Source organism: Gambusia affinis, linkage group LG14 (assembly GCF_019740435.1).
Source record: "Gambusia affinis linkage group LG14, SWU_Gaff_1.0, whole genome shotgun sequence".
Classification (NCBI taxonomy): domain Eukaryota; kingdom Metazoa; phylum Chordata; class Actinopteri; order Cyprinodontiformes; family Poeciliidae; genus Gambusia; species Gambusia affinis.
Window position 1 is genome coordinate 17,436,102 of NC_057881.1, and position 144,179 is coordinate 17,580,280.

Consider the following 144,179-nt stretch of genomic DNA (forward strand, 5'->3'; position numbering starts at 1 on the left):
GTCTTTCCAGCAGTCTAGCAGCACGCCCTTCTTAATTCTTCAAAACAAATGCGAACCATCTGTGCTCCCTATGGTGTGTTCCCCCATCCAGCCCCGCAACAAACAGAGGGCTTTAATGAGAGAATGTAAATCACATTACAGACTTCAAGATGATAGTGACTGTACAGCGCGCATGCAGACTAAATGAGTGGACTCTCACTGAGGGCTTTCTGCTGGGTGTATCCTGGGGGACAGAAAAACACACCTCACGCTCAACTGATGCTAGGATTGTTTTTCTAGCTTTTATAAAAAGAGGGATCCGTTCGGAGAATTAAAAATAAATAAATAAATAAATAAATAAATAAATAAATAAATAAATAAATAAATAAATAAATTCAGGGGGGTTCTCCTTGGGGTTCCGTATGAAGGAAATCTTCCAGCGTCCGCTGTGGATCACCCCTCAGTGGGTTGCGGGGGCGCGCGCGCTCAAATGTCGGTCAGAGGGTCTTCGGCTCTTTCGGGGACGCGCGCGGGGTGCTGAATCTCGTGCGTAAAGAGACGAGGCGTGCACATCTGGCTCCGGTGGGGTCGCAGAGTTGCAGGGGAGGGACTTCTTCATCGTGTGTGTGTGTGTCTGCGCGTGTGTGTGTGTGTGCGCGTGCTCTGTAATTCGCAGCAGATGACCACTTGGGGGGATGGAGGATGCATTCGGGAGGTGAGCAGCACCAGAGCACGTTGGACTAATGGAACAGCTTTTTTTCTTTTTTTCTTTTTTTTTTGACGAGTGAGGAGCAAAATGCTCCTGAGGTGTGCGCCGCTTTTCGGATCACGGCGTGAGTCATGGAGGGGTCGCTCCGCAGCATGACAGAGGAGCGGGGCGCGTACACCTGAACAACGAACGTTTGAAATGGATACCAGCGGCTCCTCCTTGGTGGGAATATGCCTTTTCCTGCTGTCGCTCGGTGGGTTTTCATCTTCCTCCCCGGTGTTGGATTTTTGTCCCGAGCGCTGCGACTGCGTGCACGCACTGCACCTCGTGTGCGCTAACCGCGGCTTGCGCGCTGTGCCCAAAGCAGCCGCGCGGGTGTCAGATGATGCGCTGATCTTAAGCCTTGGGGGCAACTTCATCACGAACATCTCCGCGTCAGATTTCGCACGGTACTGTAAGCTCGTAAGGCTGAATTTGCAGTATAATCAAATAGCAGCCATTCACCCAAAAGCATTCGAGAAGCTGTCCAGGCTAGAGGAGCTTTACTTGGGGCATAATCTTTTAACAGCTTTACCTGCTGGAAGTTTACAATCTTTGAACAAGCTATCTACTTTCTATGGGAATGACAACGCCATTAAGAAAGTCCTACCGGAGAACTTCTTGAACTTGGATAATCTTATTAAACTGCGCCTGGATGGCAACTCGTTAGAGGTTCTGCAGGACTCTGTTTTCACAAGTTTGGCCAACCTTCAGTACCTTCACCTGGAGCACAACAAACTGCATCACATCCACAGAAACGCTTTCTTGAAACTGACCAACCTGCGCTTTCTTAACCTGGCTCACAATAAGCTGTCAGCCCTCACTAATGTTCTGATTTTCTCTCACCTCAGATCTCTGACTGTTTTGTTGCTGTCTGAAAATGAAATTCGGCACATTGGAAACCACGTCTTCCAAAACCTGAAGAAGCTGTCCAGGCTTTCCCTCAGTAACAACAGGATTTCTGGCGTGGACAGAGACGGACTGAGGGGACTGTCAAGCCTCAGGGAGTTTCTGATTGATGGCAATGAGCTGGAGGAAATTAAAGCTGGATGGCTCGACCCTTTGGAGAGGGTTGAGGTGCTGGACTTCAGTCACAACCGGCTTGTCAGCGTGGATCCCTCCGCCTTTTCTAGACTTACATACTTAGAGGTGTTGAGGTTGAAGAACAACCTTCTCTCTAGTCTGTCAGGTGAGATTTTTGCCTTCAACAGCGTTCTTCAGAACATCGATCTTCATGGCAACAATTGGACCTGCGACTGTCGCCTTGAGGATTTGAAAAGATGGATGACTGCTGCTCATTCTCAGCGAAAGCTTTTGACTGTATTTGTGCAATGCCATTACCCGGAAACTCTGAGGGGGAAATATCTGGACTATGTGAACAGCTCCCAGCTGCATCCCCTCGGGAACTGGAACCATTCCTGTAAGAGTGGATCTGGGCCTGAGGACAGTCGGGGAGGAGGCTTACGTAAGGAACTGGATGGGAAAGATGGAACAAAGTTAGATCAAGAGGGAAAAGGTGAGGAGAATTGGATGGAGCTAGGTGACAGAAATAAAACAGAATTAGGAGAAAGAGAAGGTTTAACACAGCTTAACAGAGGTGGGACAGTGACGAGGAGAGAAGGGGAGAAAAGGAAAAGAGGTGGCCAGGTAGAGGTAGAAATCCAAGGAGACCAAGGCGGTCTGGAAGCAGCAGAACCTTCTATTCTGAAAGGAAAGAAAACAAAGAAAGAGTCACGACCTGCTACAGAGGCAGCTAGTAGACGTACCAAAGGAAGCCACAGGTCAAATGTTATCCCTAAGATTGATCCATTAGTCACGTCCAAACCAAGTCATCCAACAAACACATGGCTCAGTACCAGCGAGCCTGTCCAGCCAGGAGAAAAGTTTGATCTCCTGAGGTCAGATCGAGACAAGGCACCACCTGTTATCTCAGACCCTTGTGTGTTCAACCGACATTTCATCACCAATGTTTCAGTTGATCAGGTGACATCTAGCACTGTCACCGTTTACTGGACAAGCAGAGATCATCAGCGCTACTCACCAGGACCAACACCAGGCCTACACGAAGTCCACTACCGGATTCTGTTTGACCGGTTCGGCAACCCGGACCGTTTCCCTCGCTACGTCTATGCCGGAAGAGATTCTCGCTCTGTGACCCTTCGCGAACTCACCTCGGGAGTGACCTATGTGGTCTGTGTGGAAGGAGTAGTTGGCGGATTTGTGTGCCATGTGGCACCCCGTGACCACTGCGCAGGACTGGTCACCCTCCCCGAGGTGGCCAGCCGTCAGGGCAGTACTTCTCTAACCTCTGACCTCCAGCTGGTGACGGTGGTGACACTGGTGGGAAATGCTTTGCTGCTGCTGGTCATCAGTGGCATCTGGCTTGGGCGGAGCCTCAGAAAGAGGCTGCAGAAGAGGAAGTCAGCCGTCCATGTGCGCCACATGTACTCCACGAGGAGACCGTTCCGTCCCACGGTGGCAGCGACCTCCGTCTCCACAGACTTTACCAGCTACCAGAGCAGTCGATCAGCGCGGCTTGCTCCCCTGGAGGAAGGAGACCTGATTGAGTTCTCTTGTGACCGGTTTTTAGACAACTGTGGTGTTCGCAGAGACGGCAATATGCAGAGATTCTGCGACTAAAACAAAAATACATGGAAATGCACGGTATAGAAAGAAATATTTGATTTTGACCAAGTTGAATTCTTTGAAAAAATACAAAACAAAACAAAACTGTTTTTCACTGTATACACCCTGCAAAACCAGACCACGAACATTTGTTCTTGGTTGACTCTACTTACTGAGAACAATTTCCTTCAGCTGTTGCACGGCTGAGCTCATAATGATCATTTCAGACTGCAGAGGAAGTCCATTTTCTCAGACTTCCTTTTTCCTTAATGAGGCCTTTTCCTCTGTCATTTCCTTGCACCTGAGAATGTCTCAACATATGTGATTTTTTTATGAGTGGATGTGTGCACATATTGGATGTTGTACCACTGATTTCAGCGATGGTGCTAATACCCAGTTCACAGACATGATATTGTCTAATATTTGTACATTATGTGATGAGGGCTGCTGGTTGGCAGAGAAACACCTACTGTTTGTTTTATGTTTTATACGCTTTGTGAAAAATAACTGTCATTTAATATTATGCAGAAAATAAAACAAAAAAAGCACAAGGAAAACAGTATGCAGACTGGATTTCCTGTGTGGACAAGTGCGTACACCTCTAGATTGCTCATAAACTAGTTGCTGGGAGCAAATGTCTCCAACAATATGCCTAAATTGTAATTTGTGGACAATTTAATTATGTATGATATACTTTGTGTCTATGTGTATTGATTTATTTGGCAAACCAAAAGAAGTGTAAATTTATATACCCACACAGGACAGGTGAAACACACATTGGAAGAGGACAGATTTGATATCTGGACTCTGCGGTCTCTTTTTTATTTTTCATGTAATGTCATACTGTAACCTTTAGGCATCAAAGTCCATTCATGTTGACGATACTGCTGAAAACTATTAATATTTTTAACATCTGTTACTCAGAGCTTAAATGTAGACTACCATTTGTATTTCAGAAGATGGGACAATAAATCTAAAGGTTTAAAGAAAAATCTGAATTGTGTGTGAGGCTCATAGTGTTAATGTCAGAGAAGTTTGGCAATGGTTAGTGTCTTTGTTTGAGTCAACAGGGTGGAGTGCCTCCTTTGGAGTCCCAACAGACAAAAATCTGTGCACAAAGAAGTATTTTAAGACCACCAGAAGGTCAAAGAGTCAGTCATTCAAGGTAATCTAAACTCATTTTCAATGTTTTACATGAAATATTTGGCTTACTTTGAAGTAAAGTTTTTGAACACTCACATACTTGAATATGAATGACATGCCAATTGAACAAAAGGGAAAACACCACTTTTAAATGTTTGTGCAACGATATATTAAGAAATATTTATGAGCGCATGGCTGGAAAAAAACTAAAACTGCTTCGATTTCTTTCGGTCACAAGACGGTGTAACCACCGAAACGGACGCTAGGGGGCAGAGTGAACCGCACAGTTCCTCAAGCAAGATTTTCCCCCTGACAATCAAACATTCCAACTTTTTTCATGAATGAAAAATGACATAAAACCAAATGGTAGGTTGAAACATAAATCATCTGAGTGGGATTTAGACATGAAGAGCAATTTGTAGTTACTTAGGTGACGATTTCATTATGTAAGAAAAACAAATATCATGCAAGAAAGCCTGTTTACAATCGTTCTTTCCATTTCTATGGTTCTGGAACACAGATTTCTGGTTTGATTGACTTTATTTACAGGAACACATTTGCAATGTTTAAAATAACATTTTGTAAAGAAGTGGTTTACTTATTAATAAACAACTACATTTGTATTATTCATTGAAATTATCATTATCATTTTTTTTGCTTCAAAACAAAAGGCATAAGGTGTGCAACCAGCAGCTGCAAAGTTAGTTACATATAAAAATATACAGGGCCTTGCAGATTTACTCATACTCCTTGAAATTTTCACATTTCAGTACACTTTCATTGCATTTTATTAGTTAGAACCACACAAAGCAGTGTAGAAATGTACAGAGGAAGGGGGGAGATTGCATTTAACGGTCCTTTTTCTGCAGTTCTGGCTTTAAGTCTCGTGGGGTAAGTCTCAGGCAGGTTTTCCTTCAGACTTGGCTTGTTATGCTCCCTCCACATTTCCATCAACTCTGTCCAGTTTTGTTGTTCCTGCAGAAGAAAAACATTGGCACGGGATGATGCTGCTACCACCATGTTTTTGGAAATGGTGTGTTTGGAGGGGATGTACCATTACAAAAAGTCCCATGATATATATATTTTTTTTATTAAACTGAACCCAGGTAGACTCTATTTAGAGTCTCTGACACTATGTTTTTTTGTAAAACATTTTCTTTCTCCAACTTACATAAACATATGAATAGTTTTGCCGGCACCATACCGGTTAGGAGTTGCTTTATTAAAGTTAGTGCAAAACATGCAGAGATTGTCTGTGTTTGAATCACCCGTGAGTTGGAAGTGCAGGTTGGATTCATGTAAACAGCCCCAGATATTTTTCTCATCAACACAAGAGTCAAAGCTGACATCATAGTTTTGCAAACAAGACTTGTTTTAGCACTTGATATTAAAAAAAGGTCTGCTGATGATGCCGGTAAAACAGCTTCGAGTCCCTGTGGATTTACGAATCCACTCGTTGAGTTCAGAGCTATTATCTGTAGAGGGGCTTAGAGTCCAGAGAGGGGGCCGTGTCCGATGTCGGATCCGGCTGTAGAGGAGGTGGAAACGCTGTTGTGCTGGATGGCGTGTGGCTGAGTCTCAGGGTCTGCAGGGGTGGGACTCCCTTCTGGACTCACCCCTGCAGCTGGACACAGAGACATCTGTCAAAGTCACCGATAATGTTCGGGTTGTCCGCTGTCGGATTGAGCTTTGCTTTTGTATGTTTAACAGACAAATAAAAAACCAACTACAGCTCGGGTCATATGAAAACATCTCTTTTTTATTCTTTTCATAACTGAATACTGTACATACAGGTAAAAAGACAAGAATAGAAATATATGAATATAACATAGGCTATCATTGCATAATAGCCGCTTGCAAATCTTTTGTTATGACAGTCAGTTAAAGTTTATGTTGGACATACGCTTTAGGCTGCCTGGAGTGCGACATGTATGGTTCTTTGAAATGTAAAGATGAAGGATCTTCCTAAGCGTTTGATCGGCTCTCCTGAGGAACAAAAGTGCATCGCTAATATTTGGTGAATGTGGCGTTAGAAGCTGATTTTATTCCAAAGTGCAGCGGGACACAGTTTAAGGTCTCTGAATGAACAGAAGAGTGCTTTATTATAGCGAAACAACATGCAGCCATGTGGTATTCGTCTATTAGCACTAAAAAGAAACAATGTGCCTCAACAATAACCTCAGCAGTCATTGATGATGATCTGGGAAAGCTGCTGGGCTGTCTAGACAGAGGTGCAGGGTATGGGGTTTTACTCACTGGGGTACCCCTGTGCCTCCCTCTGCCGAGCAGTGACAGGACAGTCCTTGTGGGTGAGCAGGATCTGCTTCAACTGGCCAACCTCTGACCTCAGTGACGTCACCTCGTTCTGGGGATGCAGATAGATCTGATAAGTGTGATGCTTTGCAGAAATATGCTTACCTGCCAAACTGTTTTTTTAAAATTATTATTATTATTATTATTATTCAGAACTTTCAGAGTTTTATTTGTTACAAATTCTCACCCACTACTTCGTCTTTGGCTATCACATTAAATCCCAACCGAATGCTTTGAAGTTTATTCTTCAAGTCTGCATTCTTTCAGTCTTAGAGCCTTGCAAAACGCAAAGCATTGCCCACCTGCAGCTGTAGGTTTGTGTGCGTAAGCTCTTCTGCCTTCTTCTCCAGTGACGACACCCACAGTTTCCTCTTTTGTCGGCAGCGGGTTGCTGCAGCCCGATTACGCTCCAGGAACTTTTGCCTGCGCTCATCAGGGTCCTGCTCAGCCGATCTTCTTCGACGGCTGCCACCTCCTCCTCCTCCACCGCTGCCCCCACTGCTGCTGCCGCTGCAGCTTGCCTGTGCTGCATGCTGAGAGTGGGACGGTTGCATCTGTTGTGCAACTGGTGATAACTGAAATAAATAAATAAATAAATAAATAAATAAATAAAACATCGAAAAGTAGCATCTCTTTGCTTGAAAGCACAAATACAACACCAACAGAAACTGCACTTTGTGTGATGCATTGCACCTGTGGTGGGGCGGATAGTGGGGGTGCAGGTGGGGAGTTCTGGTGCAGGCGTGATGGTGGTGATTGGTGAGAATGAGAGTGTGCTGCGTTCCCTGACTGGTGAAGTTGGAGGCTCTGAGTGCTTCGTAGGTGTTGTGGAGGTGGGGCATGGCATCGCTGCTGGTAGGTGTGGGGCGGAGCTGCAAGCTGTGGCGGTTGATTGGGTTGGTGATGATGATGGTGATGAGGGAGGTGGAGATGGTGAGGATGGTGATGTTGCTGTTGCTGTAGTGGAGTGGCGTGGTGGCGCTGTGACATCATCTCCATCATGTGACCCATGGATGTCACAGGATTGTTGATTGGGAGCATTCCCGGGTGTTGATGAGCGTAATGATGCCCCATCGTCTGTTTGGGTCTCTGAGCACAGGTAGAGAATTAATCAAAGAATAAGCCATCGGGCTTGTGAAAAATCTTTTTCAAGATGCTCTCAGTCACGCCAAACAGGACCTGGTGAGGTGAGCGAATCTTCATTGGTGCAGACAGAGTGTCAGAATAGCATAGCACAATAATGGTAAAGGTAAGGCTAAGTAAGGGTATGATTGCTTCATTTGGTTAGCATTCCACATCAGTTGTGTATATGTGCAAAAAATGGTAATTGCTGCTTAGTTAAACTTGAAACAAACTGAATGTGAATATGTGTATTTTCATTAGAAACTTTCAGCCACGATTTTGATCATTTGTTGACCAGACCTTTTTCCTGAGTTTTAGTCACCCCACAAAAATTAATAAATTATAAATTATATATATATATATACTTCCTATTTTTAAAAGGAAAGTTGGCTTTCTTAAAATGCACTGTGAGTTAATAATTACTTCATGTAATTAATTATACACAGTTATGTCTCACCTAAAATCAATATTGCTGGGGGGGAAAAAACAACAAACAAACTACTGGGTTAAAGTATGTTCCCAACCCCATGGTTTTGTCCTTGGACCAATTTATCTCACAATTTTTATTATTAACATAGCATCTTAATACATTTATAAATCCCATAGTTATACTGATGACACAGTTCTTTCGTCTTGTGCAAATTATTATTTATTTTTAAACTGGGCTTCCTATTCTTCTTATTTACTTCAAAGTGACCTGCTGTCATGTGCCACAAAAGAACATAGATAGTAACGATGAATAAATTATTTATTTATTTTGATATTTTGGCAAACGTTGATCGACTATACAAAAATTTGGTATTTCAAATTTACCTTAAATCTGTACGTTATCGTTAAATCTGTAGGACGCTCTTGGTTCAGTGTGAACGTGGATTGGGGACATTAGTGATCATAGGTACATGCTGAACCCAAAGGGCACACAGGTATATATTTTTTAACATGTTTTTGAAGTGTCTGAAAATACACTAAAGGTCTTTACAAAAACAACCATTGGATTTTGTCCATAATTGGAGTTTCTTCTTATGATCTCAGACAGTGTTGACAAACGCCAATAAGAGGGATAATGTGTTCTCATACAAATGGTGCCATCTGCAGCTTGATCCCTTCACACTTTATTATTCCTGTGTATCATCTGACTAAAGTGACTGTACGAGCTAAATTAAACCCCATCTCACCTTTCTCCCACACTCTGCGAGATAGGGAGAGGTCATGTTTGGAGCATGACATCACCTCCCTCCCAACTCCCAATATTACTATCTGCTTGCTGTTACACAATATTTCTTTAAGAGAAGAGGCAGTCTTTCTCCCTCTCGCTCGCTCTCTCTTTCTCTGTGTCTGTCTCTCTTCACCATTCAGCTACAAAAAAAAGGGCACATTTAGTCGCTGCCAAGGATGAGGTCACCGAAGTGACCGTGCCAACTTTACCAGCCAGCCAGGCCGCCAGTCAAACAAACACACACACACGTAGCAGGACGGGGCATGAGTATTTCAGCTCTGTTTACTACATAGAAACAGCATGACACTGGGGCTGCTGATTACATCATGGGTCTTCTTGGCCTAGATGACACACCGCTTTGATATTTCTGTCTAGTGGGATCAGTGAATGAAGACATAAAACTTTACATGAAACACTGATCCACTTGTCGAATGTTTATTTTTCCACCTTAGCTGGTGCACTGTTACTGTACAACAGAGGCATGTTAATGCACCTCCTGTGGTTTTAAAGAGGCAGTGTCCCGTTTCACACCTGGGAATGAATAGTGCCTGATAACACTTCAAGCCACTGCATGAGTATTGCTCAGCTTTTGACATCCGAATCATCGTGGATGTTCACAGCCAAGGCTATGGGTTCCAGTACATTGTAGATTCAGAAAGGTTTGGTTTTGAATACAGCTCTTGGGTCTCCAGATTATTCTTTTTTTTATCAGGTATTTTAAGGATCTTCAACCTTCTGGGTTTTCTGGATTGCATAAAGACATTAAAAGCCAGATGTGACTGTGAAAGGTGAGATTCCTTAACTTTTTCCTGAACTTTCCACCAGTGGTGGGGCAAGCTGCAGTGACAACACTTCACGACAACTATCACATCAGGTGACTATGGGAAAATGGGAGCTGCTGGATGACTATTGAGCTACAAAAAATATATCCAGCAGCTTCTGAATGTTAAGTAACAGACATGTGATACCTACAGACATGGTTGCTCAATGTCTTTTTGTTCCCTTTATCATACGGATGTCTTTAATTAAAGAAATTAGCTCAAATGTTATAAGTGACCTATAGCTAACTTTTGACTTTGACCATGTTTGCAGAAAGCTAATGTTTATGTGTTGCTAATGCTAAGTAAATCTTGGCAGTTCTCATCTATACTGACAAGTTAAGAAAACTGGCGTCACTGTATGAAACTCATATCAAGAACTCGCTATCAAAGTTCAATGAGACTTTTGACATCTTATTCCAAACAAATTTGGGAATTATTAAAGAAATGCCCAAAATTTTTAGGAATGAGGTTTGGATGAATTCAGTGCACCAGCTTTCTGGGAAATTCATATTTGCTTTGGGATAGTGACTCATGTCAAATGCCAGTTTGTATCTTATGAAAGCAGCGAGATGTAGCAGTCTTCAAGAACTGTGGGGACATGTTTATGGCAATAATCAAACTCGATTTCTTTTCTGTCTTCTAATAACCGAGTGTAATTTCAAGATCTGAGTTTCACCCGTAGAGGAATGTACCAAAAACTGTGACTTGTGGTACGTTGAGATTCACAGCACTGCCCACAAATGTGCGTCAAAATGGTCTGTGGTCAGTCACGGAAAACAAAACTTCATATCATATTGCGTCTTGTTACATAATTTTTTATGTATTTATAGTTAAATGTCTGTACGTTGAGAGCAAAGTGAAACCAAAGTCAAATTCATTGTTTGTGTGCACAAACATAGCTAATAATGCTAATTCTGATTCAACATATCATATTGGATCAGATTATACTTAAACTCCATATATCAGATCTCACTGTTATATATGTTGCATTGTATTGTATTGCATTGCCAGTACCGTATCACATTGCATAATGTAATTTTTGTATTGCATGATTAAACCAAGAGAGAATGTATGCTGTAAAATACTGTATGTTAAGTTTACAATCTAATTCTACAAGAGTGCATAAAGATGTATTAGCTGATATCTTTTTTTCATAAATACTGATGATTTTGTAGCAGTCAAAAACATTCAGTGGTACCTGAGGAGAACAACAGGAGGGGTTTTGAACAGGAGCTGGCATGCCCATTGCACAGGACATCTGCTTTTCTATCTGATGAAGAAAAAAATATTGACACAAATATGAGAAAACAACACAATATCACCTCATTATTAAAAAACAGAAACGCCTCCTGTCTTTGTCACGTCCGTTTAATATCCGACACTTTCGACAAACTCATCCAAACGCAAACAATTTCAACGACGACAGCAAATATTCATAATTCTGCGAGCATTACCTACTTATACAAGTAGTCTCCCCATCACTTATAAATAATCAATCATGCATAGGCGAAACTGTGTGAATGTGAGGATGACAATAAAGCCTCCGATACTTACAGTCATGTGCTGAGCAGATGCCCCTTGCATGGCGGGGTCTGGCAGGGTGCCAGGTAATGAGGCTGGCAGAGGTTGTCTGTGTCTGTTCCGCATTTGAAGGAGGCAGGACAGCGCCCCCGGAGCCGGCCTGTGGTCGATCACACAGAAAGGAAAACAGGTCAGTCCAGGAAGCTCTGCTCAGCTAAAGTTTCATCGACCCTGGTTCAGAAAGAGGCACAAGTTGAAACATTTATGGTCGTGTTCACATGGGAGGTACCTGCTTAGTAAAACTTATACAAATGTTCATGACAGGATAAGGCCTTTATGACGCTGTTGGTTATTCTATAGGATGAAAGAACAGCAGCAAAGTTATTAGATCTTGATCTTGAGCATTTTTTCCATATTTTTGGAAAGTTCATCTTTATTTCTAAGCATTTAAAAAATACTGCAAAAATACCATATTTGCAAAGATAAAAAAAAAGACAAATAGGAAATGTACACTGAGCAAACAGTGTAATAAAGAAAACACAAACTAACCCCTTTTTGAAACCTCTCTTATTTCAAATAAACCTATAAAATTTTCATAAATTGTTTTAAAAGGTTATTTTCAAAGCATATCCCTATTTCTGTGTTTGATCAGTTGTTGCCCTGAACTTTTGGAGTCTGAATTTTAACTTTAGGAAGCTTTCTGTTTGTTTGTTTGTTTTTGGGGGGTTTTTTTAGCTTGAAACTTAGGAATTTCAACTGCTGAATAGAGAATAAACACACTACCACCATGACAGACATTAAGGGAAATAATATGTTCATTCAATATTGGTGTAAAGAATCTGTTCAGTTAAGTTACATTTTGCATTTATTCTTCCTTTAAAATATTTTTCGCATAGCAAAGATTGTGTCTGTGTGGATATCTTTGGGGTGTATATCTTTTATATTTCCTACCTTTGAGATTTTATTTTTACAGGTTCCAGTGGTGAGTCAATGCAATGTAATTTAATTCTGATATGCACCAGCTGGCCTATTTTTTTTGCAAGACAAAATATTCTATTCTATTCCAATTTTCTTAGAGCAAAACATAAACAAAAGTTTGTTTTAGATCATTTTTACTACTTCTTTTTATTCCCAGAAAACCTTTTGGACAAATAGAAATAATACAAGGCAGATATAGACTATGCCATTCTGTTACTAATGAAGACAAAATAATAACATAGGAAAATAACTTTCAAGCAGCCAAGAGATAAATGTCCTTCAACATACTGCGATGTGACACTGTGAAGCAACAAATTGAATAATAAGAATTCAAAATGGGAAAGCAAGGAGAAACACACTAGAAGAAAATATGGTATACTGAAAGAAGTGGGAGAGTGAAAGAGAGCATGGAGGCTTGGGGATCACAGCAGGGATGCAGAACGTTGGGTGTCATGTGCTGCTGACCTAACCGTTCTGGCTGAAGGCCAGTCGGATAGCGTGGCTCTCCATGGCTGCTCTGATGTCATCAGCTAGGATGTCATCATTGAATCTGGGAATTCACGTCTCCTTTAACATACAGGCAAGTGCAGGCGAACCAAAGCAAGCTTTACATGGCCTCGTGTCAGACACTCAAAAACCCGTTTGCCATGGTAACAGGTCGTAAACATAACTGGAAACAGTCAGAATTATAGTACGGACAACATTCGGTAACACTTAATTGGTTTCACTGACTAGCACAACGTCTGGATTGCGTGGCACTGATTTACTGCGTCGTGACTGACTGTCAGCTCTCCCTCCACACTGTCCTGTCATGGCCTGCCTGAGCCACAACAGATGTTTGCAGCTTATTTTGCTGACTCAGCTAATCATCGGCAGAGATGTAGCAGATGTTTTGTTTATGTTCCTCACGTGATCCAGTCAGATATATAGGTCAGCAGATAGGAAGATCTAAATGTCAAATGGACATTTGGGATGAAAGACAAACAATGTCCTGTGTCACCCTGCAAGTATGATGTCAGTTCGCTTCTCTTTTATTCCTTATCCCAATTTAGGAACAACATATCTTTTTTTAAGCATGTTTTAAAAGAAATAAAATAGAATTATAATAATAACCTCATTTTAGGTTTTCAAAAGTAATTATAGAATGTAAAGACCAAAATGTTTGCATTTTTTCAAAACTCTTTGGATTCTAACTGCTTGGCCTAAATAAGTTCAGAGACCACTGCTTTATCTTCTAGAGATAGTACCACTGTTTTTGTAAGGACCTACAAGATTATTGAGATTATAAGGTAAGACTGCTGATCAGCATGCATGCTTAAAGCACTTTTCATTTAGCCTCTGTGTTTTTGTGATGGAAAAATATATCTCACAAATCCAAATGATAAAATCCCTTGTACTGGTGGGGACAGGTTTGCTTTAAAAGTTTATTCATTTGCTGATCTTTTGTTGTGTGTCAGCTATTTGGACAGGAGTAAGCCTAAAGTAGCAAAGAGACAGCAAAATATACCTTCATACACAGAGGGTCCCTGGTATTTGTGGCCGTTAGGGATCACAAGCCCCTCTGATTAGTTAAAATCCGCAAATAGTTGACAGTCCCTCTAAAAATGCTTGTAAGAGCCTATTTTGACAGTTCAAACATCAAAAACACCTTTGATATTTATTAATATGCACAGCGGAAACTGTCTTAGCACCACCGCACAAGCTCACAACAGTCGTCCTTATCTCCGCTCTTTGGGTAGCAGCCAGTCACCGTCAAGAAAACTAAATCCTGCTCCTGGATTGACTGGTTTACAAACAGCAGCCAAGCACATGTCAAGTAGCATTGCACCAAGGTATCTCCGCTTGATTTGTCATTTGAAGTTACGTTCCACTGAAAAAATACACAAAAAGGTGCATCTGCGAATACTGAACCACAAATAAGCGGAGGTCCACTGTGTGCTAGAATCAAATGTCTTATTGTATTGTATGGCATTGTGTCATGATATATTACGGTATGGCTTTGTATCTCATGATTGTTTCATATTTTATCACATGATATTTTAGAGCATTGCAATATGGTATACAATATAGTGGAGTATTGTACGGTTTTGAATTGCATCTTCGTATCTTGGTAACTTTACTGTGCGTCACGTGGAGCTGAATTGTCTCATATTATGCAGTACACATCATATTTAGACGTTAGTTGCGGAAGTACAGACTGATTGATTGATTCATTGATTGATTGGTAACATATCGCAAATTCGCCAACTAAAGGAAATAAAAAAATACTCTTAAATAATGCGGAAAAACTACCTGAAATCCACAGGTTTATGCTGCGCATACAGTATTTCAAGCAGAAGTTCAATAGTTCAACCATTCAACCATTCAAATTTGTGGTTGTAATCTGATCAAATATTTTAAAAAATTTAACTTTAAAGTTTAACTAATTTATCATGACTTGGGCGCTGGACGTTTGGGTAGGGTTTTCTTCGGATAGAACCGGTATGTTTTTTCTCTCCGTTCCGTTGTTCTTATAAATTTACCTTTCCATCTATAATATAGATGTTCTCAGAAATCCCAAAAGATTGAGTTTCTCCCGGGTTAACAAATCTAGAGCCAAACTGTCTGGCAGAGTGGGAGCAGCTGTTGGGAGCTGGTCGGATGAAAGACAGGAACCTCCTCTAATCTGTCAGTTGTACTGGGTGATAACCAGGGAGCCAAGGAAGCTGCCCAGGCGCTGAGAGACTCCAGTCTGATTCAGAGTTTTTACAGACACAATAGAGGCGGTTAGTCGGGCACTGGGGCGGGTAGAGTCAACAGGACTGAGTGGGCGTTATGCAGCGGTTCTCCATCTGCACTTTGTTCCCTCGGAATGAATGTTTGATCTTTTTCTTCCTTGCTCTCACTTCATTAATGAGGTAATGAATTATGCAGAGGAAAATGCCGGTCGCTGCCCGACAGAATGAGTTACAATATGTCAAAAGCAGGAACGGAAGAAAAAAAATGCGTGTATGTTGTGCGCTGTGCTATTGCAGACAGTAAAGTACAATGCCTTGCAAAGTTTGCTTGCATCATAGGTTTTTCAAATTTTGTCACATTCTAAACGCAAACTGATTTCACTGGGTTTTTGTATTTGTCCCTGTCTCTGTCTTTCTGTCCACTTTGACTCATTTCCTTTCCATAACATGACACTGTCACAGCCATTTTTTCATTAAAGGGCTTAGAGTATTGGGGTACAAAGTTAGTTTCCCACAATAGATTTTTTGCATGTACGCCAGAAAGTTTAGTTCTGGTCTCACCTGAGCATCTTCATTCACATGTTAGCTGTAGATCCTGCATGGCTAAATCCAAAATTTAAACAGGACTTATCAGGAAATCCTTTCAATGGCCTTCTTAATATTATTGTTTAATAAAGACAAGATTTTAATATTTGTAGTTCATATTGAGTTTAATTAACAGTAGGGGATTCTATTTACTAATTAGGTGACCTTTGAGACAAAATGGCTGGACTTGATTTTATGTCGGGGGATTGGAGTATGCAGGCACTGAATGCTAGTCAGATTTTATGAAACCACGTATTATCTTCTTTTACTTTACAGTTATGCCTTACATCCTTGGCCGGAATTAGAAGAATAAGGAGCCCTGGGCTGGAGTCAGTTTTAGAACCCTTTCCTAAAAAAATAAAAATAAAAATAAAAAAACCTTTTACTCATGCAAATTAAATAACGTTGTTAGGCAGGTCAACCCATTGGCAGGTACAAATTGGTGGATGGTCTGGCCCCGTGTTGGTTCCAAAAAATTGTGTTATAACTATAATTTTCAAATATTTGAGTGCTGTTTAAATTAATACAAATCTAAACACCACATGCAGAATGAGACCATGTGTTTAACGTGAAGTGGAATGTTTGTAAAACATACACAACAACAAGAGTACATTTTCTTTTTGGGTGGGGATCCCCAAAACCCGGCACTATTTTGTCGCAATGGGCTTTAGCCCTTGCTAAAGTCTGACTCATCATTACATTGTGCTGATTTACTACATTTAGCCCCAATAGCATAAATTCAAGTTTGTGGTTGGAAGGTGACATAATGTGAAAACGTTCAATGATCATGAAAACCTTGGCGAGACGCTGCAAATAAACATGATACGGATATGTCATTTGGAACACAAGTGTCTGTGTGTCTATATATAAAGCAAAGTAAAGCTATACTCACCCTGAATGTGTTAAGGTGGAGGGAGCCTGGGTGATCACTGATCCAGATTGAGAGGCGCCAGAGGAGCAGGACAGAGCTTGCTGGGCAGCCAGGCTGCAGCTCGGTGCCATCATTGGGCCATGGCCCTGGGGATGATGCAGCGGGGCCTGGGGGTGATTGAGCGGCGGTTGGGGAGGGTGCTGAAGCTGAAGCTGGGGCTTTAGATGTTGCTGATTCATACAAGACGGCCCATTATGAGACAGCGTCTGAAGAGGACGAAGCAGAAGCAACAAACCGGTTTGGATCTTTTTGGAACTCAGAGCCAGCGTCAAGGTGTGCGCCTTTGCGTTTGAGGGCCGGCTGTTTAATTTAGAGGGTAGAATGTGATCTCCTGGTTTGTCTTTCCTGCAGCAGGTCGGATATCTGCAGTCGACTAATTGGGTCTGACTCCCTTTATCACCCCTCCCAAACAAACAGCCGCTCAAGGCACACACCGTTACAGACTCCACAAGCAAACTTGCACAGGTCTGCACTGTCTCGCATGCTGATTGGACTCTGGTTTTCAAAGAGTAAGAAGAAGCTAATCCTTTGTTTACTTACCTGTTTGTTATTCTCCTCTTCCTGGGCTTGGAGAAACTCCTCCTCGATCTCCTTGAACAGGCCAACCTCTTCACAGTTCTGCAGAAATCGCGTTGGGGTCGGAGTCTGGTCTGAAAACATCACACGCAATCAGATGTTTAAAAAAAAAAAAAAAAAAAAAAAAAGAGAGACGGATTTCAATTTTTTTTAACATAAATTCATCCCCCACTGCCCAACTTCTCGCGGTAGCCTCCGCCGTTCGAGCCGATGCGTGTTCTAAAACCAACTGTCATCCAGGCTGTAATGCAAGGAGGAGAGAGACAAGCCGAGCTCCCAGCCTGACTCCCTGATAATATCAGTCTGTCTCTCTGAGCCGTCTAAACATGCAGGGGTCAGGGGTCAGCCGGGCTCATTGTTTTGACACCAGATTTCCTGCAGGAGGCGAGACAGACTGCAGGACACAGGACCCGGGGCGACGGTCCCACAGGGGGGGGAGGATCTGTGGAGGTTAGATCCCACTCTAATGTTTACATCCAGAGAGACAGCTGATCCTATGTTAATACATCTCACCGTGCGACAGCATTTTGGCTACATAGATTGGATATTGTTGGCTCACTGGGTCACTTAATTAGTAATCACAAAGTTGCTCACCTTTTTGGCATTTTTTTAGGGATCTGGCACGGACACGACCATGAATTTGTCGCGCCAAATGCATAAAAAAGATCTGCTGTGCTGATGAATACCTACGTTTTTATTATTTTATAGCAACAACACTGACCCTGTTTAGACCATCACAAGACAATAAAAACCACAGGGTGGCTCCATAACGAAATAGCAAACAGAAATGGAAAATGAAGAGGTCATGATCCAATAAAAACAGCTCCAAAGTGATTTAGATTTTACAGGTTTTATGTAAATGCGTTACCTAGGTGACTCCTTAAATGACTATGGTGAATAGTGTCAACGGTGGCTAAAACATTTGAACTAAAATACTACTTTTTCATGCAACTATCCTAAAGATCATTAGACATGTTTAAAATGACTTAAAAAGATGCTGAGGCTCACGGAGGCAGTCTAAATTTTTCACTGGATGGAGGAAAAATATTTTTAATACCTCAAGGCGGATGTAGCATTTTGCTTGCTGCTGGGCTTACTTCAACCATTATATCTGCTAATTGGTTCATCGTGTTCGATCGTTAGAATATTGTGTGCAAAAACGCATGAGGATCAAAGAAAACAGTAGTTTCACATTCGCCTTCAGTGTAAAACAGAATGTTCTGTAACTGTGAGGCCTGTTGTTCCACAAAATTACATGCTATTATTGTACTATTATTTATTTATTTATTTATTTATTTATTTATTTATTTATTTATGTTTTCAGAATAGAAAATCAATCCACACAATTTCCATAAGTAAAAAAACAAAAACAATTGAATGCACAAGTTTACATCTGTTGTTGTGAATGCTGTCTAGTTCACACAAGGTTCTACATTCTGCACACAGGATCAATATAAATAAAAATTTACCCTAGAAATGAAATCATAAAGGGCCAGACAGACCACACACATAGTCTGGCCAATAACAAAGTCCTGGGGTAATTATGGTTTTAAATTTAACCATTCTTTTTGACGGAATAGAGCTCATTTAAGAAAAGCCTGGAAATTTTCCATCGAGCTGAGATCAGGGATTTGGGGTTGCCATTCCAAACCATTAATGTGTGTTTGTGATCATTGGCCTGTTCGAATGCCCAACTGACCAAAACTAGTGTTCCCAATCAGAGGAAATTGGTCCAAAAGCTCCTGAACAGCCAAAAAAAAAAAAAAAAAAAAAAAAAGGAGTGTTATCTATCAGGGGGCATTATGTTCAATTTTAAAATGTTTGGACTCACTACAAAAAAATCTAACCTAATCTAAATGCTTTTTATTTTAAATTTAAAATTGAGACAAAAAATAAATAAATCAGACATCAATCATCCTCCTGTTTTTGTTTCTGAATCAAACCATGTTGTACCTATCCCGGCGTGCTTTATTGTGCATGCTGCAACACGAGCCCCTCTGTTTCGCAGCACGGACTACCTGAGGGAAGGAAACCTGCACCGGGGTTATCAGATCATATATTGTGTAACGTATCGTTATCTTTTTTTTTTTTTTTTTTTCATCCACCTCTCAGTTTATAAAAGCAGGCTATCTCATAAATGTGCAGCTGGTAAAAACAGACATAAAAGCTGATTTTGTAACAGCTTTGATGACAAGTGTTCCTCCTCCCATGTCGAACCGGGAGGAGAGAATAGAACGGCATGCAAGATGCGGTCACCTCAGGGAGGTGGACGATCTGACCTCACCTGAAAAACTTATGTCCGTCTTTATTGGGGGGAACTTCAGGGTCATCTCATGCTTGTGTCTGTGAATGAGCAGGTGCTCCTCTAGCTGGAAGCGCTGCAGTCCACCGGAAAGAGGAAGCAAAAGAGTCGAGGCATAAATTGCTGAAGCACATCAGCTTATCTCTCTTATCGCAAATGGTCACAATGCTCTTAATCTTATCGGTATTTAAGAAAATATGACTCCTTTGATGAGAAAAGGATGATGTCACATCTCCGGATGCTATTTTTAGAAGCTGTTTTATTGTTTGTTTTTTTATTATCCTTAATAGGTCACGTAGCTGCGTGATTAATTTCCATAAGAACAAAAAGACATAAATCGTCAAACTCGTCTTTGCTAGAATGCAAGTCGTGCTGCGTCCTACTGACCTGAGAGCAGCCGGGGGCGCCGCACACATAAGGCCTGTCCTGTTTGTCATTCATGTCATCCACAAGCCTACACAGACAGAAGAATCAAGAACAATGTGTCAATGTGGAGCCTTGCCACCGAGAAGGGGAACATTAGTCGTGCCTCACAGGACCGATAATTACACTGCAGGAAGAATCGTCTGAAGAGAAAAGTAACACAATAGAGGTAAAACATTATTTACTGGAGTGTGGAACGTATGTGTTGTGTATTTCTGCAGATGATGGATCTGTTGTTTGGTTTTTTTGTTTTGTTTTTTTTTTGTAAAAAAAACAACAAACCGTGACACATAAAGGTGGCGGCGTCATGCAATGAGAAGACGTCAGTCTACCAGCTTAGGAATTTATGAGAAAATGACATAAAGTGTTGCATCAATTTCAAGTAAAAGAAAAAGTTATATGAGAGGGAACGCTGCATAAAACCCTAAAGACACCCAGTAAAGCACGGTGGTGGCAGCATCACACTGTGGGGAAGCTTGATGCTATTAGTCTATGATAAGAAGAAAAGATTACACAAAGTAGTGTGTTATTGTAAAGTAGTAAAAAAATCATACTGTTTTTTTTTGTTTGTTTTTTTGCCGCAAAATAGAACTTTTGAAACTAATTAAACGTTTTGGTTTTTATGGAAAACACTCTGTGTGGAGGAAAACTAACACTCTAGATCACCCTGAAAACACCATCCCTGTTATGGACTATGGCGGTGGCAGCATCATACTGTGGGTACGCTGCCACGGCGAAGCAGCTCAGAGTTGTTGGAAATGTAAACGAGGCTCCAATTGTGAGCGAAAAGAGGTCGTATGTGTGCACCCCAAACGTTTTAGAATGTAAAAAAAAAAAAGAAATAGTGGAAATAAAAGACTGAACGGATTTCTACCTTAACAAAAGGAGGAAAAACCTTCAAAGCACTCGAAGGGATCTGCACCTGGCCATAAGCGCCGCACGCTGGATATTGAAGTCCTACAGCTTTCTGAGCCGTAAGACTTTTCATGGTTACAGTGCAGAGATGTTGCTGAGTGTAGTGCCTCCGATTATGCTTTCAACGGGTGCACAGCTCACAATACGAGCGCTGAAAGCACGGAGGCACACCGGGGCTTGCATCAAGCCCTCACAGGACGAAAGCATCAACACAAACGCGGGGCAGAGAAGATCACCTCTATCGGAGGGCGCTATAAGTTTCTGCTAGTCCTTCTCTTTCCGTCTGACAGCAGAGGAAGAAAAACTGAAGTCTCCGGCATCAGGTGTAACCAGACGAGTTGAGTGTTGATGTTGAGGGGAAAGAGTGAGAGCTCTTGAAAACACGAAAGCAACAGAATATGCCTCCTTAAGTAGTGTAAAGAGTGAGGAAGGGGTGGATGAGGGTGTGGGGGGAAGAGCAACGCAAGGGTGATGGAGAGAGGAATGGAAAGGGCAAGGGGCAGTGACTATGGGTGGGAAAAGAGGCAGATAGAATAAGGAAGGGTGAGGGAGGGCCACACTTCAGGGCCTACACTCCTGACAGGTTTGAACTTGCCTCAGCTCCCATTTTCCAACCTAAGGCAAGCAGAGGTGACTTCATAGGTGCGTGGATGTCTGTGAGTAAACACGAGTTACAAAATACGGCAAATAAGTTCACCAGGTCCCGATAACAGATAGAAAATGGGCAGTTTGCACGATCAGCTGAAGGAAAAAAAAAGATTACGGAGCTGTACACCTTCAGGGACATGAAGCGTAAAAATTCCCCACTTTAAGTTCAGATCATTTAACTTGCTTCAATCTTTTATCGCAGCGTCACATCAAGCAGTACTTGCACGAGACTATAGCAGACTCAGCACATTTTCAGCAAAATCCTTCTGTCAGAGTGATTACATCACTGCAGAATGATGTCATACACGCATAAATCCTACATACAACAACGGCCAATATGTTGCGACTTTAAGAGGGATTAATTTGAGTTCTGAGTATACTGGCAATCACTTTTCCAAACATTTAAGACAGATAAATCAAACATTATAGTCCACCGTTTAATAATAACAAATGGAACAAAACACATGACTTTTAGTAATTTTGAGGATTTAAAAAAATTTAAACACGCTGTTCAGATGCGTTCAGAATGAACCAACTTACTGTCTTTTAAGGTTTCCATATTTGATTGAATCTGAAATTGAGCCGAGCCTGAGGTTCGCAGTTCATTCAGATCAAATTCAAGCAGTTGGTTCCGGCCGGCAAATCCAGTGTCAGAACAGGACCATGACCCGGTTCTGTCCCACAGCTCACTAAAAACAACCTGTTCAGAAAAACAAGCCCGGCCGGCCGGCACAGCTGTATGGAGAGTGCTGTCACACCCCCCTAAATAGACACGGAGCGCTCAAGCCAGTCCCGCTTGCTGATGAGACTTCACCAGGACACCTAACCTTACAAAATGTCCCGCCGCCGGTAACTTCTCCAACTGGTTTTCATAAATGAACGGATAAATTTAGACGATATAGGAAGCCGTCCCGAGCCGCGAAGAGCTCACGAAGAGAGCCGAGACCGGCGCCTGCTGCCGCTTGTTGCGCGGTTTCCAGAAGTTTTTGTGAATGAAAAGTAGACGCAGGCTTACCTACAAGTGGAGAGAGGGACGAGCGGCGCTCCAGAGAGGAACCACGTTGGACTGGAGCGCGATGACAATACGTTCTATTTACAGAAGCATTACATCACCCTCCCGGTGACGTCACGTGGGATTCCTGAACTTCTAAATCATTGCGGTCCCGTACGGAGCGAAGAATTGAGGAGGAGAAAGGGGGCGGGGACAGGACGCGGGCCGGTAGGGGGACGGAACGGAACGTGAGCGTGCTGGCGTACGTGGCTCCGCCGACAGACAGAAATGGGACAGACCGGGAGGGCGCTTTTTTTTTTTGTCTTTATTTTTTTCATGTCTAGTCTATAGTCATTACAACTTGAAAGTTGACCCACAAAATGGTTTGGTTAATGGCTAAAGAAACCTTTTAAAACCATTATTATTATTATTATTATTATTATTATTATTATTATTATTATTATTATTATTATTATTATTATTATTATTATTATTATTATTATTATTATTATTATTATTATTATTATTATTATTATTATTATTATGTAGTCTTATGACAAACATAAATAATGCATGATTGAAAATAAATAAATAAATAAATAAATAAATAAATAAATAAATAAATAAATAAATAAATAAATAAATAAATAAATAGCAGTATTGAATTATTGACTGAAGAAAAGAATGACCTGTCCCCCATCTTCTCCTGACTTAAATCCCTATTGACAGCAGAGTTATTGGATTGTACGTTTATTTAACACAGTCACTTTAATAAACTTTTTATATATTATATAGTAAATAAATGTGGGGTGACATCAGCCATCTTCTATGATATACAGTACAGACCAAAAGTTTGGACACACTGTCTAGTTGAATTAAATTAGAAAGTGTGTCCAAACTTTTGGTCTGTACTGCACTATGTTGAAGCAGCAGCTTATCTACAGGTGAGAAGAAGTGATTAGATGGTAGGTTATTTGTAATGACTGTGCAGTTTTTATTTCCTTACACTGTTTCTTACTTTTATTTTTGTGTAAATATGCAATATATAGATATGCAATGCTATATTCCCCCACTTACTTTAACTTACTATTGTGATTTCTTCACTTGGGAAAATAAATAATTATTCTATTCTATTCTATTCTATTCTATTCTATTCTATTCTATTCTATTCTATTCTATTCTATTTATCTGAATGTCACAACAGGTGTCCCTCAAGGCTCTGTATTATGCCTAATACTTTTGTCAATTTATATGAAAATTAGGTCAAAAAGGACCATGGTGCATCTAATATCATACAAAGTCAATGTTCTGATGTTTGATCATCTCCGGGTTGAATTTGACACCATTTACTCTTATAAAAACCAACGCTGTGCCATTTCCAATTACAAATTGCAAATTCACTGTACTTCTAGTGGTAGATGCATTGATATTTTAATTAATGCAAAAAAGTATTTTAAATTACACACTTAACATAATTAGAACAAATGCAAATTATAAGGTTCATTCATAGAAATAAGTCATATTTTTCATTATAAACAAAGAAAGGACTTATTGAGGTCACATTTCTACCTCACACTGACCATGTTAACGTTATCTGAATGCTCCTCTTTAGCTCTTTGCAGATGTTAGATGTTGTTTATCATGAAGCACTGAGATACATCACAGGATGTAAACCTCTAACCGACCATTGCATGTTGCATTTCTTGTTTAGATGGCCTTGATTCTCTATAAGCAATCCTCTGAAAAAACCCCCCAAACATTTACTATCACTGACACTGTCACTTGTATTTACCATCACTGCATCTAACTTCTCTATATATACAGTATATCAGACTCTGCTTATAGGCTAGTTGCATTAGTGTTTCTCCAGTATGTACAGAAGAACTGCCTTCTCTTACAGTTTTAAGGACAGTGGACGGTTGTTCCCGTTTTTGATGTTATTATTTGTGTCTCCTTCTTTAATTGAATATTTCCCATTTCTTTGCAAATGCGTCATTTCCTGTTGTCTATTTTAATAATGTTGTTGTTGTCTGTGACATATATTTCTATTGACAATTTGACCTCTTAATGAGATTTACTTGTAAAAGGAAAGGTTAAAAAAAGTCACTGGCTGAAACAAAATGCAACTTTTGAAATAATTAGGAGATTTCAATGTGCCTTTAGACGGCTTACTCTAAGGATGGAAATAGAATCTTAAACATTTGCATTTTCAGTTTTATTTTCCCATCTAAAGAAGTTAAATAACTTAAAAGTTGTGTTTTATGTAATGATTCTGATATGCTATATTATTACTGCAAGAATTTATTACATTAATAATTAATAGTCCTGTGAGGTGTAGAAAAACACATAATGAGAGAACCATGAGTCCCTCCACATTCCAAGCATTTCTGCTGATTTGCAATTTTTTTATATACCGGTGTGAAACAGCCAAAGAAGGACTACAAACTGCTAAATATGCATATGATTAACAATTGTCCATAAACCATAAAAGAATGTACTGTAGTCATGAATGCTCTGTGATAAATAATGTTCCACTTGAAAACATTTCCCTTTAACACAGTGTTTCCATTGATACACAGATTTCAGTCGGGCTACCTAACAACTAATAAGTAACCATTTTTTTTCAAAATGTGCTTTTATGTGATGCTATATCCTACCAGCATATTACAGCATCAATAAGTAAAAAGGAGTATGTATACGCGCTTTGTAATGATTCACATCACTGAATAACACCAGTTCCATGTTTGGTCAGGCTTTCCGGGGCTCCAGCCAGGACAGGGCTGAGCACTGGGGTATGGTTTTGTTGTGGTTGTGCTGGAAAAAAAAAAAAAAGGAAAAAAAAAAAAGGAAATGGACCGGCCCTAACTGACTCACCATCCGCCAATCATTTAAAGCATGCAGATGTCCCCCCCCCCTACACACAGCCCACACCCCCCGGTGCCATGGAAACTTGAAGAAACAGGAAGTTGTGATGATGTCATTCTGTGTTTTGGGCTCATCCCTCATGTGGACGGCGAACCTCGAAGTTTTGTTTTTCGGCGCAGATAAGGGGAGACATTTCACACCACACGCGTGCTTGTGAAGGGTGCGCGGTCACGCTGCAGAAGTCTCTGACGGCAGCCGGGAAATCTGCTGGGATAACAGCTCCCTCCATAACTCAGGACTCCATACAGGCCATTTACCGTCTGGCATCTTCACCCTGCCAGGGCTTTTAACAGCCAGCCTGAGAGCTTTAGAGAGCTGCCTCATCAAAGCTTGAGGTCAGAATAATTGTACAAATACAATACTTAAGGCCAAAGGTCAAACAAACTGACTGACGTCAGATTAACTGTACTGCAAAGCATACCAGTAAGTCTAACTGTAAAAAGCATACAATTCTAAAAGAAGATTCATGCTTTGCACTTTTTAGCTTTACTACGTCAAGACTTCACTTGTTCCAGTTCCTTCGTGTGTATGCAACTGGAAACATTTTATTTGTTTTCAGTCGGTGAAAAAACAACTCAGTTCAGCTCAAAAGTACCACACAACATCATATAGTATTTATGAATAACACTGATCTAAAATAAATGTTTAAAACAATACATGGCACACAGTGAACACTAGGACTACAGACAAACCACTCGTTTTACTTCCTAAAATATGTAATATAAAAAGGAAAAAAATATATCAGAAGCAAAACTTCATGTCACTACTCTCATAATTTGGGTCCAAATTTATGGAACTATAAAATACAACTACAAAAGAAAATTAGTTTTTTTTAAATTAAGCAATAAATAAGCAAATATATATATATATACATATATATATGTGTGTGTGTGTGTGAGTGTGTCTGTATTTAGCCTTATGTCTGCTTTTTTTTCATATGACATATTTTAGAAAATACGCACACTACATTTGCATATTCACTTAGCATTGACTTAGCATATCATATTTTTGGCACAAATGGAACTCCAAAATGCATTCCAGTCAAGCTCAAAACCTCTCTAGTGGGGCTGAAATAAGAAGGGTGAAAAAAAACATCTTCACATTGACATAAAAGATTAATTGGCAAATTTCACAAATGCATTTTGTTGCTGCCGAGGGTGGCACAAAACCACTGATTGGGTTTTGGAATCAAAAGCCTTTTAGCACAGGGCCAAATTGGTTCGCATAGCATATTTCCATTAATAAATGAAGTCCTCATTCAAAAACTAAGTTTTGAACTCAAGTTATTTTCATTTGATATAAAGAAATATAAAGTCGGGTGACTTGAAACTCGCTTGTATGGCAAAAAAAAAAAAAAAAAAAAAAAGCAAAAATGGATAGTTAGATTATCAATAGGTGTGTGTTTGTGTATTTGTTTCAAACAACCTAACCTTGTTAATATTGTCAGGGTTCTTTATTTTCGCTCCACCTACTGACCTCAGATCAGATGATGTCATGCGCCACGAACCCACCCTGCGTGTCTCTCCCTGCTCTCGATTACATTAGCAACACATGCGACCACTTCTGATTTGCGCAATGGATCTCTGCAACTGCGTCACACTCACGGAGCCTGTGCCTGGCGTGTGTGTAATGAGTGTGTTTGTGCCTGGTGTGTGAAAGGGAGCACATCTGTGATGAAGCTGATGAAGTCACTGGATTTCTCTACTGTACATGTGTGAAGGACTGTGTTCTCTGGTGATGTCATGTTGTTTTGTGGGTGCGCTTGCTTGTATTGCAATTTGGTGCAACTTTGAAAACGTGTTTGTACATTTGTGTCTCATATGACCGTGTAAATGGATGGCAGAGAAGAAAGGCAGATAAAAAGAGTGTTCCCTGGTCTGAAGGTTATTTGCTGAAGTCATCTAAACTGTTTTATGACAGTCTGTTTTAACGCTCGATTAACAAACCCAACAGAAGCCAGCTGAGTCTGGCTAGCTAAGTTGTTGATTAGAATGACATTCTCCTTTCTCTGGGAGAACCACACACAGAGCATCCTCCAAAACAATTATTGGTACTCCTCATCCAAAGACGCCCAAGCCCCCTGTACTAAACTCATGCTGTATTGTAGAAGGTCACCGATTATCAAATTTCCATCGGTGGTATAATATGCTACAATTGCCCTGGTGTAGATGTTTAATGTGAAACAGAAGCCTATCCGTCTTAGTGTTCCTAAATAGCAAAGACATGAGAACATGCCAGACAAGAAAGCCAGACGTGTGTTGATTTTCATAGGTCTGGAAATGGCAACAACAAAACATCTACTTGCCTACTTTGCAAGCAATAAATAAAACAGGAACGGTAACAAACTTGCCACTGTTAGAAGGAGAGAAGGATAGTCAAGAAGGTCAAAAAACAATGTCTAAACTTCATTTTTGGAGAATTTTCATACCAGGTTATTATTTAGCCCTGCAATGGACTGGGTGTATCCCACCTCTTGCCCTTTGATCATAAGGGATTGAGTTGTATATTTGCTGTCTCCAAGTGTTTCATGAAAGGACCAATGTGGAGAAGGGGGTTGAAGTCAACCTACCTCTGTTGTGACTCACCAGGCAGTGTAGTCACAGCCTTATATCAACTGGCACCTATCTGCTAGCTAAACTATATAAGAGCATACGTAATAGACAGAAATAATGTCCGAGATTAAGTCAAACATTTTTCTCGGAATAATCGACACTCTTTGCCACCATTTTTATAACTGGAAAAATGTTTGCAGTAAATGACATATTAATCCTGGTATTATGGAACAAACTTGCAAAGTATTTAATAACAACTTTTGTTTTATTTGTTTAAAATACTTTATAGGTCCAGTGCATAAGTTACATTATTTTTAGTAAACTAATTACTTTATGAAATAGATAGCACATTGCATTTGATATAACGTAACATTTTTGAGGTGATCTTCACGTTTTGCTATCTGTTTAGCCAATTAGTTATGAAAATCTTGCATCGCAGGCAGAGGTAAAACAGAAAAAAAAAAGATAGTCGAGATGATTTCTCCTTGATTTTCTCATTTCCTGTTTGATGTCTACTACTCAGCATATCAGTAAAGCATGAACATCTGCTCCTCCGATTGTAGTGTCGTTTGGTGCCATCGCTGATTCAAAGCTGTCTCTGATTCCAACAGGTAGGCATCACCGTGACGTAGCCTGCCACCAGCCACCCTTTCCTCCCTCCACCCCCACCGTCACCGCCAGCCTCCCAGCTGCGTCCGCCGCTGTCCTGTCTGGCCGCCCCGGTGTCTGCTCCGCGCTCTGCCCCGCTCCGCTCCCAACCCCCGGATCCCTGAAGCCTGTGCCTCCTCGTTCACCATCCCGGACCTACCCCCCTCTTCCCACCCGGTGAATGCGCCAACGACCGTAAAGCATGACGGGCATCGCCGCCGCTTCTTTCTTCTCTAATTCCTGCAGGTTCGGGGGCTGCGGTCTGCAGTTCGAGTCTCTCGCCGAGCTCATCGTCCACATCGAGGACAATCACATCGGTGAGTTGGGGCCGGAGGGGGGCGGCGGAGCCATCCAGCTAGCACTGATTTGGTAGTTAGCGTCCTAGCCAGTTAGCTTAATGCAGATAGGCTCGGCTTTGGATTCCGCTATTCCTGCTGCTCTGCTCGTCGTCGAGGTTCGCGGAGCTGTTCGTTCTTCGACAACTTGGACTTTTATTTTTATGTAACAAAATGGTTGCTTGTGTTTGGTCATTATATGGGGGTTGCAGAGACAGCTGTTACTCGGCCGGAGTTTTTATAGGCATACCTAGCATCCCAGGCAGTCAGACATCGGTTTTTCGGCTAACTACCGCTGAGCAGCAGTCTGTTTACATTTGCAGGCCTGATGCAGAGAAGCCGCAGCTCATCTAGCGGTGCTCTCAACTCAGTTGCGGAAGAGTCTGTCACCCATTTTACCTGATATTTCTCATTGAAGCGTCGCCTTTTATGATACACATTATAAATTGTTGTAATTTACAAAGACCATCACTACGGTACAGGTAACTTGTGGAATACAACTTGTTATATGATTAAGCACAAGCTTCAACTTGTTGCTATAAATCCAGATGTTTATTTTACGTTAAGCCCAAAATTTTATGGAATGCCAAAAGGGCCACAACACCAAATACATAAGGTACTAAAATATAAATATATCAAAAATGCATTTATAAATAAGTAACTATTTAATCTGGATAAATATATTTATTTAGCTAAATTTAAAAAATAAATATATTTAAATATACAAATATTTAATCTGCCTATTTATGAAATAATTTCATAATTAAATAAATTCTGAAATATACAATTTCAAATTGATTATACATAAAATGTATTATTACTAATATTACTTTTCCATTATTTTATTTTTTGTTAGCTTGTTTGCTATTCTGTCATACACATATACAATATGCACTACCTCCCAAAAAAGTAACACTCTCCAATACTTTGGTAGAGCGCCTAAAGGTTTGATTATGGCACAAACTTCATTATTTCTGTAAGTTTCTGCATTGTTAAAGATTTATTTTCATCCAGAGATGTTAATTTTTCACCAACATCTTCTAGAGGAGATCAGTTGGACAGCTGCGCAAAATTTTTCGAGCACCGCTTAAAGATTCTCAATAGGGTCGGACCAATCTGTCACTGAAAATGATGCCCTGCACTCCTTAAACCACTTAGGCACAGTTTTAGCCTGCTGAATCCTGCCATTGTCATCTTAGAATATGGCTAAGCAATCAGAAGAAGAAATGTATTGATAGTATAATCTGGTAATTCGGTATGTTCAGGTAGAGCGAGCTGACCTCATTCTTTGGACACTTTGAGTCCAAAGAACTACTGCAATCCCAGATCACACCACTGCCCCCACACTTCTCTTATTATTGTCCATATAGAGAGGCTCTTAGCTTTGCTATTGAACAAAGCTGCGTGGCCAGCTGTTGTTTTAAAATTGATTACACCAATGATGATCATTCAAGATTTTCTGATCCTATATCTTGTGCAAAGATGATGGCTCCCACATTATTATCCATAACACGATTGGCCAGCCTGCACAGCACGTAAACGTCAGACCAATCAGCTTTCCACTGTGCACCAACTTCCTTTTCATTTCCACATAATTAAATGAGTGAATAATTAAGTAGATCATAAATTTAATGTCTCGTGAAATAATCTCCATTGTAAATAAATGCATGCACATTACAGTTAAAGTAATTGGCTGCAAGTTAACCGATCAGATCTTGAACTCTATTTGTTGAGCTATGGTATCAGTTTTAAGCAAATATGGTGGACAGCAAAAGAACAACCTTGAAATGTGGTAAACTTCACAATATTTTGGTTTTCTATTACATTATGAATGTTGAATGCATTTCACGTTGTAATAGTTACTAAAATGTTTAATGAGTCTTTGCTCCCAGAAAATCTTGCAGTGTAATTTATTAGTTTTTATTATTATTATTTAATTAATGAGATATATTCAAAAAGTTGTTGGAATGTTTAATTATTTAATGAATTTTGTCACTTTTAATTCGTGGCATACCAATAAATTGGTCGACTGATTGATCAACTCCTATTTCCTTACTTTTCTGTGATTGATAATCAGTCGATACTTGCATGTGAAACCGACTTCATCTGGCTCCACAAAGGTCTGAAAATCAGCCACTGTCCCCGTTTGCTCTGCTTTGAGAGAGGGATCACCGACAGACCCGCCCACCACTTCACGTCCGGACATGCGTGGTTAACAATAGTCACCCCACCGTTGCAAACTCAGTAACTATGTCACATTGTCAGTTATACAAAAATCCGTCTCGGCCAAAATCTGAATCAGCAGGTCAGGCGTTTTCAAGATTGATGGGCCAGAAAACTGCAATCGGTGCACCCCGACTTTTAATATCTCCAGGGTAAACGGGCCAAAAACTTGCTGATGGTAACAAAGCCATATGTGTGCAGCAGCTGTTAGAAGAGGTTCAATAAATTGCTTGTTTTTAATACCTAGATTCAGCCTTTTCTTTTAATTATATACCAGAGAAAAAGGAAATAAGTAACCTGTAGTGCTTGTTAATAATTAATTAGCCTCTTCTAAATCATAGATATAGCACATAACCACCCTGCATAGAAGATTAAACATAAAACCGCCCAAAACAAAGTTGCACTATGGAACCTTTAATTGAGGTATAAATAGCTAAAACAGTGCACAGCGCATAGAAAAACGAATCGGGTCTGTAATTGTTGTTTGTGGCACGCGTCCATCTTCACCAGGCCATTTGTAGGAGGTGACGGGGTAAAATGGATGCTTCATTGAGCCAGTCTCCATGGCAACTGGCAGCCTCGACTCTATCGGGGTTGGGGGCAGCTTGTTGGCTGAGTTATGGCACACCTGCTGTCTCACTGACAAAGCTCTGCAGAGCCACCAGCGGTGGCGATGACGACCGACAGGATGAAGGGGTATGGACTGGTCAGAAGTGTAACAATGGGATAGACTGTCGGTGATGGTGTCTAGAAGTAAAGAATACAGCATTCCTCCAACTCACCAATAATCAAATTAAACATAAATGCCGGCAAATATGCATAAACGTGCCATTTTATCAGCCCACGCTGCCCCATCTGGCTCTCAGTTTGACCTTTGACTCTGACCGTCATCTGAGCAGAGCAACGATTTGCTAGCTAGATCTCTTAGATTAATGAAATTTGCATCTCTCTTCACTTTATTCCACAGCCGGTCATCAGCAGTATCATGAACGTTTGCAGCTTAATCAACATCGCTGATGCGTCGGCGGGTACGGGGAGCAATCTGACAAGAGTGTGAGAGAGGAGGAGGTCGGTGACATCTGACTTTGTCCTTTTTTTTGGGACTCTGAAGTGGTTCAGTGGTGTGTGTGTGTGATCAGAATCCACCATGACATAAGCCGATTTGATCCTCCTGACGTTCTCATTTGAGATGTCAGCGAAGCCGTTTAAAGGCTGGCGCGTAACGGATTGCAGTGATTGGAAGCCGTCGGTGCTTACGGGGATTATGAACAGGCATGCAGAAGCTGTAAATCAGTTAGTTTAGGGGTTGGCACTAAGCTCGCTTTAAAATGTGTGAAGTAGTCAAACGGGACTTAAGGGTGTAGAAATCACTGCTCATCTGAACCCGAAATGTTTTATGTCTGCCGCCCTCTAGTGTCGGGGCATTAGATGTGGAGCTTCTGTAAAGTCTGGGGATTTTAATTTTCTCTGAGTAAGTAAGAAAAATCCATTCATGGCAAAGTTTTGCCTTTGTCCTTTAATAGTTTTCTACATAAACAATTGACAGAACTCTTAACTTTGAGGCTGTCAAAGTTTGGAAACACCTTACTCTGGTTTGAATGATCTCAGTTTTGAACTCTTGCCGTTCTTGACATCTCTAGCCAGCAGCGAACAGCCCAAACGAACACATTGCGTACTTTATCTTGACAAAAAAAGGGTTAATTCAGCACTGACCTCATCCCGGCAGAGAAGACAGCAGCCGTCCAATGACGTACACCTCACTCCTCCTCCACCCCCCGCTTTCCCTCCTGCATTTTTAGATTACAAGTGGATGCTGGAGGAAGCGGCTGAGGTGATCTTTGTTTACAGTGTGCGGTTTTTAGCTGTTGTTTAACGCTTCGCGCGCAGCGTCTAGGTAAGGCCTGAGGAATGCGATGATGTCAGGGCTGCCGTGCCCCTGTGCACGACTGCAGCGTGTCGTGTTCTCACCTGCACAAGTACGTGCCTGCCTCCGGATCCAGCTGAGGACAGGGAGAGGAAACTGGGATTAAAAGAGTGACACTGAGAAGACGCTGGAATTCTTGAATAAATTGGGACTTTGGTGCAAGCAAACCCTGAACACGCCACCTTTATTGGGACAGACTTGCACAAAGGTTAGATTTTAAGCATGAAATGAGAATATTTTGAATTTCAGGCAGGTGTACATGGGTGTAAATATGCAATTTGAAATAAAAAATGGCAGAACCTTTGCTGAAACTGACTGTGACGTATTGGGGTGGCAGCATCATGTTGTGGAGCTGTTTCGCTGCAGGAGGAACATAACATAGATGGCACCATGAGAAAAGAACATTATGTAGAAAATATATTGATGTAACATCTAAAGACAGTAGCCAGGAAGTAAAAGCTTGGGCACAGATTGGTGTTCTAATTGAACAATAACCTTAAGCATCCAGTCATAGTGGTTATAAAGTGGCTTAATAATAAAGTCAACGTTTTGGTGTGACCATCTCAAAGTCCTGATCTCAGTCCTGTGGAGAGGTTGTGAGTTTGTGAAAGCTGAAAAGTCGTGTGTGAGTGAGGAGGCCCACAAACCTGACTGAGTTCCTCCAGTTCTGTCAGGAGGAACGGGCCAGAACTCCAGCAAGGTGCTGTGAGAAACTTGTAGAAGAAAACTCAAAAGGTTTGACCCAAGTCATACAGTGTAAGACGGTTATATCTGATACCGACCAATATATAACTTTTGAATGAGAAGAAAGCTGCACACGAATAATTCTAAAAAAAAAAAAAAAAAATTATCACCATGACTAGGTTTTCAGGCATTTAAAAAAAATAGAAATCATTTTGGCAATTCCAGCTAACGTAAAACAAGAAAAGCGTAGTCTGATTTAGCTTTCAGTGAGGGAAAAAGTGTGCATGTGTCTTTATGTAGCTGTCTGGTTTTAAATGTATATGTGCAGCCGCCATATTGGAATGTAAACTTGGCCTTGTCTGGCAGCCTGCAGCTTTCTGTGTGGATTTTGACTTTGGTGTTGTTGGTCTCTACAAACTAACACACAGTTCTAGACAAATGGTCATTATGTAGACCTACCAATTTAATGATAATAAGTTACTTTCCCTCTGGGTTCAATAAAGTCTTGTTTTAACTTAAGCTCAAGGGCTCCTCTTTACTGGGAACTCTGTTTATGGTGGCAAGCTGAACACGGTTCCTTATTTATCTTTGCTCCCTATTGGAATTACTTAAAGCTAAAATGTCACATATTGTTAAATTCCTCGATGCAAGGCTAAGAAAGATTTAAACAAATTGATCAGAATGTGGAAGGTTTGCTCTTATGTTTCTTGTTAATTAAAAAAACATTTCAGAGGTTTTGAATTGATGCGTTAATACGTTATAATAATACGTTCCAACCTTCTAAAATATCTTTTTTTTTTTTTTCCCTTTGCTTTTATTCAACTGTTAGTATTCTGTACAGATGATAAAAATCTAAGCAGTCCACGGTCGGAATGTTTGAAGACATGTAAATATTCGAACACTTCCGGTTTTAATTTTTTCATGTGTTTATTATGCAATTGACGGTGTTCCGTTTTCTAAAAGCACACACAATACGCACGATTCCCTGTAGGGGGCGCCTCCTGAAAATGAATTGAATCATTTAGTCCCAGGCTCTGTTGTCGGATCGTTTCCCATCCCACCTTGTGGAGGTGTGACACAGGAAGGAGTGCATGTGAGACTGTGTGCTGCTCACCATACTTCCTGAATGACCTGTAAGGGTGGAGCAGCAGGGCAATTACTGGACTGGCATCTCCGACTGGAATCTGCAGACCCCCTTTTTTCCCACCCCTTCTGCCCCCCCCGACCTGCACACACACACACACACACACACACAGGTCCCCATGCACACACCAGTCCCACACATTAGCCTTTCGGAAGTCGCAGGGCCTTAGAGCCCCTGAAAAACCTCTAGGAAGTGTAATTACAGAGAAGTACAACTCCAGCTCCCCCCCACTCCCCCAGTTCCCCTCCTGTTCTCCAGCTCCTTCTCTCTTCTCCCTCCGTCCGGTTGCCTGCTGCTCTGGAAACACGTTAAAAGGCTCTCTGGGGCTTAATTAGCGGGCTACACAACAAGCCGTGCATTCTTGGCCTGGTTTGAACACATGCGAAGGCAAAGGCCCATGTGCACAGACTGTGACACAATTATCACGCACTAATGGTGGTGATCACCAGGGGGCAGCAGTGTTCCACTGGTACTAGTTGGATCCTGGTGTTGGGAAGGGGAAAGAGCATCTGTGGCTGGGTTTTAAAGCTACGTTTAGATTCTGATATGCATGCATTATATATGTGATATAAAAGCACAGTCAAGCTCAAAGTGATGTATTAAGAGTTGGGAAGCTGAAGCTCTAAGATGGGATTTTCAAATTTAAAAACTCCTGATCCTCCAGCGTCAGGATCAGGAGTTGTTTTTTTTTTTCTTTCTTTTAACTTCCTGTCCTGTTAGGTGAGTGGAAGTCATAAATTTGGTGAACATTTACTGCTGCTGCACCTGGTTCACCCCTCTTTCTCCACACACATGCATAAACGCTTCATCCAGGACCCTCAGTACCTTGGGCATCCGAAATTATTAAAATCTTCTTTCTTGCCCACTGTTTTGTCCAGTTCCCCCCCAACCCCCAGTACTTTATTGCTCCTGGTACTTTGAAAACTGAATCTCTGACGAAACGGTTTGGTTAATCATGTTAGACAGATTTATTTAGCAATTCGACTGGAAGCAAAACATTTATCGGAAAAAGTTTTCATGGAAACACCCGGAGACACCAGGAAGCCTTTAAGTCATTGTTTGTAAAGGGCATGGTTTAAGTTTGGACTTTAAAGATACCATTCAGTGGTGATTTTTTTTTTTTTTTAACCCCCCTCACAAATGTCCACCAGAAGTATAAATTTAGCTTGGTAATGATGAATGAATTTACATAAGAATTTCAGAAAATAGATTCTTGTAAAGCACACTGTTGAAAAACAAAAAGTGGGAATTTTTGCTTTGCGCATATTCTGGTGAGTGACATCACAAGAGGCGTATTATTGGAGCAGATAAGCTATTGTTAGTAACTCTGCTGCATTTTGTGTTTTTGTCACACAAAATACAAATAGGCTCAGTTAAAAAAAAAACAACCTCTGGCCAAACTTTAATTAAACTTAAGAAGTGCTTTTTAAATTTTTAGAAAAATAAATTTTTTTGTTTGACTCTGTTTTATGTTTTTTTTTCTTTTCTTTTTTTTTTTTTTTTTTACAGTGATTGTAATGCATTTAAAATGTTCCCTTTTCTACTTTTTACAACCATCTTATCATAAATTGACTTTATTTTATTGGTCTAAGTAATTTTTTTTCCCAGTTTTATAGTGTGACATTCTACTCTACATTTTAACTATCTTACTTATGTAGCTTCTTTATTTTTATTTTCCATTTTGACGTTGTCGAGAATGCCGGTTAGAAAAAAAATCTGATTGATTTGAAGAAATTTGATTAAAAAACATGCAAATTCAGAGGGGGGTTGGGGGGGAACCCCCCTACAGATTCACATTGTCATTCTCAAGGAACTGGGATCACATGATGTCATCAGAGGCATGTGTACATAAAAGCCTGCCTTCTGGAGAGTATGTTTTAATAACGTATTTAAACAAAATATCAAATCAAAGAACTAATCATTATTTGCTTTAGGTCCCAAGTAAGTTTGCATGATTTTACCGAGAAGTCTGGCTTGCAGGATTAAGATGCAAGCTTCTCTCGGCGACGTCTCACGTTTTGGCGCTATACGTCCAAACGTTGCCTGCTCACGAGTGTGCAGATCACTCTGGTGTTGAGCAGCGGCTATGATGGTTAGAGCTCAGCTATAAAATACTTTGAGAGACCACCTCTGTGGACCACCTCCCTTTTTAAGAGTGTACAAACATCTTTGTGTTCGCAAATCTATAAGCTGCTTCTTTCGTCTCCCCTGGCTTTGCGCCGTCTCTTCGGGGAGTTGTGGTTTGTTGTTGTTGTGCAGCGGAAACAGCAGAAGGGTGTGCGTCTTTCCTTGCCCAGTTGTTTGCTGGCCCTCTTTGGTGTTCTCCTGCATTGTGGGAAGTCTGCATTTTTTTAATTATGAGGTGTGAAAGCCTGAAAACCAAATGGGTGTGAAGGCCAGCACACAGAGCGGTGGGATTAGTTGGAAGGAGCGTCCAGGCGTTCTTAGATTTAGATTGCGATACATCTGCAAGCCATTAAATATGCAGCTAGAAAACACTCCTAAAGCGCTGCACAAAAGTGTTGATAATCGTTTAATTTTTTAATTTTATTTTTTTCATTTTATGTTACGACATGAAAATCACTGTACGTTAGTGGAATTTTATGTGATTGGCGGCGAAACAGAGTAGTGCATAATTGTGGAAAGAAAGTGAAAAGTGGTTTGGACTTTTGTTGTGTATTGGCTCTATATAAATAAACCAAATTGAATTTTTGATGTATATAATTCTAATTATGTTTTAAATCTGTGGCATTCATTTGTATTCAACCTTTCTAAGTCACGCTACATACATGTTGAGACTGATATTTTTGCTCTTCCACATTACAGAATGGCTTCGACTCTCTCCGATTGCTACAAATTATCCCTTTCATGTGATTCTGGACTTTGACTGGACCATTTTAACACAGCCATATGCTTGACATAAATTATTGCACTGTTCTTCTAGCTGTGTTCCTCTAGAGCAGGGGTCTCAAACTCAATTTCCCTGGGGGCCGATGGAGGTAGAGTCTGGGTGAGGCTGGGCCGCATTGGGTTTTCCACAAGAAAAGCTCTTACAAAAACATTCCAATGTTATCAAATGTCTTTATTTTTATTTTTTAAACACAAAATAAGATGAAAAAATAAATAAATTAACAATTCATAAGAAATAAAATTAATCAGTAATAAATAAATAAAATATAATAATAACACAGCAGCTATAGAAGACTAGATAAATGTAATTATTATAATTCAGATTCAAATGGCTGTATTAACAGTTCTTTAACCTTTAACTTTCTGAACATGAATGGAACATTGAACATAAACTGTTATGAATATAACAGTTTATAAACTGTTTCTTCTGCCTACTTCTTACTGCTAGAGGTCTGGCAGCGCTTCCTCTCGCATAGCCGAGCCACATTTGGCTTAAGGGAGGAGGCAGTTGAGACCCTAAGTAAAGCTTGAAGATGCTCGTCAGTAAGTCTGGACCTGTACTTGGACTTATTGAAGTTCAAGGTAGAGAAGAGCTTTTCGCACAAGTATGTGCTCCCAAAAAGACACATGGTCCGCTTGAACATTCGGGAAAGCTCAGGGAAGCTGGGTGGCAATTCTCTCAAAAATTGCCCAAGCTTGTCTGCTTTTCCACTCACCTCCCTGAACTTGGCTTTGAGTTCAGAGTGGCACTGCGGGTCAATGAGCTCCATTTGAAGCACTGTGATTGGTAAGTTAGTTCAGCTCCGCACACAACACTGAAAAGTGCCAATCATATCAAACTCGCGGGCAGTGTTGGTATAGTTACTTTGAAAAAGTAACTTTAATCGGACTACTGATTACTCCTTGAAAAAGTAACTTAGTTAGATTACTGACTACTTGATTTGGAAAGTAACTAAGTTACATTAAAAGTAACTTTTTAGTTACTTTCAGCAGCTGCTAACAACAACGCTCCACCTCCTGTGAAAATCACATTGAGCTTTGCCAAAACTTTTTTGTAAGCTATTTTATAATGGTAACATCAACAATGTGTCTCCACTGATAAGGTTGAACTGAAGAGGAGATTGTAGAAAAATAAAAAACGTGAGTAGTTTGTGTGGTCCACTGTTGTCTGGAAAACTCTAAGAAGGATTTTAAAGCCCCCCCCCCCTCCCCTCCCCCCCGGCTTCCAGGTTCTGCGTTACGGCCCTGCATTTGGTGTCACTGCGCACAGAGCTCCTCCTGCAGCTCACAGCTCAGATGGCTGCACAGATTTGCGACACTTATCTTAGTATTAATAATTATAATGGCGTTAAGTTTCCATTATAATTATTGGCAACTACGGACACGTTCATTCGTGGCTGTTTTCACGTTTATTGCGCTGTTCATATTAGTCTCGATCAGTGACGTGCGGTGAGGTTCGTAGCTGGCGAGGCACTGACGTCATCAGAATCAGATTTGCAAATAGATGCATAGATTGACAGCAGTTTACAGGTTATGTTTCACTTCTGCATCGTTACACATACAAACTGTAGCTCACAAAACACACATTTCCTTAAAAAACAAAACAAAAAATCACTATCTCTATTATAATCTATCGCTGCACTTGACTTGCTTCCCGAATCGTTTAGCCTAGCTCGCTGTCACTTACTCGGCAGTTGAGGAGTGAACAAGACGAACGTCTGGGATCTTGAGCGCCCCCTGCCATGAGGCAAGAGAACTGCCTGCCTCACCTCGAACCTGTTCTCTGCCGTTTATAATCGCTCATTACACGAAACACTTTACACAAACACAGTTGGTGACAAAAAGCACTGTACATTATATACATAAGCTAAATTATTGGAAATAAGTTCACATATTAAATTAGTTTAAACCATTTTATTGACGCCGTACAGCAACATGCTCTCTCCGCTTAGCAGCCAGCGCAGAGCCAGGGGTTGCGCAATCCAAGGTGAGGCAGAGCTCGCTGCTGCCTCACCGGCATCGCTTCCAAGCATTTGAATGGGAAAATAAGAAAATTCAGCGATTTTGAACAAATAAAAATCGAAATTGGTGAAGCTACATGAAAAATAAATATTTTTTAGTACAAACCACCGGATGAATATAACAATTTAAATTACTTTATGATTATATATTTTCTTTCTTTCCGTGATGGCTGGTGAGGCACTGCCTCACCTGCCTCCCCTGACCGCACGTCACTGGTCTCGATGTTTGTAGTTTTCTGGAGCGCAACGCGAAGCTCGATGTCATTCAGAGGTAATATATTAACTTGACATTAACAAAGACACAGCGGGACGGATCATCTCAGAAATGATGAACAGGGAGAGACTGAGTAAAACTACCTTAATGACGAACAAATTCTGGGATTTATTATGAGTCTCTGCTTATTTCCAAGCCCAAATGAGCAACTTCACGTTCAAAAACGGGCCCAAAAAGGCGCAACCCGCCACTCATTAAATCGGCAAGCGACTTTAAAAAATGAAGCCCAAAGCCGCTTATAATAATCGGACTTGGCGGCAGAATCTCAAAATAGTTCCAGTTTTTCCACCAACAAAATGCTCATCTCCCTCCATTGTTTACATTTCCGTCGCATAGAGACGTCGGTCACTCGACAAGACGAGTAGAGGAAATACGATTAAATTACAAAAGAAGATAGTAACGCACAGTAACGCAAAAATGATTTTGATAAGTAACTGTAGTCTGACTACTGGATTTGAAATAGCAACACGTTAGATTACTCGTTACTGAAAAAGTGGTCTGACGTCAGTAACGCATTACAAATTAACGCGTTACTGACATCACTGCTCGCGGGCCACACTAACATTAAACTTTCATATTAAGGTGGGGGCCACAAACTATCGTCCCGAGGGCCGCAGTTGGCCCGCGGGCCGCGAGTCTGAGACCCCTGCTCTAGAGTCTCTGCACTGCTCTCTTCATGAAACCATCTCTTCCTTCTCCCCGCAGCATGATAGTCCCATCACCATGCTTTGCTGTGCAGGTGTTTGTTCGATAATATTGTCAATGGACGTTTTTTTATGCATATATATTTGCCACTTGTTTTTGAATTTTATTTTTATTTAAAAAAAACAAATCTTGATAACCATGTGTAAGTTTCTTTCAATTTTCAGGTGCTAATTTTTTTTATGTTGGCCTACTGCATAAAATCCTAATAAAAAAACATCAACTAGAGGGTGTAACATGGCAAAATTTGAACACTTTTGCAAATGCCTTGTTAGCTGTACATAGTTAAATTCACCTAATTGTTTTAAACTTGGCTCTGGTTTTGAACGTTCCCCTGCTGAACACTTGATGGCACTGGTAGTTCACAGTTGCGAGCCACCAGCGGTGAGTTCCTGCACACACGCTCCTGTTTTCCAAGGATCAGGGGGCTGGACTTTGAAGTTAACAGTGCCAGCCTCAGGCACAGGAAGTTGCCTACTGTTGTGTTACTGACTTAGCAAGTCCGTTGGGGAGGGGGAGGAGGAGGAGGAGGTTAAAAAAAAAAAAAAAAAAAAAAAAGCCTGAGCACGCCTGTTGACTAATACACCATACATTCATCACTGACTCCTAGCAGTCGCTCCGACTTTCCTCTTTGTCATACTTTGGCAGCCAGTGTATTTCTGGGGGGGGCATTGCTTTTAAATAAAGAGTATTGATTCACTGCTTAATGAAAGTACATGACATTAATCTATCACAGTTATGCATTATTACAGTGAAGCCATTGTGGGAAACCTCCAGTTATCTACTGAAAGTGCCTGGGAAGGAGTATTAATTGATGATACAGTGTTCCTCTGGGAGCTCAGCCGTGCAAAGGTGATTAATCCAATCTGTCCTCTTCTGCCGCAGACACAGATCCGCGGGTTCTGGAGAAGCAGGAGCAACAGCAGCCCACCTACCTGGCCCTAAGCTACATCAACAGGTATGCACAGCCAATTACTCAAGTGCGCATCTAAAGAGGGCAGCATTGCTCCACTGTGAGAAATCGGCACTCATGCGTGTACTCATGTGACTTGGGAGATCTCAGATGAGTTATGTCTTCCCATAGCACTGACTCATCCACAAAACGAGCGCACAAAACCGCAAGAGATAATCACTCTTGGCTCCCCAAGCTGCCAGAGGCAGCTTTTCAGGCTGCGTGTGTGTGTGTGTGTGTGTGTGTTTTTGTTGTTGTTTTGTTTTTGTTTGTTTTTTTTGTTTTGTTTTGTGTGTGTGTGTGTGTGGTGAACCAAATTGTCACATCATACTTAATACCCCACCAAATTACTACAAGATGCAACTCTGAGCAGACTGTGATAAGACAAAGGAGCGCGGACGAGGGAGGTTTGTTTTCAGTCATAATTGCTCCAGCGGTGAGGTCGTAAATGTCATCCGTATTTATTGTCTGTGGTGTCAGGACAGCTCATTCAGTGGCTCAGTTTTGTTTTATGGCAAAATACGTGGTTGTCTCAAGGTAAAAGCAGAAAGGGAGATGAGATAAAGGCCTCCAAGCTGTTGCTGTTGTAGCAGATGTGGAAAAAAAAGTAAATCAAAGCGTACAAACAGCTGGAATATGGAGGAATTTGTTATTGGTATTTGGACGTCATGTATGCGTTCCCACCAAAGAGTTGCTGGGGGCGGGGAGAACAAATGACTAACAAACCCACCCACCACTCCCATCTGCACGTCACGTGGTTAATAATAGTCACCCCATAGTTGCAAACCTAGTAACTTTTTTTGCTATACTTTGTATAAAAAAAAATTATTGATATGGCCTAAGTGAGAATCAGCAAGTCAGGCTTTTTAAACATCAGTAATGGGCCAGAAAATTGCTATCGGTGCACAAATTTTTTCAATTACACGAATCACTAAATTGATTGTTCAAAGTATCAACAATTGACTCGCACACGAAAAAAATCAGTTATTGAAGAAATACCTGAACAGGTTTTTGCATGTGTCTACCTATTGGACATAAGATTCCTATGAAAAAAAAAAGAAAAACTTGAAAAATGTCTGTATTCATCTTATATGTACTGTATTTACACCTCTCTTAATTTCTATATTTCTTTTTCATCTTTCAATCTTTATCATCAGTGTCTTTCTCTGTATGTTGAATTTCCGTACCAAACTCAAACTCAGCATTATACAGTTAAGAGGAGTATTTCCCCTCTGACAGCCAAACCATGTGAAAAGTGTTTTATTTGGTGAGGACTGGATATTTGCTGCGTGTCAGGGCATGAAGCACTTGGCCTATTTTGTATACTTGGACGTACGCCAATGTGTACCAGGCGGAGAGTTACATCTGCTGCCATGTGCAGGTTAGTGAAGGCTAGTAAAAGTTTGCCTTGAGCGCGTGCAAGCAGAGTGGCTGATTGTTATATTTGACCCGCACTTTGGTGCGGTATTCTCCGAAAATGAACCCGCGTAGAGGGATCATGTAAATACTGGTAGGGGTGAATTGTCCAGTTTAAATGCCGTGTGGCGCACACGATCCTCACCGAGTTACAAAAATTTATAGGCGGATAACCTAGGCAACACGACAGCGCACAAAACCACGTACGCATGGCTTCGTTTGCACTCATGAGTGTGATTCTTTTACATTATTGACTCATATACAGAGAAATTTTATGTGAGAAACATATTATAAGAAAAGTAAATGCAGTGAAAGTAAAACATATCTTTCCTAAATTGTGGCATTTTACAGCACCCACCAAAAGCTTTGAAAAATCTGACGTTTAATTTGCATTCAGTGATTAAAATGTTTCTGCCTCACGAAAAATATGTGTTTTGGATAACTGCTGAAAGACCTAACGATGATCCATTTTCAATTTTCTGGCACAATTGTGGAACATTTCAAATAAAACTTTGGTGAACCGTCCTGATTTTATAATCCAAAAGACTTTCTACCATACTTCACAAAAAGTTGTAAACATTTCAAAAAACCTATAAACATATCAGTCAGAAACTTGCATAATGCTTTAACTTAAAATCCATTCCCCCCAGCTGGGAGTAAACATATCTTTAGTGTCTTTAAGAGATGATCAGGAACAGATACCAATGGTTTTACAATTTAACTGTATGCTCATACGATAATTCATCACTGATTTACGTGAACTCAGGGTATTTCTGTCTCAAACACACCCACATACAGTTGGCGCATGTATATGGGTAGTACATTAACCTGGCAGAGATCTTACTCAACGTCAAACTGATGAAGCCATTTTGAATGAAAACAAGATCACGAAGCTGTTTGTTATGCTGTCTTTAGATATGCCTATTGTAAAAGCATTTCTATTCATTTGGTCAGCCACAACTGTCGTGGTATTTTGTTGGGACTTTAAGCATACATAGCCAAAAATATGAAAAAGTTGGCGCTATAGAGTCGTATTTGGTGAATTAGAATATACGTCCCAATGAGTCCCGTGTCAGATTAAAAGTACCTTTTGAAAATAACAACCTTTAAGCAGGTATTAAACATACTTTTCATCCTTTTTATTTTTAGCTCTGATCTAATGTCATGTTTTCATTAACTGTTAGCAGAAAATCATGACGACGAAGAGAAATGAGGGTGTTAAAACTCATCTATGTCATGTGTTTCAGGTGTTGATAAATATACTTTTCAATAGAATTCAAATTTTCTGAATGGATCCGTATTTGTGGGAATGTATAAACATTTTGCAATGCAGAGGTTGTGAGTTTGCAGATTTTTAAGAATAATAAAAAAAAAAAACCCATGGTGTCATGAACCTTTGTGTGTCCTCAGGTTCATGACGGACGCAGCACGCCGCGAGCAGGAGACCATGAAGAAGAAGGCCACGCCCAAGCTGTCCCTGTCGATCACAGGCGGCATGTCCCGGAACAGCACAGCCACGCCGCCGCGCCACACCAGCGGCAACTTGACCCCTCCCGTCACGCCCCCCATCACCCCGTCCTCCTCGTTCCGCAGCAGCACGCCTACAGGTATGGTACGGAGCGGAAGGACGAACCGGTTGCTCGCGATGACGACGGACCGAGGCATGCAAAATCGTCCCTTTGGGGAGTTCACACTCAGACTTCTGGTTGCGCTATAGGGAGCTCGTAACACCAGAGGAATGCAGCTCAACCGACGACTCCGCATTAGTCAGAAAGCAGAGCTTTGCAGTACACGATGACCTTTAAGCATTACAACTTAAAGAAATTATTTGCCGTCATTAAAAGCAGCCAGATTGAAACGCTGGGGCAGGAGAAGTCTGCGGTCAGGGTGGAAAGAGGAAAAGCCAACCGCTATCTGCTGCAGAGGTGTGCGTGTTGTTTGTGAGCCGGCTTTAGTGGCTCCTGCAGCGAGCGAAGCAGTCAACACTTTGCTAATTACACAGCAGCTGGCCTGCTCTGCGTTCGCATCGGGGCTGAATGTTGCACAGCCCAGGAGCAGATGTCTAATTCCAGGCCGAGCGGGTCCAAGCGCAGCGTTAGGTCTGCGATTACACACCGACACGCACGAACCCACACCCTCTTTCAACATGTGCCAAGGTGCCATCCACTTCCTCATGCTGAGGTGCAGCATTTCCTGTTCCATGGTGGTGGTGGGGGGAGGTTCACTGGGTCTGTATGTTTGTGTGCCTGGATGGTTCAGGTATTCAGATGCGTCTCGGTGTGTGTGCGTGCAAATGGAATGTTGTGCACTGAGTAAAGCGTTTTTTTTTTTTTTTCTCCAAGCTGAGCAGTAGGGGATCCCTCCCACTTAATGATCCCTTTTTCTGTGCCATTCTCTGCATTTTACCTCACAGGCACTCACACCCAGACACCACATTTGTTTTTCCTACTCGTGAGTAAAACTAACATCTGAACATCTGAGAGCATTGCTAAGAAAGAGTCACACGTATAAACATTTAGGATGCCATAAATGTGTGTAAAAAAAAAAAGAAAAAAGCTAATGCAAATTCTTTATTTATGTATTTTGTTGTACTAAAGCTGTTGAAAACTACTTTCTGAGTTGCACTTTAAAAAAAAAAAAAATTCCCCCTTGACAACCATAAACCTCATTTATCTGTGATCGGGTTCTGTCCGATCACAGATCTTTCAAAAGCCTGACCTACCAAGTCTGATTTTGGCCGATACAGGATGAGATAGCTTTTCGATGAAAGTATCGACCGATCGGAGATTTCCCAAAAATAATAAAATTGGGGCCGTTAATTTTATTGGAATTTTTTTGCGATGGTCCAACACAAAGCAGGGCATGAATGTACGATGGATGAAGGGGAAAAAAAAATATTGTACAAATTAAAATCTGAAAAGTGTGGCAGGCCCTTTAGTCCGCTCCCCCTACATGAATGCATTGTAGAACTGTGTTACGTGCAACAACAAGTGACGAGACTAAAATTTATGCTAAATATGTCTAACTCTCTCAGAATGAATTGTCTGTACCCATGACTTTTCGAGTCTTGCTACAGGTTCTTAACTGGACTTTGTCTAGGCCATTCTGACACAGAAATATGCTTTGGCTTAAACCATTTCCTTGCAGCCTCCATTTACCTTCCCACCAGCTTCAACCATGCAATTCCTTGTTGCATAGCCACAGCATGATGCTGTCACCACAATTAGTCACCATGGGGAGGGTTTTGGCTGCATCTGACCAGAGTACCTCCCTGCCATGGTTTGGGGCCAGCTTTACGGCTTTCTTTCAAAAATTACTTTTGTCTTTTTGGGTTGGAAATTCACCTTCACAAAGGAAAAATTAGAAGAAATGCCCTAAATGCTGAAATGGTAACTGAAAATGATGCTACCACCACCGCCATGAATTGAATGATGTTGGTTTCCCACCAAAATAATTAAATTTGACGCATTGGAAAGTGGCTTCCGCTGGATTTTATTTGTGCTCGGCAGGGTAAAAGGGGCTCAATACAGATTCTCTCCTCCAACCTAAAATGCCAACCTAGACTTGTGGCTGCAACATGACTAAATGTGAGAACTCTTGCGAAGCCACCGCTTCGTGTTCCAGCTGCGTGATGACAAATGTTTTTCTTGTTCCCCGGTGGCTCCAGGCAGCGAGTATGACGAAGAGGAGGTAGACTACGAGGAGTCGGACAGCGACGAGTCGTGGACCACAGAAAGCGCCATCAGCTCCGAGTCCATTCTGAGCTCCATGTGCATGAACGGGGGAGAGGAGAAGCCGTTCGCCTGCCCCGTCCCCGGGTGCAAAAAGAGATACAAGGTGAGGTTAGATTCATAAGTCAGGCCCCCGCCATAGGACATGAGCTCTCTGCCGCGATTACATCTACACTGCTGCTTTTGTTTGGGTATCACATGTCGGGACGGATCGCTTGGAAAGAACCCAGCATAAATCCAGGCTGTCCTGATTTGAATCAGTGATAAATATATCATGGTGGATTTGCTTTGGTTGATGTTTATCGCAGCTCGTAACAAGAACCCTCTTTCAGCCTGCTGTCCCGGCGTCTAAATTAATAGACAGTGTTGGATATTACTCTTTTGTGCCCCATTAAAAAGGAAAAAGAAGGCAATGTGGGAAAAATCCTTATCTGGGTACTGAAATGGCCCTCCAGAGCTAATCGGTGTTACCTCACCGCTGCTAAGCTATGAGAACCGAGTTAAACATGTTTTCTTCTAATTAAATATATTTTCCATGGCGATAAAGCAACACTGGGAGGAAATTAATTGTCAGGCAGTTAAATCTACTTGCTCTGTTATTTGCGGACAAGTCAGCAGTAATTCTTCTTCCATTTGGATCTCTAAGAGGAGACATGCTGGCTTTGAGTCAAGGGTTTGTAATAGCAACACTTTTTTTTTTTTTTGCTATAGGGATATTAATGCACCTACACAACAAAGTGTATTATTGTGAAGTGAAAAGTAAATACAGCAAGATTCTCAAATATAAACTTGAATAGTTTCACGTTGGCCGAAACCCGACTGTGAGTTTGTCTAGAAAGTCGCAGTGTTCTTTAGACTGAGCTATTTTGGGGGGAAATAAATAAATAAAAAAATAAATCACAGATATTTTCTTCACTCAAACTCACTTAGGGGTTATTGAGATAAAGAAGAAGAGACTGCTGATCGGGTCCAGAATAACAGCCGACCCGATCCCGTCAGCGTTGTGTCCGAGCCCGAGCCAACAAGACATGTTATTTTAATTAAGATTTTACTGCTTTTGTTTCCAGACCACCATTTGAGTAAGCCCTGAACAACAGCAGTAAACATCTCCCAGCTCTGTTTTGTTGCTTGTTGTAAATGCATGGTGAGTCAAGTACAAATCATGTGTGATGATGTGGGATTGATGGGCGCAGAGCAGAGCAGAGCAGGGCGAGGCGAGGCTGCGTGTGCAGTTATTTATTGTGTGTTGCGCTGCACTTGTTACTGTCTAATGAACCTCGGCACCTTACTTTCTTTCTTTCCTCTACAGGTTAAGCTGACCTTTCCTTATAATGAGTAGATTAACACAACTTTATATCGTCACCTTCCTAAAATAATGGCCTGAGTAAAGTGATTTTGGCAAAAAACAAACAAAAAAAAAAGAAACGTTTCACCAGCCCTCCCCAAAAAATCACTTTTGTCAAAAATTACTTCTTTTTTTTTTAAATTGAAAAAAAAAAGAGTAATTTTTTTTAATCGTTTGGTTTTCTCTGCTGTATTACGGTCTTATTAAATGCGCAACAGAAGCAAATCATTTCCTGACGTCTTCAGGTCAGTCAGACTCGGCTCTTAACCCTGAACTCCATGAGGAAATGCAAATTCATGGCATTCTTCTGCCATTTTTATTCATGTAAATTTCTGGAAACCACGTCCACTTGTCCATTTCTGTCAACCTCAGAGTCTTGGCGTCCAATTTAAAATAATCTAGCCATTATTAGTAGTAATGTAGCCACATATTTTAGTATTTCAGTCTAGATTTAGCCTCGTATTAACACGATTGGCTTAGAAAAGCAAACTTAGCCAGGCAGGGTTTCATTTGGAATGAAGCTAACTGGTCAAATCTTTCTGTGCCCTTTCCTGCCTCATCCTTGTTGTCGACCAGAATGTGAACGGCATCAAATACCACGCCAAGAACGGCCACCGCACGCAGATTCGTGTGAGGAAGCCCTTCAAGTGTCGCTGTGGCAAGAGCTACAAGACGTCGCAGGGCCTGAGGCACCACACCATCAACTTCCACCCGCCCGTCTCCACAGAGATCCTCCGCAAGATTCAAGGCTAGAGCCCTGCGCTACCAGTCAGCTACCCCGAAACATTAGCCTTGTCCTGACTCTCCTCATCCATCCCAAACACTAAAGGATCAAGTGCATGCTTTAAGTTGTTTTTATTTTGTCACTTTTTATTTTTTATTTTTAATATATCCATCTTTGCATTTTTCTTTTTTCCTATCTCAAGTATTATCACTTGTATTTTTTGGGGAAAAAAAAACAAAAAAAACAAAACGATGTATCTTTGTAGTATTTTTTTCTATTGATGTACATTTGCACATTCGTATATGCTATCATTTTTTTTTTTTTTTTTTCCCTCAACTGTTTTACTTGCATAAGGTGCTAACTGTAAAAAACAGAAAGAAAAGACAAAAACACAAACGAAAGAAAAGCGGAAAAGTAGAGGAAAAGGAAACGCTAGCGACTCCTGCCCTTTGAGTTTTATCTTTTTTTCTCCCGCTCGTTTCTGAGCAGGCCGAACGCGAGCCGGGCTGTTTTGAACGCGCCCCGTCCGCTCGCTGCAGAGTCTCCGCCGAGCTTAGGTCTGTGCCTTCACAGCTACTTCTGGGAGTTTAAGAGGAAAAGTTAAGTTATACTTAGAACAGATATATTGATATATATAAACAATGGACAAATATGTATGTGTACATAAAAAAAATATAAAAGTATTCGTGAGCATATTCATAGCTACTTTATTTTGAAGCTTTATTTTATATATATTTTTTGCCAGTGGTTTAGAGGTAGTGTTTTTCTGTGCATCTGTAAGTCTTCGTACTTACAGCACATTGTCGTTCACTGACAGCCCTGGTAAGGATGGGTAGAAAGCCTTCAAGTAACCAAGCCTTCTTTTGCAGCAGCAAAATCTCTAAGACAAATGCTGACATTTCTGAACTTTTAATCCAAGTAGTTATTTAGTGGGGAAAGAAAAAAAAAAAAATCTCATATTGAGAAACATTTGTTTACAAACACACCCTTGCTGCACTTATTAGCGCCAAACGCTGAATGCTATGCTGCCCTCCCTTCTTCAATGATGTTTCACTTTTTTTAAGGTCATTATCCTGTTGCAAAGGCCAATTGATAACCTAGTTTTAGATTTTATGGCAAACTTGAGAAATATTTATTTATAATGCCATGTGCTCAACAAGGTTACCATTGTGATTGTTTCAGGCCAGATCCACAGAGATTTTCTGGCGTTGAGGAGGAATCTTGGTCTCGTCTGACCCACTAGATGAGTCTCAAACAAACCAGTCAGCATGTAGACGCCTCCTAGTTGGTCGTTAGGGAGACTTGATAACCCCAAGTTGTTTTTTTTTTGTTGTTTTTTTTTTTCTTTTAATTTTTTTTTTTCTGACTTTTGTTGCTTTTATTTGCAGTAGAATAGACAGTAAATGAGCACAGAGAGAGAGAGAAGCGGCAAAGAACCCTGGATGGCTGCATCAGTGCACACTGAATCAGGAGTGCGCCGATTGCAGTTTTCAGGCCGATGACCGATCTTTAAAAAGCCTGACCAGCTGACTGGGATTATGGGCCACTACCAATTCTTTTTTTTTTGTGGACTGAAAAGTTGCTAAATATAGCAACAAAGTTGCCGAGTTAGTAACAGTGGGACGAGTATTGTTAGCTGGACATGTGCAGAAGTAACCTTGAGCAGCTGATTTTCAGACCTTTGCAGGGGTAGATGAGATCAGTTTCTCATGTTAAATATTAGCCGATCGTCCTAAATTAAGGAAATTGGGGAAGATTTATTGGTGCACCTGTAGTTTGAGTCCAGTTCCAGATTCGTTAGTTGACTTGGTTATGGATGTAGGTGAGTTCAGGAGAAAAGCTGCTGTCTTCTAACCATTTCCTGACTTTTTCAGATTTTCACATGGAATGGCATGTTCTCTTGTCGTCCCCAATTTGAAGAGTAGCCAATAGTGTCATTACTTTTACACCACCAGGAAATCAAGAAAAAATAAATAAAAGTTCAACACTAGTAAGCTTAAAACAGTTAAGTGTAAATTACGAAAATGCTACATTATTTATTGTATAGGCGTGCCAATAATTATGGATTTTGTTAGTAGTTCTCTCCTAACGAGTTTGTGTGTCCCCCACTGAATGAACTGACCCAGATTAGTTGGTGGATTTTCCTAAAAAAAATAAAATTACACTGCTGCTGCAATAAAAGCTGAATTTCTCTAAAGGCTTTTTCCATTTCGCTATCAGAGGCACTTGAATTCTGTGTGCTGTATTTGCTGATGATTTTTTTTGGTTTGTTTTTTCTTCCTTCGTTTTACACATTCTGAGACATTATTTTTAACGTCGATCAGGAAGAGACCACGGCCGACGTTTGAAGCGTGTCGACCGCCACGTCGAGCCGTTCAGCATTTCCCTCGCTCATAGTGCCAGAGCTGCCGCTCCACTCGCTCGGCCTCGGAAAGCAGGCCGAGCATCATATAATGTATTCCAGTTGCCAAGAGCTTTTTTTGTTTTTGTTTTTGTTTCCATGATCGTTGCCAACAGCTCTCCACTGCCAAACATTGACCATACCATGTGCCTGACGGGAGGGAGGAATGGGGGGTGGGGGGTGAGGGGGGGGGTTGCTTACGATAGCGGTTTACAGTGGAGGTTGCCAAAAGTGTGGCAACGATTTCTCTTGCTCATTGCGCCTCCAAAGTGTGCATGGATGAATGTCTTCATGCATGCTTTCAGAAAAAAAAAAAGAAAAAGAGGTTACATTTGTATTTAAGAGATTATCATCTACAACTTGTGTGTGTGTGATGTAGAGAGCAGCATTCCAGTCCGTCTGTATGTGTGTGTTTTTCAAGCAGTATCTTCATCAGCATAGGGAAGTGTTCCTGTACGTGTGTGTTTATCAGTGCTCGGGTGTTTTCACGTCTCCTTTGCCGGATCGACTCAAGGGACCGGAATGTCACGCTCTCCCATGTTTTACTCCCAATTACCAGAGTTGAGCGATGTAGACTCAATCATTCCTCTCATACAGACTTTATGTTCCGGTCAAGGCTCCGAGTTTGAGCCGCTTCTCTCCTTCTTCATGGATTCCAACGACACGCACCTCCAAATCCTCCTGTTTGCAAGTTTCTTTTGGTCCAGCTCCGGGTCACGCCACCCGCCTATACTAACTGATATACTGTCACTTGGTGCGCTGCTGGACGACCAAGCACAAGTCTGCGACGACAGACTGGAGGAAGTAGAGCGACGGGCGCATGCAGAAGAGGACGAGGGGGATTCGGAAGGGGTTCAGTATGCCGTGTACAGTGAATGTAATGTAACGTGTGTCTGTCGTCAAGTGCTTTTAAATTATATTTTCGTATGTAACAAGGAGACCAATGTTTCCCTTTTGTATGGGAGGTTTAAACAGGTTCTGAGGAAGAATAAGTTGTAGGTGATGTCAAACTGTCTTTCTACATATATATATATAAAAAAACAAGCTGCTTCAATGTAAATGACTGAAAAAAAAAAAACAGCAAAATAAAGTGAAAATCCCCCACAGCTCTGACTCGTTCGCTTCTTGCTTCCCCGAATAAAGAAAAGCAGCAACAGTCACGTTCATTTAGACAAGCGTAATTTATTCTTAAAGATCTTTTCCACTTACACTAATTACCAGACATTCTGACATGAGATTAGCGTTGAGACATGAGACGTACACAAAAAGGGGGCCGCACTCCTCGAACCTGCTCACATCGCAACAGTAAACTAGGTGTATTTTTTATTTTTTTTTTTATGTCATTTTTGGGGATTTTAAGTGATCGACCAACGCAAGGCAGAGGAGAAATGCAGCATTTTATGTACAGCCCCATGTACTTTGCTACCTCTAAATGAAGTTCAGAAAATGATCCGGTCAGAAGAGACAAAAAACTTCCACATTTCAACCGGCATGGAAAACAGATTCCCCCCAGAACACACTGTCCACCCATGGTGAAACACGGTGGTATCAGCATCATGCTGAGGGAATTTTATACCTATTAGAAAAACACAGGATTGTGATACTACAACTGTGCCGGTTGATGCTAGTCATGTTTTGTTGAAGCATCGGTCTGATAAGATAAACCGGGCCGATATTAGCAGCTGATGTTTATTTAGATTTACCGTTTGTGTTTCACGAGGTCGGCCATGTTGTATTTGTCCAGTCATGTGATCCATTAGAGCAGCATAAATATTGGATATCGACATCGGACTAAATTTTTCATATCGGTACATCCATAAATTCCTGCCTTGGTTTTTGCATTCGTTCCCACAACTCTTCAGTGCAGTGTTCACTGAAGGAAGGAAAATACTATTTTCTTTCCACCTCACAATTATGCGCGACTTTTTATTAATCACATGAAATCCCCCCCAAAAGTACATTAAAGTTTGAGCAAAATGTGGAAAAGTTTAAGGTGAGTGAGTACTTTTTTTTCTTTCTTTTGTTTTTTTTTTTTGCAAGGCATTATAGTTGGTGAAGCCTGGATGCAACACTGTTAACACTGCCGTAACAAGAAATTAAGAGACACGAAGCTCAAAACTCACATTTAAATGACATGAGGGCAAACAGACCTGCACACAAAGCAGCGACCTCTTCACAGTTCTAAGCTTAAAATAATTTTTTTTTTAAATCAATCAAAGTGTCTATTGGCCGGAAACATCCACCACCGCTGCTTCGTGATTGACCTGTGAGAAAGTGCGCAACAGGAAGTGAAACGTCTCCGATCCCGTCGTTTCAATGAGGAAGATGAAGAAGGGCGACAGCTTGACGACGGAAAATCGCCACCAGTCTTCTATATACAGTACATTCGGAATAAAGCCTTACTTAGTGGAGTCCGGGAGAACGTAGTGCTGTTTGTTTCTTTTTCTTTTTTTGGTTCCGACAATCTGACATCTTTGCAAAACACTCATACAGACAACAGGGGGAAAAAAAACCGAGAGAATTCTTTACACATTCAAGTGTCTCACTCTGCATTTACACTTTTGTCGAGCTTTAAATTCAACTAAAAGATGATGCTTTTGGCTGTTAATATGGCAAACATGACACTGTTAGCATTATGCTTCCGCAAAAAAAAAAAAAAAAAAATTAATTGTTTTGGCAGAAAAATAGTCTCTCGTAAACTAGAAAAATCCAACCTTTATTTTTGCTTTGATACATTTTACCAGATTCTTAAGCTTATTAAACATTTTTACAAGGACAGGGAAACATGAGGAGGGTGTATTAACTGTCTTAGATTTAGCTCTGGAGTTAAGTCTAAAACTTTTTTTACTTTTTTTTTAGATTATTTCCTCACCCCAAACCACAGCTTTTGACTTTTTTAACAACTACCTCAGTTAACAGGAGGGAATTTTGTGATTCAGAACATAAACATGCTCTTTAAAAGGTGCTTCATTGGGAGAAAATAAAAGTAAAAAGCCGTGACACTTCTGCCAAATTCTGCCTCACACGCTGTTCCTTTTGAACAAATGCTTCTGCAGATCCACGCCTTTCAGTCCGTTACCCACTCACAACTAGATTCTTGCACACCATTTAGATCGCAAAGAAAAGGGGGTGGAGGGGAGAGCTAAATATCGCGTAATTAACAAAATAAAGCAATACCTTGACAACATATGTGCACCTACACGGCGTGACAGAATTCTCCGCCTCACTCAATCTGCTCGAAGTTGAGGACGTTGCCGTCGAAGTGCGTGAGGACGTGCCTCTCGAAGAGCTGCTGCTGGCAGTTGAGGGGGAACTGCTCGGAGCAGACGGGGCATACCTTCCAGTGGCTCTCCACGTGCTGCTCGAAGGTGCGCTGCTCGAAGTGTGGCGGGAAGATCACTTCGCACAGCGGGCAGCGCTTGTGGACGTCCGCACTGCAGACGGAGGGGAGAGAGAACAGAAAAGGCATCGTCTCAAAAATTGGGAAAAGAAAACTAAAAGCTTATCGCCTGTTGAGCAAAAGTTTTCTCAGCATCAAGATGTTGGAGAAGAAGGTATATTCACAGTGGAGGGATGTGGTGAAATGCAAGCACTTAAGTACATTTTTCATGTTTCTCTATTTACTTAAAAGGGAGGTGTTGCGTAAAATTGCCGTTTACACCATGTTACAATGTTATTCCCTCATCTGGAAAGTTGCCTTGATTCTTTCATGCATGTTTGAGAAATCCTTTAATCTCCCGTGGCAACCACTCAGCTGTGCAAAACGGTTGGAGGTACCAAAGATGCATTTTCTCATTTTTTATGCCTCTGAGCAGCAGTTTCTAGCTCTTGCCTTACAAAGCAGCCCTCCCCTGTGACTCCCCCACTAAGCTCCTTCAGACTAGCCAGCAGCAATTAGCAAACGCCTAGTGGAACTGACCATCTGCTGAGCTCATTATACGATCTACTTCTCAGTACAACGCTGGTAAAAACCTTGTGAAAGGGTTTATGAGGAGCGAAGTTGTGATGACTTTGTAAATGCAGAGTTTCAGAAATAGCAGCAGAGGCCCAATTTGAAGGCCTTAAATTAGTTAGTAAAATTTTACATAATTACTTGATTATGCTATAAAATGGTGCTATGTGCCTGGAAAACACATAACACTGCCTAATTTTGGTAGACTTAATCATGGGCGTTTTAAATTTTTACTGCGCTACATTTCTATAATGTGTTGCGCTACATGTTACGTTCACGTCACATTGGGATTTTTTTCTTATTTGAGCACGACTTATTTGAGTTAACAGGTTCAAAAAGTGACTCAGGTGTCCTAGTTTTGAAAACCGTCTCAGAAAATTTAAATATGATTTACTTGAATGTGTTTACTGCCGTTCAAACAAGACATTGGTTTTGCTTTGTGTGAAATCAAAACTTTCAAAGGTGTAATCATTCCTCTTTTTTTATTTTGCATAATGGCATTTAACTCTGCGGGTCATCCTTCAAATTCCTATGCACAAAATCACAAGTCCAAATGAAACCTCTGTGTCACAGAGGGTAAACAAAATAATAACATGCATTGTCTACACGATTGTTCATTGAAATGGCCCAACATTACAGACGTATTAAAGGAAATACACATACAGTAGGCACACCTAATAATACTCTAGAACATTGCATTATGGAATACATTCAACAAGTACTTTTACTTTCAATGTGTTAAGTAATTTTAAATGCAAATACTTACTTTTACTCAAGTAAAAATGTTAGTATGGTACTTTTACCAGTGTACATTTGTTATTATCAATATTCCTCTTTTCTTCTTCTACCGTGTCATTGTTACCTTGAGTCAAAGCAGAAGCTGCTCCTCACTTCACTGCTTCTGCTGGACTGATGGTCACACGGCTGCTGAGCTCTGTCACATGCCTTCAACACGCCAGCAAACACACACACACGCACACACACGAAAAAAAAAAATGGTGGCGCATTTAAAACGAGATCCAGCTTCTCTTCATTAATCTTTCTCCTAAGCTCTTTGGGAGCGACATTAATTACGGCTTAATGTAAATGAACTTAGTGCTGTGCTTTTTAAGAGCGGGCTGTATTTTCCCCCCCTGTGAGCGATGGAGAAACCCTCCAGAAACAGAGACGGGCAGCGGAATTACGACGGGAGGGCAAAGGCTGGACATTAAACATTCATGTAGCTGAAATTAGCGCTGTGAGAAATGATGTTCTTTAGCTTGTTGCCATGTAAAATATACTGTGTTAGAGATACAAACCTAGAGCTGAAAACCTCTTACTTTTTGCGCCTCCTCTGCTGGAGCCTCCATGTTCTCCGGGGGAGTGGTGCTGCGGGACGGCTGGATGCAGACCACCTCCTGGTCCCAGCCTGGAGCTCCCGGACCGGGGCTGGGTGGAGACGCCGGAGGCGCGCAGGGAGCGGCGCACAGCGGCGCTTCGGGTGGAGGACGGGAAAGGTGCTCAGGGGACAAGATGACGTCCGCCTGGTCTACATTGTGGGGGGGAAATGGAGGTGTTATAGTCCAAGCAGCAGCGTGAGAGAGGAGGAGGTGCAGTAGTTTCTCTCTGTCTTGCCTTTAGATGTGTCGGTGGAGTAAGGATTGCCGTACTGCAGCTCCGCAGGCCTCTGTGGGACGAGCGGTGGTGGGGAGGGGTCCTGTGGGTAGGGGAGTGGGTAGCGTAGCACCATGGGCTGCTTGGCCTCGGCTCCCTGGACGCCGGTCTCCAGCTCCCTCTGTCTGGATTTGTAAAGCTGGAGTTCCTGGGCAGGAGAAATCCTCCAGGCAGTGAGGGAAACTGTGGCTCAACAGGAAGAAGAGTTACCGAAAGTTGTGGGTTAGATTCCAACTCCCTCCTGCTACACGCCGATTTTGCCCCTGGGGAAAGGCACTTGGCACCAAGTTGCATACCTGCCTGTCGCAATAAGCAGTCAATTAATCAGTTAATTGCATGATAAATTAAAATCAGCTCAATTTTCATTCTGTTGATTATTTATGAAGGGCAATTTTGTTTACAGCAAACTATCTTTCCAACTTAAAACGCAAAATAATTTCGTTGTGATTTTTTTTTTTATCTGCTCAGCAATATATTAAAGAAACAAGGTGACAATTTTTTGCTTTAATAAAATTTGGACAGTTTCCTAACATATACGGCATTTTTTCTCCAATCTGCTTTAAATCTTTTAGCCTATTCCCCGCAAGAAAAAAATTGAACTTTCTTTAAAAAAAAGTAAAGCAAAAAAAAACATTCTATTATCAAAGTTTAATAAATGAATTAATGTGCTCCAGTCTTATTTTTGTGCAAAACGTTGATGGATGTTTACAGCCCTACTTACTATGAAATTAAAATGAAAAGAACGCGCGGCGGTTTCTGTTACAGAAGAATTACATTCGTCAGTGAAATTCTCATACTACAAAAAAAAAAAAAAAATAATCAAAATGGTGGCTTGAATTGCAGGTGGGGGCCACACTAAGTTGTTGCAAGGGCCAGGAAAGACCCTCGGACCACACATTGGACACCCCTGGCTCTCTGAGACATCATAATCAATTTGATTAATGTTTTATACGTTATTTATTTATTTATTTTATTTCATTGCTTTTGGTTGTTGTGTTTTATTTCAGACATTTAAAGTGCTCTTTATAAAATTAAAGTTTATTGGTCTTGCATCATTATGCCGTTATGACTATATTTTTTGAGAATGGTCTCCTGGCAACAATATTATCATTTATCGCAATAAATACCGGGACAATTTCTTGCCCAGTAAGATTTGCTCTCGTATGCAAGACTGCATGCATGTTTGTGCGTGTAACTGTGTCAGGCTGTACCAAAGTAATCCTTTTTAAATATTTATCATTCAAAACAGAACTGAGAGCCGCGCATCACTTTCCCTTCATCTCACAGTTCTCCACTGCTTCGTGTTCGTCTATCACATAAAATCCCAATAAAAAAAAGTCTTTAGTTGTAATCTAGGCCTCCTTTCCATGCGCTTTAAATTCTCAACACAAAAGAAAATTTATTCCACTTACTTTTACTTTACTTGTCAGTTTTCTCTTAGCTGTCCACGTTACATTTCGACTCGTTTTTTTGCAAGATCACACAGGTTTAAAACATCACATAAACGGATGCCTGATCAAAGCCCTTTTTCAGCTTTTGGTTAAAAGTAAAAAAAATAAAAATAAAATAAATAGAAGAAACGGATATACTTTGAATTCACAGTTCACTTCCCCTAAACACTGTTTTTGCCCTTTGTGATCATATCTGAAGCAGGAGCATTAGTACTCTACTCATTACTGTAATGGGTGTCACAGTCTGGCTCCTTTCTCTGCTCTGGCTCTTGCTGCCATCCAGCACCTCCTCCCTTTCTTGGCTTTTAAAAATCCTCCCTGACCTCCTCTCCGGGTGACTTCATTAGTGCGCTGCTATAAGGTTTAACATTTAAACCAGGGTTGGGAAGGTGAAACAGACACGTAACGTGGCATTTGCACTGTCTAATGGAACTGTACCGGCGGGCGAAAGAGGCAGGAGTAGCTGTATAAATTAGTGGACGGGTGGCGAGGTTTGAAGGGGGGGCAGCTGGAGGGGGTCGATAGAGGAAAAAGCCAGACGAAGCGCAAAAATGGTCGCATGATTGAAAGAGATCATTTTACTAGAGAGCCCTCGTCAATTCAATGCACGGCGACAGCAGCAGCATCATTCCTGTCTCTCTCTATGGGAGAGATAGGCAAAAAAAAAACTGTTAAAGACAGCAAAAGACTTGAGATGGTAGCGGAGAGTCACCTAGCAACAGGTCAATATGTCTCTTCGCTAGTCTGTACCAACATTATTCATGTAAGCCATTTTATTGTTAAGTATTGCCATGAATTGAGAAGATAGTCATAAATCTGATGTGCAAAGTTTTGAAGCTGTCTATAATTACCTGAAAACTTCTGTCCGCTTTAGGCCTGTTGACACTTACACTATATGACAGAATACAATCCCAGATGAAGCCAGAAAAATTTGCCGATTCCGGACAATTTCTTTAAAGTACGGGCGCCGATTGATCCAAAATATTGGTAATATTGATACCAAGTCGGTATGAGAATTGGTTCGATACCACTGTGGTAAAATCAATAATTTAGTTTCAGATTCATTCTTGAAATTTAATTTTTGTATGTTTTTTTTTTTTACTCTACTGTAAAAATAAAAAAGGTTTTGATATTGCTGTCAAATGTGTACAATTTGCTTTGTTTTTCTGTTGTTTCTGTTTAACAAACAGAAATGCCTGTAAACTTTATAAAAATTCTGTCCTAGGCTTTAACTAGCTATTTCGTAGCACCGAAAGTTTAGAAGTCTCATGATATATAAATTATGATTATTTACTATATTTACTTGGTACCGGATTGATACCAAATCATGCATTATCCGGATGAGCGATATGCCTTCTGAATAAAATTGATGTTTTTATACCAAATCTTATTTACAAATTTAATCCATTTACAAATTCAGTCCTTTTTTTCCTTAAAAAAAATGTACCAATGACAGAAAAATATCTTTAAAAAATGACTTTGGTTTCAAGAATTTCTTCTGTGAATTAACTTGACTCCAAAGTCGGAAAAAAAAAAAATCTGACGAACAAAATGGCCGCTCTTGGCTAATATCACTTTGGACTCTGGAAACCCCAGGGGTGCAATGGAGGAAACAAATTTCAGATTTTTCAAAAATGTCATCGTTGGTAAAACATAAAGAAAGAACAATTTTGTGCCTGAAAAGTACAAAAAAACCCAAAACGAAACCTCAAAGTGTGAAGGGGGCTAAATGAGGAATACCCAGACAAAACCCCTCAACATGCAGCTGGAGCTGAGATGGAATGGTTTAGGTTAAAGTAGGATAATGTTCTAAAATGGCCAAGTGAAAGACCAAATCTAAATCACATTAAGTATCAGCAGCCGGACTTGAAAACTGGTCCTAATACAAGCTTTCCGTCTGATTTTAGTGAGTCTGAGTTTACTTTGCGTTTGTGTGTGACATAAACTCTTCATATTATCTACTGCCATTTGCCGTTTGTTGCTACGTGACAAAATGCAAAGGTTTAAAACCAGAAGAAGAACCAATGGCAGCTCAGAACTAAACAGAACCAACACACTGGCTCGTCCTGGTGCCGTTTTACCTCCTGCAGCTGCTCCTTGTCTTTAAGAGCCTGGGCGAGGTTCTGTTTCAGCTCGGACACCTCGATGGCTCGCTCCGCCATCTGCACCTAGCAACAGCACACACACAGACACCGTAAAATCACTTCAAGGTCACCACAAAACGACACCATCCAGTGGTGTCTAAGAAGGCATTCTTTGAATGTTCTGAATGCTGAATAAAATTCCTGGCAGGAACGCTTTCTGCCAGATAAGATCATCGTGTCACGCTTCCAGTTTGTGTCAACCGCTGAGCGAGAACATCCGCGTGCCGGCGCGCAGGTGAGTAACAGCGCACGCCATTCGCCTCGTGTTTACCCTGGAGCGTTGTCAAGTGCATTGGGGCCTACTGTAAAAACCCACAAGTACGGCCAAAGAAAGCAGAGCTGCACTCCGGGGAAGATGGAAGCGGGTCAGGGGGATCGTCATAAATCCCTCACTTTCTAACAGAACCGACCCTGTGGGATAGTTTACATCGCTTGCTGCTTGCTCTCCTCTTACTTCACCCCATTTCAAAGGTCTCAGATCATCCGCACCCCCCCACCCTCCACTGCTGCTCTCACGGCTCTTTTTTCTGCCTTGTGTCTATCTGTCTGTCCTGATTTCATCACCCTTAAATTCTGTCTGCTTCTTTGGCTCCTCCCTTTAAATTCTCTTTCATCTCCTTTTGTCTTTTCTCGTTCTGCCCTCCTTTCTTGAATTTACGGCGCATCACCCCCACACGCGTGTCTCTTCGTCTCTCTGTGTCTTCCTCTCCCCCTGTCTCCATCCTCTGGCTGACTCATGTAAACAGCCGTAAAGCACAGCGTTCTGCGGCGGACTGTCTCTTCTTCTGCTCTCTCTGTTCGGACTCCGGGGGCCATTAAGAACAACCCGGGGCCCAGGGCGATCACCTCGGCAAAGGAACTATATCAAAGTGAAGGGAGAGCTGTATTTACCGCCTGGATAAACACACAGTCACTCACCAAGAGTAAGTGCCAGTCGAACGAAAGAGAAGAGAGCCCCCTTTTTGAAAATCTGCAAACGTGGCACGCAAACTAGTGCAAAAGCAAGGACCGGGATTAAAGTGGAAAAGGAATGAGACGTTTCTATTTTGAAAATCATTTAGATGCAAAGATGAAGGAAAGCCAAGTTGAAGACCTCAAAATAAATTCATCTTTCACTGCGGTGGTATAATCTCAAAGAAAAGATGTTTTCAAATCATTGAATTCAATAAATTATTCAGTTGAGAAGACGGATAAAATAAAAGTTTATGAAATAATTGCTCTAACAAAATTTCCAGCTGTATGATGATTGGTAAGCCTAACAACTCCTTTAAAACAAATCCAACTTGGACCCTTTTTTGTATTTACACTTTATTTTTCAAGTTCATTGTGTTTTTTAATAGCTTAAAAGTTGTGGGTTAAAATTATAAACTGTTTAAATTATAAATGTTATGAGATTTTTCTATGTAATAAATAGATTTTATTTTACGACATGACACTAAAAATACCAGTCGTATTGTTTTAGATCTATTTATTTTGTGATCAATTTACTTAATTACTTTTTCCCCCATTTTTAATAAGCTTCAACATCCCACAAAGAGAAACATATCCATCTTCTTTTCTGCAAAGGTTTTATGTCTTTCTTTATTGTAAAATCTAAAAACAAAAATGGGGATATTCAAAAATGTCCTCAAGTGGCCTTTATTAAAAAATATAAGTTGCCATTTCTTTTAAAAGGTCTTCAGCTCCAAACCATTCTTAATTAGCTGGACTCGAGGCAACTATGGCTTCTACAATGGAAAAGTTTTCAGACTCCGCGTCTGGTTATTTGGGACTTTCTTGTTTTTCTGGGGAGCAATTATGATGTAACACAAAGTCAACAACTCGACTCAATCAGTTTACCAATTCGCTCTGGGTTGTTTGATTACATTAGAACAGTTTGTAATGATCTGAATTAGATTGCAGATTACCACAAATGTACCAGTTTGTTTGGATTTGCTGTCGATAGTTAATAACCTGAACCATTTGAGACAAATGGAAAGAAAATCAGAGCGATGCGGTGTGCTCTCGTCTCACTCTGAATCGTCCCTCCTCATCGGCCAGCCGCTGTTTTAGCGTGTCGTTGATCACGCACTGCTCCCTCCACTTCTCCTCCATCACGGCCAGCTCTGCCTCCACCGAGCGTGTCTGCTCCTTCTCCGCCTCCGCCGTGCTCCTCCCCTCCGCCTCCAGAGGCTCCCGGCCCTCCGCGCTGGCCCTCGTGTCCGCCTCGCTCTGCTCCTCGGCCCGCAGCCTCTCGTCGCTCACCTCCACCCAGCTCGCCATCTTCAGGCTCTCCTCGGGCAGGTTCTCCTTCCTCTTCTTCTCCTCCTCTTCGCCATCTTTTTCCGTGTCATCTCTTCCGGCCGCCGCCGTGGACTCCATCGGCGACGTCTCCACCTGTTTTTCCTCCACTTCTGTGCCACTGTGGGCCTCAGCAAATGTGGATTGTTCGTTTTTTACTTCAGGGGTGATTGTCACATCTGGTGCTTCTTGTAGAATTGCGCGGGTAGGATTTCCTGCATTAAAAAAAAATCACTGGTTTAATATACAATATAAGGAAAGACACTGCTGAGTAAGTAAAGTAGGCTGAGGTGTTTACCATCAATCCACAAAAGAATCATAAATCTCAACACATTCTGTTGTTAGCTAACCATAACCATAAGATAAAAAGAACTTCTAAGCACCTGTTGCGACAAAATTAGAAAAAAACCCAAATAAAAACATCAACACAGGATGGTGCTGCCACCACCAGGCTTGAAAGTGAGGATGACAGCTGTATTTTTCCATACAATTAAAATTTTATTGACAAATTCTCCCACCTGGGCTGCCCACTGTCAGGTGAATCTGTACCTAAAAATCTAAAATAATTCACTCTACAAGTTCTAGAGGAAACTGCGCAAAAATTTTATTTAAACGTTAAAGGGGTCTGAATACAAGTGTGCGTGTTTTTATCTGTAAAACATTCCAAACCCCATGTAAAAACATTTTATCCACCTCATAATTACGTATTACTTTGGGTTGGTCTTTCATTTGGATTTCCAATAAAACACGCTGAGGTCTCTGGTTGTAATGTGACACAACGTGAAAAAGTTTAAGGGGTTTGAATGCTTTTACAAGGCCCTATAAGCCTCTGTGTGTGTGTGTGAGTGTGTGTTTTGGTGTCTGTACCCTCAGTCGGAGACTCCGGACTGGAAACCAGCGGCTCCTGAGTCGTCTCTGTGGACACGTTTTTCTTTGACTCCTGCAATGAAAGAAAATGAATTGTTGATTCAAGATTTAAGGGGAGGCGGTTAGTGAAGCAGGCTGGCTGTTCTCTGTGTGTGTGTGTTTTCTTTTGTTTTAATGGCTTTTAAACACACCATAATAACACCTTGTGACTCCGCAGTACTGAGCTTGGCCACCTGCCTGCGGAGGCGCTGACACTCCCGGTACTTCTCCTTGTAGTGCTCGGCAGCCATGTGGAGGCGCAGCTTCAGCTCCTCCACCTCCCTCTGAAGCTCCGCCTCCGCCTCCGACACCACCGCTGCGCCGTCGCCACTCGTTCCGACGCCCTGGGATGCAAAAGACGAGATCGTTGACGTGCGCTTCGCATTTCTTCCAGATCGAGTGTGAAAGTAACAATCCCGAGCCGGGGGCACCGACCGCCTCCTTGCGAGCGGTGCTCCTCATCCGGTCCAGTTGGCTCTCCATGCGCTGGCACTCGGCCTGAGCTTCGGCCAGACTGGCCCGGAGCTTGTCGGCCTCGATGCGGGCGCGGTACAGCTCGGTCATGGTGTGGTCACGGGCGCCGGCCGAGTCCCGCAGCTCGGAGGCGAGCAGGGCGGCCTGCTGTCGGGACGCCTGCAGCTGCTCCTCGGCCTGACGGAGCTGCTCGCGTAGGCGGCCGAGCTCTGCCTAGACGCGTAAAAGAAATATTAGTGTTAACAATCCCAATGAATCACTATGCCTAACTTTGTAAACCTGAAACATAAATATGTACAAATATGTTGTGGTTCTTGCAAGAATGGGGTTGTGGGCAAGCCTCTCCTCCTGCCGCATTCCAATGAATTGAAATGCAAGCAATTATTTTTTTTGTTGTTGTTGCAGAAAGGAGGTGATGTAGTCTCCCAGTACTCAACATCAACTAACAGACACTTACTCCACTACACACGCACACACACAAGTACACAAGTAGTAACAAACTTGTTCAGGGAACCACTGGCAGATGAGACATATTTTATTCTCTAGTACTTGGGTTTCCCACCCTTTGTGATGGCACCCTGGGCAACTGCCCATATAGCCCTTATGAAAAGCAGTAACTGTATGAATGTTATCAAAATCTAAAGATACTCAGTTTTCTAGGTTTTCTACTCATGAAGGTTTATAGGACACAATTTTGTTTTGAACAGTAATTTAAGAAATGTCCCTCTCCATTGGTTTCCTATGGAGCTTGTGTGATGAGGTGACAATCGTTGTCCTCATCCAGCTGAGCGACCGGCGTAATTTGTGCATGAGAAATTTCAAGCTTATATGTGCAGCTATATGCAACACAAGCAAGCTGAAAGATGTGCAACCTCTGTTGCTGTCTGCTGTCACATAAAATGTTCATCTTTCTCTGTGTGTGTCAAGTCCACAGCGAACTGCTGTGAACTCAGTAACCCTTCGTGGGACGGAGGCTGTTAGGTCAAAATAATAGTTTGATCAATCTGTGTTTTGCAATGTAAACATGTTAAAATTTTCAGATAAATCGCATGTGTTAATGTTGACGGCCCTGAGCCGAAATGGCAGCTTGTGTCACATTTTAGTCCTGTTTTCACACCCTGCAGTGTGAGACCTTGTCATGTCTGTGCTCCAGCAGCTCCCTCTCCAGACTGTCTCGCTGGGCGACGCAGGCCCTCAGCCTCTCCAGCTCCTCTTGGAATTGAGCGATGGTCACCTCCCTGTTCAGCTCCACCGCCTTAAGCATCTGCAGCTCGGCGCTCAGCTTGGTGTTCTCCAGCTCAGTGCTGCGCAGGTGAGTCTAACGCGGGTCACAAAGCAGAAGAGAACCGTTCAGACCGCAGACGGAAACAAACGCCTCTATAGCTTCATGATATGAAATGTTTGCCTTTTTTTTTTTTACCTTATAAAGATCTCTCTCATCCTTCTCATTCTTCAGCTGACTCTCTAGAGTGTCTCGCTCTGCTGTCAGCTTCTTCAAACGGTCTCGCAGACTGCATTAGAAAAGAAGTTTCTGTAGTCTTAATATCATTGTACAGAACATGCTAAGGCTGGACGATATGGTCTAGAATCAATATCATGATATATTGAGCAGTTCACCTGGATAACATCAAATGGACAATAACACCAACACCCCCCAAACCATCTTCTCTCCCTCCAGAAGTAAAGAATGTGACAGGCCAGCATAAATACTTCACCGTAATTGCGGTTTTTCGCAATTATTTTTATTGGCATTTAATGGTTTTAAAACTACAACGTCTGCAGATAAATGAAGAAAACAAGTACTTTCGGTTAAGAGTTATTGAACAAATAAGCACAACTGACCAAGTTTAGAAGTATAAAATAACTTCACTTCCAAAGTCCTAATTGAACCCAATATATTAACAAACGATTGCTGACGCATTTTTTTTATAGGGGAAATGAGACCTCTTGTGTCATGGCGCTTATTTCATTAACTTAACCCTCCCGCGGTCTACAGACCCGCGTTTTTGTTTTTTTTACTCTGTGCGCGCTTTACTAGGTTTGTTTTGTTTTATGTCTGTGGTTTCGGACAACCCTCCTACCTTCCAGCCGGCCAAGACCTTTTCTGCACTCCTGATCGTCGCGCAGCTCGCGCTCATACTGCGGAAGGGTTAAGCCGCGCTCCCCTCGCGCTTACTTTTCAAAATAAAAACTCACGTCGCATTTTCAGGCTGCTCCCATACAGTCTTATGTCGACATTTTAAATTTTCTACATTTTCTCAACCTTAACGTCTCTTTTTCGCTTCTTGCTACTGATTGGACGGGATGCAGTCACGTGACTTACAGACGATACACGTACCGCGACGTCTAAAAAAAAAGAAGATATTTAAAAACACCTAAAATGCCGACATGAGTGGGTAATTTTCGATTGATCGTCCAGACCTATCATACCTAAGCCACGCTTGCAACATAACAGTCGAGCTGCTGTAGTTCTTCCACGGACTGTACTGGAATCATTTCGACAGAATTGGTTCTTTCACCATTCATATCTGTACGGCGTGTTCGTCTCTGAGCCAGATGGTTCCATATAAGGATTCTCGCCTCACCAATCCAGCTCAGTCTCCTTCTGAAGGCCCCTCTGGGTGACTCCCAGCAGGTCCTCCTCCAGCTGCCGGACTCGGTCTTTGGCCTCCGTCAGCCTCCTCCGTACTTCTTCCCTCTCGTCGGAGAGTCCCTGCGAAGAGCGCAGCAGCTCCTGGGGGGGCAAAAAGGCGGCCAATCAGAGCAGCTGATACAGCTGCTTCAACTTAACGTGGTGAAATTTTCCATGCTAATTAAATATTAACTAATTAATATCTAGTATATTACAGGTTTTCAACATTCTGATATACCCAGGCTTAGGCCAAAACCTAATTTTCCAGAATCAAAACTCCAGATTTTTTCAGAGGTTTACACATTGATTTAGTTAGCTTTTAAATTTGGCTGTGTGTTAAAGGGCTATTTCTGAATTTTTCTTGCCCTTAGATGGGCCCTATTTTAAAATCCATAATGCTGTGTCTGGACTGGACAATTCAAAACAAAATACAGACTTTGCAAAGCACAATTTACTTTCGGTGATTTGACAGTGTTTTGTTTGCCAACTAAATCAGAGTGAATTTAACAAGCAAACGTTCTGATAAAAATTCTAACTATGGATGGTATAGAGGTCTAAAGAGCTGTGTCTTTTTGGTTGAATGAGTGCGAATTCATCTGTGGGGTCTCCGTCAGAAACTGAAAAACCAAAAGCAATCAGTGAAACTTAACAAACCCAAATTAAATCTCATTTATTTTCTTTATTTTAAGAACGAATGTGATTTGAAGAAAAATACAATTAAGTCATTTACTTTGACAGAAACAGCGAAACATTACTTTGTAACAGTAACAATACCTACAGGTACTTTTACAAGGAAATTTGACTTTTTTCAAATATTTGATTTTTTATACATATGTGCATATATTTATACAGTGAAGAATGCTTCCCAAGTGGAGAAGTCTATTTTGATATTTATGTAGTTTTTTTTAGAACATCTAAAACAATATTGGCAAACTGCTGGCATGACCTTTCCTGTTTTAGTCACAGTTTTTTCTCCTTACTGTTGTTCTTTATTTTTCAGCATTTATGAGGTACTGTGGCAAAACTTGAAACTGCTGCCGCACAATTACTCAACAGGTTGTGTAAACTCACAGTGAGCTAAAGCCTTCCCTCTGCCTGCCTCTCCCAGAATGCTGTGCGGTTCTGGATCGGAGTTCAGTACTGAATATTCTGCCAGATGTATTATCTATCGATATTGCTCATGTGTATATCACGACATATGTTGCCTTAGTTGTACATAATTCAAAAGTAGAAGGAAAATGATACAAGTTTTCGACATTTTTTCGCAAATAAAATCTGCAAAGTGTGGTATGTATGCAGTCTCCCTTGCAAAGTAGCGCAACAAAAATAATGCGCTACTTTGCGTTGGTCTGTCACATAAAGACCCAATGAAAACATCTGAAACTCTAAAAGGAATATGAATATATGTCACTGTAAGAAAGACACAGATGCAAAAAAAAAAAGCTCTAGCTAACAAAAGAAAACATGAAATATGTTTTTTCCACATGGTGTGTGCCGGCTGAAGAACATCCTGTTTGAGCTTGCTGCACATCGCTACCGAATGACTTTAAATCATCGACGGCTAATATTATAAGTGACAGGACAGCATAGTTTCTGCACACGCCTTTCTTTCAGAAGCAAAAAAAGAAGGAAAAAAAAAAACGCACCCACTTTCTCTTTTCCAATACACACACATGCACGCACGAAGCTACAGCTGCACATTAAAAGGACATTTAGACTGTCAAACCCAGACGGTAACAATCAATCCAACATAGATAAGAGTCCAAATGCACCCATCGGTGCACACTAAGGCCCCGTCTCCCTCTGGGCTTGGCTCTACATGGATCGCTGTATGATTTTTTTTACGGCTGGCATTTGGGAAGCACTTTAGCAGTGCATAAAGACCTTATAAAAAGTGTAGTCGTAAAATTAGCAGCCACAAAATATGTACTTATGTTTTCATGTTAAACTCAAAAGGGATATTTTCATCGGGAGAGCCACGAGCTGACGCACCCTCCAACAAGTCGTATATCCACAGATGGACACGGCTGTTGAATGAGAAGCGGCACAGTATTAACAATGTGTGTGTGGGTGTGTGTATGTGTGTGTATTACCATTTAAATTTACGGCAATTTTGTCCTTCATAAAATAAGAGCAGCAGGCTAACTCAAAGCAGCCTGATCTCTACTACAGTGGACCTCAGCCCAGGGACGTCCACCAGGGGGCGATATGAGACCAGATTCAAACTTTCAGAGCTCTTGGCAGATTTCAAAGTTTCACCTCTTTCTGCCAACCCCTCTGGTCTCCTAAAAGCTGGAACCGGTGCCAAGCCAGTTCTCATCAACTGAGCAATGCAGCAAATAATAAAAACCCTACTTGTGACTCATCCCGGGAAGAGGGAAAAGATTGACAAACGTCCAGGTTACAGATTTCCTATTTCGAAATGTGTTTCAGTCTTTGAGGATGTATCCCTTACAAATGTAGCCCTGGAAGAGAAAGAAAGAGGCGAGGAAAAATAGTAGGAGAGCGGTGGCCGCCGAATCGCGTGACTGAGCTGTGTTTGTCCCTGAGGCTGGGCAGGGCTGTTTTTTCATAAAGGCGGTTTTGTGGACTACCCTCCTGTCATTCTGCACACACAGACTAAAAGGGTTTTTGCAAGCGGGTGGCATAATGAGCGTGTTTGTGTGTGTGTGTGTGTGTGTGTTATGTGCGTCTGTGAAGGCAAACCCGAGGGGCCCCGCTGGCGTGCGACCTGAATGCGAGCGCGACGCCTTGGTGCGCGCGTGCGTTTGACGTCATGTTTGTTCACTCTGCGGTCGAGATGGCATCGTCGCTGACGCCAGATGCCCGGGAAAAAACTGTGTCCCAATTCCGTTCTGGACCACTGAGTCAGGTCGTTAAAGGAAGGAGTGAGAGACGAGGGGGGGGGAGGGGAAGGCACTCAAACGCGCACACACACACACACACACACACGCTCACATAGCAGCAGTTTGAAGTGTGTCTGTCAAACATGGACGCAAATTGTTCATAAATGTGCGGGACTTTGAAGTTTTCAGGTCAATGATTGCTGACGAGGACGCGGCTCTTAGCGGGAAGTGCTAGCGGCGTCTGGCTGTCCGTATACAAATCCCTGTTAAAAAGCCAAGGTTTGGTGGCTTTAAATTTATTTATTTATTTTTTTAAACCATTTTCCAAATTCGGTTTGGCACGACACTTCTGCACAATTTAACTGAGAATAAAAAAAAAAAAGAACAAATCTGTTGAATTAAAATGTAGGGGTGATCGGCCAGAAAATTGCAATCGCTGCAATCCTATTGAAGAAGCTCCAAATAACCATACAAATGCTTGCACTAACACTTTGTACAAATAACTAACTATTTGCAATTGTTCAGTTCATTAACAGAAGAAAATATTGCACCAGGGCGACAAAACAAAAACTAGATGTTTTCCAAAAATAAGGAGGGAAAAAAATTACTCCAGTTAGCTCCAGGAAGTTCTGTCAACTTCTTCTTGTGTTCCGCATGTGAGAACGTCACCTCTATTGTGTCTAAAGCAAGGAGTTGCAGAACTGAATAATTTTCTCCCAAGAAAACACCCAGGCCTAATTTGTGACTAAAGTTTTCCTTTGTAGGACAATGTCATGGTCTGATGAATCCAGACTTACCATGCCCACAGCTAGACAATGTGGTGGCATAATCAAAAATTAACTAAATTTTGACCAGAAAATCCTCGCGGTCACCAGAAAGGGGAGCTGTGGCCACGAGACGCCTTGGCAAATCTAGTGAGGTTTGAAGAACATTAGCAAGACACAGTTGGCAAATACTGTCAAATTGAGAAAACTCAATACTGAAACTGGACAGAAGGGTACTTCAACAAAGTTCTAGTTTAAGTGTGTGGTAACTTGTGTGACCAGGTCGTTAGGGTTTGTTTTTTTTTTACCCCCTAATAGCTTTGTCTACTATTCATTGTAAATGATAAATGTCATATTAAACAGGACACCTTCTGAAATGATTTACTATGATCTAAATTTTTTACAACATAAAAACCTGTTTTACTTTTAACAGGGGTGTGTACACTTCTGAGATCCACGGCACACACAAACACACTGAAACGGTCCCACTTTCAGTCTAAACGGCTTATAATTGAAATGAGTGGTTATGCACACAGATGCACACAAATGGTGTGCTTTCGCTCGTTCGGAAACATTTCGGACCACTCCGCCTCGTCTGTCTGACCTGGTTGTGTGTCCGCAGAAGGCAACACGTCTCCCTCTCCTGCTCCCTTTCCTTGACCAGTTGCTTCTGCTCCTCCTGCAGCTGTTGTTTCTCCTCCTGCAGGAGGCGCAAGGTCTTCAGCAGCTCCCTGCGCTCCTGCTGTGCCTCCTCCACACGCTGTCAGACACAAGGAGACAAAACAGCCATAATGTGGCGCCAGTATCTGGAGATCTGGAGTTTTAATGTATCTTTTCTTGTTTTCTTTAATAGGTTCTGTGAGTGTCATGGCAAAGAAACTCTCTAAAACATTCAGTAGTGACCTTAATGGGCTGTAAAGGTACGGTATAACAGCAGAAAGAAACAAATGCCAAAACTGAGATTTACTCATTTTAAATTGAAAATAAACCTTGACATATTTAGTCCAAAACTGAAAGGCATCTTTCCTGGTATTAATATAAAGCAATAAAAGTGTTTGTTTCAATTCATTTTTCATACCGAATGAAAGTGCAGAATAACATCTCCCAGTGTGGAAATTCAAAATACACACTCTGTAGCAGTCAAAATGTATGCCTTATATCAAAGAGAAAGAATAAATACGCAAATTGCTTGACATAAAACACTTTTGCATCATTATAGGACCTGCCAGATTCCACCACTTGCTGGGTAAACACAAGCTGGAGGGTCTTCAACATCCGGCATCAGTATTACAAACATCCTTGCATTCATTTGGTGTGGAGTGCTTCAGACAGAAGATTAATCGACTTATTTTCTATTGTGGACTCTATAGCAATAGAAACACAAACATTTCAAGTTTGACTTCTAGTACCCATGACAACTATGTACTACACATACATACATTCACACTTATATGGTAACAATAAAATTCAAAAATCAAACATATGTTCCCATCCCTGTGGTTCGGTGTTGGTACAGAACGCTTAGCGTCCACACAACACACAAAATGTACAGACTCTTTCAAAAAATTTGGCCAACAATTTTATTTAAACAGAGCCAGCAAGTGGCTTTTGCTCACTTGTGATCTCTGTATTTTGTGCAGCGGCAATAAAACAGTGCTATAGCAAACTCTAAACTTTGCTTTAGTTACATGTAAAACACTCCACATGCTCTTCGCATCTTCTTTTTAAGCTCTGCAGAGATTCTTGCGCAAGCTAGAAAACTTTTTTGTTTCCACAAATTAAAACTGTGCTTAAAACAGTGCTTGTTCTTTAAAACAAAGATTATGGGTGTGGAATCATCCAGTTGATATTTGCCAAGTTTTAAAGCAAGCAAAAAATGTAAAAAATAAATAAATAAAACAAGAAAAGAGAAAGTAAGCTATCCCTTTAATTTAATTTTGTACAGATAACAATCCTTGAACTATATGCTAAAGTAAACATTATTTACAGTGCAAGGTCATATCCTCTTATATTGTTTACACACCACAGAGGGTGCCCTATCCTCATTGACTGGATCTACTGTGGAAAAACTGACAATTCGTTCAGGCACAGCTGAACACGTCTCTTTACAATATTTTGCATCCCATGTAAGAAATTGTGCCCTGGACAGTTAGGCATGTTGCTCATATGTTAAATACAGAAACAACAAAAAAAGCTGCTCAAAATGGGCCATTTGAAACACAGTAGTGCAAAACTCTCATGCCACTCTGCCACAGGAAGAGAACCCGATTGTATGAATGCAGCAGAAGAGTTGGACTGATTCAGCACCGAGGGCCGAGGAGCTGAAATGGCACAAAGATATACTGCCATGTGTCTGCTGCTGCCTTAAAAAAGCAGCTGATGATGTCAGAGTTGATTGCTAGGAGGTCAAGAGCAGAAAGACCAAATATGAGCAACGGTCGTGTGTGTGGTCTACCTCTAGCAGGCCGGTCTTGGTGGTAACGACCAGTATGTCTGAGTTGCTGTCTTCCTCTGTGACAGTCAGCAGCTCCTCAGTGGGCGTGGCGGGCCTGAACTGGAAGGGCGTGCTGGCACCTCTGATGTCCCCCGCGTGAGTGACATAACAGAACTGGTAAAACTCCCCGTCCGATTTAGGGACATAATAGCCTGCGAGGGAGAGAGAAATAGGAGGTGCGGTATTAAAATCATGTTTTATTTCCAACCTGTTTTGATATTAATACAAACAAGTGTTTCTGTCTATATTTACAACAAGTCCTTCGCATGCTGACACATCAAACAGCCTGTATTTACTCTGAGATTCAACTGCCGCTTTATACTCTCCTCTCAGAAGAGGAGCGGCGTTGAGAAGAGTCGAACCAGTAGCCGGCTGCTTTTACTGACTCCTAAAGCACCACAGTGTGAACTCATATTTTCACTGGGTAATATCTGACCATTCCAGGTCCAGTAAAAACCAGTCCGCAGACCCTCAGCGTGAATGTGTGTGTGTGTGTGTCTGGTAGGAGAGGTGTGTGAGTCCCAGGCCGTCATTTGCGGTCGTTCTCCCTTATTAAATAAGAGTGCTGGTTTTTATATGCACCGTAAAATGGAGGAGTTACTTTGGAATACCGGGGCTCTGTATAGTGGTTTCCATAATAATGTGTGTGTGGATCTCTTGAGTGCGTACCTTGAAACACAACAGTCCTGTGCACAGTGCTTCCCGGGTCGTAGTTCTCAGGCATGGGAGACCAAAGGAAGGTGTAATAATCTCTGGCTGTGCTCCAACCAACCTGGGGAAGCAGCGTGCATGAAAAAAGATTTTAAATTTGAAAATTCATACAGTCCAAATGTAGATTTTTTTTTTTTGATACATGCATTCCTTTTCACTTTAAAAAAAAACTGTCTGGAGGACTCAGCTCTGCAAGTTCTTTTCTTCTACCAAGAACAACTTTAAAAGCGTTGCTTCGTGTATTCAGGTCCCTTTATTTAAAAATAAACCTAAAGAAATCCAAGGCAAATGCCAAGAAGTAGTGCACCAATCGATCGGCCCTGATTTCCTTAACTTCAGCAGATTGCAGATCTGCGGATATTTACATGACAAAACCGATCCATCTATTTCCGCAATTCCTGAAAAAGAACCACTGTCCACTTTTGCTCTGCTGTGTGAGCCTGCATGTGCACGATAAACAAAAGTCTCCCCTCTGTTCCTAACTTAGCGACTTTTCAAACAAAGAAATCTGTATCGGCAGGTCAGGCTCATAAAGGTTGAGTGATCAGTCAGGAAGCAACCCTATTTAGAATGGCCTAGTCAAAGTCCAGACCTAAATCTAATTAAGAATTCGTGGCACGAAAAAAAAATAACATTCAGTGATGCCATCTGATCAAGACTGAGCTAACGCTTGCAGGTAGGGAGGGACCCTACCTACTAATATACAATTATTTTGTGTTGCACAGACAGAATAATTGTATGTGTAATTCTAGCCAAAGGTTTTCAGCAAAGCATTGATTCAACAATGCTGAATACATGTGTGTGCAGATCAACACTTTTGAAGATTGCTTGTTTATTTTTAATTTCCAAACATTTTCAGAACCACAGTAGAGATAAGCACGTGATTATTTTGGTCAATCACATAAAATCCTAATAAAGCACAAGAAGCTCATGGTTGTAAATGGTCAAAGTTGTAGGAGAGGAAGGACGGATGAATGGATGGATGGATGGACAAACACCTGGACAGAAAGATGGACGGACAGGTGGATGGAGTAACTGTGCCTCCATGGAAAGAGTAGTGATCTTGCAATAAGAAGCGCTAGTGTACGTTGCTTTGATTGGTCAGTTTGACTTTATAAGTTCAGTCAGTGACGAATAAAAAAAAAAATAGGAAAAACAAACTGCTGTTTTTTCTTGGAAATAATTTCAGTCATGTACCACCAAACGTTCAAGTTAAATGTGTGGCACAATTCAATCATGTGGTCCTGTAAAAATTTTTTTTAAATAAAATAGAAAAATAGAAACATATATATTAAAATTAATATGTGGAATAAGAATTACGTCTTGCAATTCAGTCACATTGTCTAGTTTACTATGAAGGAAATAGGAAGGACAAAGTCAATGCACGGTTCAATAAAAAAAAATAAAAATCTAAATATCCTGCTGTTAATATCCGAGCTAGCAAATAAACAATTACTTTAATAATTGATACAATGGAAAACAGTTTTATTGAAATGTTGAGTTACTTACACCAATCCCATAAAAGTATTTAGACTTTCAAACTGTAAATCAACTCAGCTACAGGAAGCATTTGTCAAAAGTGTCAGTTTGAAAAACATCGTTTCCTTAAACATAATCACTGCGTCTCCCCAGCCCCATCATCACATAACACACATCACATCTCTGCTGCAAAGCCCCAGTAGCAGTCAGCGTGAAGTCCTGGGCCAAGAACATTCTTTTCCACCTCCACCACTGTCTTAGGTATGAGCTTGGCGCTTCGGTGGCCTCGCGCCAGCCTTTGCTTGTGCGGTCATGTGTGTTTGCACAAGACAGAAGAGAGAGAGAAAAAAAAGGCATCAATAATTTTGCTAATTGCAGAGGTGAGGTTGACTGACGTTTGCTTAGACGTGGAGTAGCATTCCAGGAGAGGAGTGATGTTATAAAATAATCACAGGCAAGGCAGCTATCAATCACTCAAGGCCAAGTGAGAGGGGACAGCGTGATGACACGTTAATTATACGCTCGCGCAACGGGTTTCTCCCTGCCAACCCGGCGAAACATGCCGCAACTGAAAACCTCCTGGGGTTTCCTTTTCGTTTGTTGGAGTGGTGTGGGAGTGGGCGAGTTAAAAACTTGGAAATGTGAGCGGGAGTTGTAAAATTTACCCCCCGAATAAGAAAAAACACACGCAGAAAACGAACGCTGTGTTACTGAAGCGTGTTTAAAATGTACATGGTCCATGTTTACCGTGTACACACAGCATGTGAATACTGCTGGAGGGCAACACCGTCCAGGAACATGTTTGTTGCATCAGAATCCCTGTATCAATGTGCTGCATGAACACTTTTAGCCACTAGGAGGCGTCTGTACTCAACTTAAAACCAACCGTTCCTGCCTGCTCTGAGTCATGCTCACAGCAGATCTCAGCTCTGCTGCTTAGTCTGGCTCTCTTACAGGTAGCCCACGAAGATGAGATGGAAAAGAAGAAGAAAACATTCTATCTCTGAGTCAGACCTGCAAAAAGTTTTTGCCTCTGGGAAGACATAAACCTTCATGCTAAAGACTAGTATTAACAGCTTTGGAGTGTGAAAGTCAACTGTAATCAGTTTTGTTTTAAAAAATTCCCCAGCGTCTTGACTCGAACTGAAACTTGCTGGCATAGCTTAAAATGTGCATAATTTGTGAAAGATCATAATTTATTTTATTTTATTTTTTTGGAATGGCGCTTTATTTACAGCGCCTTCTATTTGTACTACTTGAACTTTTTAACATTGTTGTGAGACCAACACAAAGTAGAGCTTATCTGCAAAGGGAGATATCTGATAGATGGTTTTTACATTTCTTACATACAAATCTAAAAAGCATGGTATGTATTTGCACCCACGCAATCCCATGGAACCAACAGGGGTCAGATGTCATGTAATAATTAAAGAGATAATCTTAGTACAAATCCAGCTGTTCTGCAAAGGCCTCAAAGATGTATTAAGAGAACATTAGTTCTCTTAGCACAAGCCTCACAAAGAACAAACACAGACATACACTGGGTTATAAAACAATTTCCCAAACATTGAGCATCTCAAAGAGTTTTACGCAAAAGCGAAAAGAGCAGGAAACAACTACGAATTTACTCAGGCATGGATATTTAACTAAGCCAAACAGGCTGAGTCAGGTCAGTTGGCAGAGTCTCACGGATCAGGCCGAAGAATTTGAAAACAAAACAAACATTAGGATGCATTCACACGATAGGCATATATGAACAGACTTTTTTTATGGCAGTCAGAACCAGGCAATTCCGATCTTTTCACCCCTCAAAACGTCCGATCTGTGCCAGTCATGTGTGGTACTAGCTCAGATTCGTATGCCACAGTTTTTAAAGCGTCTGCGGTCAGAACGATCGCATCGACTTTTACGTCGTTCGACTGCACATCCTAACAATCTTCTCCTACAGAAGCTGCGGTTAATGCTCAAAAAAGGCTGTTGCTATTAGTTGTGCTTTGTTTTTTTTCCTGCCGTCGTTCGTCTTGTTATGATCATGTGACAATACTGTCGGCTCCCATTGCTGAGCAACTTTAAAATCGACGGCGGCGGCCATAGAGTGTGACGTCTACCTTCTTCTACTTCTGCGCATGTGCATTGCTTTAGGGTCTTAAACCGTTTCAAAACAAAAACTTTATTGCGATCGCATTTGATTTGTGCAATGAATGACCACGCAAACCCACCTACCCCCCCCAAAAAAACAAACTGGAATTGACAGTCCAGACCTAAATAAATTAAAGAATTTGTGTCATGATTTATAAACTGCTCTGTATAGATGAGCTTAAGCTATTTTGCAAAGAATGTGCACAACTGTTAGTAGTTATGTGTGAAGTCTGTAGAAACATGTGGTTTGACAAAGTATTTACATGAGGAGCTAAGGACTATAATTTCCTTTTCCTTCAATGTAACATCTACGCACCACTTTTTGCTATTCTAGCACAGTTATTCCCAATAAAGTACAGTAAGTATTGTTTTAGTTTAATGGGTATAAAGACAGTGACAAGACTTTACAACTATAAAATAAAGTCCTAATGAACGCAAAAAAGACAGGCATATACGTCAATGAGGATTAAAAATCTACGGTCTGCTTGTTCTCTGACATGGAGCTCTGACCATCAAACGGGTTTCTTTAGCATGGATTACCATAATTACATTTTCCAATCCTCAAGTTTTTTTTTTTTTCCAAATAAACTCAGCATTTTTATTCCTTTTTAATTGAACTGGTGGATTTGAAGTCAGTTCTTAAAACTACGATAAAACGTTTGTCTTTTGTCTTTACGAGACATTAAGTTTCCCGGCTCCCATTTCCTGTTAATTACGTGTGAGATTTGATGGCCCTGATAAAAGAGTCCAAGCAGAGAAGGGAAATGGGCTGATGGAAAGTCAAAGGAAGAGGGATCGGGGGGCACATGTGAAATGATGGAAAGGGAAGGGGTCTTAATAAGAATCAGAGTGGTTCATAAAGAGGGCCAAATGTGTGCAAGCAGCCCACCGTGTATACTCGTCCTTGTTCTGCCTGCAGAACAACCACACCAAAGCCTGCGGTAGGTTTTCAGGCTTGTAGTGACGAATCATTACTGTCGGGGCGGATGCATGTGTTAATGTGCTAAGTGCAAAACTACGGGCAATTAATGTGACCCTAACACTTGTTTGTGCCACCAGAAACCTGAGTAAATGGCTGCGATTTAAAAAAAAAATGTCAAACATTGAGAGCAAAGTAAACTGAATTAACCGAATACCTTGAAAATGCCCACCCAGTCCTTGGGGTGGGGAGTAATGTAAGGGGTCAGCGTGTAACGGCACTCCAAGGGGGCCTGTGGTAGGAAACTCTTCTCCACGTTCTGGAAGATGACATGGGCGAAGTTGGATGTTTCCATGATGCTGACGCTGCAGCCAGGAGATGAGTCCACCACCTGGAATGATGACATCCTGCCCTGCTGGTCACTTCATTTGCCTGGAAGTGAGAAAAACAGAAGAGAAACAGTAGGAGGAGATTGTATTCTTTTCCCTTCACACATATATCAGTTTGCAGAAGTTGTCACTTCATAGCCATAAACGTCAGTGTATTTAATTAGGATTTAGTGTGGCAGATCATCAGAAGGCGTTACTGGGGGTCTGTTCTCAATATGCTTATAGAGTAAGACATTTATTTATAGATATATGGAGGACCACAATTTCGTATTTCCTGACTTTACTCTGTCTGGTACTGTTCCTATTGTTTGTGCTGCACGTAAATACTTAGGAGGCTATATATTTGATAACATGGCTTTTCAAATAAAATGCAAAATCATGTACGCACAAGTTAATATGCCGAGACGTAAATTCGTTCGCTGTTCCAGTGAAAATTGGGCACTTTAAATAAGCCTATTGTCCCCCAGTGTGCACTGGCCATTTGTGGAGGTGCTGCAGAGAGAGCAACATTCAGAAACTCGCTGTAGCATAGAAGGGTGGAATTAGGTTGCTGCTTAAAATGCTAAGATGGAGCAGTGTAAGTCAAACGTTTGTTGCTGTTGGTGTACCCATTCGTCATGCTACATTGCAGACTCTTGTGAGTGTACAGTTGACTAAACAAATAGTGTAATTGTGTCCCTGACAGATTCTCCATTTAGCTCAGTCATGTTTTATTCAAAGTTCTGGAATCATTGGCGCTTTAGCCTACATGTAGATTTGTGACATTGTGGATTTGATTTGATGCTTTATTTGAATGATTCACTATGGACCCATATGTGTCGCCAATACAAGGTTCTATAAAGTATTGACTCGTCCACCATCTTGTAACCATATATTCCACTTCTAAAAGGTAAATTAATAAAAGGGATCTTGTTCTTGGACAATAAAACAATTGCAATCGCTTCTTAATAGCCAAGGGTCCAGACCCTCTGTATGAAGTGAAGCATATAACAAAGGGTCCTTTGTTACCAGGCAAATGATAACCAAACATTGAGTATTAACAAGTCTTTACAATACAGGGTTTCCGCCAGAAAATCTGCATAGCCCAGTGGTAGAGACACTAGGCCAGTCCACTAGCAGCCCACCATGTTTTTGTGTTAAAAAATGTTCAAAGTTACAAAAATTCAAAGGTGCACAAGTTAGGATCATGATTTGGAAATAACAGCATATGAAACCAAAGGGGAGCTCTCACACCCAGGTCAATGTGTCAACTATTAAACTGTCTTTACTGTCTCAGTTCCTTGTAAAAAAAAAAAAAAAAAAAAAGAAATATATATATATATTTAAAATAAAAAAACTTAGCCAAGTAAAGCCTGGTGGCCCACCAGGCTTATATTACACTGGGAGAAACCCTGCCATAGTTTTTTTTTTTCAATCAAAGTTGTAATAATCAAATGTATTACCTTGCATGTGTAAACTGTTGAGTAATTTCTCCTCTGTGGCTCTGAGGGAGTTCAGTCAAGTCAAAGATGATTTCATGGTGACACAAAGTTCTGCTCCTTTACCAGGAGGTAAAAGGCTGGAAAATAATAATAAATATAGTGATTTTAATATGAAAGACCTTGTTTCCATTTCTCTATTTCCGAATAGGGAACTTGAATGAAGTGTTTGATAACACTTCATTAGGATATTTCAATATATCTATGATTGGATTCGATTGACCATTTTTATTTTTGTAAAATGCTATAAACACATAACAGCATGTACTTTCATGGCCTTTTTGAGCACCAGGGTGGATGAATGGTGGACTTAGACAATAAGATGGGCAATTAAAAAGAAATACATGTAAATTTTGTTCATTGCATACTTTTTCAGACTTGAAAACTCCAATACTTTTCCAAACTGTGTAGGAAAATTGTATAGGGAAGCTTAGGTTGATGGTAAAGAAACAAACACTTGTGAATGTATGCAGCTTTTTGACATCCCTGTCATCCTGTAATTTCACTCTGGAACCACAAAAAGGCAAAACATTCTATCAACGCATTACATTTTATAATGACTCCACCCCAGGAATAAACAGGGTAAATATTATACAGAAATGCACATTTCAAAGCTGTAACATTACAGACAGAAACGAAGATAGATACACGACCGAGCAGCTAAAATACACTTCGGCCGAGTGAACTGTAGCTAAAGCAACCTAAGGCTTATCTCATTAAAGGTGGCTAACATTAGCTTGTGGACGGGCCATGTTGTGTCAAGTCACTACTAGCTAGCTAAGCATCATCCTCTTAGGGCGGCGAGCTCGATGACACATGACACACAAACACACAAGAGCTAGTTTGGCATGAAAATGAACCTTACCTCTATTAAATGGCTTGTACTTGTAAAGAAACAGAGACTTTCTTCGTCGTATCTTTATGTTTATTTCCCTCACTCTCAGCTCTGACGCTGATGCGTCTCTTCCTGAGAGAGGGAGAGATGATGATGCTGAGCTGCTGCACCAGTGATGCTGCGAGGGCCGGTGGGGGGAACCAGAACACCCCGACTACAAACAACGACAGTATATTATTATCATTACAAACTTTTATTGTTTATGATAAACTTATAAATTTGCTTTCCCCCACCCCCATTCATTCAAAATAAAATACTGCACGATATGGTGTTTTTTGCAACTATGTACCGTCAGCTCCGAGGTAAAAACACAGCTAAAAACTTGTATACATTTATAATCCTATATGCATGACCAAGGGTTTTTTCCAAATTGTAATTAATTCTGGATAAAGTAGCAAAAGCATAAGCTAAAGGGCACTTTCAAGTAAAATCACAGGATGTCCTGCCTTCGCTTTTCTCCCATTGGTCCGACTAACTGATCCGGCGCTGCTATTGGTCCAAAAGACACTGAATCATAACCGTTTAGTGTGGCTTTCCAGGCTTGACAGCTGTCACCAAATACCGAGGTCGAGGGGGAGAGAAGCATGGCTGCGTTGTTTAGAGGGTCCCGGAGTATATGCTTCAGGTGGAACAAGCATGTCTTCGGTAACGTATTCGTTTGCGTTGTGACGTAATTTCCCCTTCATGGGAATATTCTTCAGTCATAAATACAAATGGAATCTCCCTTACTTCAATTTGTTAGCTAGCTTTAGCCCTTAGAAAAAAGTATGTAAAGTTGGAGTCCTTGTTAATGTTGCAGCTCGGACACAATGTCCCTGAGTCCATTATGTATTTGAATACCAGGTGTGCGCACAGAGATACGGGGTCCATACCTGCAAATAGCAAGTTGTTTTAAAACTCTCTAAGGCTGAGCTTTAATAGGTTTTAAATGTCACAAATGCTTAAGTTTTACTGGCTGTGTGCAAAAATCTTTGCTGAGCGTTTGAGTCCTTGAAATCCTAACTCTAACTATAGCATCGAGTACTCATCACTAATCCCATAGATAAAAACTGTTGGGGTTTAATATTTCAGTATTGTACTAATGTTCCAATAGGCTGCATAAGTTGGCTTTTTAAGAGTAATGAATGTTTATTTTAAACCAAATCTGAAATTACAGCTGGAATAATTTATTGCGGGGTATTTCCTAAAATAAAAATGTTGCAGCATTTGCTATATGAATCAAATCAAATCAAATTTTATTTGTATGGTACCTTTCAGCAGCAAGGCATTTCAAAGTGCTTTACGTCATATCAAACACAGAAACACAATGTCATCAAGTGGGGGGTTCTTGCTTTTGCATCCATAAAAGGTTTACCAGCTACACTCCTACTGTGTTATATGGAACGAAATGCCTATTGGTATTTTTATTCCCACTCATGCTCACAATCACACAGTTTAAAACGATGTAAACAGCCTTTCAATGGGCTTCCAGCACGAGGCTCCGTACGCCTCAAAGTGAATAAACAAAGTGTAAATAAAAATATTCTTGAGTAAAGTATTTGATTATTTGATTTTCATATATATGCTTAAGCTAAAATATAGAATAAACAGTGACTAAATTAAGTACCATGTTTCAAATGCTTACTGCATAATAAATTGTTTCTGTTTGGTTGTTCTTCTGTTAATAGAATGAAATTGTGAGGGGAACGAGCTAATATTAGCTGGTCCGTTGGTTTGTCTGTGTTTGGGTAGAGTCTGCAGCAGGGTGCTGCAGTCACGCTGCTCATCACTTGCCAACTGCAGTTTAAAAATGGTAGTGTCAAAACAAGAAAAATGTGGGACTTTTCACACTATGACTTATGTGTTTTTCACAACCGGAAATATTTTGAGACACACAAATTTGTTTTTCTGGCCGGAAAGGAGAAGTATGGTCAACCTTCTGGTCGGCAGCAAGAGGTTTTGGAAACCACTGCTTTTACTAAGCTTTATATAGCTTGACATGGTTTTGATTATTAGACCTAATTTTTTTTTCTGAATCTCAAGGAAAAGATTTTAAGCCAATGTAATGTTATGATCATATATTAGCTGTTTTGAAACTAAGTTTGGAGGACTTCATAGACCTTAATCCTGGTAACTGGCCCTTGCCTAGTTGCAAGATTACAACTGTCTGACTCACAACATTATTTTGAATACCTCTTGGGGGGATTTAAAGATAATGAATGTCTATCAAGTAAATCGCGAAATGTTACTATGACAACTTAAAGACATTGTCACATGCAGCTCAGTGTCTTGCAGCACTGCATCAATCAGACAAGACAAAAAAAAAAAAATCAAGAGAAATTTAAGTGTGATGAGATACATATTTTGAGTTATTTTTGGTGTCCACAATGTGCTTAAACAACAAACTGCCTAGATTGAAGACTTTATTAAGCTATTTTTGTTTACATGACCTTAGTAAATTTCCATAGAGTTAGTCTGTTACTGAAGCAACACTCAAAGTTTAAAACATCAAGTAAAACTTGACAACAAAATCTCTTGGCAAATTTTGATGGGCATACATTAGTTTGGAAATGCTTTGGAACTATAGCGTGACGGTATTTACTCAGCATGTTGTAAAGCTGGCTGAATTTACTTTAAGCTCATTATTTGGGTATCTTTGTCCAGGTCTAATCCTTTTTGTTGTCTGGCTGATTCACCTCCTGTTTCCAGATTTGTCTGTTGGATTTTGTCTCACTGTTGGATATTGTGAGCTAATCTGGGCAGAACTACTAAAGGTCTGATGAAAATGAAAGGACAAAGACTTGCTGCAAAATTAACAAATTTCTTGTTAAATATATAGCTGGGAGGGGAAACCCTCAGCTTTTGTGTGGTATTTATTCTGTAATTATTTGCTAATCAGAGAAATCCCTCTGGACATTGGAGATCAACGTTAGTCATCATTACACTTAACTTCATTGTTCATTTTTCTTTTTTACTAGGATCAACAAGATCCATGGCCTCAAAGACACCAGTGGGTTTTATTGGTCTGGGAAATATGGGAAGTCCCATGGCCAAGAACTTAATAAAAAATGGTTATCCTGTCATCGCCACTGATGTCTTCCCAGAATGTTGCAAAGAGCTGCAGGACTTGGGTGCCCAGGTAAGATGTTGTAAGTAACTATTAAATGTCCATGCAGCAACATATTCTTCGAAAGCCAGTACAACTCATTTACTTCAAACCGCATTCATTTTTGCCCTCGTGATGACAATGAATCTGACATTTAGGTGGTGGACTCTCCTGCATACGTGGCAGAGAAAGCAGACCGCATCATCACAATGCTGCCATCTAGTCCAAATGTCATAGAAGTCTACACAGGCTCTAACGGCATCTTGAAGTAGGCAGGTTCTTGCTTGATTATGACAATTATAATAAAAAAGCTGTGCCTGTAATGCACATGTGATCTGACTAACTTTGCTCAGGAAGGTGAAGAAGGGAACGCTGCTGGTCGACTCCTCAACAATTGATCCGGCTGTTGCTAAAGAAATGGCTGTAGCGGCAGAGAAGATGGGCGCCGTCTTCATGGATGCTCCAGTGTCAGGAGGTAAGCGTTTGTTTATAGCGCCTAATTAAACACATTTTTGTGATCTGTAAAAGTTACATTACATCATCAAATTTCAACGTATTTTGACATATAATTCTAATGTCGAAAGGAGAGGGATAGTTATTTTTTTCAAAAAATTGATAAGTGTGGTATTTGTAGTCGGTCTCTTGTTTTTTGGTGAAGTTACAGCTACTTTGGGAGGGATATCTGAACCAGTGAGCCACATCTAAAAACAAAAATTCTTATTTTTTTCTTCTTTGTCAAATTTAAATCTTGAAAAAAGAATCCTTTATGTTCAACACTAAATGTTTTCTGTACATACTATTCTTTAAATGGCTTCAATGATGGTGATGATTTTAACAACCGTTTGATTGTCATTTTGTCTACTTCCTGTTTGGCTTGCAAATGAGTGATATTGTGCACCACAACAAATGTGGGCATAAATGCACAGCACAACTGCCCACATATAAAATGGTAGGGCAAAAATATTTAGCTTGAAAGTGAGTTCATACGGCGATGATTCATTCAAACTGTTGTCTGAGTGCACGCAATTGGAGACCTAGACCACTACCCCACCCAGGGATTTAAACGTTGTGGTGAACACAGTCTGCCTGTTATCCACAGCAGTGGTACATGACTCCTTGTGACAAATTTCTAATTCAAGAAGAAACAAAAAGTTTGCCAAGATAATTTCTTTTCTCTGGGTATGACCAGCATTGTGGCTCTGATGAGGACAGGCATCAGCTCCCCTTTCCTCCAAAAAACATAATACGTCCATCATAATACCTTGTGTTTTTTTTTGAGACCCATAAAGTTATGGTGTGAAATATATTAAAAGCGAATGAAATCACATGACTGTTTGGCTTTTTTATACATAAGCAGTAATTGTTTGACTCGTGAAGGTTTAACGGCACAACAGTAATGAAGCGGTCAAACCTGTTTGCTGGTAGCTTTCCCTAAAAATCTTTTCAAACTTCAGCCACAGTTGGGATGGGCTAAATGGCCTTAAAAATGTGTGATTATATTTATAGGAATAATGATTCACCAGTACATCAGTTACATTAAGCATGGTAATTGTACCCATAAACAAGATTCACCAATTACACTCATTATTTTTTTTACTTTTTATTTATGCATTGATCCCCTCATGTAAAAGAAAAAAAATACTCAAACCGGTAAAGTAACAATCTCAGTGGTCAGTTTTTTTTATGTTTGCAAACATATTGTCTTAGTTATTGTTATCATGACAATATATAATTTTTTCACACAGTTATTTTTTTTTCTTGGTAATGGTAAAAAGTATGCTATTTAGCAAATCCTATAATTCACACTCTTGGATTGGAAAGGAATTTAAAATGTTCTAACCCAGTCTATCATCCACATAGCTCAGACACAGAAGAAAAGACTATGTCTAATTGCTAATAAACATGCTGATGGAACCTTTTGAACAGAGCATTTATTGATGAACATTAAAAATGTGATTGGGACGTGTCGGCAGAAGTTTTGGACCCATATGAGTCAGACAAAAATTCCAAACAAATGGAAATCAATACCTTTTCTTAATTGAGGAACTTCATGTACCTCCAAAATCAACATCCATGGTCGCTTTACTTGTGTGGCTGCTGATTCACTGCTCAAGTTATGCGTTGTACTGACTATGTGGTTTGACTCTCATCTTTCAATTTTAGGTTGTTCAAGCAAAGATTATGTTTGTTGAATAATCTAGGGGCCATGAAAAGGCTAATTGTGTTTCATTCCTCAATATTTATATGTACTCAGGCTCTAAAACGTAATGAAAACATCTTATCCGATAAATGTATTGCATTAATGTCTCTGGGTTGAAATTTTGACTTCACTTATTTTAGAAAGCAGCATAACTTTTGTAGTGTTGAATTAAATATCATTGTCAGCATTAAGCGATATTGGGATCTTTTTTAAAAGCTCATATATTTTTTGAATTGTTTGAGTTTCATCAGGATGGTCAGACATTGAACTTCAAAAACATAAAGGCAGCGTTTTGTGACAGTGTGATATGTACGAAAATTGACAGCTATTTTGGTAAGTAGCAGGTTTTGTGAAAAGTTAAGTATATGACCCCTCTGCCTTGGCTCTGAACTCCCTTATACTCTTTTTGTATATCTAAACTATATTACCTTCTGGCTTAGTGCTTGGACATGGGTTGTAATTACGAAGCAGCCCAGCCAATGTGCCCTCATGAGGATTTTATTGCTCCTTTTGACCAGGGGTCTTAAAGGCAAGGTTAAGGTTTTAAGTCCTCATTATGTTGGCGCTGTCTACTCGTGATGGCTCCTTGACAGAGCACAGAATCGCCAGTCGTCCTTAATGGGCACAGCCGCTGTGGAGAATCCTGTGTCAGGCCTTTTTCATGTTGATGGAGCCGTAATGGCGGCTATCCCATGTTAGTGCCTTTCATGTCAGATAAAGAGTCATAAAGTAGAGAGAAACTGCTCTCACATGGAGAGCAGGAGACGAGAGGAGGGAGATAAGACATGAAGGAGATACATCGCAGTTAAGCTGTCCATCCACCCTCTTCTCCTATTCTCTTTCTCTTTTTCACACACAGGTTTCTGTTCCCTGGAACTCTTTCAAAACTAGTAGCACTGATGATTTATTCTTATTGTCTATCCCTCACTTTTTAACTCATGCACAGTACATGTCTCTATTCCCATAAACACAAACCTTGCCCCTTTTTGGTCTGTTTACCAGCTGGCGTCTGGAGAACACACCGACTGCAGTTAGAGAGATCAGAGCCTTAAGGCCGTTACTCTCCCCATTACACATGCACTGTTTACATACTACAGCCAGTCCACAGTCTGTGTGTGCAGCTCTCTGTGAAGGTTCCTCCTCCCAAGTCTCCTAACTAAACCTCTTTTACTAGCCTGAGATGACCAATGATTTACCTGCCTTCTCTGGTTTCTGCAGCCAGCACTGCAGACACTCTTAGTTAGCACGCTCATGTTTAGCCTGTAGCAGTGTTGTAGTGCTTAAAATACTCAAGAAAGTATTCAGAGGTAATTTTTGCTTTTGGGATATTTGATTTTATTTCTTATTTTTCCCCATATACGTCTTGTTGAAAGCAGAAATACCAGAGGTGTATACAGATTTACTCCGTGGATATTTTACTACCGAAAAGAATTTATTCATTCAGCCCTCTCTAAAGAGATATGATGGTGTGACATCAATAAGATGACTCAGACCTGTTATTAAAGTACCTTTCTGTGGATGAACATTGTGGAAAATTTCCCAGAGATGAATCCCTCTCCATACCTGACCCCTCCTTTTTTTATTGTGCTTCTTATTTCTGGATGGAATATGTTGTTACATGCTTTACTACAACCAGGAGATGGCACCCTACCCAAACAGGGCACCATCAGATCAGTTTGACTCCTGTCTACTTACAGCACTGTGCTAAAGTATTCCTATCTCTATAACTATTTTCCATTTTCACATGTGGCAATCACAAAACTCAAAATATTTTATTGACACCTTAGGTGATGGACCTAAAACATTGTTTGTGGAGATAAAAGAAAAGCATGCTTTTTTTCTTTGTGAATAAAAGTCTGTAAAGTCCAAATTACATTTTTATTCAGCCTTTTTATCTAACATATCTAAATGAAATCCAATGGAGTCAAATCACTTGGGTGTAAGTAGCTGACCTTTATTCTCCGTGAAAGAGGAAACATCAAAACGGGTATGAATACCGCTTCAAGTCATGTGTAGGCATTTAGTTTGGAAACTAAAAGAAAAAAAATGGAAGATCAACAATTTGTTAGCTAAAATACTGTTAGTTTTTGGATTTTTTTTTTTTTTTTTATTCATCGTTTTTTATTCAACATACTGTTATTAGTTAAAGTTTGATTGGATCCTCTGTCCGGGGTGTGTTGTTCAATCACAGCTGGTTTAGTCCTCCAAGAGAGAAAAAATGAAACGGGATTATGTTTCTATGCTCTTCAATTGTCTAAGTCACACCCTGTAGTCTTGTGGTTTCTGTGTTTTTTATTTTTATTATAGAATTTATTTTGATATGAAATAAATTCCTCTTTGTCTTCTGTGAGGTGGCATATTTTATGCTGAAGTCTGTTTTGTAGGTTTTGTGCGTCACTAGGGGTTTGGCTCTCAACTGTGGGATCTAAATTGCAGAGTCATAACCCCTTTTTTTAAAACGAGGGTAATCAAAGAAACTCACTTTCTTCTTTTTCTCATGATGCTGGTTTTCCATTTGTCCACAGTGACCAGCGACTTGGCTTCAGATACACAACAGCCAGCTGCATCCTCATGGCCCAGACTCATGCACAGCCATCTATTTATCTACAATGCCTTGCCAAAGTATTCATACCCACATGTACCTTTTCACTTCTTGTCCTGTTGCAAACACAAGCTTCATTTTATTTAGTAGACCAACACAACGCAGCACGTAACTGCAGAGTAAAATAAAAGAAAGTATGTTAATCCAAGGTGTAGTGTGTAGTTCCGCTCAAATGCTTTTAGTTTAATCAGTTCAGCGTCATGAAAACAATGGAATATGTTATAAAACAATATCACAAGCTTTAAACATCTCACACACCACTGTGCAGTCCATAATTTAAAACGCTGAAAGCGCATTGTACAATTGGAAACCTTGCAAACTCACCTATACAGAACGGCTATAGAGAGAATTATTCAGAGAAGCAGACAAAAGACCTGTGACTCTGGAGGAGCTGTACAGATCTAAAGGAGGAGGAGAGAGAATTTGTCAATGACATACTGTCCTGCACTCCACAAATCTGGCCTCTATGGAAAAGGTGCAGAAAAATGTCCTGTTTGCAGGTTTACCACAAGCCATGTAGGACATGTAAAGATGTGGAAAAAAGTGAATAACCCTGTCTATTTGGTGAAGCATGCTGGTTATAGTATATTGGAAAGATGGATGGAGCGCATTCCAAAGAAAACCTGCAAAACACTTGAGATTGCACCTTTCTGGAGGCGAGCTACCCTATGCATATCTACAGCTGATATGGAGTATTTGAAATCAAAGCGTATCCATATGTTAGAGCGGTCCAGTCAGAGTCTAGGCTTATTTCCAATTGGGCATTTATGGTTGGACATAAAGATTTCAGTCCTGAGACAGTTTCTCCATAATTCAGTATTGCGTGCTGAATAGATATCTACACAAAGCTTAATATTTTTTACACGAATTAAACAGTTTCCATCCTTCCAGTGAGGCTATCTTCATAGAAGCATCACACTGCAACAGTACCATTCACTCTCAGATTGGGACTTTCAGATTAACTCTGTTTTTGGCTTGCTAAAGTTTGTGCGGACACACGTCTGCTACTGTCTGGTCTCATTAAAAATGTCCGCATGCAAAGCTTCCCACAACAAAACGAGCTCTGATGTCACAAGCTCAGGGTGTTGGCACAGCATTGGCAAGAAAAAAAAAAAAAAACGCTCTGTCTAACAAGTGGCAGGGTCGTTAGCGGTAATTACCCAAAATGCCTGTGTTTGTGTCTGTGCCCATGGTGGGCTGCCGCACCGCTAACGCTCGAAGACTTTAAAAAAGCCTTAAAAACCCTTTTCATTGCGTTTTTTCCCAGCACTAGGAAAGTAAGATATCAAATGAAAGCAAAAAGGTTGTTTGTGAGGTCTCCCAATCTTTAGCATACTCCCTCTTTAGGTTGAGTCCAAACACCACTCTAATCATATCCGTACCACATCAAGACAACCCAGGTTTTCCAATATGTCATTTGCTGACAGTCTGAACGTCATCCTCAGGCCTGTAAGAGCTTGTACTGGCTGAAACTGGCACCAGTTGGTTTGTCAGTCAAAGCCTCCAATATTCTCCTTAGACTGTTCCTGTCTCCAATCCCACAGACTTGAAGAGTCAACTGAATAGATGCCAGTCACGGAATAAAAATGTTTATGTAGACGATATCAATTTGATCAATTCCAGTAAATATAAATCATTAATGTGTATCAGACTAAATGAAGTAACTTTTTCCTTGATCTCATAACTAAATTAAATTAGCAGTCATTTGTCTCACCATTTTCGAAAGCAATAATTAGCTTTTACACTCTTTTAATACTCTATGCTCATAAGAAAAACATAAGTAACTAAGAATTACTTTTATTGTATAATATCATGACTGTTTTAAGGACATCTTGTTCCTTACGTTTCCTGAGTAAATTCTCAAATGTGGAATTTTTCCAGGAAGTGTGATGGAACCTTAACACTTGATTTCAAGAGTGTTTTTTTTTTTTTTAAATACACTTGCCTCACCCCATCATTTAATTGTTTTATTCACCTAGACAAAACAACAAATGGAATTAAATCTACTTCAACTCTGACTCAAAGTTATGACTTTTACAGTGATACCAGCCAGAATCCAACATATTCTTTTACATTATAAGAACTTCACTTTCTCTTTATCATAGTATGAATCTTTTTGATACTTACCACAATCATAACTGCCCTTGAACCTTCCTAATCTATGATGATAATCTAGTTGTTTACAAAGCTGAACCTGGATGCATGCCTACTGTTTATTTGGATTATACTTAGCCTTAAGCAATCATTTTAGACAGGCAAGGGGTGGTAAAGTTGCGGTCTGTCCTGGCCAACCAGTTTGTGTGTGCGTCAGTTGTTCAAAGACGAGATTAGCATAACAAGCCCGCTACTGACAGGTTCTGACAGAGAGGTTGGATTGAATGGATTGTGGAAGAGAGGAGGGTGTAGGGCGGTAAAGTGACCAGGGATGGGAATGATAACTGGGCAGTAATGTGGGGGTTCTTGCCTATGCTCCAGATGGAGTTAGACCCACAGCAGCTGGGGGGCCCTATAACTTTGCCCCTCTGTCACCCGCTGTGTGTGTATGTGTGTGTATAAACCAGAAGTCAGCTGGCATATGAGTTAAACAGTTACTGACTGTCAAGTATAGCATTAACCTCAGACTTTATGTCACTCATCAAAAAAAGAGGACCAATCATGATGTCCGTGTGTAAAAGTAAGAGTGTATATGTGTTTATGTGTGTCCTTTCCTGCTAACAGCCTAATTGGGATCATTATTAACTCGCTTTATCCTAGATGAGTCTCATTGGGCCAAGGAAAGGATTGATTGCAGCTTTCTCCCTCTCTCTCCAGTACCTGTCACTTGGCATTGACCAACCGTTCCCCTATGGAGTAGAGCAGTTACTGAAGATGATAATAATAATAATGATGATCATGAGAGCCGACCCAGTAGTCAATACATGGGGCCTGCAAACATGGTTGTAGCAAGAGCTTTAATCCAAAAAGCTCTAATTTCTCCTAAACCTTTTCCTCCTTTCCTAGTTTCCCTCTCCTCCTCCCTGGCCCCAAACCCAAACTTTCCTCTGTGGGCCAGTCGCTGAAAGGTTCTCATGGAGTATTTGTGTGCTGAAGTCGGTTCTCATGGCTCAGTGCTCGTTAAGTGCAGTCGATAAAGAGCTTGTTTTTAACACAACAGAGAAGCATTAGTAAAGCTGGCAGAAAAACAGTTGAAAGTGCTGATTTTTTTTTTTCCTTTTTTTTTTGCAGGGATGCTTGTGTGTGCACAAGTAATTTTTGGTTACAGCGCAACCTCGATCCACATATTTATTCGATATCCGCTGTGTGTTTTACAGGGCCTATTTGGGATTTTAAATTGTTTGAGAAAAAAATTCTGTGCTTCGGTGTAATTATAATGGCGGACCACATGAGGCTGCAGTGTTGGTCGACAAACATCCTACCATCCTACCAGCTCAAACAAGCATTCAAGCTCCATTCGCTCCAACATAGAGTACATCATAGAAAAATGCCAAGGCCCCTTTATGTGTAAATATGAAACTGTTTCAGCATGCAGGCATTCTTGCATATGCATGTGGTTAAGCAAATGTAGCAGGAAACAACAGAGTATAAACTGGACTATATATTTTAATATGGTTAAAGCCAAAATTATTTATATTCCAGGTCCAATGAAATGATTTTCTTTCAACCAAGAACTGTGTTTCTGAAAATAATTCACTATTTTCTTCAGTTCACATGTTTCTATTGTGTTTTGGTTTTGGTTGAGTTGGTGATGTCATAAACTCTTATAAAGTCCCCAATTTTAGGAAAAGAATTGGGCTCATCAGTTTACAAATCCTCCACCATATTGTACTATTCTTTAGCTCATGATGAATGACTCTGTCTTTAGGCTATCTGACAAAAGCACTGAGTTGTAATTAAAGTTCAGTTAGTACTGTATTAACTACGCAAATTTGTAATATTAGGAAAATAATTTTTCCTGGAATACTATCTAAGCAACTGGTAGGCAGATATTATGGTTGTTATGGAGACTTGAAGAAATAATGAGTATTTTGCATTTTTGAGTCACCAACAATAGGATTTAGAAAGATTCTGTTTTTTTTTTTTGTTTGTTTGTTTTTTTTGTTTTTTTTTTTTTGTTTTGTTTTTTTACTTCCATGGACCATTACAATGTATGGTCACTTCACAAACGTGGGTTCACATCCCGTCTTGTTTACCACTGTTCCATTTAAACATTTTTTTAACCATTGTTTTAATTACAGACTTGTGCAAGTTTAGGAGAACAGCGGGTTTTTTTTTTTTGTGTTTTTTTGTTTTTTTTTTGGAATCAAAACATCAAGACAAATGTCTCTTACTTGAATGATATATTCTCTTGTTTCTCCCTTTTTAAAGAAAATGTACCTCTGGGTCACATTGTACTCATACCTTTGATAAACAGGAAGTCCTGATCAACTCATAAAAGTTGATCAGTTTCTCTATAACAGCTCTGCTCGATTTGCTTTTTGGGAAACATTTAGGGTTCCTATAGTTGTTGCTCAGGGAATTTTGTAAAAACTGATACACCACGATTTTTTTTTAACTTGAATAAATGTTTCCAAGTTAAAAAGTTTTAGTTTTTCTCAAATTTTCAGTGTGAGATGCAACTGCAATAATAGATTAATTAATTTTAAAGATTTTATCATGGTTTTTAACAGGTGCTCCAACAGGATGCTATATCATGTGGCATCCTTCTCAGTGTAGTGTAGTTTGTGCCGCCTTGTATCTAACAAATGTACTTTAATTTAAACCTACCACCAATAAAAAGTGGCTACTGGTTTTACATGCTCCTTATAACTCTGAGAGACAGCCTCAGAAGCTCCAGATGACGTCTTATTGGCTACCAACTGTGGAAAATGCACCTGTTCATGTTGCACATGCACACACATATACTTTCTTTGTACATGCACCACTTCAGAGAGAGCAGAATTTTAAAAGGTCATGCAGCTGGCATGAATTGCTTTGGTTGATTCCTTTGCGAATAATCAAAGAAGTGCTAATGAACCTGGCATTCATTACAATCAGACCAAACCAGAGTTGTTTCTGTGATGTTCTGTTGCTTTCACACAACCAGTTTGAGTCTCATAATGCTGTCATTGAAGTCTGCTGTTAAACATCTGCCCTATTAGAGTTTAACTTTAGGAGTGTTAACTTGATTTCCCTTAATGAGGGACTTCAGAGCTTCACGCTATCTTGTATGGGCCACACACAATCCTTGACACATAAGAACATTTTATTGCCACTTCCATTTTTTCCACTTAATTCTCCTAAAGGGAATTTTACAGTGGGTCTTTATTGGTAGAGCAGCAATCTTTTTTTTTTTGTGGCTTGAAAATATTGGAGTTAGATGGCTTTTTTTGTTCAGTGATCAAACCCCATTAAATAGTCAACTAAACATTTCCCACTGCAACAGGGTTAAGTGGAAAAAGTGACCAAATAAAAAGAGGTTGCTTTCCCAAGAGATTTTTCTCCCCCAAGATTTTATTTTATATGTCTCTTTTTGAACTTTCTTAATTGTAGCATAATAATATTTTGCTAGCCAGATGTCTATATATATATATTGTATGAAATATACTGTTTGTTTTCATTGATATTAACTCAGACTAAACCTTTTCTGTTTTAGGTCACTTGGGAATATGGATTTTATTTTATTTTTCTCGAAATTCCTTAGTAAGAGATTTATACAAATAATTTTTTTGAAATCAGAGGTTTACATTTTGTAGCATTTCTTTTGAACTAAATTATTTGAGGAAGACTTTGATATCCTTCTGCAAGCTTCCAACAATAATTTGTGGGAATTTTGGCCCATTCTTCCTGACGGTACCGGTGTACCGAGTCAGATTTTTAAGCCACGTCACTCATACACACCTTCTTAACTCTTGTGTATGATGTTCGTTTTAAAATGTTTACTGCTTTGTCATTAAGCCACTGGCAACTAATTTGTTGGTATGCTTCAGGTCATTAGCCATTTTTTAAAGACCCGCTTGTGTCTAGGATTTTTATTTTCAATATGTTACTTAATCATTTCAGCATAATGTTCCTTTGAAATGCACAAGTCCTGCTACAGCAAAACACCCGCACAACATGACGCTGCAACCTCGATACTTCATAGTTGGCATTGTGTTGTCAGGCTTGCAGTCATCCTTCTTATTCTCCAAATAAAGGCACTCATTATGACCAAACAAATTATCATTTAGTTTTCTTTCTGATATCAGGGACAAGTTTTTAATTTATTTTAGAATGAGTTTCCATAGTATCACACAAAGGAGAAGTTTGTTTCATCTGTTGCCTAAAATACTTGCACAAATGTGTGTATGTATGGATATTATTTAAATTTTTTTTAAAAAGATCTTCTTATATTTTATTGTGGCATGAAATGATTGTGTTAATCCTAATTGACCTAAAATAATTTGATTTAATGTAAATTAAATTTGGGGGAAAAAGTCATTTTTATATACCATTTGGAAATGTATTTCAGCTATCATCATTCACACAACTTGCTTTCTTACTATTTCTTAATATGTTATTCTTTCCAGTTTCTCCACATTTCCTCTACTCAAACACTCTCTCTCCTATACATGGGCGCACACACGCACACCCGTGCCCGCACATGCACACACACACACCACCGGTCCTCATCTCCTCCCCCTAGGGGGCGTTGTGCAATTGTGCAGTGCTAACGATCCAGGACTGTCACTCCTGCTGGGATGGATGAGCCAGCAGACCCGGCACTCAGGAAGCCTCATTAGGATTCCTCTTTAATCCGTCTCTGACAGGACGGGCCCGAGAACGGGACCCCTCATGAATGTACAGTGGAAGCACACACAGCACATAGACAATACCTGAACATCTCACGCCTCTAATGCGTTTGAGTCTGTGCACAATGAGCAAGCTCTCATATGCTTAAAAATGCCGACACATTCACACACATACTGCTATGCTAATGATGTCTTATTCTTCCACCTACAAGGATCTTCCATCATCCCATTGTCACTCCTTATAGAAATCCACTACAGATCATAAGAGCTTATTATGGGTGATTAGTTAATTTGAGGGAGGGATGCTGGGAGGTAGAAAGAGAAAGATTGTTCTCCCTCCCTACTCTCTTACTCTTCTGCTTTACTCTCCTTAGTGCGATATATTGATCAGAGCGTTGACTGTGTTATCAATAATCTCCTCTTTAGTCATCTGCAAACAGTGATCTGCACTAATGAACCTGCACAGTTGTCACACAGCTCTGTGTGGGTGTGTGTTTTTGTATATGTATTTGCATTTGTGAGGCTCACCCCGCAGAATAATGACTCGGAAACAAAATAGAAATGTAGTGCCTTGGAAAAGTACTCCAACTCATTTCAACACGTTCCTATCGCAAACATCAATGTATTTTCTTGGGATAGTATATGGCAGGAGTGTACAATTGTGAAATGTAAGAAAGAAATGAGAGGTTTATGACATATGTAGAAGTAACATTCTCAAAAAGTGTTCTACTGTTTATAAAAAGAACAGCAACACATCTGCTTTTAAAGTTTGTTAGGGACATAGGAAGCATGTGAGAGAAGGCCATCTGGTTCGGGAAGACTTGAATTGAGCTATTTTTGGCTCTATGCCACTATGTGTGACAAAAAACTGACACTTTGGGAACAAATCACCCTACACATACCCTCCCCCTGTGAAGCCATGATGCAGCCATGATAGTGGCTGCATCATGGTGTGGGAAAAGCTATAGTTCAGCAGCAACAGGAAAGCTGATCATAGCGAATTGATCTAAATGCAGGCCAATTCGTGGAATAAAGCAGTGGTTCCCAAAGTGTGGGGCGCGCCCCCTAGGGGGAGGGTGGCGCCGTGCCATTGCAGGGGCGGCACGGGAAGCGGTAAAAAGAAAAACAGTTACAGAAAAGTGTTTCACTGTAAAGATGGTTTGTAGTTTGCTTTGTTGCGACCTGAAGTGTGAAACAAACTTCAGTGGAGTTTGAAAACAAAATATGTTTATAGGTTTACGTCTGGTTGATCGATGTGTGTGCCCAGTTGATTTTTTTGTTTCTTTTTTTTCGGGGGGATTTTATTGTAATCCATAGGGGGGCCCAGTAGAAAGTCTTTGGGAATCACTGGAGTAAAGAAACAATTTAGTGGTGTCATCAGACCTCAAACTTGGCCTCATGAACCCAATTAAGTTAGCTTAAAGGTCAAGTATTAAGTTCAACTGGACTTTGTAGACTGGTTACAAATGTAATACACATTATCATACAACAGTAAAGGATGAGGGGAAAAAAAAATCTATTATCTGTGTGGGCCGTATGTTTGTATTATTGCGTTCTGTGATGACCTTATGCTAAGCACATGTTAGCTTTGGCCTATGGGCAGCTGCTGCAGCATGGGCTTTGAGTTTCATTATATGGCCCTAATGACCTGCTGACGGCTCATCACTGACAAATATGCAGATACTAACAGTGGCGGCGTCATACACTTGACATCACCACAACTAATTAAAGAGGTGGATTGGGGGAGGGGTGTATGTTTTTTGCTGATGGCAGTCAAAATATGTGTAATAAATCCCATCTTTTGTTTCGTCTGCACTATAGTCCATTGTTTTGTTCGAGTAATTCCTTTTTAATTATTAACACTCACATTATTAGGTTTTCGGTACTTTGAGGCCTTTCATTAGAGCTTCATGACACCCTAAAGAGAAATTTGGACTCTATCTTCTCTCCACACCATTTTTGCTCTGTGTGAAACAAACTAAACAGATTTTAGAAACGTTAATCAAAGAAATAAAATGTAAATTGGTTATGGCTATGGATAGGAATAGACAGGATAACAATATCAAGGTATGCCGATGTTTTAGCAAAGTTTTGAGATGGAAACTTTGCTGGTTTCCATTATATGTTTTCTTTGTGTTTTGAAGTTTAATGAGATGTCAGCCAAAGTGACATAAAGCACAGAGTAGTTAAGCACTTCCCTCTCCCCACCCGTTGCTGTATTCTGCTAGTCAACTGGCCTGTTTTTTTAAGAACTACCTTCAAATACTAATTTGAAAACATGCTGCAGTTCCTTTCTATGCAATCTTTTGTCAGAAATGTTTCCAAGTCAGTATTTTGACCATATTATCACTTTTAGGCATATTTTGGAGCTGTAAAATCTTAAATGCTTAATTGTTTTAAGCACAATAAGTGTTGCATATTTGTGTGAGGAGGGAGGGTCAGACACCAGGAAGGCGGGGGTGAGGTTCTGATATGGGCTGGTATTATTAAAGATTAGCTGGCTGGACCTTTTCAGACTGGAGAGGAGCTCAAAATCAACTTTCAAAGCTTCTACTGGTTTTTAGCCACTTTTTTCAGTAAGAAATCTATCTTTTAAAAGTTTATGATTTTTATGCAGGGCTAGGGTCCATCACATGCATCCAAGTACAACTCTTTTTTTGGGGGAGGGGCAGAGGGGATCCAGGAGATGGGCACCACTGCCCCTCACAATCCCTCTTGGGATAAGATTTGAATTGTTAATGACTCTCAAATGAACAGATACTTTATATTATGTAGTTGCATAATATTTCAGCATATTAATAGTTATATATATGTATATATATATATATATATATATATATATATATATATATATATGTGTATATATATGTATATATGTGTATATATATATATATATCTTTTCTCCTGAGAAAATCAAATCTTCACTTTTACTTAATCATTTGAGTTTTATTGACATTTCCAGATTAACAATGAGCACATACAAGCAATCCTCAAATATAAGGTTTAATAAGCATAAGAGTTGTGCACAGGGTGTAGATATTGATTAAAACATCTGTTATCCAAGGAGTGCACCTCTAAACCACATGAAAGGAGTAAAAAAAAGTTTCATCCAAAATTTAGAAAGACAAAATTAGGGAGCGAGTTCTTTATAATCCATGTGAAGCGTTTTCATGGAACCTTGATTAGTTTTTCTACTCATGTCTGAGTAGAAAAAGGTCTCTGTTTGCATGTGTTTGTTTTAATACTATTTTTGGGATAAACTGTTCCACCACAGCGTTACTTATAGTCTACAGTTTCAACAGTAAACCTGTGAAAATATATATATATTTTTCCTGTGTTAAGGACCCCATTCAGGGAAGCGTGGGGTGGGATTGCCTCGTACAGCATGGCATGCTCCTTAAGCCATCAGGCATGGGGAGGGACGCCTAATTGAACATGATAAAGTGTAAAGTTAATTACCCCTCACGCCTGTCACTGATACACCCAGGAACGAGGGGTGCCCTCAGGCCCAGCTGTTTGTGCGTACGTGCCGTGAATAGTGTGAGTGGATGTGTGAGAGAGGAGGGGTGACGAGACAAAAGGCGAGGGTTCCCACGAGGGCTGTGCAATGGATGATGGCAACAGTCGCCTTTAAAAGATAGCTCAGTCCCTCTGGTGCGCCGCTACTTAACACGTCTGTCTCATCACGAGTGTCACATGCGCAGCCAGAGAAGTACAAAGGTGGCATTAAATAAAGCATTACCATTCCATTTTCTTTAAATGAGGATTTAAATTTGCTTCCTGCCCAGATCTTAATTCACAAAAATCCAAAAGTCGTATTGAGTTTTTCAAACCAAGTCTCTATGTGGTGTCAAAGTGTGAATTTAGATTTAAGTATTTTCTGTTCTCAATAATATTATAAAAATATTATTGTATTTTATTCTACATAAGTTAATATATTTGCATCCAAAATGTTAGTTTGCAAAAAATGTTATCTGGTTAATTTATGTCTTCCATCAGTAAGTTATTATTTTTATTTTAAACATACCTAGCTGCTGTGCTTGAGCTGATAAAGTTTAGGTTTACTGCTGTTTTTGTCTCACAATATATAAAAACAATTAACCAAAAATAAGCATTGTTTTTAAGGCTGGAACACCTCTGCTAATCTTTTGAAAACTAACTTAGAATCAGAAAATTTGAAATAGAAAACAATTTTCAGAAATGTAAAATTTTTCACTTCATCCATAATATACCCATTTAGCCCAGTCCCAGTGGAAGTAAGGAATTTAGATTGGTATATAAACTCGGTGTGAAATAACCTACATGATGTGGCTTGATTGTCTTGAATCATCATGCCCACTGTTTGCATTATTTTGAAATTGTTTAACTCCACCGAACTAAGTGTGTCTTTGATTAGGTGTTGGGGCTGCCAGCATGGCTAAACTGACCTTCATGGTTGGTGGACTGGAGGAAGAATTCAAGGCTGCACAGGAATTATTCACCTGCATGGGAGCTAATGTCATCTACTGTGGACAAGTTGGCACAGGACAGGTAAAGACAACTGCTCATAAACTGAGTTGAAGACATGACTTGTATTGTAAGTTGACAATGTGGATATTTGTGGATAGAGGAGGAGTTCATTATCCGCATGTGAATGTGTTTGAACTTAAAAATAGTTTCCTGCTGAGTTAACTATTAGTCTGCATGTACAATTTACTTTAAAATATTCTCACATTTCTCATTATGTTTTCAATAAACAGGGTTTTTGTGCTTTTAAGTTGTACAATCCTTATGCATGCATCAGGAGTTCTTTGTCTTTCTCAACCATGCAGGCAGCAAAGCTCTGCAACAATATGCTGCTATCCATCGGGATGATTGGGACTGCAGAGACCATGAACCTAGGCATCAGGTACTTGAAGCAAATTCTTACCTGCTACGTTCAGTGTTACCTGACTCTCACTTTGCAGAGAAAGGCTTGTGCAGATGAAAGCAGATGGGCACATTTGTGAGGACTTGGCTTTGGTCGTTATGAGTGTTTCGCAATATAATAATCTGTAGTAAAAATACCACAGCTGGGATCATTATGTTAGCATGCCTAGTTGGTACATAGAAAAACCAATTGGTAGATGCAGATGGCCTTCCTCAGCTAAATCCTGGATTATGAGCAAATAATCAAAAATAATTGCCCTTATAAACATTTCATGTACATTTAGTGTAAATACAATTTACTTCGATACAGGTTTGGAAATGTGTCTGTGTGTTAGTGTAGTTTATGGAAGTGGAAAGGGGTCAACCACTCCCCAAGTCCAAGCAGCCCGCCTCTGTTAGAGCAAGACGGATGAGGAGGTGGAGCCGCAGTCTGATTTACATCTGCTGATGGAGCGTTTGCTTGAATCCTGCAACGCCCCCGCCACTGAGCGGCACCTAGAAATCCCATTAGTACTTATGTCTCATCCTGATTGTGTCTCCTAGACCAGGTGCTGAAGGATGATGGGATATGAAGTCTTCAAAATAAAAGCCCTTTTTCCACTTGACTCTTTAGGATGGATGGATGGATCTCAAATCATTTATTTTGAAACGTTTATCACAATAAGAATTTCGATTCATCATCCCGATAAATTGCAATTAATGATGTTCAACAAAAGCCAAACTGACAGTGTTATTGAAATTTTATTTTTACAATTTTCTCCACTGTTTGTTTCACGAGAGCTTCAATGAATATCCGCGAGTTCGAAAATATGATTAAATGCAATTAGTGTGCAGCTTAGTGATTTAAATCACGCATCTGGCATCCTGAAGACACTTATTTCAAATGGGAATGTTTTTCCAAGAGCAGCATTTGTGTTTGTGGCGCTACGAATGTTGTGCTATGCATTCATGCCCATACAGTTAACTAAAAAAAGAAGAAACAAATACTCTTTAATTATCATTTTTATTATTAAATAGCAGTACCATGAAATAACATTACAATTTAAGACCATATCACCCATTGATATATATATACTGCGTTTCCTTTTACTATTGCCCTTTTATGTGTTTGTTTTTAATTGTAAAAGTGTGTGCGTGTGTGTGCATCCAGTTTTGCACGTGTGAGTGTAAATTGCTCTTTGCACAGTGCAGCTGTGTTAGTACGCCTGATTTATCTGCGCTGAGACAGAGGAAGAAAATTGGCATGAGCAGCCTCACATAAATCCCTTCTCGAGGCTTCTGAAATATGGAGGCGTTAAGCGAACAACACAGATTTACACATTGCCTCACTGTCTTGGAAACATGCACTCTCACACAGATTCTGATTTATATCCAAAACACATTTTCTAGTAGTACAAGTTCTCTGTGTATGTCATTAGTGTTACTGTAAATAAAAAAAGGATTTCTTTCTGCTCCGTCCCATCACAAAATGAATTATCTTCATTTCCATGAAAGAGTGACTCGCATGCGGTCTTGATAGTTTAAGCATACAACCACCATTGTGTGGCCATCTATTCTTCTGTTTCTCTCTCGTCTTACTCCACTTTCTCTGGGGCTTTTATTAGAGGGCTTGACAAAGTCTGTCATCATTTAGAGAGAGCTCACTCTATGTAAATCTCCCAAGCTGCATTGCAGCCCTGCCTCTTATGCAGTTAAGGAGCTCTCGTAGGCGCATGTGTGTTCAGGCACACAACAAATTCAGTCCAGAAAGAGCGCTCACAGCTAATTTACAGGACAATGGCAGTAACATTTTATCATGCTGAACTCAGGCCTGATAGAGCAGCCATTTCCTAATAGGCATTTGTGTGTGTCTTCTTACTTACTCATGCTAAAAAATGCACATGAAACACACTCACACACGCACACTGTTCTTTTCATAGAGTTAATTTGTTAAACTCAAGTGGAAGCTCTGGCTGTCTTCTGCAGAGCATAATGTGCACATAGTCCAAGGAGTGGCAGCACATGACAATTATGAACACACACATTCCCAAACCAACATGGCAACCATGTTGTTTTGCATTTATTTCTTCTTTTATTCCTATTTTTATTGTATCTGGCTTATCACTCCATTCATATTTGATTTACTCGCAGTAAAGCAAAAGCACGTTTTAATTTTGTTTCATTTTCCCAACAGACTGCAATTTTTACCTACATTGTGATGGTCGATCTTGTAAAATATCATTAAAATAAACAAAGCACCCTGTACAGTTCGATCTTGACAGGATGTGAATACTCTTTCACGATACTTTAAGAAGCTATAAATGTTAATCTAATTGCACGACTGTCATTTTAGCATAGAGACATACATCAACAATGTGTTTGATGCAAAAGCCTCATTTGTATCTCAAAGAAACCAAAGCTCATAAACATCTCTATTTGCGAGAACACGAGTACAAATACATCTCACATCTTTTCTAAAATGAGCTACTGAGAGATGGTGAGCATATGTTGCGATAAAGATTAAACATCAGCAATAAACACGCTTATTGTCTCTATAAGTGGGATAGTAAACATTTGTCTGTGTGTTGGTGCTCGTTAGCTCTTTAATGAAATAATAAATGGGGAACGGGCTGGGCTTCCTCTCGTGTGGGACCGAACGAGGACGAGAAGCTAATCATGATGAAACAGACACTTAATATCACTGCTGCAAATGAACTCCACCTGCCAGCGCTCCCAGCTCAGAAACCCATAAACACCCTCCCCTCTTGTTTCCATCTGTAGCTCCATCTCCTTTTTTAATCTGCAGCAACATTACAAGGCAACACGTTCGTGTCTGTTTATCCATGTCGATCTTGTTAAAGCGTGACATGTCCTCTTCTCCACGCAAATTACCACAGGCGAAGAGCAACACCACAGCGTCAGCTAATAACCACAGCTGAGTGTGGGCGTGTGTGTGTGTGTGTGTGAAGGGAACAAGAGGGGAACATCATTGATTTATCGTTAACAGAGGACAACAGCTCCCCGTCAGCTTCTCTGGTCGCCGTAACAAACGATCCGTGCGCTCGGACCCGCTTTATTGTAGCTCAGCCAGTAACCTTTTCAGCTGCTGACCCAGAACGCAGGGAGGGGCTGCCTGTTTGATTGCGTGTGTGTTTGAGTGTGAGTGTATAAGTGGAAAGCTGAACAGAGGGGGGAGACTTGGACGTCAAACATATGTCCCCAAGAGTCCATAGACGGGAAGGTGTCAACTTGGATGGAGAGGGGGGAAGGAAGAGCAGAGGACAAGCAGAAACGGCGAGGCATCCGTTAAGGCGTGTAGTAAAAAGGCTGAGTGAGATTGCTTTTTACATCACAGGCACTGATGCCACATTTCCAAAAGTAGTGGTTAATAAAAATAAAAATTAGAGTGTCTGGGAGAAAACATAAGCAATGAAGGGGGAATAGAGAGACAGAGAGACTAACTCCAATCCCTTTTCTTAATTAGTTACTAGACAGATAATAAAACTGTGGTTGTAATGGCAGAATGAAAGCCAGGTGGAAAAAGGGAGGGAGGGCTGCTGGCTTTAAGGACCTATGATGGTTTAATCGTCATATTGAGAGCAGAATGGAGTTACAGGCCTGTAAGTAACAATAAACTAAAACAGCTAGGACTTGATGTGGCCAACTTTACAGTGGCCTTTAAATCAGTAATTTGCAAAAGCTGCACTCCACTGGCACACTGGATGCCCGAAACGGGCGCTACGGTTACACCCTTACTGCTGTAATGGTTGGCACTTAATTTTTCTATGCTTTCTTTTCCTAGGTTTGGTCTCTTTTCTTTTTCTTGGTAGCTTTTAGCCGCTCATTATCACAACCCAGAGATTTGCCCTCATGCATCCAAGATGTCTGTTGCAGCATTTTGGACAGCGGAGCTAACAGTTTGCCTTGAGATATGACGGCAAGGTTTACAATTCCCCTGTGCTGCTTTACCACTTCTCCTCCTCTTTCTTGGCAACAAAAAAAAAGGTTGATGAAGGATAGTTCCATTGGTGGACATCAATACTGCATTAGCCAGCATTACAAAGGCTTCAGCTATTAACACTGAGGAATGGTCAGTGCCTGGCTTAAGGTTCAACTGAGGTCACTGGAATCACCAGAAGACAAATTTTTACTCGCTTTGCTTCTCGCAGCCTTGAAAATGATCCCTTTGGCTCAAGCTCGTCTTCTCTAAATGATCACTACTCCAATTTTCTGTTTTAGCTTTTCTATTTTAACTCATGCCAAGTTGGTAAAACCTTTAAAAGAAATATGTGATAACATACTTATATATTATGAAAAATGTATTATCTTTTCCGAACTATTCCTTTTTAAATGAATTTATGAGTCAATGAATGTAAACTCTAAAGAGGATAATGACTGCTGTTGGGTTCATCCTGTTTTAGATTGGGTTTGGACCCCAAGTTGCTTGCACAGATTCTTAACATGTCATCGGGTCGCTGCTGGTCCAGTGACACATACAACCCCGTCCCTGGAGTAATGGAGGGTGTCCCCTCAGCCAACAACTACCAAGGTGGTTATGGGACTACTCTGATGGCCAAGGTATTTCCTGTCTTTATTCTGGGAGATTTTGTTTCCCTGATTCTTTGTTACAGCTGCGTTAAATTATAATTTCTAGATCTGTATCATCTGTCTTTTTGCACTTTTTTTTTAGCCTTTAAGAAAAAATTGATTTATTGTTTTAAAAATGAAAAAAATTGGAAATTAAAAGTTTGAGCAGCTTTGAAAAAGTTTAACATTTTTGTTGAACTGGATTTGTTGAGTTTAGCTTTAACTAAAGAACAGGCTTGTCATGGCAGCAGGCCTTTTACTCACTATAGGTCTCCAATCCACATCACTACTCCACATTTTATCTCTTTTCTTTTTTTTACATAGACAACTCCCTTAATATTTTATGTTTTCCTTCAGTGGTCTACTTCATATTTATCTCCAAGGTCCTTTTTCTGCTGAAATGGAAGAATTTTATTCTTTAGGACCCAAAGTTTTGGGAGTCCCTCAAAGACACCTGCTGGTGCCACTTTAATTGACACTACAAACTTCCCTTGGGTCAATTCTTACATTAATACTTTACTACACCCGTCTGTTATGCGAATGATACAAAGATTTTATAAGTCTTACTCGTGACGATCCATCCTAAATTGTGAGAGGTGACTTTCTGGATGGCTAGTAATTAAATAATGGCAATTCTGATATTGTTTTATTGTGGCACTTCTTATAATTATGTAAATCTTGTATCTCATTTATGGCCATCATCAGTAATATTTCTGACTGTGTTTTACTTTTCAAATGTACAGGATCTTGGCTTAGCCCAGAACACTGCCACCAACACAAGGACACCCATCCCTCTGGGTTCCCTTGCCCACCAGATCTACAGAGTCATGTGCTCTCGCGGCTACGCCAACAAGGACTTTTCATCCGTCTTCCAGTTTCTGCGCGAGGAGGAAGCACAGTGAATGGAGGTGGACCATCGCTGACAACTATGATGATAACTATGATAGCAACAGCTATGATGGACTGTAACTCAGACCTCAGAATCATGCACCCGAGTGTCCCTTATCCCAGTATTCTCAGGAGAGACTTAAAAGAGGCCAAAATGCTGTCTTGACACCTCTCTGCTTGTTGTCAACTCCCTCTCCTGTACCTGAAGAGATGCTAAGACTTATTTAAAAATGTCTGCCCACCCAAAAAATACAAAAATCCTGGTTGAGCTTTACTAAAACGCAGTGTACAGTAGCTGCAGATTTACATGCAACTATGCAACTTGTGTATCATTTCCTGGATGGTTAAAGACTGGAAATGAATCGGCTTTGAAGCTCCAGCATGTTTTTGTTAGAATTGTGCTAAATATCTGCTACCTGTATGACCTAACCCCGATTCTGCAATGATGTGGACAGAAAAAGAAAAATAACCATGCTGCTACTAATACAAATGCAGTTGAGGAAATTACAACCAACTGCAGAGGTTATGACTCTGTTGTTACCCACATTATACCAAAGTTGCCCAAAGATGAGGCTCAAAGTTTACTGACGTTCAATCACATTTCTTCATATTATGAAAGGAAATTTAATTTAATACCTACCTACATTTATATATGTGTTTTGAATTATGAATACACTACATTTAGAGTTGTTTTAGTTCATTTTCAACTATGCTGTGAGAAATCTTGTTTGTGCTGTGTTTGTTGCAGTGCAACATTTCAGGGCCCTTTTGATACTGCTACAGAGTCTCTCTGAACTTAATTCTTTACTTTGCTGTCTACATCTGCCCATTGAGCCATCAGAGTATTATTTTGTGACTAATAATGTCAATATTTTAAACATTGTTTCACTGTCTAGCACTTTCTTAAGCCCACTGTATCTTCACCCTGCCTATCCCATTTTGTCCGATTCAACTGTGTAAATTGTCCGTGAGGAATGGTTTCATCGTGCTGTGTGAATTTGTACATAATTTATATTTCATAATGTTGTGCAGCATTGATGTATAGACTGTTACTTTCTTCTTTAAAAAAAAAAAAAAAATTATTCTAGTTTCTACAGTTTGTCTTTAATCTGTGAAGCCAAATGTCAGTCAAACTGCTGCAGAAAAATAAAAATATTTTGTGTATTCAATTTTATTGTAGCATGTATTTTTTGTATATTTGAAGTATTTTTGTGACCTCTATTAAATGTATATCATTATCATAAGACTTACTTTGGAGGCTAGAAATGGTCACATTTTGACATAAAAAATATTGTCTTTGAGGAATGAATGATAATCTGATGTTTTACTTTTGAACCATTCTGATAAATACCAAAAGGAGAACAACAAAGACCAAAACAAACAGTTAAAATCGCAACTGGGAGCATTTATTTAAAGTGTTTATTACACATTTTTTTAATACCCAACAAACAAATCTCATCAGAACATGTATTCTAAATTGTTAAATATGACTGTTTGGCAATATTCAAACATAGTGTTCCCAAAGTAGATGAGATCACACACCTTATATTTGGAGTTGATGGCACTGACATTTGTCTCCTCAGTGGGTTTCTGTTATTCATTTTTACTCCAAAACTCTTCAGCAGGCGTGCACATAAAGCTTAATGTCAGCCAAGGAGAAATGGCAGCACTAATCTCAGAATGATGCCCTTATTTCCATCATTACAATGAAATGAGAGGGGAAAAAACAAATGTGGTTTTGTTTTATTTTACGCACTTTTTTTCTGATGCCGAGTGCGTCTTCGACATTTTATGGAGCTGCTGTTGTCTAAAGTGGCAGTCGCAGCGTTAGCAGACTGTGGCGAGCCGTTGGTGGCAGGAGTCGTGTTGTGGGCTCATGACTCACTCTGTTATTGTTCTTTGGGAAGTTATGCACTTGCCTCAGCTGTGTTCTTTGAAAATTATGGTTTTGCTGTCTCTAATGAAGGGGAATTACTCATGTAAACTCATGTAGACTCTGTCTTCCTGTCTGATCACTTTTACCTGATGTCACTTTTCAGGCATTTTTTTTTGCCGTCTTGGCTTTTACAAACAATAGACTTTGGTTTTTCTAAAGTGGAGTTACGCCTCTGGCTGGGCCTGCTGAATTAGGTTGTGTAGTTGATTCATATTTGGGTCTTTTAATTTGCCTGTGTTTTATAGCAAGCTGCTGAGCCGGCGGTTTCCTCATTAAAGGACACATGAAAGCAGACTGTAAAGGAGAAGTGGTGAAGCCGGTCTCTGCTGACGTCTGAATGGGATGCTAGAGACAGACCGAGTCCCAAGCCAGCCGAGCCTCACCCTCTTAGCCTGGCAGCCAGCGGTGGGACACCAGACGCACCACACAGTGACTGTGTCGACACTAGGACACAACACCAATCTCATGTGTCATTTTAGGGGATGACTTGTTAATCTATTTTTGGATCAAAAGTGTGGTTAATATTTATTGGAAATATTGATAACCACATATGATTTGCATACTAAATGAGCCTAAATTTAGAAGTGGCAAACCCAAGTGTCCAGTGACGCCAAGGTGTGTCAATGGAGCCTTTGACCCTTTCTTCTTCAGGTTTAGTGAGTTCTTCTATACTTGTAGTAATTCTCGATGCCAAAGCTGTGATTTACCATAAGACCGTTCATTCAGACCTTACAAAATGAAACAGGATTTTTAGGGACGGCCTACGGGTTTGTGTCATTGCCTTAACTCTAGTCTTAGATTTCATTTTGTTCATCAACTTTGAGAAAAGTTATAATCTTAAATTTGGCTTGTAAAATCCAAGTTTGTATGATTGTTTATATCAACATCTAGTTTGTCCAAACAACATTTACCTTTGACAAGCATTTACTGAGCATTACCATAGATTACTAAAAGGGATGCACGATTAGTTATAACAATCAACGTTAGGTTGGTTAGTTTGTTTTAATTCAAATAAAATATCACACAGACGTCACCGTGTTGCGTCCGCGTCCATCCATGTGACTGCAATGTGTCCTAGTTACATGGCATATGCTTTGTGTTACATACAGTCCTAGCTGCATCCAGTCCATACAGTAATTTTTGAACAATGGGTAACCTTCAGTTAAAATAAAAGGCAATGCAGAAATGACAAGAGGAAATAAAAATTGGAGGACCAAAGCTATTGTTTTTGGTGCTGCTGTTGCTTGGAAATGCTGCCAGAAGGGAGGGTGTATGCTGCAAGGAGCTCCAGGGTCCAACTCAAGATGTTTACAGTAAGCATCAGAATTAAAACCTTTTCTCACGTATCTCAGAATGGTGTGCTACAAAGACTTAAAGATGCTCCATTGTCACCTTAAGCATCCATTCGTTGTTTTCCGATATGATTTTGTTTCGCATTAGCTCCTGTTAAATCTGGAACAAACTTCCAGAAAAGTGCAAAACAGCTGAAACACTGAGCTCTTTTAAATCAGAACCCGCCTGCTTAGAGTTGCTTTTGAACCGTAATAAACTGAACACTGTTCAATGAATTTGATGTGTGTTAATGATTTCAATGGTGGCACTTGGCTAAATATAATATCTGTTATTGGTTTTCACACCTATTGACAATAAAATGTGTTTATAATATTTTCATGATGTAAAGCACTTTGCACTGCTGTGTTGCTGAAGTGTGCTATGCATTATATCTGATTGATTGGTTGATCATTGATGGTGTCGGCTCCTGCTAATGGTGTTAGGTCCTGCTGATATAGTAAACTGAAGATTATAATTTGCAATTGGAAAAAATACATATTTACCTCATCTGATCAGAGTGCCCTGCATCTTGCGACTTCTTTCAGTGCTTCTCCTCTGTAAAAGTCAGATATGTGGAGTGCAGGATGAACCATTTTCCTGTCAGCAGACATCCCAAACTGAGCTGCGAATCTCTGCATCTCCTCCAGAGTTGCAGTCCCACTTACGGGGCTATGGAGCTGCCACTAGATTTCCATTTGTGTCATACTTTTTCCATTTTCAGCCGGCAGACTGAACAGTGCCTTATGAGATGTCCAAAGCTTGGGATATTGTATTCTAACCTCACTCTCTTTTCTCTTTGATGGATCTTTATGATCCTATTTAGCTAACCTCTGGGGTCTTTACAGAACAGTTATATCTATACCAAGATTAAATTAAACACAAACAGACCAACACTTTTACGTCTTCTTTCGGCAATTGTTTGCACTGGATTTTATTTGGAGGTATCAGAGCAAAGTATAACACAAATACACATGTCACTGACTTTCTAATGTGAATTTTAAAGTGTGAAAAATGGACATTTTGAGTGGATGTAAGTCGTTTTTCATAGAACTGTTGTAACTCTGCTACACAACTACTAGCCCCTCCCCCCCTAGTGAAATACTAATAAGGACTTTACAGACATATTTAGCTGCTGCTGCCTCACTGTCGACATGACAGGTTTGGTGCTGACTCTCCTGTCTAAAATGAAATTATCTTCACTAATGAACCTTGGCGGAGTCAGTGACTCAGAACAGGGGAATGATGTCTACAAAACAGGAAGAAGACGTGTGGGTGTTGCGTTGATGTGCCGACGCTGTGGGTGTGGATATGAGCTAAAGGGCTAAATGGGCTGAATATTATTGGTGGGTTCATGCTAAAGACATCAAGGCCACATTACAACCCAGTGAGACAGCGGCTCGTTACACATCGCTGCGTGAGCTATAATACCTGCTAGATTGCAGCCACTAATTTAGCCGCACACCACTTAGCGTGCGCTTGGTATGAATCTCGGGGTGCTTAGCTGGAGCCTCGCTTCCTTCCCTGCCACCATGACCTCCCCGCTCTTACCTCCTTTAAGAGCAAGTCGTTAAACAGACGAAAGAATACACCAGCAGTTATAATGGGGGAATTATGAACGCTGCTTGCTCGGCTCTTTATCACAGCAGCGGCTCTCAAACTTGAGACAGACTTAGGCTCAAAACTGCCACTGACGAGGACTATATTAAAGCCTACTGGTACAGGATGATGCGTTCATAAAAATGCTGCAGGAAATTTGACAAAACATCATTCACCGACATTTATGTGGTCAGTTTCACTCATTGATAGCTAAACGAGTGGATGAGCAGCTCAAGTCTGAATACAAGCTATTCGCTTGTCTAGAATAATCTTTTCAGTCATTCTTTTATGCCATGATCTACAGATCTTTTCTCCCTTTTTCCTCTAAGAAATAGAGAGATTCTATGCATGTGATCCGATTAGTCTTTTGAAAGATTGTTGTTACATACAGATGTTTAGGTGTCAGATCTCACACAGTTACTGGAGGTAAGTTAGCAGAGCATAAAGCAAAATGGCAGAGGAGCTGCTGTCTTTGCCAGCTGGCCTTTTGAAAATGTGTGGACTGAGTATGTTTGGTGTAAGTTGCTTTCTATGTGAATTCTGGTCCATTATGTCTTCCTGATGGTGACGGGTTTGTTTAGTTCTGGTGAAATGGAAGAAGGTAATCTGTTTGGATGAAGTCTTGACCATTGTTTTCTCTTGTCTTTTTGGTTGACTGAACTAAACAGATTAAAAAGGCGTTTATGACTTGAGTTAATAAAACTATTGAATTTTACACGACTTTCAATCCATCTTTCAAAACAAACGTATCAGCAGCACTGTGCTATCTCCTGACCTGTGTTGTCTGCTGGACATGGTTTGATGTCAGCTACAGCTAACACTTTTGCAGACAAAATGCTGTGATGGAACAAGTTAGTTTGTGTTGGTGGGAAATAGAAAATGTTCGGTTAACTCGAACAAGTCGTGAAAGAGTTACTGTCACTGCCACCAATATAATTCGGATACGAGTTTAGCTTTCTAACTCAGAAAGTTAGTAAGGTGAAGCGACACACTTCAAAGGACTTGTGAAAGAGAGGAGATAAGTTTCCAAGAGACAGAGATAAGGCAAAAAGGATTACAGAACCACTGATGAAGGTATTACCTGGAAGACCAACCCATTCACTACCCGCTGAAGCTGCTGGAGCAACAGTACATTTTAACTTTGACAAACTTTCTTCACAACTGAGACCCATTCTGAGAAAAATAGGTCCCCATCACTTGAGGTGATCTCACACCTGAGCAATGCATGCTGGGCCGATGACGCAGGTAGGTAATGCTGGATATGAGCCTATAAACAAAACACGAGACCTCAGGTTTGTAGAGTCTGACAAAGGCATCCTACAAAATGCCTAGACTGAGGCAAACTGCCTCAAAGATTTCATGTGCCACTACACATGAGATACAGTACATGTTGAAATAAACAAATGTGACTCGTTACCTGTTATATTTTAATTAAATGTGGAATCTGTGGTTGCAATGTGGTAAAAAAATAAAATAAAATAGAAAGAAGTATAAAATATAAACAGCCATGTGTCTTTTCCTTTATATTTGTGAAATTAACTCATAGATTTGTGTCACTCTATCATGCAAAGTTCAAACAAAATACTTAGAAGTTTTCCGTTCTAACCTGTTGTGAAAAGGGTAAAGTGGTATGATGAGTTTGTTAAGGCACTGTATTAGCTTACAGCTAGCCTTTCAGCAATATGAGAAAACAAAAATACTACATCATTTACAATCCATCCATCCGTCCGTCCATCCATCCACTTTCTTTTTCTTTTGTTGTTATTTTCTTGTTCTCCTTGTTTCTGGTTCCATCATCAACATTTTCCCTTTCTCAAATTACCCCCCCCCCCCTACACACACACACACACACACACACACCTACCGTCGCCAGTGACAAACGGCAGCCTGCCTGCTCCATTCATCATACCGCACATGCTCAGTTGCTCCTCGTTGCATTAATTCATCTTATTGGAAGAATAATCATCATCCTCATCAGAATCCATCACTATGGTTCCCATAGAGGCCCGGGCTCAGTAAATGATCACCAGTGTCGGTAACGGGGCTCAGGCCCCACCATTACCATCAGACCCTCCATGGTGGGCCCTAAGCACCCACGGGAGGCCCAGATCCTACCGTGCCTCATTCATCTCTGTCGCCATGTGACAGAAAAGCTAGTTGCTAATACCTGATCCAGTTGCAGCTTTAGACCTGAGTAAAAGGGGAGGGGACAATAAGAGGAGTCTTTACGAGACTCTTAAATAGTGTTGAGAAGAACAATTAGCTATAGATTCCCAACAATTATTTCAGCTGTAAAAATAATACTAATGATAATAATATTTTTCTTTTTGTTTAAGCGATACCTTATTACTAGTGGAACTTATTCTAGTTTGATAGTGTGGATAGATTCAGCAGTGAACCAGAGAGTTACTCAGACGTGCTTTTCTTTTTTATCAGAACTGCTTGATAAAGGCTTATTCATCTACTAATTAAATGTAAAAAAAACAAAAAAAAAACAGGAAGTGCAATGGTCCTGAAGTTTTGATCAAATCAATGCAGAACGGATTCATGTGGCACATTTTACCAGGGTTTTCTAATAGTTGAGTAAATCAAACGCAAACCTTTAACAGCAGAAAATCTACATCAATGTCTTAAAGGTCAATCAAAAACATTGGAAGTCACTAAAAACTTTTTTTTTTTAAATACAGATTGTGTAACTTACAACCCTTGCTTGATGCACTCCAACTTTTTGATGGCCTCATCTTGCTCCATTTAAAGCTTTCTTCATGGCCAATTGCCCTGATACTTTATTCTCATCTTCTACTAATTGAACACAGAAGGAAGCAGAGTGAAAAGTCTGGACCAGGCAAAATAGAAAGAAATTGAGGGGTACTGAAAGGGAGGGGGGTGATGCAATAGAGGATGGAGGAGACGGGAGAAAAGCGACTGGCGGCGGCGGGCGCGAGGCCTCATTGATTAGGTGGTGAGTGGTGCAATGTTTCTCTCCTGACACTTACACGCATTAAAGCTACATAAACACCCATAATTGGTTCGTTTAGAGGAGACTGGAGGGAAGCAGCTCACATAAACACAAACACAAACACAGACATTGACTATGTGTGTTAGTGATACAAAGGGAAGAAAAAAAGAGGAGCAAAATTAAATGCTCTTTCAATGTGGTCGGTGTGGTGAGAGGGAGGCCTGTATGTGTATGCGTGTGTGTGTGTGTGGGTGTGTGTGTGTGCGTGTGCGTGTGTGTGTGTGCGTGTGTAGGCGTGTGTGTGTGTGTGTGTGTGTGAATGTGTCTTTGAAGTCCCAGCGCAGTACTAAGCAGGAATGATAAAACCATCCTTAGAGAATCTCAATGACAATGACAGTCACTTGAGGGAGAGTCAGAAATGGGAGGGACACTGCAGACTGTGACAAATTAGCTCTCAAATTTAGCAGAGGCTGATTGGCTGCGAGCATCAGGAGGGAGAGGAACGGTTGGCTGGCTGACTTGATGGATAGTTATTATGTCCTCCTAACAAAAGTTGCAACTTCTGTGATTTTTGGTTCAATGTCAGGATTCTGGAAACCCATATCTGTGGGGCGATCTGGCATTTCTGGAGCTTGGACTTGTGTGCAGTTGTTGCAAAGCAAAAATCCGTAAGACAAAAAGACAGCTGCAGGAGTTCTGCATCCTCTGGCTACGAAAGTTAGGACACCTCTCTCTTCTTGGAATCAGTTTGAGTGTGAGAGAGTGAAAAATATTCGGGGTAGTCTCTGCGCCCCACAGCAGCACATCCATCAGGTCATAAGACCCCCTGACAGAGCGTAACTGGCCCCCTCCTATGACTCTGCCCCAGAGGACCATGTCAGTGCCTGGGTAGTGAGCTCCCTGGACATGGAATGATGGGATTCTTCAGTCTTGGCTGTCACCTCTAATCCAACACACTCACCCACACAGCTGAATCCTCATCTTTCTCCGTCTCTCATGCTGGACACAAATACACACCCAGAGTGCATCCCTTCCTCCACTGCTCTGAGAGCCAAATAAATTTGCATTCACTGCCGATTCAGATGCTGTATCAACATATCTACATATCCTTGACGTGTCCAGGTGCTAAGTCACCATTACGTCCCCTTCAACAACATTCACAAATGCGCTCGGGCGGACAGGTCACTGCGGTCCCAGAGCAGTGGACTGTGCTAAGCAGGTAAATACAGCGAGGACAGCCTTTATTATGGGAGTAAATGTCCTTCTGCTGTAAGAGGCAAGCATGACCAGTTGGGCTAGTGATTCTTAAGTTTTCTAAAAGAGCTTGTGTAATCCTCGGTGAAGTGCTTACACTCCTTGAACATTTTTACATTTTGCTGTGCTGCAAAAGAAATTGTGTAGAAAACTAGAAAGATAATACCTAGTTTTCAAAAGGTTTACCTAAAAAATACTTTGAAAAGAACTCTGAAAAGTGTGGCATGCAGTTCATTTTAGCCCCTTTTACTGTGACACCCTGCTAAAGATCTAGTGCAACCTGTTAGCTTTCACATTTGCCCCCTTCAGATTAGTCAAAATTCAAACATCGTTTCAGTTGACTAATCAGATACTTTGGTCTCTCTAGATGTGGAAAGCTTGTAGAGACATAGCCTACACAGAAAGGTTTGCTGCTGCAAACTGCCACAAAACTGATTCGATCAAATATTGACTTAGGGCGTCGGGGCAGGGACAGGATTTTTATTTAATAATACATCTTACATTTCCCAATTACCAGCTACTTTGTGCTGATCTATCACATAAAATCCTGATAAAACACACAGAGGTGAAAAAAGCTCAAGAGCTAAAAATATTGTTAGACGACGTTGTACCTTTGCAATTTTACTTGGGGGTGAGGGGGGGCGGGGGGGCTTCCAGAATTTGCAATAAATGTCGCTGGTTCATAAAAACTAGGAGTAGTGCGTATGTCATGTCTGTAATGTAATTGCCCTGTAGATTACTGCATTGCCTCCAAATCAATACCAACATGGGGTGAAAAATGTGTCATCTCTGCCTCCACCCTACACCCACAGGAATGCATGTTTTTCTTCCCCCATGCATGGTCATTATGGTGTTGCAGTGTGTTGAAAAATTGGAAAATAAAGAGATGCTTAGAGAGATTTGAAGCCTGGACTGTACAATCCTTCTGGCCTTGTCATTTCTAACAGAACCTACACACTAGAAGACATCCATCCGTCGAAGCTCTAAATCTCATTGATCCCCCCCCCCAATCCCTTTCACGGTGCCTCACACTCACTCCATAAATGGGATCAATATCGATTATCATCTTAAAATTGCCTGGTTTCTCTGAAGAGCTGCTACACCTAAAAAGGTTGGAGAAAAAAATAAATATGTCTAATTATTTGGTATTTGTTGTTGGTATTCTTTTTTTCCTTCTTTCTTACTTTTCTTTTCTTTCCTTCTTTTGTTTCTTTCTTTCTTTCTTTCTTTCTTTTTCTTTAACTTGTGACTGAAAGTCAAAATGAAGCAAAAAATTAACTGCGAAGAAAAGAGATTTTGTAAGATTTATGTTAATTGGAATAAGAGACTGCTTTGCAGAAAACTAATTCAAGCAGAAAGAAAAGCAGATACTTCTAACAATTTGTTTTTTACATATAAACTTGAAAATGTATGATGTGCACTTGTGCTTTCAGCCTCCCTGAGCCTAAGCGTTGTAGAAACAACTTTTGCTGGAATTATAGCTGAAAGTCTTTTGGAGCGTTTCTCTACCAGCTTCGTGCGTCTAAAAACTGAATTTTACTGTCCACTTTTCTTCCCACATGGCTCACACTCATTCAGATTGGATGGAGATGGTCAGTTTTAAAGTCCCATGAACTGGAGCTCATTGTGTGTAGAGTGGTTGCCTTCCAAACTAAAAGTTCTGGGTGTAATTCCAACTTAATCCTGCAGCACGACAGCGTGCCCCTGGGCAAGGCACTAAACCTCAAGTTGCCTAGTGATATGTGTACTGGTGTATGAAAGTGTGAGCAATCGGAGGAAAGGGGTTTTAGCGTTTTATTTAGCATTTACTTAGCATTTATAAATGCCAAATAAATTCAGTTTATTTACCATTCTCAATTAGATTAGGGTTTTGTTGTTGAGTGCTTCATCATGTAAAACAAATATGCTTCATTGTTAATCAAGGAGTCAAACTCCAGTCCTCAAAAGTTTGGTGAAACTTTTATACGTGTTTTCTGGAACAACACACATGAATCAAGTGGCTGAATTAATTCTTTGACTTGCAGTCAAGTTCTACAAAGTCCCACTAATAACTCAGAAATGTTTTTAAATTTATGTGTGCTGAGCAGAGACATAACTAAAGTTTGCAGGTCTCTGTCGCTTGACGATTGAAGTTGACAGTTCTAAGTTGTTCCGTTCTACCTCAGACTTTGTGTTTAGGATAGCTGTCCTGATGGATGTCGAACTTCAACCTTTTGCCTCTGAGTAGGTAAAATTCCAGCATTATTTAGCTCTAATAATCCTCTCAGTTATAACTAGCTCCCATGTTTCTCTGAAGCAAAACATTCACCCAGCACATTGCCACCACCACCACCACCACCACCATGTCTCACCATGTTGTGTTCTGGGTAGCATGTGCAATGAAAGTCTTATTATGTATTTATATCAATCTTAAATTAACCACCGGTTGACACAACTAACTTGGTGACTTTAAGTTTGCTCTGGATTTTATTTGGAAGATAGTAAAGAAACTTTAAACAAATACATTTCACACTTTCCATATATTTTCTTCATAAATATTTGGAAATATTTTCAATTATACACTATTTTGCTTTGGTCTTTCACATAGAATCCAAGAAAATACATTGAAGGTTGTGAAAAAGTTGAAGGTGAGTGAATATTTTGCCTGAGGTTTTCCCATAACATTTTCACCTTTAAATTTCTGCTTGGGCCTCTAAGTACAAGGCTGATTCCAGTCAGAGGGTCGTAATACTTCCTGCTACCCTCCTTCACTCCCCACTCCCACCTCACATCACTGGCTGTAACTCGTCAATCACTCCTCTCAGATGGCCCCATGATCACAATCGACACTCAAATGATGGAAGCGAATAAAACTCATTACTGACGGTCACCACTGAGTCATGGCCGAGCATTAAAAGTTGCGTCTGGCCAGCCAATCATCCATTCCTCAGCCATGCTTTATGACGGGACACCCTATCGGGTTCGCATCGCCTCTCTGGACCAATTTCCATCAATCCACTCTATCTGCACCTACAGATACCCCTTTCCTCCGTGTCCAATGCACCTTGTGCTGTCAGCTGCATGCATCTTGGCTGGAGGGGTGTGTTTCCTTTCTTTTGTTGTCTTGGAATGACTCATGGAGGGGCCGGTGCCTGAGGTTTTTAATATGGTTCCTATTGTAAAGCAAATGTGTTTCAGTTTTTTTATGCACAATTAAATTCTCGTTGCCACCCTAAGGAGAAAAATTGGTCAATAATTTCCCACACCGCAGAAGTTAATGCCTGGACAACTATGCGTCCTCCTAACTAGTAGTCATTAAGCTGCTGTCACACTTTCCATGTATTTCCTTCATAAATATATATTCTCTAACCATTGCCTAAACAAGTCTAATGTAAACTTTGGCAAAGCAGTGAGTCATCCAAACGAGAGCGTTCAACTAAAACTGGTTCTGTCCTCATAAAGTTGGTGCGGAGAGAGAAAGAAGTGTGTTTACAGAAACACATGAGCGGCTCACCTCTGATCTGCCCCGAGATAGAGGGTGGAAAAAAAAAGAAAGGAAAAAAAGACAGAATGAAAGGCATGGACGTAGAGAAAGAAACGGAGGAAAGGAGACGCCAGGGGTTACATGATTGCAGAACAAACTCATAAAAGTTCCATTAACCCGTGAGGAGTTAAAGAGGCTCTGTTTTCATCCAGCAGACAGCCGTCACAAACAGAACATCACTATAAACCCCATCCTCCCGCTTCAGGTCCATCTTCTTCTTGATCTCTGCAACCTTTTCTTCCTCAGCCTTTGCATCATCCTCTGTGAAAACTTTTTTTTCCCCACTCCCTGCGATTTTAATATTTTACATTTTGGTTTTCTACAATGCACAGCTGAGCGAAACACTGGAAGTGCAAATCTTCATCATTAGGATTCTTTCTTTGCCTTTCTGCCACCCTTCCTCCCGCTCAGTAGACAAAAAGAAACAGAAAAAGCTCTTGTTGTCGACCCTTTAAACAGGGTTCTTATTCTGTGAGTCACAATGTGAAGACGCCACAGGTCTCCCTGTCAGCGTCACTCTGTCTGTCTTATTAAACCTGTTTGCCATTCATTCATGTACATTTGTTAATGGTGTTTTCCTCCCCAACCCAACAGGAAAGCTTTGAAGTGCATTCTACTTATCTCAAGAATTTATGTGAGCCAACATATTCTTCACACTGGCCTTTCTCTTCATTTTGGGGTTGCAGTCGAGAAACTAAAAACACTTAATCACTTGAATATGTTAACTGTCTGTCTTAACACACAACCTGAACTGTGGGTACTATATCATCTCTGATAGCATCTCTGATAGCAAGACTTTGGTTAGACAGTGTCTAACAACAGGCTACATTAAACATGTGCATTTGTGGGTAAAGTAAATAAATTTTATTGCCAATGATTATCTTTAATAGGATGCTGGCCCATCCTTTGCAGCTCAAAAGAGGGTGGTCTTCTGGAAAGACTTTCCACAAAGTTTAGGACTTTGTTTGTGAAACGTTTTGCCCATTCATCCAGAAGCACCTTTGTGTGGTCGGAAGTGAATGACTGATGGTGGGAGGTGAGGGCCTGACTCACATTCTCTATGTCAGTTCATCCCAACTGTGTTTTGTTGGATTGACTTTGTGATCATATGTAGGTAAGTCAAGGTCTTCCACCCCATATTAGCTCACTCATGTCTTTGTGGGCCTTACTTTGTGCACTGGTGCAGAGTCAAAGGAGACATTTGCACTCTGTCCCCAGAAATTTGGGAGCATGGAGTTGTCCAAAAATATCTTGTTTTCCAACAGGAATGAAAGCTGCTTCCATTTGAACTAAAGGACTGAACCCAACTCCAGAAAAGCTACAACACCATCCCCTCTCCACCAAACTTCATATTTGACACTTTGACACTCTTATGGCAACAGCCAAACTCAGACTCATTCATTGGCATTCCAGAAAGATTCATCTGATTTGTCTTTGCCAAAAAAATACAAAATAAAATACAACCCTCCATTGCTATAGAGAGCTTTTGTGTGCTTTACTGCACCACATCCGACGCTGATGCTGCTCTTAGCACTGTAAGGCATGAACACATCGGCTCAGCCACGGAAGCTCATTCCGTGAATCTTTTTACGCATTGTTCTTGAGCTCACCTGAAAGCCACAGAAAGTTTGGAGGTCTCACAAAGCAGGCTGAATACTTTCAGAGGCACTGTAATTACATACACTTTAGAAATATAAGTTTGTAACAGTCAAAATGACATATTGTTCTGATACCATTTGATTTGGTTAGCATTTGATCAGAATTTATGTTGGAAGCTATGAATGATTGCCCTTTCCCTTATTCTTTGAACTCATACTATCTTGAATTGATTCTTTAGTGCTGAAGACAGATCCCCAGCAAGCTGGATTTTACAAACAGGTATCATGCTGAATGCAGACATGTAGCCGACACAACCTCTGTACTGACAGTTGCCAGAGTTTTATAGGTTTGGGGGAGGTTCACTCCCTGCTAAACAGTGTGAGTGTTCTTTGAAATCACCCATTAAGGCACTAAGCACAGGCTCTTAGCTTTTCGTCTGTTGCTCTGACTATGTGGTACCATTATCTCCACTGCGCCCTTTCCCATGGTATAACATTACCTCCCAAACTAAGTCTGCCTGAACACACAGACAAACTTTAACATGGTGTCCTTGCGCCTTAGTACTACAGAGCTAAAATTGATAGAATTAGCTCATTTAGTAGACATAGAGTGAAACGGGAATTCCACAAAGAACTTTGAAGGTCCCAACCTTTTCAGTTTTGATCGTCACCGTTTTGCAGATGTGTTTGCTGATATTGGCATTCAGATGTAGACTGATGAAACAGTCATGCTGTTGCAGAAAAGTTACATCAAAGTTTAGAAAAATTTCTGAATGGCTGGACACCTCGTGGTTAACTTTAGATAATTTGAAAACTAAATGTATTTGTTTTTCTGCATGAATGATTGAAAACTTTTCAGCTGTAAAAAATAAAGGGGTTAACAGGAAAAAAAAGAGAAACATCCAGAGATGTGGTAGCACTAGACCCTTCAGGTCAAACAACGTTGCCCCTGTTAACATTAATGTAAATGAATCAATGTTCTTTACAACAAGAATTCTGCAAATTACGACTATTATGCATAACCTCGTCAACAAATGAGGCCAGAAAACCTCAAAATAATCAGATTGTGTTGTTAACAATCATAGCAACCAGCAGGGGAAAGCAGAGAGTTTTGAGGCAAATTAAAGTTTTAAAATACAGATCAGAATCCTTTGGGAGTATTTAGAACTTCAAATATATATATTTTTAAAATGAAAGGAAAATAGCATCATCTTTTCATGTAAAATTTAATGAAAAAAATAATTTTGGGGAAAATTTACATTATAACACAACCCACATTTATTCCCACTTAACGTGGCTGAAATTACACACATATCACATCATCTGACCAAGATTATAACATTTTCATTCTGTATTTTATGCTAACTTAACATTGAAAATGTAAAATCAGAAAAATAAAGCCTTTGACTGAACTCAAATTGTCAGTGTTTTGATGATCCAGAACGGAAAGCCACCAAGAACTGGCTGAGAATTAAGACAAGGAAAGTGCAGGACCAACACAGAGTCCAAACTGGAACCTAATGGGATGTACATGGAATAAATTTTTCAAGTGTCTCACACTAAACTTTCCTGAGACTTGAGGAACACAGCAAGAAATATTTTACTAAAGGTACAGTAGCCAAGGGATAGAAATAAAGAAATTATGAGAATGTCTTAACTTCAACAAGGTGAGTTCTTGTCTTTTACTTGTAATAAAATCAGTTTTCATCCAGAGAACAAGAAAAAGACACCAGTATGTTAATATTTGTTTGGAAAGAGCTGGATATTTAAAGAAGTGATGATTTTTCTTTTTTCATGACTGTAAATATGTAATGAAATTTAATTGGGTTCATTTCTGTTTATTTATACATCCCCTGTTCACATCAAAAGGGAACTTCGATGTGGATCCAGGGACATACAATTATAAACAGGTTCAGCCAGATGAGACTAAAGCTGCTGTCCCATTGTTTGCTGCCATGTATCCAGATGTAATGTAAAGCAGCTGGTGTTATGTGGGTCTAAGCGAGAGGAAATGAAATAGATGATGAAATTGTCTTTATAGTTGAAAAAATCATTTATTCAGATCAAAGTTGTGGAATTCTCTGTGTTCAATGGTGTTGTGATGGGGTGTGTTAGTTGTGTTGTGATGTCAGTGTATCATCTGTATTTTTTCACATTTTTGAAACAAGTCAGACAGCCAAATTAATCAGGAAATATCACTAGATAGTTGCAGATATCCTTCACCGGACACAAAATCAACATTCTTCAGTGGTCATAGTGATTTTGATAAAAACAGGTCATTCTTAATTGGGTACTTTCCACTAAAGATAAACTAAACATTAGATTTTTCACAATTTTCACATATATATATACTAGAAATCCTAAAATCCTAACTAATGTCTGCATCTGCAGGTCCATGCTAGAGGATGCTGCTGCATCAGAGTCAAAATGAGGGCAGGGGGGATTGTAGAGGCTTTAGGAGTGGATAGAAGGGAAGCCCAGGCCCCTCTGGACCCCAAGAGAACAGAAACAGTCTGGGTGTGACGGTAATGCGATGGGGGCATAATGAGGATACATCACTGCAGCAATGAGGTACTCTGTCACAGGAAGGCTCACACAAGCAGCTACATGCCGGCTGTGCAGAGATCGAACTAGCGGCCGCCTCAGAGATCACATTGTCATCACCTTTATTACTGTTCTGCGAAGGATATCAACAAACCCATAGAGGAGCACGTACTCATTGTGAAGAACAAAATCTAATGTTGTGAATGACGCAAACCCATGTGTGGCTGTGGGAACGGTGCCATCCCTCACACTGGAGTTTGTTTGATTGTGTGGGAAAAAAGGGGACTAACTTTTCCTGTCGCCTTCGACCACCGCCGTTACTGAGCAGTAAAGCAGCGAGCAAGCAGTAAAATAAAGGGAAGTGTGGGGAGAATTGGACTGATCGGCTAAGTTTTTGGCAGCCATAGTGGCTGTAAAATAATAACACTGTCGTAAAAGGAAGTGCTTATTAAATTATTTTTAAACAGTATCACACAATACGGTGCATGCTTTGCGAGCTCCTCCACAAAATAGACGGACCTCATGGGGAAAGCAGCAGAACAATCTAATGGTGTTTAACAAGTTGGTCATTATCACAACACTGAGTTAGACTTTAGGCAGACTGTGGTGGCAGCGCTCCTACCAGCACTATCAATAAAGTCTCACTTTGCCATAATGTGGCCATTACTTGGACTTTAAATGAAAATTGTGCATCACAGTAGCAGTTGAATATGGCCTCGTCTTCGAATCCACACTGCGTTTGAGAGGCTTTTATGTAGGCTTTATGGGGGAAGGTGTAGAAACTTTGGCAGGAGAACACTAATAAATGCAAAACATCCGAATCCCCATTCAGAGGTAATGCCTCAATGCGAGTGTTTTTTGCACATGACCCAGCACCCGACATGCAAACAAACTACAAGCAGTACTTGTTGTAGCAGTTTCAAATTTGGATAACAAAATTATTCCGAGGGGAACTGTTTTAAACTGAATATGAATCTTATGAAAAGGAGAACATATTGAAAAAAATCAGAACCTCTTTGATTGAAGCTGGTAATATTACTTTGCTACCTGACTTCATGCCTAAAAAAAAGACAAGTAAAGGAGAAACAGACAACACACTTGTACAACTCTTTGATTGAGAAGACATTTTTTCTAGATTGTCATACATAGAACAATACACTGATTTTTTTTTGCGGCACAAAATCATGTCTGTCTTTCATTAGGATGGGACATAACCATACGAAATGTGGAATTGTCATTATTTTCAAAATCCCTCAAATTTGCATGCACAAGCGTGGTGAAAAATTCTGGCAATACAAGGCCTAATACTTGATAAATGCCCCATTACACTGTCAACTATTGAATACTTTTTCAGCTTCATTTTGCTGAAATGAAGCTGTAAAACCTCCTAGATCTAACTTTTGTTTTTAATCTGTTGATAGTTGAAATTAAATCCTTATCACTTACTGGGAAAGCCAGTGGAAGCTAACATTTCTGATGAAAAGGTGAAATCATTTCAACAAAACTCTATATTCCTGTAGGACCAATTCACAGCAAATCCCACCTTGAGGAACTTGAAACACCTGTTATTATTTCTCAATCAAATCAAAACAGTTTTAATCTGCATATTGCCATTTTACATCACTTTGAACAGATGCTTATGTGATTTAAAGATGTATCATTGCATCTCAAGAAGTTCTCATCAAACGCTGAAACAGCTAGTTTGTTCATGCATTACCGACCATTGGTCAGTGCAAAATGGTCAGTGCATTACCGACCATTTTGACCATTCTGTCAAGACATCCAGATGCAGCATGAAGTCACATATTGTGTTTAACTTTTGGTAAATGGCCTAACCACAACACCATTGTGTTTAGATGTCACCAGGGTCTAGAACTGCTTTTAGTGATCGCCGTGTTGGTCCGTAGGACCTACCTGTTGGTAAATTGTAATCTGTGGATTAGATCTTCTAAGGAAGAGCTAAAATAGACAGAGTGGTGGTGCAAATCAGATCAAATTCCAAAGGTTTTACTGCACAACAAGTTGTCTTGAACCTCTTTGAAGGCAGATGAATGTCAAAGGTGTTGCATTTCTTTCAGACTGGTCATACTTATGTGCAACCAAGCTGGTGTCTTACATCAGTTACTTTACATAGGAATTAATTATTCTATTGCATCAAACAGCAATAGTATATGAAAAGGAGAACATTGAAAAAAAAATCACAACCTTTGCAGATGCTCTTAATATATGTATTAATATATTGAGTGGTTTGTCGCTCTCCTTTAACTTATTTGGGATTTAGGTATTCACTTTTACACATGACAGATGATGCTTTATATTTTGCCATATATTTTTGTTGTTGCTCTAATTGCATTTTAAGTTTCATTGTCCTGCTGGAAGGGGAGCTTCCCCGTCCATCCATCCATCCATCCATCCATCCATCCATCCATCCATCCATCCATCCATCCATCCATCCATCCATCCATCCATCCATCCATCCATCCATCCATCCATCCATCTTCTCATCAACTCTAAGCAGCTTCCCCGTCCCTGCTGAAGAAAAGTGTCTCCTACTGATGATACCACCAATGCCATGTTCAACTGCGTGGGTTCAGTATACAGGGACTTAGTTCGATTTGAATGTAGATAAAATATAAGCTTTTATATCTTCTGAGCAACCCTGCCACATATTTGTCACGCCGCCCCCGTTATGGAGCTGGTGGTTATATCTTTAAAAGAGACTTTATATGTCTTTTTTTCGCCTTTGCTGTAGACAAGAACACACAAGGAAACAACCATATTAAGACAAAATGTTTTAAGTGCATGAACACAACAGCTTGACATTTAGCAACTTATATATTTTTTAAAATGTCGAATAAACATTTGCTTCACGTTTCTGTTGCGATTCAAGAAAACAACGAAAGATTCATGTAGATGGAAATTATTTTAGCCTTTTTTTGTTGTTTAAAATCTAAAACGGAGGATTCCCTGCAGCATGACGCTACCACTACCATTTTAATCTGTTTCACCGTGTCTCAAAGGTGACGATAGTTTCACAGAAATCTCTTTTCAAGAAGGCATCCAAACGTATGGATCCAAATGACAACTTTTGCAGGTTTATTTGCTGGATGAAACATACAACTTGGAAATATAATACGAAGCAGAGCAAGGCGTGAAAATATGTCTTGAGGGCATGTTGTCGTCCGAGTTTATTTAACGTACTCGGCAAATGATCCAATTCGAAGCACTTTCGACTCTACTTAATTCGAACACCTAAAGATGACGATATAATTGAGTCGTTCCTTTGATGGCCCGAATCCTTTCTGCTCTGTTATCCTGTCTGACAGAAGCCTGTAGCAGCAGCAGCAGCAGCCGGGGCCCATTTTCTCTCCACGCTCGGCTGTCTCCTGTGCGCCGTAAGTAATGTTGATAAAGACGCCACCCGCAAAAAAAAATACTTTCGCGTCTCCCACTCCTCCCTCTCCCAATTGATTTAACGTGACCTTCGTTTCCAAATGATATTGGAAGGCCGTTTAAACAGATGAAGGCTTAAATTGTCTTGCTTGTGTGCGCATTAATCTCCCATTCATCATCATTACGGTGCGATCGGTCCGTCCACGCCTCCGCCAGTCTCTCTTTTTTTTGTGCGCTGCGAGGCTCTGTAAATTAGGATGTAATCCAATTTTACCAGCAGCAGCCACAGATCCGCTAACCCCCCTCCCCTGCCCCTCTTTCTCTCTCTCTCCCTCCCGCCTCCCCTTGCTCGGTGGACAGCTGCACCGCACCGCCCATATCAAAACGCTTTGTGTTCGTTGTGAGAGCTGGGGGAACCCTCTGCCGATTTACGCTAATAGGATCTTATAAGTCGGATGTAATTGCTGTTTTACGCGCAATCCATACGAACCCATCCCATCTTCCAGCTCAGTCATCTTCCTGCAATTAACTGACGGTGCTGATGCTGCCGCTGAGGATTCAGTCGCATCCAAAGCCACTAGTGCGGCTGGGTAAATGTGACTGTAATTTGCCTCACTTTAATGTGTCACTTTGGCTCGCTCTGCTTTACAAAGCTTTCTTTCTTTCGTATCTTTTTTTCCTTTTTTTTTAAAGAAAAGAAAAGCGTTCAAAACATATTTGAGAGATCGGCCTAATCTTGCAGTCATCTTTGTTGTACTACGCGCTAAAGAAAAAAAAAAAAAAAAAAAAAAAAAGCAAGAAAGCAATTTCCCTGCTTGACCCTTGTTTCTGCATAAGACGCTGAGCCTGATAGTTTACATAAATCTGCCCGACCCGCGAGGCTTAAACGCTGTATTATTCCAAACATATGCATTTTAATCAGCTCGGTCACACTTACAAGAACTCCAGTTAATAAGGCCATCAATCAAACGCGAGTTGTGGAGAGAGGGGCGGTTAAGGGAGGCGTGGGATTGGGTCCAAAGGAGTAGGTGGGGGGAATCGGTGGGGCAGAGGGGCTTGTGTCTATTTAGGATACAACGTTTTTATCTAAATAAGCGACAGAAAATAAACAGTCTGGTCGCTTTTTCTTTCTCTTTTTTTATTTCTGCTTTTAGAATCTTTGGTGGAATGCTTTACGGCAGTTTGCATTTAAACGGGTTTGAAAAAAGCAACTATTATGCTGTATGTTTATTAATGTTCCATTAAAACAATCTAAGACAGCATCAGTTCGCGCTAATTCCTATGTAAGTATACTGGTGTGAGATTTAACAGAGCCTGGTGTGTTATAGTGAATAGCAATCAGTTCTGCAACAAATGTCCGCAGACGGTTATTTTTAATGTTTGTAGACGAACGACAGAAGTAGGGCAAAATGTGCCCTATAAATGGGGAAATCTAATGAGTTTGAAAAGTGTATTTGAAATGTAACCAAATAACATGATATGTAGATGTTGACTTAGGAAACTTTAGACAAGTGCGCATACATTAATAGTTTTAATTAAACCTATTTAAACTCTCATCACACTATGGTCACGTTGCATCAAACTAGACCTCGTTTTTTGTGTTTTTTTTTGTTAGATTTTCTTTTAACAATATATTGCAAAATGTTACAAAATTTTACAGTAGGCCTATTGGTCCCCCTTTTTGTTGGCTAGAAAAATCAAAATCAAGAGATCTTTATGGTTGCTGTTACTGTAAAATGTTTTAAGTTGAAGTATGTCTGATCTTTGTATTTCAGAGCAAATACTTAATCGCAGGGCCGGCCCAAAGCAGACTCAAGTGCTACTTTTGGGTATTCAGACCAGATGGGGCCCCCAAGAGAGCTTGATTTCTCCCAACAAATAACTAGGCTTCAGTGTGTCCATAATGAGTCTCAAATGTTGCTTCGAGGTTTTATGAATTGCAAGTTCAAAGAAATCCCAAATTTATTTATGATTTTATACAGTTGACAAATGTACTTAAAAGAAGAATGTATTCAGAGTACATGTCGTAATTTCATATTCGATTAATCATGTCTGCGGCTTGTGTTTGGGTTGTAGTTCCACTTCATGCACATTGTAACTGCTGACTAATAAATAAATAAATAAATAAATAAATAAATAAATAAATAAATAAATGACAACTGTAGTCTAGCCCTGCTTATAAGGACAAATGAATAAACCCAATAAATAACTTTGTGTTAATGATTATTTTTCTTTTTCCTTGTCATACATCAACTAGACTTAAATTGGGATAAGCTCTGATCATTAATTATGTATATATAAATGAATACTTCACTGTGCTGTTTGTGCTATTAAAATAAGTTAACTATGAAGAAAAATAAAACCAACATTTCTGAGTTACTTCTTCATTTCGATGCCCCTGAATAGTTTCTATTTTTAAGGGCTACAATCATTTTATTCAGCCATCTTCCTCTACTCCATAGAAACATCTGGGACACCGTAGCCCTTAAAAGCATAAGGATTATGACTGAGTGAAAATTGGAAAATGGGAATAAATCTTATGGTTTATTCTGAAAATCCCCCCTCCTTCCCTTTTTTTTTTTTTTTTTTGCAGTTACTGTCACTCAACAAAGCCTGAACTCCACCCTTTAAAATACGACGCATCATGTCCCAATGACGTCTTATCTGCGATATGAAATGCCTATCAAAAGCAAATCTGCATCTCTGTGAGCCGCATGCTTCCCCCGCCCCTCAATCCCATTTACGCTCTGAAAACTCGTTTAATTTGCGCGGCCCTGTTCAAACGCAGTCAATTAAGGTGCCGCTAATTGTTTGCGCTCCTACTTGAAAGATCGATGCTTCTTCATTTTTGTTGTTTATTTTATTTTTTATCTCGCTCTCTCTATCTCTCTATTTCCAGTGTCCAGACAACTAATTCCATGTCTATTAAGTGGTTGCAGAGAAAATATGAGTGGCGTTAACGGAGCCCGGGGACCACTTAGCTGTCACGGTCAATCTCTCGCTCCAGTCAGGAGATATATTGGAGAGGATTGGGGGGCCACGCTGGGGTGTTTTGACAGCGGCCACTTGAGAGCAAGATTGGTGTTATTTTCAAAAGCAGAAAACTGGGGAACTTGTTCTGAACGATATATATATATATATATATATATATATATATATATATATATATATATATATATATATATATATATATATATATATATATATATATATATATATATATATATATATATATATATATGGCGTAAAAACAACAAAGGCTTTGTTACCATAACGCATCACAAGAATTTCAATAACTTAAAAAGAGACAAATGTGTTTAGCTAACAAAAATTAATTTCATTGACTTAATTTATTGCAAATAAGACATTATAGACAACGCAGTCTGGAAAAAAGCATGAGCAAACAATCACAAATAATAATAATAATAATAATAATAATAATAATAACAGTAATAACAACGCTAAAACGAATTATGCGAACATGGAGCAAACCAGAACACAACAGACCCCCAAAAAGACGATGGAGATCTATGGATTTGGATGGCTATTTATGGTTGGTCAGTCATTGCGTTTATCTATAATAATAATAATAATAATAATAATAATAATAATAATAATAATAATAATAATAATAATAATAAAATCTTAAATCTAACTATTTTTTTTAGAACACAGATCGTGTCCGAATTTAATCCAAGTAAGAACATTTCAAAGTCTTTCCACTCTCACTTCCCAGTGACATTGAAGTATCAGAGGACGTCCTTTCACCTTTAACCTTTCAACAAAAATGCTCCAGTTTGGTCAGGCAGTCCGATTTCTTTCATGAGGCGCTAAAAAAAGTGTTGACAAAACGTACAACTTAATTGCGTTTAATCGTTTTTTTTTCTTTTTTTTAAATATCTGTATGAAAAAAAAAGGAAAAAAACACCAAAAGAAGAGCTCAAAAAAAGAAGATGTCCTTCCATTTTCTCCTCCTTGTGATTGTCCCCTCTCCATCCTCCTTTGGGCACCCCCCCTCCCAACCCCCCCTCCCCAATCCATCTCCCGCATCAAGTCGCGCGGGATGTGCAGTCTAAGTCTAATCCGTTCCCTCGGCGCCTTGTTATACCTTTTGTCAGCAACGATCCCTTCCTGCTCGTATTACCATTAATTCAGTGCTCAAAATGTGCCGGCTCCTACATATACATCTCTTACTAATTTTACTTGCATGTGCACATTTCGGCCCGTGCCGCTGCCTCCGCCTCTTCTAGGACCCCGATGTGGAGAGTGGCTTTTAATGAGACGGTCATAATCTGCCTTATGGGAAAAAAATAATTTAAAAAAATACCCTAGTTTAAAAAACGAAAGAGAAATGGAAAGCATCATTCTGGCGTAACTAATTAAACACGTAGATCGATTTAGATGCCTAAAGAGGCGACAAGCAATAACAGTGAGAGAAAACCTTAATGACATCCATCCAATTGGATTTGCCGCCCTTCAAATAAGTCTTCTAAAAATCATATCTGGTGTCCCTGTCTTGATGTCCTGGTTGTCAAGTAAGAATTCAGTTACAGTCAGGACAGATTCTTTGAGCGCTTTCTTGAACGTCGGAAATGTTGTTTTCCTTCCCGATTTATTCATGCTGTTTTAGTCCCGGCCCAATAATGCAGAGGTCGATGCTTTACACAAACGGGGAGAGTCGGTTTTGTTTTTGGTTTCATCTGGTCAGAGGCACCTCTTCCCTCTGGTCTAGTGTAACGGATGAAGATTTGCTGAGCACTGAAGGCGTAAAAGTGACAAAAGAGTCTGTCCTGCTCGTTGGGGAGCAGGTAAAGTCCGAACCGGATGGCCTGCTAGCGATCCCGTTGGAGGGACTAGTGTGACAGGCCAGACAGGAACAGGGACTCCCACCCGGGCCGAGGCCATGGGCCGGGCCTGACGGGTACACGGAAGGGTGCCTGAAGGCGCACAGAAGCTCTGGCCTCTGGTAAGGGTGAGACAACACCCGGAAGCTGTCCAGAGAGCGCAGCGGGGTTGAAAAAGGTGTGGCACCAGGGGCCGGGGCGCCACCGACACCAACACTCAGAGGAGAATAGTAGGGCAACGGCAGGTGGGACGGGAAGGGGTAGGGCAGGTTCCCAGTGGCCGCGGCGTGGCTCATCATGTAGGTGTAGAAGGCCGGGTCGGCGGGGTGAGGCCACGTCATGGCCAACCGCTGGCGTTTGTCTTTCATTCTGCGGTTCTGGAACCACACCTGGAACAGAGTCGCATTGGGTCAAAGATTAACCATGGCCGTCCCGCTGACCAACAACAACTAAAGCTAAACCCTCCAGTACTTCCGCTTTGACGCAAACAGGGCCCAACTTCTAATTTAGTGCTTTCCTTCAACAGATTTCACATCTACTGAAGCAAAGTAGCTGTATTTCTTAAAGGAAATATAATAAAATGGCAGAAAGTGATTTATTTATTTATTTATTTTGCTAATTTACGTTGTACTAGCGTAGAGTAGGACTGTTGTGCATCTGGAGCTTGGCTGCCTCCTTTCTAATTTAAGCCAAAAACAATATTGTCACCTAACATAACAATCTTACTTTAATTGTGGTTTCAGGTAGATTCAGAGCAGCTGCGAGCTCGCATCTTCTCGGCCTGGACACGTAGTTTTCCCGATAGAACTCCTTCTCCAGTCGGGCGATTTGCTCCCGGGTGAACGCTGTTCGGTACCGGCGGATCTGGTCCGCTCCGTAGGACAGAGAACCCTGACCAGGGATTGTCTTACCCGGGTCGGCGCCGGTCTCACCCGGAGAATGACCCGGAGATTCTCCGTTTCGACCTGAATCAACATGCAGAATGATGCATCATGTTCAGTGGGGAAGAACGATTTGGACAGACGCTCACTGACTGCAAAGGATGAGCGTAGCCATATTTGACAGGACTTCTCATCCACTCTTAACGGGCCTTCCTGACGTGCATCTTTATAACAGCTAAAGTCTTTATTTACTGGGGTGTTCTCCTCTTTCACGGTTTACACGAACAATGAATAAATACAAATCTGCCGTTTGATGTGAAGAAGTCTTTACATGTACAGATAAATATGTGTAACATTTCTGCCGGCCTATTTCACACTTACGATGCTCGATGTTTGCATCTTGCACAAACCAAGAAAAAGGAAAACAACAGTAAAAAGATTCAGATGTTCTTTCCTTCACACACTTATTTCGTGTGGTTCTTTTTTCTTTTTCTTTTGGCGGCTACTTAAAATTCTATTTTCTGCCTCGTGCAGTTCAATTAGGCGCATGGGCACATTCGCTGCCAAAGTCAGTGATGAGAATGTCTGATTGCACTGTGGTGTCACCGCAGCGTTTTCAGCCACTTGACAGAACAGCTGCATGCACCGACAGCAGTTGTACTTGATTTCCTCCGGCTCCACTAAGCCGAAATTGTGAAGCAGTCAAGATTTCATCAAAGCAGCGCTCGACACCCTGGTAACTTATGCACGGATTTATTTTGTATGACATTCACAAGATGCAAAATTCAGCGTTTTGGTTTGCATGTAAACACAGACAGAATCCGAAAAAAAAAAAAAAATGTCGCCCTACCTTTAGACGTTGGGTAGTCCATGCTCTCAGGGGTGCAGCTCACATCAATTTCCTCATAGAAGTCCGACTCGTTGTCCGAACTGCTGCCATCTTTGTGATGCCGTACCCCGGAGGAAGATCCGGTGACCGACCTGGTGTCGGCACACATGCTCCTCCGTGCGCTCTCCTCCGGCGCAAGCTCCGTGGTCCTCTCCCGCGAGTAGGGCGCAGCGCCGGGGCTCAGGCAGCTCCTGTGGCCCGGTTTCCCCTGCGGTTCTCGAGCTGGGATCCCAGTGACTCCCTCCGCCGATCTCACCATCGCCACCTCCTCTCTGCCTTCCATCACCCGTCGCTGTTCTGAAAAGGGTCGACTTCGCGGGAGAGCGTGAACTGCCAGAAATGTGAGCCGGCGGTTCTCAGCTTGGAGTCGGGCGGGAGGCGGGAGGGGTGGGGTTGAAAGCGCTTTGGAAAGGCTGCTGGGAAAGAGGGGACGCAATCCGGTGTGACCCTCAGAGAAGAGCGCGGCAGAGTGTGGAGACGGAGCTCTGGGAGGGATCACCATTTACCCTCTCTCTCTCTTTCTCTCTCCCCTTCTACAGAGCTGTCATTCCTAACAGGCCAGTCTTCAGGATGGTCCCCCCTGATGACGCCACGGATTGATTAGAAATGTGGGTAAACAGAAGGAAGAGAAGGTGGTGGCGCTGTGGTTGGAGGGGGGAGAGGGGGAGCGTGTGTGGGAGTGTCAGTTTCTCTATTTCAAATCGATAATTTGTGTATATTGATTCATTTGGCTACCTCAAAAATAGTAACAATTGTAATGACTCATATCAGTATGTATAATCCCAAAACAAAACTAGAAGTGAAAACGCTGTGAAAATCATTTTTCCTTTGACACATATATTATTTCGATTCGTTAGAAAATTCAGAATGAATAACATTCAATTTTAGAGCAATAACTATGCCTCCTGGTAAATTGGTATTAACGAAATGCAATATTTATGAATCATGTCCATTCAGAATAAGAATCAAACCCAGAGTATTGATCCCCTGAGCGACAACCTAATGTTGCAGCAGCATCCGTTATGAAAGCATGAAAAGAATACGATACAAAAATAAAACGAAATCAGCATTATTCATACATACAAGTAAACAATATAATACCTATATGTGAATGATGCAGAAACAATTTAAAACACATATAAGTGACGTCAAACAGTTGGGGAAGAGATGTAGAGTCCAGTTGCCAAAGGTAGAAATGAGTTTCTGCGGCTCTCTGTGCTACATTTTGATTTAATCCTGAACTTGACCAGTGACTCGCGGAATGGGTGGGAGACATTATCCAAAATGGCATGCGGCTTCTGCAGGATCCTCCTCTGTCCTGCCCCATTATTTGCCCCCTCCTCCACCCCCACGTCCTTTCCTCGTCTCAAGTGGAGTCAAGTAAAGTCCTTAAAGGTCAAGTCGTCGGTCAGAGTTTAGATAAGAGACCATCCGAGGAAAGCCCTAAAACCAACAGATCCTTGACTAAACTATGGTCTCACGTAGAAACAACATATGGGCCCTTAGGGACATTGCTGTTGTCACACTTGTGAAATTTCAACCTTAAATTGTATGAGTTTAAGATTTTCTGATCACTCGCTCACAGCTGAGATTAACCAGAGGAAATCCATGTTTTCGCTTCATAAAAAATAAATAAATAAAAATAAATAAAAGTTGGCTAACAAACAAATGTATATATACATTTATAGGGGTCTTTTTAACCGGTGGCGCCACCAAGGGGGTTAAGTGGGCGCGGTGGCCTCCCCTGTCGCATCCAGTCGGATCCAGCTCCCCAGCTCTGTTCGTACAGCACTAATACGAAGTGCTGCAGAGAGGAGGAAGTCAAAAATACACGCAAAAATGTAAAATACAATTAAACTCTGAATTTTTCAGATATAACATTTGTATTAATGAATTTAAGAGAAGTGAGGACAAGTTTTTATGAATTACTTACTTAGTTTGTCTATGACACTGTGGTTCTTCTCTGTCATTCATAATCCTTTGTTTTGGTTGTCTGACACGGTGCTGGCTCCTCAGTCAAATGTCACCAGAATCCCGCACTTAGGCAAAAACAGTTTGGGGATTAACAGTATAATAAAGCCATTGGTGCTGATTAGCTGGTGGCCCTGTCCAAACATCACATGCTTGATGAACGATTTACCAATATATTATTTTAAGAGAAGGAAGGACATCCTTTCTCTCTCTCTTTCCTTCTTCCTTTCTCTCCGTCTTGCTTTCTTCTCTCCATATTTGAATCAAAATTAAGGTGCCTGCAGCAGACTAAAATAAAAAAATTGTGGGCACCCTAAAATAAAAATATGATAAACTTTTTTATGCATATTGGTGATTAAAAACAAATATTTAAATACGAGGGGTTTTTTTAAATGCCAAAGAAAGATATTTTGTAGTTATTTTTGCCGCCTGATCTCTCATCCAAAGCTTATTGGTGCCCCCAATCTGGCCACCCCTCACATAATTCTCTGGAAAATTATGAAGTCAATGTAATCAACATTTACCTCCAAAAAGAGAGCAAAGATTTGATCTCTCTTTCAAGAAGAGAGATCTTTCTGAATGGAAGAATGGATCTTTTCAAAACTCAGACATGACGTCTGAACGCCGATCAACATGATCAGCCTTTTGTTTTTGTTTTTTTGTCAATAACAGCGAATACCAGGAGAGAACCAAAGGACAGAACCTGATGCTTTACATAGATAACATGTTTTCTCTGAATCATCAGCTTCTAGCCAGTCTTGTAGTTCAAGGTGATTTTTAAAAGCTTATCTTTACAGTAATTAGAGAACAAAAATACTTAGTGGTTAAAAAAGAAGACAATTTTGCATATGTCTTGGAAAAGTGAGGAAAGTTTGGTGCATTGCACGTCATTTGGGTGTTTTCAGACCACGTGAATGTTTATTCGATACAAGCAATATAGTTTCACGACGTTCCAGCTTTCCATCAAATGCTAAAAAAGCAACTGTTCGAAATGTGCGACATGCTTTTGGAATAACATCTTCCTGTGATACAATCATCTCTTTTTCTTTTTAAATAGAAATCAAACAGCAGCACGGGCCTCATATGTTTACACGAATTTCAAACATTTTCTTTCCTTTGCAAAACTCCACGTGATTAAATGTAGGACATGTTACATCAAACCACATAAATCATGGCGGTTCACGTTGAACCGCAGCGCTTCTGCACGAAGACAATGACACGCTGAACTAAGCTCGGTGCCTATGGATTCAGCCTGCTTTACGTGTGTTTCTGAATTAACTTGCAGAGAGAGTGAGAGAGAGTGAGAGAGTGAGAGGGAGAGAGAGAGAGAGAGAGAGAGAGAGAGAGAGAAAGAGAGAGAGAGAGAAGGAGTAGAGTATTTGGATGGAAGTGATGCACTTCAAAGTCAAACACCAGAGAGCTGCTGCCATGTTGGTCTCTCTCACGCACACGCCAGAGATAGGGTGTGTGTGTGTGGAGGGGCGGTGGGGCGGGGGGGGGGGGGTGAGCAAACGGTGGCGCTCCTGCAGCCTCCGCTGTCCTTGTGCGCCCTCGCCTGTCCAAAAGAGGAAAAGCGAGTGACTGTAGTGGCATCCCTCCCACCCCTCCCCCCTCCACCAGCCCCGGAGGCTGAGAAGTAAGGGAAATTCCTTTGGCTTTTCTCGCCCCCACGCCCCCCCAACTCCTTCATCTGGTCTGCAAAGGGGAGGAAAAAAACCGACCTCTTTTTGTACCATGCTCACTTTGTGTGCTAGTGGTTTTAAAATGTGCAAAAGTGAACTTAAAATCATTTTGTCGAGCACGTGCCATTTGTTATTTACTGAAAATAAATTTATACGGTGGAATGGGCGACAGCCATGTGAAAGTGTTACCGTGTGATTGGTCAGAGTTCTAAGTCAACCACCAAATTAAGGAGGAAAATGCACTCGAACACTGAAAGGAATTGTCAGCTGAACCAAAAACATCTCCTAAAATCAGAAAGGAATTTGTTTCATTTCCGTCTTTCACCCGCAGAAGTAAAACCTTATCAGGCAGCTCTTTACTTACTCTAACATTTGGACCAACAGAAGCCACAGTATGTGTGTGTGTGTGTGTGTGTGTGTGTGTGTGTGTGTGTGTGTGTGTGTGTGTGTGTGTGTGTGTGTGTGTGTGTGTGTGTTTGCCCCTGAAGATGAACATGTTGCATAAAGCGCTTCGTTGAAGGAGGATGCTGGTCGAATCTCATCCGGGGAAGCATGGGGCAGATTAATTTGAATATTGAGAATTTCCCCCGTCACCTCCCTCCCGTATATAAAGGCGGAGTTGTTATACTTTTGCTCTGACATTCATAAATATGGGAATACATGCGCGGTGTTTGTGCACTCCAAAGGTGGCAACGATCCATCCGGTTACTGAGTTATGGAATGGGTCGTGGCCGGGGCAGATGGGACCTTGTGATCGTGCGGAGATAACGCCTGGAAGCCTTTTGCGCAACAGATGGATGACCTTGCGCGTTTACAGTAGTGCCAGTTATATTGTGTGTGTTTAAGATAGTCAAGGACATCGGATGGGTTTGCTCGCTGTGCATCATGTTCACCCCAAGAAAGGAACGGCAAAAAAAAAAAAAAAAAAAAAAAAAAAACCGAGAATGCAAACATACCTTTAAACCAAGCGGCAGGCCGGGTTGCTCGGGTTGTTTTGCAGGGTGGTGAAGGTGAAGAGGGTGGGTGGGGGTGGGGGATCAAAGAAATGGGGGAGGCCAGAGCGGCAGACGCTGCAGTATGCACCCCCCCCCAGTTTTATTAGCCAGCCCAACTTGAACTTGACCATGGAGCCTGCGCAGTGCGGGTGTAATCCAATCCAGCACACCAAACCAAACAGAATGGTTCTCACGGAGCAGGAAAATATTTCAATATGTGACAGGGCTGGATCTTCAGTTCATATCAAGTGGATTTCTTCTCTAATACAAACAACCTGTAAATGGGGGTGGGGTGAGGGGTGAGACGCCTCCTCGGTGGCCCCTCCCGTTTCAATTTCTTCAACTTGGCCTTGAAACGGGATGACGCAGCAAACCGAGAGTAACTCATTGACCTTGGAGCGAAACCCTTCCCGATGACTAAACAGCCGGAAATCATTGCGCTTTTATCAGATCCGTCCCACAAACACAAGACTCCGAAATCAGGCCCCTGTTACCCCGTTTTAAAAATTGGTGGAGGGGGCAGAATGGGTTTCCTTTATCACCTATTCAGCAGTAGCAGCACCAGCAGCAGCAGCAGCACACCAGGTGCAAAGCCGTGGCATCTCATTTGTAGGTCTTTAGACTGATCCGTGCATCTCTGGCATCTCAGAGAAAGGTGATATTTACAAGTCTGTCTGCTTGCAAATGGGCTTTCATTTTTAGTGGGTGTCGGTCCCGTCAGTTCCGGTCTCTCTTCCACTGTTTCTTTCTTTCTTTTCTTTCTTTTTGTTGTTGTGCCGTTTAGAGAATGCTACTCTAATTTTCGAACACTGCTTTGGCTCGATCACGTTTTTTAAAATGCAGTTTGGTCTGTTGAAGAAGAAACACGAGTGTGACTCGCGATGCAAATAGGAGACCCAACTGATTTGCATCAGTCTGAGAGCAAGAGCAATGAACGAGGCTCGGGTCTTTTTTTAGGCTCACGACCCGTATTGAGTTTACCGAACTAATTTTGCACCTTAATGTCTTTCTCTTTAACGTTCATTGTCGCTTAGTCCTTTGCTCTGCGTTCACTATTTAAAAAAACGGTGTCGGGGTAGGTAGTGACAGCAAAAGTAGGTCACAATTTAGGAGTAATACCTGGCGCTTCCATTTGCTGTAATTCGTTACTGTAAAATATAAATAAGTACAAACTAAATTTGTGGTAAACGGCGTTTTAGCTATGAGTATTTCCTAAATAATATAAATATAAATTTTATCTGCAAATTAAAATGAAATCAAATTAGTTTTCGTAGAATAGTTTTAAGTAATACGAAATAAAAGCAAAGACAATTATTTAATAACAATAAATAATACATTTTCTTTATGGAAATCTAGAGAATTAAAACAAAAGTCTTTGACTTAATTTTTGATTTAAACACCGTTGTATTATTCTGTGGAAACTGGAAGTTCACTACATTATGCGTACATACATACATACATACATACATACATCCATACATACATACATACATCCATACATACATACATACATACATACATACATACATACATACATACATACATACATACATACATACATATATATATATATATATATATATATATATATATATATATATATATATATATATATATATATATATATATATATATATATATATATATATATATATATATATATATATATATATATATATATATATATATATATATATATATATATATATATACATATATATATATACTATAATGTAATACACATTACAAATTACAAATTATGCAAAGAAGTATATTCCTATTCATTTCTTATATTTCGGATAAAATGAAATTTAAAAAATCATCAGAAATTGTATTTTTGGTTCATTCACTAATATGGAGACAATAATAATAATAATAATAATAATAATAATAATAATAATAATAATAATAATAATAATAATAATAATAATAATAATAATAATAATATTGACTGAATTAAGCAGTCTATAAATTTACATCATATGTAAAAGGGAACTTGGCCGTTCAGTGTGACAATATTCCGTTCCTTGTATTTTGTGCAGATTCCTGAATGCCTATAAATGAATGTGACGCGCAGCTTACAGACTGCAGCTTTAGCAGCCTGTCAACGCAACCTCTGAGCTGAAACCTGAAGCAGGGATGATATTTAAACTCACATTCTGGACTCACTGGGAGTAAATTAAGGTTGCGTTAATTTAACGAACCTTTAGGTGACTTTGGAATGAAATGATTCAGCTCTTCTTTCAGTTTAAGCGAGCCGTCATCACCGCACCGCAGGCGAGCGTCCAAGAAAATATGGAAAAGTAAAGTGTGTGACCGCCCTGTGGTTCCCAGCTCCGACCACAAAAACATATTGGCTGTTATGTTTTGACAGCTCTTTGACAGTCACTTACTTTAAACACATGTCCCCGTCGAAGCTGGAATTCGACCACAGGTTTTCTGGATGTTTATTTATGTGGGCAATTTGTGTTGTACGACATCTCAATTTAAACGTATGCATCACTTTTATAATAATCTTCTCATTCCTCACTGACGCTCGAAGTGCCGAGGCTGTGGAATAACTTGCTCTTTCTTTCAGTTCCTTCAAAACTGGGATACATGTGGAGTTGGAACCGGGAGGAAAAAAAAAAAGCTTCAGACTAATCCGAAAGCCTACGGAGTTCAACCTTGAACAATTTTTTGTTGGGTTTTCTGCAGATTAAGTCTGTGCGTCTTCTTCTTTTTTTTTTTTTTTTTTTTTTTGTAATTAATGCCAGATATGTCTTTTGCAAACAGCTTGGGTAAATCTGGGATTTGCACTCTCTGTGCTGAATACTGGTTCATGTGTATGTGTGGGTGCACACACACACACACACACACACACACACACACACACACACACACACGCACGCACACACACACACACACACACACACACACACACACACACACACACACACACACACACACACACACACACACACACACACGCACCCTTCCTCTTCCTCCTCCCCCTCATCCTCGAGATACTGCTCATTGTGCGTGGGTTTGTCTCTTGTCTGGGCTGACCACACGCGCGCGCCGACGGCCACCTTGGCGACACCGGAGCTGCTGATTCTGCGGGACTGTAACACAAACAATTAGACATGTAAATAATTTTCCAACTGAGCATCCACGAGTCAGAAAGGTGCACATTTAATAGGATTGTGTGACTCAACACATCTGTCAAAAGTCATCACGGGACAAAACACGAAGCAAGGAACAGTTAACGATTAACACCACTTCGTGTTTATTCTGAGGTCTGATTTGCTTGCAGTGGCAGAAACGCCAGAAGGCAGAGCGCGCATGCAACAGGCCGGGCCTTGTGCTATGACTCATGATTATTGCTGCTTGTTGCCGCTGAATGATTCCATTTCTTGGCCTTCCTGGTGCGATAATGCGGAGATAAAAACACGACTACTGTGCATCGCCTCAGTGAATGGCTTTAAGGGCGAACCTGTCACAATGCAAGAGTACAAATCCATGCTAACCGCAGAGTCAGAGCTCGATATTAGAAACAATATCGAGCTCTGTTGATTCAGAAAGCGACAAGACTATATCAGGTTTTATTATCTTAGTGACGTCTATGAATTTGTTTGAATTGTTTTCTCATAATTAACATGCTCATGCACTGTCTTATTGACTGCAGGTAACAGGTGGGACCAGATACAGAAATATAAATCAGAATCTTTGGCTGTAGTAAATGTTATAATAGGTAATATTTTGGCTTTAAATTATTATATATGTTATGAAAATTAAATCTGAAAGATTACGACCTTCAGCAAAGTGTTTTTCGTTGGCTACTGGAGGACGGTCAATAGTCGCCCTTCGATTCAATTAAAAATCCACAGACTTGTCTAAGTTTAACCGACGAAAACTCAATCAGCCACCTGTTTAACAGCTTCTAACATCAATATGCGTTTTCAAATATTTTTCTCAGCCACTCTTTCAAGATGATTACATTGAAGGAGATTCATTTATGCCTATTTAGGTATGTTATAATTTTGTTCATTGGTAATTCTGCTGCAAAACGTAAAAGTAAAAAAAAATCTTTTATTTACGTTTACGCTTCTCAGCGCATTTGATTGTGAAGTGTAAGCAAAATCTGTTTTTATGCATAACATTAAATCTTGACTGATGTCAATCTTTTCTTCTTTCCTTATAGCCCAGAAAAAACATGTTGAAAATAGGACTTTTTCAGACAAGAGATTCGGGCCAAATTTAGTGTAAAGAAAGACAATGAAAATCAGGCTTGGTTTGCCCCGTTGATTAACCAGTACTACCTTGTAACCAGATGCAGGCATCATTGAGGTCTTTAGATAAAGTGTCAAGATTGATTTTTTTGTTTCTATATCTAAGCAGGTTTTATGTCTGTTTCAAAATCTCTAAACCTCATCGTCAATATTAAATTTTACAACACGTTTAACTCTGGGTTCCAAAGTAATTAAAAATGGCTGCGTACGCAGCAATCCACCCTCATCAAGGGAAGTTCTTTCAATTGTTATTTGAGGTTGACCAGAAACCTTTATCATTTTGCTCCAAATATTTGTTGACAACTGAACTTTTTTGCCATGTCCAATCAGTACAACCCCCTACTCCCCACCAAAAATAGGCTGTAAGTTAGACTGGGTGAGCATTTTTGATCAACTCCAAACACCTTTCACATCACATTCACCGTTTTAGACGTCTTCATACCTTTCACTTTTAAGCCACACTTTCGTCATGTTTATTTTAGACCAAGTTGTGTGAGCTGCGTCTGTTCACCACAAAAAGCAAAGTCGGAGAGACCGAACATTGTTTTAAAAAACGAAAATATACTGTTTAAACGCCATTAGGCACTTGTATTAGGCATAATGAATGCGTCAGTGTTAACGTCTTCACCTTACACCTCACCTTTCGATGTAGGCTTATAAACGTTGCCTGGCGAGAACTCTGCTTCGAAACTCTCGATACTTAACGTTCTGCAACACATTTGATTGTGGGTTCCAGGGTGAAACCAAAAATCAACAGTTTGCATTTGCTTTACCCCGAAACGACAAAAAAAGCAAAACAAAACAAAACAAAACAAAACAAAAAACAACAACAAACACTTTTGGTCAAAATGTTACGGTTAAACTTCATTCGGAATTGTGATGTCTGGGGAGTTTAAGATATACAGTTTAAGACGTATACTTGTGCTAAATGTATAATGTGGCTTTTTATACATGGAGTCTAAGTCACCCGCACCATAAGATTTTATTTTAGAAATAAAGAGTGGGGACAAATTTGATGAGGAGTTTCTTATCGTCAAAACGGGAGGAGCAGCATAAACAGAACTCCTGCTGAACTTAAAGCTTTTTCCAGATCCGATTAGAGCAGAACAGACATATATATATATATATATATATATATATATATATATATATATATATATATATATATATATATATATATATAGGCACTGTCTCTCTTTTTCTCTCTCTCTGTCTCTCTCTCTCTCTCTCTCACACACACACACACACACACACACACACACACGCACACACACACACACACCTACACACACATAAACACACACACGCACACACACACACACACACACACACACACACACACACACACACAGACACAAATACACCCTCCACGTTTATCCCCCTCTTTCCCGTGGATCAACATCATTTTCGCACCTATCTGCGAAAAACTCCTCCGCAATAATTTTACTTAAAAAGGACACGATAACGCTGCTGTCTTGCTTCCAATGCCACGCAGCCCTCAAAGTTAGACAGCAAGCGAGAAGAAGCGGGCAAGGACTAGTTCGTGAGAGAAAACGCACTAGAGAAACAAAACAAAATGATAGTAAAAGTTAGTGCCCTCCAATAGCTTTTCATTAGGACAGGAATTCTCACCCTTCTTCCGCTCTTTTCAAGCGCTCAGACGGGGCCCTTCAAAGCCTGAATGGCGCGACGGGCTGGACTGCCAGACAACAACAACTTTCAACTTGACCTTGGCCTCCAACCGCGTCTCACCTCCCTATGTAAAACACAGCCAAGTCCAGGGCTCGCCTTCTGACTTCGCATGCTGTAAACACGTCGGAAGCCGAATGTCTTCAATATTTAGAACAATAAATCAGACTTTTACGTCATTTGTGTTTCCTTTGATTTATAGGAGGGTAGAAAAATCTCAAGCCATTTGTGTCTCGCAGAGATACTCGCAATGTAAATCAGTTGAAGTGGGTGCTTTTCTAAGGCGGATCCCACAGAGTATAGTGGAAAGGGGTATTCCTGGACATTCCTGTATTGCGTATAACCCATAGCGTTTAGGATAGTCGCACCGCCGAGGTGTTCATGGAGATTGTGCTCAATTTAAGAAACAAATCAAGTACACTAGTTGTTTTAATGAGCTTATTGTTAAAGTAATGCCGATTCATGCTATTGTAAGCCTGAAATGAAGACAAAGAGGGGGCGATGTGCGTGCGTAAAAAGCAGTGTACATTGGTTATGCGTGCAAGTGACTGAATAAAAATCGTAAAAATAGCAAAAAAATAGAAATCGTGATTTCTGTACAAATGTATTTATTTGATTCTCATTTGACCGTGCTATTTGATATCCAAAGTGTGAATACCTCGTTGTTTAAACACCTAAAATATAGATATAGCGTATGATGATACACACACACACAGACAAACACACACACACTCA

At 40.5% G+C, this 144,179-nt stretch overlaps 6 protein-coding genes across 14 annotated transcripts; 3 read left to right on the forward strand and 3 right to left on the reverse strand.

The window, feature by feature from the left end:
* The first annotated feature begins 627 nt into the window (after positions 1-627).
* On the forward strand, positions 628-4,989 carry tril (TLR4 interactor with leucine-rich repeats). Its single transcript, XM_044138749.1, has one exon. The coding sequence runs from the start codon at positions 887-889 to the stop codon at positions 3,365-3,367; it is 2,481 nt and encodes an 826-aa protein (XP_043994684.1). The 5' UTR covers positions 628-886; the 3' UTR covers positions 3,368-4,989.
* Positions 4,990-5,020: 31 nt separating this feature from the next.
* LOC122843739 (cyclic AMP-responsive element-binding protein 5-like) lies at positions 5,021-22,717 on the reverse strand. Of its 8 annotated transcripts, XM_044138752.1 has the most exons (12): positions 22,104-22,548; positions 21,511-21,569; positions 19,965-20,031; positions 19,560-19,653; positions 17,240-17,349; positions 16,661-16,905; positions 11,522-11,648; positions 11,166-11,237; positions 7,502-7,897; positions 7,111-7,383; positions 6,752-6,860; positions 5,021-6,119 (listed from the first exon to the last, which is right to left on the reverse strand). In XM_044138752.1, exons 3-12 carry the CDS (start codon positions 20,016-20,018, stop codon positions 5,983-5,985), a joined length of 1,617 nt encoding a protein of 538 aa, XP_043994687.1. In that variant the 5' UTR covers positions 20,019-20,031; positions 21,511-21,569; positions 22,104-22,548; the 3' UTR covers positions 5,021-5,982. The 8 variants fall into 8 exon arrangements, 7 of the variants coding, with proteins under 7 accessions (XP_043994687.1, XP_043994689.1, XP_043994686.1 ...); XM_044138754.1 differs by lacking the exons at positions 21,511-21,569; positions 22,104-22,548 and adding an exon at positions 22,583-22,717; XM_044138751.1 differs by lacking the exons at positions 21,511-21,569; positions 22,104-22,548 and adding an exon at positions 22,579-22,708.
* Positions 13,653-53,666, forward strand: LOC122843741 (juxtaposed with another zinc finger protein 1). Its single transcript, XM_044138759.1, has 6 exons — positions 13,653-13,755; positions 28,643-28,996; positions 41,782-41,854; positions 44,675-44,871; positions 46,932-47,101; positions 48,917-53,666. The coding sequence occupies exons 2-6, from the start codon at positions 28,882-28,884 to the stop codon at positions 49,091-49,093; spliced, it is 732 nt and encodes a 243-aa protein (XP_043994694.1). The 5' UTR covers positions 13,653-13,755; positions 28,643-28,881; the 3' UTR covers positions 49,094-53,666.
* tax1bp1a (Tax1 (human T-cell leukemia virus type I) binding protein 1a) lies at positions 52,628-81,197 on the reverse strand. 2 transcript variants are annotated; one of them, XM_044138747.1, is made up of 18 exons: positions 81,042-81,197; positions 80,141-80,256; positions 78,527-78,741; positions 73,731-73,833; positions 73,023-73,213; positions 71,172-71,327; positions 66,911-67,059; positions 65,746-65,836; positions 65,458-65,643; positions 64,287-64,538; positions 64,004-64,195; positions 63,813-63,885; positions 62,679-63,160; positions 60,603-60,689; positions 57,032-57,218; positions 56,737-56,945; positions 56,280-56,362; positions 52,628-54,899 (listed from the first exon to the last, which is right to left on the reverse strand). In XM_044138747.1, exons 3-18 carry the CDS (start codon positions 78,713-78,715, stop codon positions 54,689-54,691), a joined length of 2,841 nt encoding a protein of 946 aa, XP_043994682.1. In that variant the 5' UTR covers positions 78,716-78,741; positions 80,141-80,256; positions 81,042-81,197; the 3' UTR covers positions 52,628-54,688. The 2 variants fall into 2 exon arrangements, with proteins under 2 accessions (XP_043994682.1, XP_043994683.1); XM_044138748.1 differs by lacking the exon at positions 80,141-80,256 and having other exon boundaries at positions 81,042-81,196.
* Positions 81,198-81,544: 347 nt separating this feature from the next.
* Positions 81,545-107,254, forward strand: hibadha (3-hydroxyisobutyrate dehydrogenase a). Its single transcript, XM_044138758.1, has 8 exons — positions 81,545-81,716; positions 84,029-84,189; positions 84,315-84,424; positions 84,510-84,631; positions 100,122-100,255; positions 100,537-100,613; positions 105,034-105,190; positions 105,943-107,254. The coding sequence occupies exons 1-8, from the start codon at positions 81,656-81,658 to the stop codon at positions 106,099-106,101; spliced, it is 981 nt and encodes a 326-aa protein (XP_043994693.1). The 5' UTR covers positions 81,545-81,655; the 3' UTR covers positions 106,102-107,254.
* A 23,041-nt stretch (positions 107,255-130,295) lies between these two features.
* On the reverse strand, positions 130,296-133,399 carry evx1 (even-skipped homeobox 1). Its single transcript, XM_044138760.1, has 3 exons — positions 132,798-133,399; positions 131,793-132,031; positions 130,296-131,455 (listed from the first exon to the last, which is right to left on the reverse strand). The coding sequence occupies exons 1-3, from the start codon at positions 133,336-133,338 to the stop codon at positions 130,919-130,921; spliced, it is 1,317 nt and encodes a 438-aa protein (XP_043994695.1). The 5' UTR covers positions 133,339-133,399; the 3' UTR covers positions 130,296-130,918.
* Positions 133,400-144,179: the final 10,780 nt, after the last annotated feature.

What these genes read in the sequence shown, in the direction of transcription:
- tril (XM_044138749.1), top strand. Translation starts at nt 887, where the DNA reads ATGGATACCAGCGGCTCCTCCTTGGTGGGAATATGCCTTTTCCTGCTG.
- LOC122843739 (XM_044138754.1), bottom strand. Translation starts at nt 20,018, where the DNA reads ATGAATGACAAACAGGACAGGCCTTATGTGTGCGGCGCCCCCGGCTGC. An exon ending in TCCACCTTAACACATTCAGG is followed by an intron (nt 11,649 to 16,660) that starts GTGAGTATAGCT and finishes GATCGACCACAG; the next exon opens with GCCGGCTCCGGGGGCGCTGT. An exon ending in CACTATCCGCCCCACCACAG is followed by an intron (nt 7,384 to 7,501) that starts GTGCAATGCATC and finishes TATTTATTTCAG; the next exon opens with TTATCACCAGTTGCACAACA.
- LOC122843741 (XM_044138759.1), top strand. Translation starts at nt 28,882, where the DNA reads ATGACGGGCATCGCCGCCGCTTCTTTCTTCTCTAATTCCTGCAGGTTC. An exon ending in GCCCTAAGCTACATCAACAG is followed by an intron (nt 41,855 to 44,674) that starts GTATGCACAGCC and finishes GTGTGTCCTCAG; the next exon opens with GTTCATGACGGACGCAGCAC. An exon ending in CCGCAGCAGCACGCCTACAG is followed by an intron (nt 44,872 to 46,931) that starts GTATGGTACGGA and finishes CGGTGGCTCCAG; the next exon opens with GCAGCGAGTATGACGAAGAG.
- tax1bp1a (XM_044138747.1), bottom strand. Translation starts at nt 78,715, where the DNA reads ATGTCATCATTCCAGGTGGTGGACTCATCTCCTGGCTGCAGCGTCAGC. An exon ending in ATGAGGAGGGACGATTCAGA is followed by an intron (nt 60,690 to 62,678) that starts GTGAGACGAGAG and finishes TGCTGTTGCTAG; the next exon opens with GTGCAGATGGCGGAGCGAGC. An exon ending in AGCTTCTGCTTTGACTCAAG is followed by an intron (nt 54,900 to 56,279) that starts GTAACAATGACA and finishes CTCCGTCTGCAG; the next exon opens with TGCGGACGTCCACAAGCGCT.
- hibadha (XM_044138758.1), top strand. Translation starts at nt 81,656, where the DNA reads ATGGCTGCGTTGTTTAGAGGGTCCCGGAGTATATGCTTCAGGTGGAAC. An exon ending in GGATGCTCCAGTGTCAGGAG is followed by an intron (nt 84,632 to 100,121) that starts GTAAGCGTTTGT and finishes GTCTTTGATTAG; the next exon opens with GTGTTGGGGCTGCCAGCATG. An exon ending in GGACTACTCTGATGGCCAAG is followed by an intron (nt 105,191 to 105,942) that starts GTATTTCCTGTC and finishes TCAAATGTACAG; the next exon opens with GATCTTGGCTTAGCCCAGAA.
- evx1 (XM_044138760.1), bottom strand. Translation starts at nt 133,338, where the DNA reads ATGGTGATCCCTCCCAGAGCTCCGTCTCCACACTCTGCCGCGCTCTTC. An exon ending in GGACTACCCAACGTCTAAAG is followed by an intron (nt 132,032 to 132,797) that starts GTAGGGCGACAT and finishes ATGTTGATTCAG; the next exon opens with GTCGAAACGGAGAATCTCCG. An exon ending in TACCTGAAACCACAATTAAA is followed by an intron (nt 131,456 to 131,792) that starts GTAAGATTGTTA and finishes ACTCTGTTCCAG; the next exon opens with GTGTGGTTCCAGAACCGCAG.